This window comes from Lithobates pipiens, unplaced genomic scaffold (genome assembly GCF_037356315.1).
Source record: "Lithobates pipiens isolate NorthernLeopardFrog02 unplaced genomic scaffold, aLitPip1_a1.2 Scaffold_27, whole genome shotgun sequence".
NCBI classification, from domain to species: Eukaryota; Metazoa; Chordata; class Amphibia; order Anura; family Ranidae; genus Lithobates; species Lithobates pipiens.
In genome coordinates, this window is record NW_027507788.1 from 154729679 (window position 1) to 154873857 (window position 144179).

Here is a 144179-nt window from a genome sequence, read left to right on the forward strand (position 1 = left end):
GAAACAGCGCCGCACCAGCGCACTTGGGGAACTTTTAAGTGTTCACGACCGCGCAAACGAGCGCGCGCACGAACGCTTGCACGAACGTGCACACTAACGCGTAAACGAACGCGAACGCGCAGGAAACACGCGCCGACGCCTGTGTGCACGCAGCTGTGCCTGTCCATTGCTGGTAAGTTCCTGACACCATTGGCCCATATCTTTCATAATCAAGACTTTGTTCCAGGATTGAACACAACAGCTTTCCGGTGGTGGTTAAATAAGGGCATGTTTAGAATAGGACATTTCTTAACAGCATCGGGCCCTCTCACGCTGAATGAATGTATTAACAAATTGGAAATGCCAAATTCTGAGAATTCTAGATTTAACCAAATTAAGACATTTTTAAACACTTTATGGACAGATAAATCCATTCCCCCCCAAAACCAACAGCTTATGAACAGTGGTGTGGTACACTCGCAGATCAGAGGGGTGGTATCTCACTGATCTATGCCTTATTGGCGAGTAAACACAGCTTGCCTCCATATGCTCAGGCATGGGAGACTGATCTGAGTTTGTCTTGGGAGCTGAATAAATGGAACAATCTCTTCCAGAAATCTTACAAGGGAATACTCAACATAAACCTAATAGAGGCAAATATTAAAGTTTTCACACGTTGGTATTATGTCCCCTCCAGGCTTGCTAAGATTTTTCCTGATACCTCACCTCTGTTTTCGGGATTGTAAGCAGGTGGGTACTATGCAAAATATTTGGTGGACTTGCCCACGTATAAGAGGCTTCTGGAACAGATTTTTCCACATGGCACGGAAAGTTACAGGCATTGGAATTCCACAAACTCCTACTATTGGACTACTGAACCTCGGAATAGAAGGTGCTCCCAAACACACCAATAATCTTATTTTTTTTATGCTCCTAGGAGCAAAACTTACTATTGCAAGAGCGTGGAAAACAAACAAGGTTTCTTTGATAGTCACCAAGCGGAAAATCACTTGGATCATGACCCAAGAACAAATCACTGCAAAATTATTAGACAGGGTGCCCAAGTTTGAAGCGACTTGGGATCCTTGGGCTCGCTATGTCAAGGTTCCCCTATATCCGGGCCACTTACCTTAATTTCTCTCAACGATTGATTCAAATAATTGGTTTCCTCCTCCGCTCCTTTTTGATAATCACATCACAGATGCACTTATTCTCTCTCTTCTTTCTTTCCTTTTCTATTACTCTCTTCTCTTTTTACTTATCATAAAAACATTATTTTGCATGCCATTTGATCAATAGTCATCTATTATTAATTACATCACTTTGAATAATGCACCTAGGCAGTTATTACATTTATTTAATTAATTGGGAGGGGCAGGGAGGGGGCGGAGGGCAGAACAGAAATTTCCGAGGGGAGCAGGGGGACACGTACAGTTCACAGCTAGATCCCAGTTGGGGTGGCTTGCGTGTCTCCCCTGATCCCTCTGGAACAAAATCAAATTTTGATACTCTGCTGACCCCTGCTCAATCTCATTATTCTATAGCAAATAAAGAATTTATTGTCACTAATTTGCTCTGATCAATGGTTTATTACAACCCTTCAGGGCATTAATTAATTAATTAATTGATATGTTATAAATATGTTGTTACATTAACATCGCTGTTACATTCCTAAATTTTGTTTTTGATAAACCCTACTGAAGGGCTATGTTGGCTCCCAGTTTGGGATATTTATTTCTCCATTGTTTTGTTATATTGATGAAAAATTTTCAATAAAAATATTGAACAAGAGATATCAGATCCAACAATACAGATGAGCGGAAGGCCGCTATCATAGATACCTGGGCTTCCATAACACCTCAGCAGTGCCACAGGCTGATCGCCTCCATGCCACCCCGCATTGATGCAGTAATTCATGCAAAAGGAGCCCCGACCAAGTATTCAGTGCATACTATACTGTACATGGAAATACTTTTTAGTAAGCCAACATTTCTGTTTTAAAAATCCTTTTTTTTTATTAGTCTTATATAATATTCAAATTTTCTGAGATTCTGGATTTTGGGTTTTCACTCGCTGTAAGCCGTAATCATCAAAATTAAAAGAAAGAAATGCTTGAAATATATCACTCTGTGAGTAACCCTTTTATATAAAATATGAGTTTCACTTTTTAAATTGAATTACTGAAATAATTTGATGATTTTCTAATTTTATGAGATGCACCTGTACATAAAATAAAAAATCCATAACATAACAGCTTCCTTAGATTTAGTTAGTATACAGCAGGGGTGCCCAACCTTTTTGAGAAGCGAGGGCCACTTTATCGACTTGGTAACCGGTCGCGGGCCACAATGAGCGTAGCGGGTGGATGGCAGGTCTGTGTCCATTCTGCATATGTAGGGCAGACACGGATGCAACCTGCTCTACCCTAAGGGCCCTCCAATCCGCCCAGACATAAGGTGATAGATCCTGTTCTGTTTTTTTTAAGGAGATCGGATTGCAGATAAGCGGGTGTAAACGGACACAAGTCCACTTACACCTGCCGCTCTATAGCGGTAAATAGAGAGTCCGTTTGGGTCTGCCTGAAAAAGAGACAGGCAGACCCGATGGGACCGATCATGTGAAAGGGGCCTAAGGCTGCTTTCACACTGATGCATAGTGGTTTATCTGCATCTCAATTGACCTCAATCTTCACTTCTTCCTCACTGCTGCTGGCTGGTACTGCTGACAGGTGCTGGTACCATGGGCGTCCGCAGGTAGAGGCAAGGGGGGTCAAGTGCCCCCCCCTGGAATTGGCAATGTGTCTGCACACACACTGGTATCCGTGAGCAGTCCTTGCAGGCACAGCGGGGAGGAGAGGGGGAGCCAAATTGTGAGCTGCACTATGCTCATAACACTCAGGAGAAGCTCTTCAGCAACTTGCCCAGCTGTCACACTGCCCCATGCTTTGACCTCTGATACAGCTGCACACTGAACTGAGGCTGTGTTTGCCTCCTTCTCTGTAGCTGCAGCCGTACCAGACAGGAGAAGAAAGATCCTCCCAGGTTTGGCTGCTGTCCAAGTCAGAGAGATCACAGTCAGAGCAGCAGTGAGGGTGGGCGGAGCAGCAGTGAGGGTGGGCGGAGCAGAGCAGCAGTGAGGGTGGGCAGAGCAGCAGTGAGGGTGGGTGGAGCAGGAAGATAAAGTTCACTCAGCAGCCACTGTCCAGCCCAACAGTCACCAGAGCTCACCCCAGACCAGCTTAGAAGATCCTGAATCAAGCCATGGAAGCTGCCATTAGGTGAAGTGCTAAATGATATTTGTAGAAGAAGCTGGGTTAGTGTGAGCTTGTTCTGTGTCATGGTCTGTATGTAATCAGTGCTTGCAGATTCCTGTTTAGTTATTATCCAGCAACTCTGATAAGACCCCAGACCAGGACAATTCTACTACATCCCAGGCTCATTACAAATCTGTAATGGACATATTTATGGCTACATGTTTTGATTGCAAAGGAGGTGAGCATCTGCAAGAATGAATTTCTGACTAAGCATGTGATCGGTTACATATTCTTTAAGGTCAGTTACATATGTCTAAAAATCTCTCACTCAGTTTTAGATTCCTTTCACACCAGGGCGTTTTGCAGGCGCTATAGCGTTAGAAATAGCGCCTGCAAAACGCCCTAAAGAAGCTGCACCATTGTCTGTAGTGTGATCCCCGAGGGCTTTCACACTACAGTGGTGCGCTGGCAGGACGTCAGAAAAAAGTCCTGCCAGCAGCTTCTTTGGAGCGGTGAAGGAGCGGTGTGTTTACCACTCCTCCACTGCTGCTCCCCATTGAAATCAATGGGGCAGCGATGTAATACCGCCGGCAAAACACCGCTATTGCGGCATATAGCCGGTGGTTTTAACCCTTTCGCGGCTGCTAGCGGGGGGTAAAAGTGCCCCACTAGCGGCCGAAATCCGCCGCAAATCCGGCCCACGCTATTGGCGGTGTGGTGTGAAAGGGGTCTAAATCATTTTGGGCATTCTGTATGTAGCTGTTAATATTTTACAAGAAATCTGTATTTTAGGCTAATTAAAGACCCCAAATTTAGCGCAGTTTGGGATCTTCGCTCTGGTCACCAGATAACTTGTCCCGGCACTGGCAGGGCTGCAAGGTCTGTGTCACTGGGCATAATGGGAAACAATAACATTTGTATGGCCACAATAGGAGTTTTAGGCCTCTTTTTCACCCGGCTGATCCGTTCAGGTCCGCCTGTCAGTTTTTCAGGCAGACCTGAACAGATGCTCCATAGAAGTCTATGGAGCATCGAAAAAGTGGGACTGAGGAAAAACGTACTTTTCCATCAGTCTGCGGATCAGATCGGGTGACGATGGACTCTACGGTCTGTCGTCATCTAATCTCCCATAGGGGAGAGCGGCGCTCTGACAGGTCCATCCCTGCGCAGTGTGCGGAGACGGACATGTCCTCTGCATGCTCAGCGGAGATCGCTCCGGCGATCCCGCTGAGAAAGCTGATATCCACGGGGCGGATCAGCACTGATCCGCCCCGTATGAAAGAGGCCATACAGTATGGACAGAATATCATCTTTATGATATTGTGCCCATATAACTGCTATTGTGCCTATATAGATGCTATTGCACCCATATAGAGGCACACCAGCATCTATATGGGCACAAAAGCAGCTATATGGGCACAACAGCCTAAAGATGCTATTGTATCCATATAGATTTTAAAATCTCCACTGGCTTAAGCCAATGCTGCACCATGCAGGTGTAGTTTTTTTTTTTTGTGATTGATTTATTGCCTAATTGTGTGTTTATTTATACCTTCACTTGCTGTGGTCGCTCGCAGCATATTTTGCATGGTTTTGCATGTGCCTCAGATCACCATGGCAAAACCAGGTACACTCTTTCCCCCAAAAAGTGCCAAATGTGACAGTGGAATGGGGGAGGGTGCAAACAAGTGGAGCTTCTCCTTTTGGGTGGAGCTCTGCTTTAACACTGCCAAAAGCCACCAATAGGGAGGGTAGATTGAAAATAGAATTCCAGCTTGCGCTACCCTTAAAAACTGCCCCCCTACCCATACACCTATGCGGACTAAACTATTTTCAGACTGTTCCAATCTGGTCATGTTATCTCACCTGTGTGATCCAGCAGCGTATGCAGGAGAGAGGAGGGAGCACCAATAACAACTGTGACATGTGAACCTATGGGTGACATCACCTCCTCAGGCTTTATCAGCTGTCGCCAAGCGCTTTCTCCCCTGCAGCCACTGTTGACTGACACAGGTAAGATCACACTACCAGACCTTAAAATTATGCCCCCCCCTGAAAAATGTTCTGCGGACGCCCATGGCTGGTAGTGCTGGCTGGTACTGGTACTTCTGGCTGGTACTGGTACTACTGGTGGGTACTGCTGACTGGTACTGCTGGCTATTACTGCTGGTGGGTACTGGTACTGATGACTGGTACTGGTACTGATGACTGGTACTGCTGGCTGGTACTGATACTGGTGGCTGATACTGGTACTGCTGGTTTATACTGCTGGCTGGTACTGATTACTGGTATGGATAATGTGTACTGGTACTACTGCCTGGTACTGGTACTGCTGGTTGGTTGGTACTGGTACTGGTGCTGCTGGCTGGTACTGCTGGTTGGTAGTGGTACTGGTACTGCTGGTTGGTACTGTTGGTTGGTACTGCTGGTTGGTACTGGTACTGCTGGCTGGTACTAGTACTGCTGGCTGGTACTGGTACTGCTGGCTGGTACTGGTACTGCTGGCTGGTACTGGTACTGCTGTTTGGTACTGGTACTGTTGGTTGTTGCTGGTACTGCTGACTGGTACTGATACTGGTGGCTGGTAGTGGTGGCTGCTGTCACAGATTGTGGGTTCCTACGTCCCGACCCGCCATCCCCGAGCATAATCGTGACAGATCATGCAGCTGCAGTAGAGAGCAGAGCCGAGGCTTCCTGTCACAGGCGGAATACATTTGCTGTTGACATGGACATTCACTGTACTGTTCACTTCAGCACAAGAGATTCCATTTTGTTCTCACTGTTGAAATGTGTTCTGTAACCTTCACCTAACACACAGACATATCTCCTACTAAACGCTCTCTACTCCCCCCTCCCTTCTCAATGTTTTACTTTTGCGATTGTTCTAATCGCTAGCTTTTACTAACATATTTCTATTTGTTAGTTTTTAATAACATCTCACATCACCCCTTTTCTTATCTATGTACAAAATAACAAGTAATAATACATTTTGACACTGAACAGACATTTTAAACACAGTGATTGAGTCCTGTAAATTTGTTCCTGCAGCTGCAGTATTAACTTTGTTTTAGAGTCCCAATCAGAAATTAGTCATAACAGGAGAAATCTACCCGCAAAAACAACGATATTTTGTGAACCATTTGGCGAAACGTTCCACAAAATAATAGCACACCATTCAGGAACAATCCGCACGTTTCAGTTTATTACTGTCTATGTAGTGTAAAAGCTGTGGGAGGAGTTAGGGTGGTAAATTTGGCTATAATAAGAATAATAACTAGAAAAGCTACAATTCCTGGGGAAATTGTGTGAAGTGTTCTTGCCTCCACCTGCTGGAGTAGGCGAAGTAACTGAGTGGAGTGGCTTGAGTAACCGTTTGGTTGGTGGTTGGAGTGGCTGGAGTAACTGTGAAAAGTGTTAAAAAGCTTAATATTTTAAAAGTATAAATAGTAGTAAAAAAGTTGAAGTCCCATCATTAGCTGAAAGAGCTAAACTTTTTTTTTTAAACAATTTTATTTCAAAAATGATTTTATTTCAAAAATGATTTTATTTCAAAAATGATTTTATTTCAAAAATGATTTTATTTCAAAAATGATTTTTTTTCAAAAATGATTTTTTTTCAAAAATGATTTTTTTTCAAAAATGATTTTTTTTCAAAAATGATTTTTTTAAACAATATTTTTTCCAAAAGATTTTTTTTCACAAATGATTTTTTTATTTAAAAAATGATTTTTTTAAAAAAAAATTTTTTATGGGATGGTCATAATGTTTTGTATGATAATGGGTTGGTCATAAATTATTTGGCTGATCATATTGGGGACATACTGTTTTGGCTGATCATGGGGTGGTCATAATGTTTTGGCTAATCATGGGGGTCATAATGTTTTGGCTGATTATGGGGTGGTCATAATGTTTTGGCTGGTCATGGGGAGTCATATTGTTTTGGCTGATCATGGGGTGGTCATAATGTTTTGGCTGATCATGGGATGGTCATAATGTTTTGGCTGATCATGGGGTTGTCAGCTTTTGTCACCTCCCACTCTAGTTTTGAACATTTCGTCATTCATTCCTATGGGACAATTTTCGCCGCAAAAACAATATTTCGTGAACCATTCAGCGAAACGTTCCACAAACACACCAATTGGGAACAAGCCGCACGTTTTGGTATATTACTGTCTATGTAGTGTAAAATCTGTGGGAGGAGTTAGGGTGGTAAATTTGGCTATAATAATAATAATAATAATAATGATAATATATATGTGGATAACAGTAAGTGGTCTTGCTATGCAAGAACACTTAATAAGCGTATATTGATTGCCTTGTGCAAAAGTTGTTAGAGCATCTACAAACTATGGGATATTGTTATTTATTTATTTTTACTATTAATGGCAGCGATCAGCGACTTATAGCAGGACTGGGATTTTGTTGCAGACCGTCGGACACTGACACTTTTTTGGGACCAGTGCACATGCACTGTCACTGCACTAATGACACTGGCTGGGAAGGGGTTAAATTTCAGGGGCGATCAAAGGGTAAACTGCGTTCCTAGCTAGTAAATGTGTGTACTGTGGGAGGTGTTTTTACTATGGGAAGGCATGGATCCATGTCCCTGCTTTGCAGCAACACAGAATCCTTGACTTCCCTACTGACAGAACAGTGGTCTGCCTTTTTTAATTAGGCAGATCACCATTCTGCCTCTGTGCCAGCGGACATAGAGTCCACATTACCTGCAGATCAGCTCCCACTGTGTATAAGCACAAAAACGTATGGGGAAGTCTCAAACTTCAAGATGAACCCCTCAAAATTTGAAATTTTGAATATAAACCTTGCCCCACAGGAGGTTAAAATACTTAAACAAAATTTCCCCTTCACTTGGAAGGACATTGAAATCAAGTATCTAGGAGTGAAAATAACACCTGCATACGATATGTTGTACCAACAAAATTTTATTCCGTTAATGAACGATATTAAAACAGAATTAAATATTATGGCCCCTAGACAGAGATCCTGGATCAATAGGATAAATTGCCTAAAGAAGATAATACTCCCTAAAATATTATATAAAATCCAAATGTTACAAATTCCGATCCCTGAGTCATACTTTAATAAACTAAACCTGCTTTTTTGCATGTTCATATGGCGAACTATTTTGGTATTTGGGAATACTCTCCAGAGATAAGACTCAAAGGGGTCTGGGGATTTCGGATATTAAAACCTATATAAAAAAGTATGTAGCGCTACCTTTTTAAAATAAAATATCTAACAAGTGACATAAATGACTAACTATAATCAATACATAAATAGATGTGCAATATAGCAAAATACTGTGCTTTCATACACATGCAAAACACAATTGTGTATAATATCTGAGAAGTGCGAAATCACCTATATCCAAAGTGATAAATACAAATCGCATAGAATGTGCAAATATCGCAAAATACTGTGTGACTAAATCGCAATAAAAAATTATCTAAAAAAGAAGAAACCAACTAAAACAAAGAAAAAAAGTCCATATACAAATGTAGATATTCAAACGAGTGTTCCAGTGCTTGTTCATTAACTCAATATCCAAACGTGATGATGTGTATAAAAATCATGCCGTGTTAACACAGATGCAAACGTGCTTCACAAAAATGAGAGGGACAGTCCACCTTCAGTGCTCCACCAGTGCACCCCCCGTTTCCCCCAGCCTCTCACCTCAATAAAAGACCCCTCAGGGTCAGACACACATGTAGGGGAAATTGTTGATATGGCTCCTTTCCTGTAGTTCAGCCTCACATAAATATTCCAATACCAACGATCATAGGGAAAGAAAGGGGACTCTCATGTGTAGAAACGTAACATTTATTAAAAATAACATAAAATATCCACTCACATAAAATTTCGAATCTTGCGCTTGTAAATAATGGAACTTCCGGTCTCGGCCACGACCGGAAGTGACGATCGTGACACCTGGCTCCTCACTGACGCATTGCGTCAGACATGTGACTTTCAAAGGGTCTTTTTTTCAAAGTTGGGATATTAAAACCTACTATTACGCAATCTTAATGGCACGAGTGGTGGAATGGGTAAAGGATAACAAAGAAAAAATCTGGGTTAGGTTAGAAAAAAGGATAAGTAATGTTTCATTAGGTAAAGTGATATGGATTCCGTCACAGTTTAGAGATTTAGATGCTCACACACATACACTTACACAGACCGCAATGGTAATATGGGATAGGGTTTACAAAAAACAAAAATGGGGATTATAATTTCACCGTTAATACCTTTTATGTGACACTATTTATTTTGCACCAGGGAAAGATAGGACATTTGGAGGGTGGATTAGAAATAGGGAGGCACAAGTAAAAGATATTATTAATAAATGTACAATCTGCACATTTCAGGAATTAACGACGAAAAAAGAGATGTTAGATATAAACTAGTGGAGGTATGCTCAGCTGAAACATTTCATGAAAACCCTCCCACACCCGATTAGATCAGTAGACAGCTTGCTCCCATTAGAGCAGTTATGTGTGGTGACTGAAGGAAGGAGAAGGATTGCGAAGATATATAAAATACTGATGGGTTTAAAAATATCAGAACCCCCGGCATACATTAAAAAATGGGATGAAGAGATGGGGATTAGAAGTACGGAGGCCGAGATAAATAAGATATTAAAGATGCCACATGCAATCTCACCAGATTGTAGTTTACTGGAAATGAACTATAAGTGTATGGCCCGGTGGTAGATAACCCCAGATAAAATACATCAATTTCATAAAGGGCTCTCTAACTTATGCTGGAGGGGATGCTCAGAAATAGGCTCGATGGGCCACATTCGGTGGTCATGCCCTAAAATTAAAGTTTTCTGGAAGACTATTTTGTTAATAAAGAAATTACGGGCCTAGAAATTCCAGAGGACCCTAGGGTATGCCTGCTTCATGGGACCACCTTGCCTATTAAACAATACAGGCTATCATTAAATCCAAGTTTACTAAATGCTGCAAAGAGTTTAATTCCCTGCCAGTGGAAAAACCCAGAGATTCCCTCTTTGAAAAGCTGGTTTAGTAAAATCAATAAAATCTACAATCTGGGGTATTTAAAGCATAGTGGAGAACCCGGAGAAACGGGATTTGTAAAGAGATGGAAAGCCTGGGAAAAGTACTAACAATCATCAAGATATGTCGATAGGATGGTAGAAGTATTGTAGAACGAGTAAGGCGGTTAGTGATGGTTACCTGCTATAGAGGAAAGACCTCCGGGGGTGGGAGGGTTGAGTGGGGATTAGAAGGTAGGGTGGGAGAATATTTTGCAGGGGGTAGATTATTTCAGTTCGATGGGCATAAATTACCTTAATATAAAAAAACAAAACGCATACATTTGAGAAATTAAAGCCACAATGATGTTGTAACAGGTCCGGACTATGATGAATGGCAGAGTTGATTTGTGTTCCCCGAACGTGTTTACTGATGTGGCAAAAAAATAAGAAAAAATAAGAATAAATAAATAAAATAATCACAGTGGGAGTGGTTCGCTGGCAGCTCACATGTGCGCCCCAGACCCGGAAGTGTTGGATCATGGCACAGCAGTGCCACCTTGCCGCTCCACAAATCTGGCCCTTATGGAAGAGTGGCAAGAAGAAAGCCATTGTTGAAAGAAAGCCATAAGAAGACTGCTGTTTGCAGTTTGTGAGAAGCTATGTACAGTGGTGTGAAAAAGTGTTTGCCCCCTTCCTCATTTCCTGTTCCTTTGCATGTTTGTCACACTTAAGTGTTTCGGAACATCAAACCAATTTAAACAATAGTCAAGGACAACACAAGTAAACACAAAATGCAATTTGTAAATGAAGGTGTTTATTATTAAAGGTGAAAAAAAAATCCAAACCATCATGGCCCTGTGTGAAAAAGTGATTGCCCCCCTTGTTAAAACATACTATAACTGTGGTTGTCCACACCTGAGTTCAATTTCTCTAGCCACACCCAGGCCTGATTATTGCCACACCTGTTCACAATCAAGGCATCACTTAAATAGGAGCTGCTTGACACAGTAAGGTCCACCAGAAGATCCTTAAAAGCTACACATCATGCCGAGACCCAAAGAAATTCAGGAATAATTGAGAAAGAAAGTAATTGAGATCTATCAGTCTGGAAAGGGTTATAAAGCCATTTCCAAAGCTTTGGGAATCCAGCGAACCACAGTGAGAGCCATTATCCACAAATGGCGAAGACATGGAACAGTGGGGAACCTTCCCAGGAGTGGCCGGCCGCCCAAAATTACCCCAAGAGCGCAGCGACGACTCATCCAAGAGGTCACAAAAGACCCCACAACAACGTCCAAGGAACTGCAGGCCTCACTTGCCTCAGTTAAGGTCAGCGTTCATGCCTCCACCATCAGGAAAAGACTGGGCAAAAATGGCCTGCATGGCAGAGTTCCAAGGAGAAAACCACTGCTGAGCAAAAAGAACATCAAAGCTCGTCTCAATTTCTCCACAACACATCTTGATGATCCCCAAGACTTTTGGGACAACATTCTGTGGACCGATGAGACAAAAGTGGAACTCTTTGGAAGGTGTGTGTCCAAGTATATCTGGCGTAGAAGGAACACTGCATTTCATAAAAAGAACATTATACCAACAGTAAAATATGGTGGTGGTAGTGTGATGGTCTGGGGCTGTTTTGCTGCTTCAGGACCTGGAAGACTTGCCGTGATAAAAGGAACTATGAATTCTGCTGTCTACCAAGAGATCCTGAAGGAGAATGTCCGACCATCTGTTCGTGTACTCAAGCTGAAACGAACTTGGGTTCTGCAGCAGGACAATGATCCTAAACACACCAGCAAGTCCACCACCGAATGGCTGAAGAAAAACAAAATGAAGACTTTGGAGTGGCCTAGCCAAAGTCCTGACCTGAATCCTATTGAGATGTTGTGGTATGACCTTAAAAAGGCCGTTCATGCTCGAAAACCCTCTAATGTAACTGAATTAGGACAATTCTGCAAAGATGAGTGGGCCAAAATTCCTCCAGGACGCTGTAAAAGCCTCATTGCACGTTATCGCAAACGCTTGGTTGCAGTTGTTGCTGCTAAGGGTGGCCCAACCAGTTATTAGGTTTAGGGGGCAATCACTTTTTCACACAGGGCCATGATGGTTTGGATTTTTTTTCACCTTTAATAATAAACACCTTCATTTACAAATTGCATTTTGTGTTTACTTGTGTTGTCCTTGACTATTGTTTAAATTGGTTTGATGTTCCGAAACACTTAAGTGTGACAAACATGCAAAGGAACAGGAAATGAGGAAGGGGGCAAACACTTTTTCACACCACTGTAGGGGACACAAGAAGAAAACATGTGGAAGAAGGTGCTCTGGTCAGCTGAAACCAAAATTTTACTTTTTGGCCTAAAAGCAATACGCTATGTGTGGCAGAAAATTAACACTGCACATCAACCTGAACACACATTATCCCCACTGTGAAACATGGTGGTGCAGGGATGCTTACCGTCAGCAGGGACAGGGAAGCTGGCCAGAGTTGGTGGTAAGATGGATGGATACAAATACATGCCAATCTTTGAAGAAAACCTGTTAGAGTCTGCAAAAGACTTGAGACTGGGGTGGAGGTTCACCTTCCAGCAGGACAACGACCCTAAACATACAGCCAGAGCTATAATGGAATGGTTTAGATTAAAGCATATTCATGTGTTAGAATTACCCAGTCACAGTCCAGACCTAAATCCAATTGAGAATCAGTAGCAAGACTATTTTGCAAAGAAGAATGGGCAAAATGTTGCTCTCTAGATGGACAAAGCTGGTAGAGACCTACCAAAAAAGACTTGCAGCTGTAATTGCAGTAAAAGGTGGTTCTAAAAAGTATTGACTCAAAGGGGCTGAATACAAAATAAAATACACTTACGTTTTTGGTTGCAACATTACAAAATGTCAAAATGTGAAAAATTTAAAGTAGTATGCATACTTTTTCAAGGCACTGTATACTGTGTGTATCTATATATATATATATATATATATATATATATATATATATATATATATATATATATATATATATATATGTAAGGGATCTTCCCGGGGTAGGGTGTGTTTGGACACAGTTCACAGCAGACTTGGAATTTATAAAGCAGATCTTGGCGTTTATTCGTGGTACAAACAGTCCAGCAAACAAAATATACAGCAACACCGTGCTTTCTAAGTACAACAAAAATAAAAGTCCTAGCCCGGCTGGGCGCTTACTAACAGGTTCTGCTCACCTATCTGACACTTACAAACACAGCGTCTTTCGCCTGGATATCGCAGGGTGAGTTTTAGCTCCAGCAGTGGCTGTGCTTGCAGCTTCCTTCAACACACAGACTGTTCATTCCCTGGCTGAGAGCAATCACCTGCAGACCTTGCAGAGCCTTTAGCTTCCCAGGCTAATTAGGATCAAAGCTCACCTGATCCCAAACCCAGAACTGGATCGGGGGATGTGGAATGACAGGTCCCTCTACCAAACCTACCTGCCATTCCATATAAACCCAGGCCCGGCAAAATTAAATAACAACTCAGCAGCATATCGCTGCTGAGAAACTGATCCATCCTGGATTTACCATCTCACACTGTGTAGCAACCTAGGTGAGATGTACACCCCCTCGATCACTTCTCCAGTGACATGTCTACATATCCCCCCCCTCTTTTTCAGACCGGAGGGCTGAGCCTTTTGTCCCCACAGACAACTTACCCTTGACAATGCGTCAGCATTTGCCTGTAATTTCCCTGGCCTGTGTTCCACAGTGAAATTAAAGTTTTGTAGGGAGAGAAACCATCTAGTCACTCTTGCATTTCTCTCCTTGTTTAACTTCATCCATGTTAGGGGGGCATGGTCTGTCACCAACTTGAATTTCCTGCCTAGCAAGTAATACTTTAACGATTCTAGGGCCCACTTTACTGCCAAACATTCTCGCTCCACAATGGCATAATTTTTCTCGGCCGGGGTTAGTTTTCTACTCAAGTACGTCACTGGATGCTCCTCACCATTCACTACTTGTGAGAGTACTGCACCTAAGCCTGTGTTAGAGGCATCTGTCTGGACCAGAAATTCTCGCCTGAAATCGGGGGTAACTAAGACAGGTGGTTGGCACAAGGCCGACTTAAGGCTTTGGAAAGCCTTCTCGGCCTCTGGGGTCCACGTGACCATTGCTGTCTTTCCGCCCTTTGTCAAGTCAGTTAGTGGAGCAGCAACTGAGGCAAAGTTCGGCACAAATCTACGGTAATAACCCGTAATACCCAGGAAAGCTCTAACCTGTTTCCTTGTCAGGGGTCTAGGCCAATTCTGTATTGCCTCAATTTTATTTAGCTGTGGCTTAATCAACCCTCTCCCAATAATGTAGCCCAGATATTTGGCCTCTTCTAGGGCTAGAGCACACTTCTCGGCATTTATGGTCAACCCCGCATCACTTATGGCATCCAACACGGCCTGTACCTTACAGAGGTGACTTTCCCAATCAGGGCTAAAAATGACCACATCATCGAGGTAGGCAGCTGAGTAATCACGATGTGGTCGCAGAATCAAGTCCATCAACCTCTGGAAAGTTGCAGGCGCTCCATGTAACCCGAATGGCATCACTACATACTGGAATAGCCCATCAGGGGTGGAGAATGCAGTTTTCTCTTTAGCCTCACCAGAAAGTGGAATCTGCCAGTAGCCCTTTGTGAGATCGAGGGTGGTTATGTACCTGGCGTTACCCAACTTCTCAATCAACTCATCTACCCTGGGCATAGGATACGCATCGAACTTGGAGATCTCATTCAACTTTCTGAAATCGTTACAGAACCTCCAAGTTCCATTGGGCTTTGGGATTAGCACAATTGGGCTGGACCATTCACTCTGTGACACCTCAATTACCCCCAGAGCAAGCATACGTTTTACCTCGGCAGATACGGCTTCCCTACGTGCCTCCGGTATCCTATAGGGCTTAAGGTTTACTCTGCTTCTAGGCTCCGTTTCAATGTGATGATGGATGAGGTGTGTACGCCCTGGGAGGTCAGAGAACTTGTTTTTGTTTTTCTGTAAAAATTCCTGAGCCTCCTGTTTCTGTGACACTGATAGAGTATCACCTACCTTGACTGGAGGGATTGGTTGTGACAAATTATTAACAGTATTTGTCGCGACCAAGGATTCCCTGTCTTTCCAGGGCTTGATCAAGTTTATGTGATAAACTTGGAAAGGCTTCCTTTTACCTGGTTGGTGCACCTTGTAGTTCACCTCACTGATCTTTTCAACAATTTCATAAGGACCTTGCCACTTCGCCAAGAATTTACTCTCAACAGTGGGGACTAGTATAAGGACCCTATCGCCTGGGTTGAATGTCCTGATTCTTGCGGACCGGTTGTAAATTCTACTTTGGGCCTCTTGAGCCCTCTGGAGGTGTTCCCTTACCAGGGGCATTACAGTGGCTATACGGTCCTGCATTTGTGCTACATGCTCAATAACACTCTTGTATGGGGTGGACTCATTCTCCCATGTCTCTTTTGCAATGTCCAGTAGACCCCTAGGGTGATGACCATAGACCAACTCGAATGGTGAGAACCCTGTGGACGCTTGGGGCACCTCCCTAATAGCAAACATGAGGTAGGGTAATAAATGATCCCAGTCACGACCATCTTTTGCCACCACTTTCTTCAACATATGTTTCAAAGTTTTATTAAATCTCTCCACCAATCCGTCCGTCTGGGGGTGGTATACAGAGGTACGGATGTGTGAGATTTTAAATAGTTTACATAATTCCTTCATTACTTTCGACATAAATGGCGTACCTTGGTCAGTTAGGATTTCTTTGGGGATCCCAGTCCTAGAGAACATATAAAACAACTCACGTGCAATTGTTTTAGATGCAGTGTTTCTTAAGGGTACAGCCTCAGGATAGCGGGTCGCATAATCCAGGACTACCAAAATATACTGGTGTCCTCTAGCTGACTTTACAATGGGACCCACTAAATCCATGGCAATACGCTCAAAAGGCACCTCTATAATAGGGAGCGAAACCAAAGGACTGCGAAAATGTGACACTGGGGCACTAACCTGACATGTGGGGCACGACTCACAGTATTTTTTAATGTCATCATATATGGCCGGCCAAAAAAACCTCTGGAGAACCCTCTCTCGCGTTTTGTCAGTCCCCAAGTGTCCCCCAAGAACATGGTTATGTGCCATGTCAAGCACCTGACGCCGGTACGGCTTAGGTACCAGAAGCTGTTCCACAATCTCATCCTTAACCTTATTGACTCTATAGAAAAGATCATTAGTCACCGAAAAATGTGGAAATCTTTTTTCAGCATCTGGTTCCTGAGGTACCCCATTCATAACAGCAACCTGCTCTCTCGCATTTTTGAGAGTGGGATCCTGTAATTGTGCAGCCCCAAAATTATCCCTAGACACCTCTATGTCTAGTATATTTTGCTCAGTGGGAGGAGCCTCCTCCTCCCCAGCCAGGACCTGCAAAGGAAAACAATCATTTTCATCCTGTACACTTTTATCATTCACAGTGGACAAGGCAACCACCTTAGAGGTATCCTCACTCCTTTTGGGGATTTTTCTTTTTTTCCCAGAGAGCCCAGAATAAAGGAAAATCGCGCCCCAATATTACATTATGCATGAGGTTTTTAACCACACCCACTTCATATTGTACTGTGCCTTGTTCAGTCCCGACTTTAGCCAGCACTATAGGGTACACTTTTGTATCACCATGTATACACACAACGCTCATATGCTTTTTAGACTCTAAGTCCCCAGTCACCAGGCTAGCATGCACCAAGGTTACAAGGCTTCCTGAGTCCATTAACGCTTTAACAGGAAAGTCATTGATTGTGATGTCGCAGATTTGCGGTTCAGTCTCTAGTCCAGGAACTGCAGCACAAGATGGTTCCGCAAATAGCGACTGACGCCGGCTAGCGTCACACTCCATGGGTTCAGTGGTAAGAGGGCAATGGGCAGACACGTGTCCCTCCTCATGGCATCTCCAACACTGGATAGGGCCTGGTCTCTTTGGCAAGGAGTCCTTTTTAGGGCCCCTTAGCCACCCGGGACCATCACCAGTCTTTTGTCCCTGAGACACCACTTGAGCCCTTTTCCCTCCATCAGCACCCCTCCACACTCCCCCAATAGATGGAAGTCTCTTACCAGCTGACGGCACAGATCTGGCGCTCCGGGGAGGTGAAGATGCTGCAGGAACATCACGGAGGTAGTCCTCAGTCGCCTGGAACCTCTCCACAAGGTTGACAAGTTCGTTTGCGTTCTTAGGATCACCTTGTCCCACCCAGCGTTGCAGGTCAGTAGGAAGCGCTCAGGGGTAGCGATCCATCACGACCTTCTCTAGGATTTGTGCAGGAGTAGAAGTGTCTGGCTCCAACCACTTTCTTGCCAAATGGATTAGGTCATACATCTGGGACCTCGCTGATTTGTCCAGACTGTAGCTCCAGTTGCGTACCCTCCGGGCACGGACTGCAGTAGTAACTCCTAGTCGGGCAAGTATCTCCTCTTTTAGCCGAGTATAGTCCTTAACCTCTTGCTCACTGAGGTCATAGTAGGCCTTTTGGGGTTCACCTGTTAAATAGGGCGCAATTACCTCTCAGCGGCTGGTAACTTCTCTCGCTCAGCCACGCGCTCAAATACTGTTAGAAAGGCCTCAACATCGTCCTCAGCAGTCATCTTTTGCAGCGCTTTCTGCACAGTCCTTCTCCCAAAAAAAATCTCTGGAGCGGCTCCCATCACTGTGGGTGGATTAGCAACCACAGGCGCCTCTCGAATTGCTATCAGGTGCTCGATAAGTTGTTGTTGTGCAGCCATGGACTGTTCATGTCGTTGCTGTTGTTGCAAACTCACTTGCATAAACTGCTTCAGCATCTCCTCCATGTTGCTGGACTGTTCTTGGAGTGTAGTTGCAGCTTTCACCCAAGACATAAGCAGCTGTAGCCAAGTCTGTCCACACCGTTGCCCCTAGCAACCGTGTTGCCCGCATTCTCCACCAATTGTAAGGGATCTTCCCGGGGTAGGGTGTGTTTGGACACAGTTCACAGCAGACTTGGAATTTATAAAGCAGATCTTGGCGTTTATTCGTGGTACAAACAGTCCAGCAAACAAAATATACAGCAACACCGTGCTTTCTAAGTACAACAAAAATAAAAGTCCTAGCCCGGCTGGGCGCGTACTAACAGGTTCTGCTCACCTATCTGACACTTACAAACACAGCGTCTTTCGCCTGGATATCGCAGGGTGAGTTTTAGCTCCAGCAGTGGCTGTGCTTGCAGCTTCCTTCAACACACAGACTGTTCATTCCCTGGCTGAGAGCAATCACCTGCAGACCTTGCAGAGCCTTTAGCTTCCCAGGCTAATTAGGATCAAAGCTCACCTGATCCCAAACCCAGAACTGGATCGGGGGATGTGGAATGACAGGTCCCTCTACCAAACCTACCTGCCATTCCATATAAACCCAGGCCCGGCAAAATTAAATAACAACTCAGCAGCATATCGCTGCTGAGAAACTGATCCATCCTGGATTTACCATCTCACACTGTGTAGCAACCTAGGTGAGATGTACACCCCCTCGATCACTTCTCCAGTGACATGTCTACAATATATATATATATATATATAGATATAGATATAGATATAGATAGAGGGTTTTTTTTCTCAGAAAATATGTGCAAGAACTCACCCTCCCCAGCCAAATCTCCACCCCTAATCTTGCCGCTCCATGGGGAGAGAAGTAAAACTGCGCCAAATCTGTGTAGGCCCAATAGGCACTTAGAAGCGCATAACACACAGGGCTCAGGAAAGTCTACGCTGCAGTGATGAGGTGTGTGAGTATCACACAGGGCACAGAAAAAAATTAATCAGCAGGCAGTACTTACTTTTCTTCCCCAATGTAACCATCTATTGCTGACCTCTGTGCCCCCCATTCAAACCTCACCTCTGCAAACATTGTGCACAGCTGATTTATGCACCCCTTCCACTGTTCACCTCTTCTTCCCCTGTTCACAGCTCACCTTTTTTTACCCTGTCCACAGCTCACCTCTTCTTCCCTCCTGTCCACAGCTCACCTCTTCTTCTTCCCCCCCGTAGCTCACCTCTTCTTCTTCCCTCCTGTCCACAGCTCACCTCTTCTTCCCTCCTGTCCACAGCTCACCTCTTCTTCCTTCCTGTCCACAGCTCATCTCTTCTTCCCCCCATAGCTCACCTCTTCTTCCCTCAATCCACAGCTCATCTCTTCTTCCCTTCTGTCCACAGCTCACCCCTTCCTCCCTCCTGTCCACAGCTGTATCTCACCTCTGCTTCCCTCAGTCCACAGCTCACCTCTTCTTCCCCCCCATAGCTCATCTCTTCTTCCCTCAGTCCACACCTTTCCTCTTCTTTCCCCCGTAGCTCACTGCTTCTTCCATCAGTCCACAGCTCACCTCTTCTTCCCACAGTCCTTAGCTCACCTCTTCTTCCTTCCTGTCCACAGCTTACCTCTTCTTCCCCCATAGCTCACCTCTTCTTCCCTCAGTCCACAGTCCCAGTGCACAACTCACCTCTTACTGCCCTGTAGCTCACCTTTTTTTTTCCCTCAATCCACAGCTCACCTCTTCTTCTTCCCTCAGTCTGCAGCTCACCACTTCTCTCCCCATGACTGCAGCTCACCACTTCTTCCCCCCCATTTGCTACTCACCACTTCTTCCCTCCTGTCCACAGCTCACCTCTTCCCCCCGTAGCTCCTCTCTTTTTCCCTCAGTCCACAGCTCACCTCTTCTTCCCTCCTGTCCACAGCTCACCTCTTCTTCCCTCCTGTCCACGGATCACCTCTTCTTCCCCCCCGTAGCTCACCTCTGCTTCCCTCAGTTCACAGCTCACCTCTTCTTCCCCCCGGGTTAACTCTTCTTCCCTCAGTCTACAGCTCACCTCTTCTTTCTCCCCGTAGCTCACCTCTTCTTCCCTCGGTCCACAGCTCAGGGCAGGGATGGGTGGGATGGGAGCCACAGGGCTGGGCAGCATGGGAGCCACAACTCCCGAAGCTCCAGAAAAATTTTAAAAATGCAGCGGTCGCGGCGTGGGGACTTGGACACAGACTGGCATTTTTTTTTTTTTTTTTTTTTTTTTTCTCAGCCTGGGGATCTTGATTTCAAATACTACTCCCTTTTTCCCCTCTTCTTATTCCTCTCCACTCTTTTCTTCGGGAACTACCCCACTCATAATACCTAGTGCATATACGGTTTGCAATGTGGTTTGTGCATTAACTAACCCCATTGTTTGTATACTGTAACGAATACTGGGAAATATAATTTGGACATTACAAAGGCAAAATATCTGGTTTGGCATAGGTAGCGCCAAAAGCCCCACATAAACACTATAAAAAGCTAAACGGCCACAGCCTCCTAACAGGGGCGGAGGACTTGGAGGGCAACAGCAACCTGAACCTTCTCCTAAGCGTGGCTATTCCAAATCTTTACAGACTGACATATACACATGTCCTGACGAGGACACAGAAGCCAGTGGAATCAAGTAGTGCAAAAACCTCCTCTACCGCCTTCTGTGTTAAGTGACTGGATAGAGAGGACAGGGCTGCCAGAGATGGCAGAACGCCGTTCCACCACGTTCCGGCAGAAAAAAGCCCTGTATATATATTATCTCACAAAAGTGAGTACACCCCTCACATTTTTTGTAAATATTTTATTATATCTTTTCATTTGACAACACTGAAGAAATGACACTTTAATTTAAAGTAGTAATTTTTAATTTAAAGTAGTGAATGTACAGCTTGTATAACAGTGTAAATGTGCTGTCCCCTCAAAATAACTCAACACACAGCCATTAATGTCTAAACCGCTGGCAACAAAAGTGAGTACACACCTAGTTAAAAATGTCCAAATTGGACCAATTAGCCATTTTCCCTCCCCGGTGCCATGTGACTCGTTAGTGTTTACAATGTCTCAGGTGTGAATGGGCAGCAGGTGTGTTAAATTTGGTGTTATTGCTATCACCATCTCATGCTGGTCACTGGAAGTTCAACATGGCACCTCATGGCAAAGAACTCTCTGAGGATCTGAAAAAAATAATTGTTGCTCTACATAAAGATGGCCTAGCCTATAAGAAGATTGCCAAGACTTTGTAACTGAGCTGCAGCATGGTGGCCAAGACCATACAACGGTTTAACAGGACAGGTTCCACTCAGAACAGGCATCACCATTGTTGACCAAAGAATTTGAGTGCACATGCTCCGCATCATATCCAGAGGTTGTCTTTGGGAAATAGATGTATGAGTGCTGCCAGCATTGCTGCAGAGGTTGAAGGGGTGGGGGGTCAACCTGTCAGTGCTCAGACCACATGCCGCACACTGCATCAAATTGAACTGCATGGCTATTGTCCCAGAAGAAAGCCTCTTCTAAAAACTAGCAACAAAATGGTACTTTATTGCATTGGAACCAACCATCAAGCAATCTTGCCTCATTTCAGGGCAAGGTCAGAGCCCTGAAAACAGGCAAGATTGCTTGATGATGGTTGGTTCCAATGCAATAATGTTGTTGCTGGTCTCTGGTGTCTACATTTGAGATCCATTGTCCAACTGTATTGAGGATCCATTCAAGCTCTGGATATTTGATTGTGCCACACCTTGATTCACTCCTGTTGATCGATTGAACGTCTGCATTTAGAGCGATTCCTGTACAGGTTCTATCCATATCAGAGTTGGTACCTTCGATGACCACCTGGCCCTCGGCCAATACAAGCCTGATTGACCCACTGTTGTATGACAGATGGGTCCCTCTTGTCTGGTAAGAAGTATTTATCTACAATTTTCCATCAGACAAATGTCTATCTGGTTTTGAATGTGCCATACAGCTCCTAGTTTGTTTGCACCATTTCATTATTTGCTACCGAGGAACTAATCAGTCTTCTCATTGGACACATGCCCTATGAAATTGACTTGCACTGCTTCACCCAGTGACTGGACTATATATATATATGTTACAGTTATCGCATATTATTGTTTTGTTCACTCATTTGTGTTTACAGCACTTTCAATCGCTATTTGTTCGCATACACCTAAATCAGTTTAGTATATTTAGCGCTACACTTTTGTATATTTTAAGCAGGTAATCATATGAAGTGGATACCAGAGTATAAGTCCCGCATAAATAGTAAATTAAATTGTAGGTGGTAGGACTCTTTAAATGTCACCCCAAAAAGCAGTTCATCCATCCAAAACCTGGCAACGTGTAGGCCTTGCTGCCCTCTTGAGATTGGGGAAATCCTTCAACAGAATAGCTAAAACAAAAACAAATGAGAGGGTGCTCCAGCCTCTGCATTACCATAAAAATGTTTTATTGAGAAGAAAAAAGAATATATCATAGAAAAACACATATGCGAGAGTCAGGGGAGTTGCACACACCAAAAGACTGAAAACAGACAAATATCTATTGTAAAAAATGTATTATTTTATTTAGAATAAATTAAATTGTACAAAGAGTTTAAAATATAAGCTCTGTTCAATACACATAAGGCGGGGTAGCCAAAAATGATGTTGACATTATACATCATAGGGACAATGCATTTCGATCCCTACATTCGTGGTCTTCTTCAGGGTTTTTTAGCATTCTAGAAGATACATCATAGAATGGTTTTTACCATTTTTACATTTTGACATTTACAGCAAGAGAGGAAGACTACTTAATTTATATTATCATGTATAAAACATATGTAGAAGAGCCCGCGCTATGTGTTTTTTTTCTATTTAAAATTTCTAAAGCCACAGTTGGGTTTTAGGGTTAATTATACCAAATTATGGTTTCAGTACCAGTCTAGCTGGATTGCACTGGGTTCTGCTTGGCCACAGGTGTCGCTGTCACCACCGGCAAGTGTGAGAATGCAGTTTGGTTGGGTGTATTGAGTGCCATTCTTTCTTGCAACCAGCCCAGTGGGTGTGTCATCTTGCTGTGCATTCTGGGAGAGGGTACTTAAGGTACTGACATCACGTGCGTCTGGTTTTTGGTTCAGAAGATCTTTCTATCTGCTTAGTCCTGGTCCTCCTGACCAGCCCCCATGGCCCTCATGGCCTGGGGTGCGGATCCATGCAATTTCAAGTCTCGGGGCTGGCTAGCCCGAGGCAAAGTAAGAGGAGGATTCAAAGGTGGTCCGGTGCCATCTCATCTGTGGAGAGGCCCAGCAACTGGAGAAGCAACCAGGGGAGGACTCTTTGGGAGAAGGCCACGCATAAGGCTGGCTTCTCAGAAGGAGCCTGGAGGCTCAGTTGAAGGACACTAAGTGAAACTAATACTCATAGGGTATCGCCGGACTAGCTGCAAGATACTGGTATCTTATGATAGCTCTCTAAATTTGCCTACATTCCTCAGTTACATTCAAGTCTGTGTCAGAGACTTTGTTCAAGTGTTCTTCATTCAAGTTTGTGGCAGAGACTTTGTTCAAGTGTTCTACATTCAAGTCTGTGGCAAAGACTTTGCTCTATTTAACCACTACAATACAGGGCACTTTCACCACTTTCACCTCCTTCCTTCCCAGCCCAATTTTCAGCTTTCATCGCTCTCGCAATTTCAATGACATTTGCGCGGTCATGCTACACTGTACCCAAATGAAATTTTTAGCATTTTGTTCGCACAAATAGAGCTTTATTTTGGTGGTATTTATTCACGACTCGGTTTTTTATTTTTTGCGATATAAGCACAAAAAAGGCGAAAATTTGGAAAAAAAACTATATTTTATTTTTTCTATTTTTAAAGAAATCCAATAAAATCTAATTTTGTCATAAATTTAAGCCAAATTGTAGTCTGCTACATGTTTTTGTTAAAAAAATTCTGTTAAGTGTATAATTGGTTTGTGTGATCACGGACATATGTACGCAAATGATCATGTACATATGTGTGCAGGTGATCACGTACATATGTGTGCAGATAATCATTGGGACATGTGATTTTAGTGGGACATATGTTTTTTTTATTTGGGGACATGTGAGTTTTGGGGACATGTGTGCTTACACTGTGTGGTGACACTAGACTAGTGATCAATGAGTAAAAAGCTGTAAAAACAGCTCATACCCACTGATCACCAGCCGGCTGCAGCAATCTGCTCTCCTCTCCTCAGCGACGACTTCCGTGTAAGGAGAGGAGAGCCGATTGCCTAGCAACCGGCTGTTTGTTTTGATCACATGACGGCTGTGATTGGACACGACCATCGTGTGATCAGGAGGGCCAATCACAGAGCCCTCCTGCCGATCTGAGATGCGCCGTGTCCGGGGGACACGAGCGCATCGGGATCGTGTCACCTGAACGTCCAGTCAGAAGGAGGCGGCTTCCACCCAGCAGTATATGTACATTGGCCGGGTGGGAAGTGGTTAAACACCCTATCGGCTTCTAGGCCTAGTGAAAGGAGGTCTGTCCGGTAGCTGTGAGAATCCAGTTGTGAACGGTAACTCTCTGGATTTCTATAGTGAGAGATTTCCTTTCTTTTGCAGTTTCAAGAGTACCTGAACTTCCAACCTAACAATCTACCTTTTATTGAGAGACTGTGTTTTGTCTACCTTTTTCAAATAAAAATCACAAAAGTGGATCCAGTGTCAGTTTCTACAATTCTTTGGGCCATCTACCTCGGGAAAACCCCTAGACGTACACGAGGTCAAGAAGGTAACAAAACCAGCAGCTCCTTCAGGGGTCAGTGCTACACATACATTGCTTTGTATCTATGATAGTATATATAGTACTCAAGTACTGGACCTCGCATAACCAGAGATTCAGAGATTTAAAAACAGTTGTATTAAAGTGATCCAGGACCTCCGCATGCCTCCTCAGTGTCCCTCCAGGTGAGTCCCCAATCCGCAGGGCTTGCAAGGAGTCACGTGTTATGACCCCGGAGGGGGGAGTAAGAGTGGGGGCACCTGCAATTTGTAATTTAGGGGGTCAGATTAGGATAAGCAAAGATCATTTTCATAGAGGTGCTAATAGTGGCTCCTGGCTATAAGTCCCACTGAGTGTAATGAATCAACCAATTAGAGTGGCTCTCTATTGTAATGTGTTTAATGTTTAATTAAGTGCTCATTATATATTTATTTTGGAAAGCGGAAACTATTTAAGTTTACCCCTGGGTTGAATAATAAGCCCTGGAAATCAGATGATATATTTATAATATCATGATTAAGGTGATGATGTGTAAGAATTAGGTTTGTAAACCAAAGTAAAAATGATAAGTGAATTGTGGGAGTGGTAAAAGGAAGAAGGGATATGTGCATTTGCTGGAAAGTGAGGGGCTTAAAGCGGAGGTCCACCCTACAATAAAAAATTTGATTAAAATTCTACAAAAAAATATATAAAACAAATGTGAAAAAAAATATTTTTTTACTTACCAGAAAGCCCTGTTGCTAGGCAGTCTTCCTAATCTGCCTCTTCCTATTCCGCGGCGCTGTTCTGTCATTTCCTCCTCTTCGGCGAGCTGCCCCATTGTATTCTGGGACATGTGTGTGTCCCAGAAAACAACAGGGCCATTCACAGAGCGCCGCGCCACTCGCCTATGCGCAGTAGGAAATGGGCAGTAAAGCCGCAAGGCTCCACTGCCTGTTTCCTTTAGTTAGGATGGCGGCGCCGGCACTCGATCTGATGGACGGATCGCCCTCGGAGGGCCGACATCGCAGGCTTGCTTGACAGCTAAGTGCCCTTATTAAAAGTCAGCAGCTACAGTGTTTGTAGTTGCTGACTTTAAAAAAAAAAAAAAGTCTGGAACACCGCTTTAGAAGTGAAGTGCAGTGTGCAGAAACTGGTATAGCATAAACAAGCAAGAAGTGAAACTAATAATAATGCTGTGGGGCTGGTATGAAATTTTTTCCAGGGCTGGTTTTTATTCCCAGTCCGGCCCTGAGGAGGGGTTTAGTGTGGTATTGAAATCCCCCAGCCAAACTGCTTGGATTGTGGGATGTCATGCCATAAATGCAAACCCTTCAATGATTATGGACGTGGAGAAGGGGGGAGGAACATAGAAGACTAATAGAAGGAAAGGGTTCCCCTTACAATCTTGTAGATAGAAAGACATAACGGCCTTGCGGGTCTGTGGAGGCTTTGCAGAGTTCAAAGTGTATAGATTTGGCTATGAGTATGGAGACTCTGCACGCGTGGGGCGTGTGGGTCGAGTGAAATGCCCACCCCATCCATGGGCGACGGAGGGCCATCTGCAGTCTCCCCTCAGCATGAGTTTTAACCAGCACCAATATGTTCGCACGTTGCTTTTTAAGGAAAGTGAAAGCTGCCGAGTAACTTTCTCATGCAGACCTGTCACATTCCAAGTGAGGAATTTTAAAGACACCATGCATCACTTGTTGTGGAATAGCATGCTCCAGCTATACTGAGCCGTCTGACTCTAATGTTCAAATACATAAGGATCCCTTATATCATGTTCAACATAAACAGTAAGCTAGGCATTTTATATAGTACCTGCAACAGTATTACGTTTTGCTGTGTTACCTGTGTTTGGAATACATCATGCACAAATTTACTCAAATATACTACCCACCTCCCCCACCCCGCCCTACACCCCTTCCAACCGGTGTGGGCATCATCCGTAAACAAGTTGAAGAACTCAAACAAGAGAAAAAAAAAGTTACTTGGTAAGTACAAAAAAGGTTAAACAGATGGAGCTGCTGGAGTGCGGAGCAATGTTGGAGCATGCCCCTTCATGAGTGAATGTCACATAGAAATGCTTTACAGCAGCTCCCAGCATCATGATTGTGTTCCCTAGTGCTGAATGTGGGAAAGTCTTGCTGAACTTTGCGGGTAGGACTACTGCGATCCCAAGGCTCCAGCGTCTGGTGCAACATACCGGGTCACATAGGACCCCAGGAAAGAAAAAAAAAATAAGGTTCTTACTTCACTCTCGTAGCAAGAGTAACCATCTCTCAGGCTCTCACCTGCTCCAGCGCTAACAGTGGTTTCTATAATACAGCAGGCCAAGGTGCAGGGTACTCCTGGACAAAAATTAGGAACAGTGAGTGTGTAACTGGGCAGCCAAAACCTGGCGCAAAGGCCGTAATCAGCCATGTAACGATAAAGGGGCAGAGCACACTGCAATGTGTATGGGGAGGTGTGTAATTAAGTGCACCCACAATGGCATCAGGTAATCACCTCTTCAGGGTCCTCAAAAAAGAATGCTCTGCCATCTTGTTCCACCCTGAGGCGGGCTGGAAATAGCATTGCATACTTGATGTGGTGGGTTCACAGCCTTGACGACGGCATTGGATCTCTGCCGAGAAATCCGGGTAGATGGCGACTTTAATATTCCCCAACGGGATATTGCCCTTCTCTCTGGTCATTCTCAGGGTCACGTCTTGAACCTTATAGTTGAGGAGCTTGGCTATGAAGGTGTGAGGGGGGGCACCCTGCGGGGGTGGATTGGCGAGCATGCGGCGCCCCCTCTCCACTGCCAGCATGGGGGGAAAAAGCCTCCCTACCATAAGTGATGATAAGAAGCTGCTCCGGGAACGTGGTGGGGTCTTTACCCTCTGCTCCCTCGGGCTGGCTGATAAATCACAGGTTGCATCTCTTGAGTCTGTTCTCTCTGCTGCTTTGGCTCAGTCCCAAAGCTTGTGCAGGTCCTGCCTGATGAGGGATATGTCCACCTTGACCTCCTCAATTTGGACTGTGAGTGAGGTCCGACAGAACGTGATCGCCTCCAGGAGCCGGTCTGTGTCTCCCGCCGTTTGCTCTCCCTGTCTTCACCACAAGGCCATCTTCCTCTGTCTCCTCTCCCTCCTGTTGGCGGTATTGAGCTAGCTTTGCAGCGGCTGTGGATTTCTGCCCCTTCCACAGAGACCTGTTGCTAGATGTCTCGAGCTATGGGAGAGGTAAGTCAGGATCTGGAGGGTTGTCTACGGGTCACAGGAGTGTGCTAAAGGAGGATTAATGGATGGAGCTCCTCATGAAAGTGTCCTACTCCATGCGGTGCGTTTTTTACTGTTATTTTGGTGCATTTCTGAAATGAAAGGAAACGCACAGGTGTGAATGGAGCCTCATTGTTCTTGTGTTACCACACCAATTTCCTTTTCAGGCCCCATTCACATCTAGCATAGTGGGATCGCACATTTTGTGTCTGCTTTTTTCCTTTGACACGCATTGGGCTGCCTGACAATTTTAATTGGCTGCACTACATGTGGTTAATGGGACATTTCGGCGTTTTATGGGTGGTATGTTTTTTACTGTGTGTTTTGCAGCATTTTCCCCTAATTTTTTCACATGGCAAAATGTGTATTTGCTTCTGTGTTTGGTGTGTCAATAACAATTAATGGCACTGAAAGCGCAAATAGTAATTTTAGGTATATAAACATGGCCATACACTATGCAGCGGCGGACATATGCGTTTACATTGTGAAAGAACTTTGACCCATGATGACACATCCATCATGGGGTACAGAACAGCCAATTGAGACAATTCAGCACATGGACAATTGGACATACCCCCTACCTTATAAATAGACCTGATCTGGTGGCCATTTTACATTGTGTCTTTTGTCAGTGTAGGGACAGGACGCTGTGTGGAGCAGGGACAGTCAGTTTTATCACTAGCTATTACTATTAGGTCCATAAAGGTCCTTTTAAGGACTGGTATAGGTGTACAGTATATAGGGTTGTAATACACTTAGAATATACTTTCTTTCAAATATACAAAGTATATTCTGGTGCACTGCTGCTGACTGCTGTGCTGCTCAGTGCTCTCTATCTCGGTGCTGGTGTCAGTGCTCTCACGGTGCTGGTGTCAGTGCTCTTTATCTCAGTGCTGGTGTGGTGTCAGTGCTCTCTATCTCGGTGCTGGTGTCAGTACTTTCTATCTCTGTGCTGGTGTCAGTGCTCTCACGGTGCTGGTGTCAGTGCTCTCTATTACGGTGCCAGTGTCAGTGCTCTCTATCTCTGTGCTGGTGTCAGTGCTCTCTCTCTCTAACTCGGTGCTGGTGTCAGTGCTCTCACGGTGCTGGTGTCAGTGCTCTCTATCAGGGTGCTGATGTCAGTGCTCTCCATCTCGGTGCTGGTGTCAGTGCTCTCCATCTCGGTGCTGGTGTCAGTGCTCTCTATCACGGTGCTGGTGTCAGTGCTCTCTATCTCGGTGCTGGTGTCAGTGCTCAGTCTCTATTGCGGTGCTGATTTCAGACAGTGAGGGAGATAGCAGCAGAGAAGCCAATCAGCAGGCAGTGCCAGCACCATGGATGAGGATCAGCACTGGACCGGCACCTCCGGACCACCGCAGTGGAGCCCTGCATAGGTGGGGGTAAGGGCCAGGCAGAGGGAGGGGCTCAAGCACAGGTTGTCACACTGGGACACTGGCACAGGACTGCACTGCCCTGACTGTGGCACTGATCATCTCCTGCACCCCCTTTATAGCCTGCCCTAACCTTGCCTCTCCTCCATGGCCCTCATGCGCTCCTGAATTGTCAAAATTTCACAGATAAAAGAAGAATACTTGCCGTTGTTGATCCCAGATTCACTTAATACTTTTCTTATGTCAGTGTCCATGTTGTGGGAATATGTGTGCACAGCTAGTAAGTATTTTGTGGCTGAAAATATGACCTGCAGGTTTTTAAGGTTTGCCTGCCATTAAAGTCAATGGGGTCCGCCGGGAACCTTGCGGTTCGCAAACTTTTGGCCGCGCTTGCGGTTCACGTCTGCGAAACGTCCCGCCGGAAGTTCGTCCATCACTAGTCAACTACATCCTGTGTCATGACCTAAAGTCTGATGAGAAAGAAAGAAACATCTGGAAACGTGGATTAGGACAAGAATGTATAAAGGGGGCACAATATATGCCCACTTACTTGAGATTGTGGCTACTCCGTCCCATTATTTCATATATTTATTTTGGGATTACAGCATTCAGACCAGCAGGTGATTTGGGTGCTGTCTTGTACTCAATTTTTCAAGTTGATATAATTTAATTCCCTTAGTACCATAGATGCTCAAATGACCTTTAAAAAAAAATAATAATGCTGTAATTACCTTTTAGTAGTAATTCGTTTCCTGACTTCCGGGCTCTCCTCCCGTGGGAGTAGGCGTGTTTATCGCCTTTCCCCGGCCTCGCAAAGCCCCCCCAGGAATCAGCGGGGAACGGCGTCATGCCGAAATCTCGTGAACCAAGACGCCGGTCACGTGATGAGGGCGTGTCAGAAAAAGCCATTTTAGAAGTGGGCAGGTGTAGTGTCATATTTTGCTCCCCATCATAGAATGCTCCGGAATTTCTGGCCGCAACGTCACTTCCGGAGCATTCTATGATGGGGAGCAAAATATGACACTACACAGGCAAGTATTTATTTGGGTGCCATCACAACAGGGCGGAAACTTCCGCCGCCACCGCCCGTTGTGATGGCAACCAGAAATCTTATGGTGCTGCTCGCTGGTGTCAATGAGCATGCACAGGATCGAGCGGTGAATGCTGGGAGCACAGCATTCACCGCATCCCAGAACTAAATGCTTGTGGGCTTTAAATGCCCAAAAGCAAAATGGAAACAGCCGGGAGGAAGTTTTATAACTTACATTTGCGCAAGGAATCGGCAAGCCGGGAAGAATAAAACTATAAGTAGTGAGTTCTAGAATTACATGACAAACGAATTACAATGACACAGGAAAAAAAAAACGATAGGTCAGCGGAATCCCGCTTTAAGGTATTTTCAGGACCAGGTTAGCGGACCAATGGGAAGTGAGGGAATCTTCTGGAAAACTTGGGAGAGTTTATTTAAGGGCTGGGGAGATAGAGTTCTCCTTCTTTCCTGGTGGCAAGACAGGAAGAAGAAAGCTCCCTTCCTCCCACCCCAGTTGTGAGCTCTATATGTGGTTGGGTCACCCTGGCATCCGGGGAGGACTGTTTATTTTCTATGTAAAAATATATGTGGTACTGCTACTAGAGTTCCAAAAAACTGAGCAGCAAGAATTGAGGTTTATTTGAATTCATGATGTCATTTGGTTGATAATAAGAGTATTGAAGGATAATTTATGTGAAAAAACAAAGTGCTGCAGCCATTTTATTTGCCAAAACATTTTGTATCTTGAATCATTTTATATATTGTATCTGGGGAAATAAGCGTTTTTGGGAGGGGTGTAAAAAAAAAAAAGTACATGAATGCTATATCGCTGCATAGGAGAGCTGGAATTTTGAAAAAAAAATGTCCATTAGGTGACCTTAATAGTCACTGAATTAACTTAAAAAAACAGTCCCGGTATCATAAATCAAACCCACCAATTTAAATCTGCTTCTGCCTGTAATCTGCTAATGAATGTTAATGAAACAACTACAACTAAATATTACTAAAGATCTGGCTTGGTCTACCATAAAGGCGACATAAAAAAGGACATTGCCGTTACTCCTGCCACTTTTCTTTTATTTTCTCTCTATGGCTTCACTGTTTGCGGGCTAGAAGACAGAAAACAATCTTACAATCAAACAGCTCTTCTGGATAATTTAAGTCAGAAAACGTTGTAAACTCCTGAATCTCACATCCGCTCTCAGCCACCACCTCTCGCACAATGTTTTCATCAAGTGTCAGAATGGGCAACTTTGTCTCGCCGACCGTGTAATATGAGGTCCTTAAGTAATCGGTGATAACTAGATGACCCCCGGGTCTGATCAGAGATACAACATTCTTTAGGACAGTTTTAAAATCTTCAACTTTCTTGCAAACACAGGAGAGACACGAGGCAACGATCACACAGTCTGCCAGAGGAAGGGAATTTGGCTCTAAGGGATTGGATTTGGTGATATCACACTTCATGAGCGAGACTTTCCTGCGTATCTTCTCTGCCTTCTTCTCCTCTGTGGACCTAGAATTGAGAATATCAAAATCATTACAGGTATTCAAAAAAAATGGCCATGCTAACACTTTTTAATTTTATCAATGTAACTAGATACAATAGAAATTCCGTTTTATAAAGACAGATTTGTGCACTAAATCCAACACCGATAATGGGAAAGCATTGTGAATTATAGTAACAACATAGGTTCATAAATGTCACTCCAGAAATATCCCACTGACCACCACTGGGCCAGTTAATGGCTGTGAACCGAACCATCATTGGACAGCTCAGTTCAGACACAATTTACCGATATGAGTAGCTCTGTATCTTGATCAATCACATGGTATAGAGCTGCTTGGATCTGAACTGTACACTGAACCAGGGCTCGAGTCCTGTAGGAACGAATGGGAACGGCGTTCCTGTACATTTTCCACAACAGGAATGCCATTCCCATTAGCAGTCGGGTCCTGCAGGACTGACCTTTGAAGTATGCAAGTTGTGTTGCAGGCGCTACACCACCAGCAGCCGCCGACACAGCTTGTAATAATAAGTGCCTCACACTGATTGAGGCTGAGCAGAGGCTTGAAGCAGAGCCTCTGCAAAGGATAAAGACGCAGCTGCAGTAGGCTGCCTGTAGTCCTCCTGTAGCTTCCCCTGAAATGATTCACAGCAGCTCTGTGTGGCTCGTTGCGGGGGGAAGTGACATCATGGGTCAAAGTGCAGCAGGAGCCGTGCGAAGCTGCTCTGTGAAGTGCAAGGAACAGGTAGCCTACTACCTTACACAACCCGGCCAACTCATTAGTGAGGCGCTCAAGCAGCAGTTACAGCCAGGGGAAAGAAAGTATCAAAATTAATGGGGGAGAACTTACATTTATTAATTTTAATTAAAATATTTAATGTAAATGGCATAGACGAAAATGAGAGAGTCACTAAAAAAAAAAAAGGAGTGAATTTCAAAAATTGGTGTTCAAGATGCATGCAGAAAGCAAAACCTATATATCTGGGTAATACTACATTATTAAGACATTATTTGATTACCATTTTGGCTTCAAAAGTTTTTGCCATCTTTTAGATTTACTGCAGAACCCAATGTGTGTTTCCATTGTTCCACCCACTCTTTCAGTAAAAAATAAAAATAAAAAAATAAAATTCTTAAGGTTTTTATTATTTGTACAGAAATGAGCAAACGAAAGGGCGTTATAGATTTCTTCTCAAAGGCTTCCAGTAAAAAAAAATCACATACTGAGTCTGCAAGCTTCTCATCTCAGTGTGAGCCTCTGCTTCAGCAGGATGACCCAGTGTCCTCTGCAGAAACTACACCAGCCCGTAAATCAGCTGTAGTTGACTTAGTTATTGAAGATACAGCTGCTGATGTTACTGAGAGAATTCTTCTACCAGAATGTTGGGACCAGAATCAGTGGCTAGAATTTAAAAAAAAAAGGTACCCTTGGTTGTTTGTAGAAAATGGCCTTTTAGGGTGCAATGTGTGTTCTGAGGTTAAACACTGTGGAGTGTCTGTTTCACAGGGTGTAGTGCGGTCTTATCCTGAAGGGCAAATAATAGATTGCATCGCCAGTAAAATGAGGAAAAAGCTTTGCAAAGAAAGTGTTTAACAGGCTTCAAAATTCCTGTATATATTGATGAATCTATTACAGTTTCTTCACATTCAGTGTTAATTGTTTATATTTGTGCATTTGTTAAAGTGGTTGTAAATGTAAACTCAAAAAGTTGTAAATGTAAACTAAAAAAAAACTGCAAGACAAAGGCATAATGAGCTAGCATGCATAGCATACTAGCTCATTATGAAGTATTCACCTTAGAGTGAAGCCCCCGCTGCGGTTTCCGTACACCGCTCCGGCTGGCAACATCACTCCCAGAGTTATTACCAGATTTTTTAATACATGTGAAATTCATTTTGTAATAAATGTGAAAATATATTTTAACAATACTACACCATGGAGGACCTTCCTTTTTTCTTTTCTCTGTGATATCGTGGTGTTTGGAGACATTTCCATTAGGACAAGAGATCCTGGAGATCGGGAACCAGCACAGTGACCCTCTGGACGTTTGAGAAGGATCCTGAGCCACAGCCTGAATGGTTTTTGATGCACTACTAGACCCTACTAGACCATCGGGGGTCTTTATGTGAGGTAAGGGGCTGGCACAATTCGGGGAGGATTGTATCAAGCAATAGTGGTTACTCTACATTCCAAAGTGGACTGCTGAATTCACTTTTTGATGGACTCCCATACCTGTTAAGACCCCCCCCCCCCCCCCACTTTCATTTGTCTTCATAGGAAAAGAGTGATATTATTGCACAACTATTTGGAGACAGAACTCTGTTTTCTTTCTATTTGAACTCTATGATTTGTCTTTTTAGAAAAAGAGTGATATTATTGCAAGATTATTTGGAGTCAGTACTTTGGTTTCTATTTATTTTTTCTATTTGATATTTATGATCCTTGTTTCTGGATGATATGCCAATCTTTGCACAAGGCACTGCACTTTACTTATAGTGCATTTTTAGATCAATAGTTCACTATTTATTGCTGCTTTATTGGACTATTCATATATATATATATATATATATATATATATATATATATATATATATATATATATATATATATATATATATATATATATATATATATATATATGTAGCACTGACCCCCAAAAGAGCTGCTGGTTTTATTGGGCTTACTGTTACCTTCTTGACCTCGCCTCTGTCTAGGGTTTTCCATGGTAGATGGCCCAAAGAATTGCATAAACGGACACTGGATCTTCTTTTGGGTTATTTATTTGAAATAGGAACAAGATCTCTCAGTTTAGGGTAGAGGGTTAGGAGAAAGTTCAGGTACTTTTGAACTTCAAAAATGGAAAGTCTCTTATAGAAGAAATCCAAAGAATAACTGTTTCACAGCTGGATTCTCACAACCTCCGGATAGACCTCCTCTCACTAGGCCTAGCAGCAGGCAGGGTGCTAAGTAAAGTAAAGTCTCTGCCACAGACTTGGATATGAAATACTTGAGAAAAGTCTCTGCCACAGACTTGAGCGTAACCAAGGGACATAGACAAATTTAGAGAACTATCATACGGTACCAGTATCTCTCAGCTGGTCTGGTGATACCGTATGAGTGTGGATCCATGAAGTGTCCTTCAACTGAGCCTCCAGGCTCCTTCAGAGAAGCCAGTCTTGTGCATGGCCTTCTCCCGAAGAGTCCTCCCTTGGATGCTTCTCCAATTGCTGGGCCTCTCTTTAGATGAGACGGCACCGGACCACCTTTGAATCCTCGGGCCTCGATATCCATTCAGGCCTGTCCCTGCAGTTACTTCTCCTTGGGCTATCCAGCCCCGAGACTTGGAATTGCATGTATCTGCACCCCAGGCCAGAAAGGCCCATGGGGGCTGATCAGGAGGACAGACAGAGAATATCTTCTGGACCGGAACCCCTGAAGCATGTGATGTCAGTACCTTAAATACCACCTCCCAGAGTGCACAGCAGAAGAACAATTGCACTGGGCTGATTTCGAGAAAAACGTGGCACTCAATACACCCAGCTAAACTGCGTTCTACCACTTGCCGGCAGTGACAGCGACACCTGCGTCCAAGGAGATCTTAGTACAATCCAGCCAGACTGGTACTCAAACCATAATTTTTCAAAATTAGCCCTAAAACCGAACTGTGGTTTCAGGAATATTAATTTTCAAAAACATATAGCGCATGGTCGTCAGGAACCGCCGCTATATATATATATATATATATATATATATATATATATATATATATATATATATATATAATTATTTTTTTTTTTTTTTTTGATTGTTTATGTTCTGTGGATTTTATTTTTCCAATATTGCACTTTATATTTCATCTACATTGCACCTTATTCTAATTGGATTTTTTTTCTCCTCACATCAGTATTTATTGCATTTATATTTATATTGATTTAGATCACGTGTTGTGGGATTATTAATATTTTTTGAACTTACTTATCACTGTTTATGGATACGTATATCCCTTGTTGATGATTAGTATGCCCCAAGTGTCACCAATCTCCATATGGCACAATGGGAGGATGATTTTATCTATAAAAATAAACCGAATCAACTAATTCTTTACCAGTGTTACATCGATGATATCTTTTTAATCTGGAAGGGAGATGAGGAGAGTCTTACACGATTTGGCCAAACTTAAGAAAGAAATGAGAAGAACATTAAATTATCTTGGGAAATAGATGAATCAAGAATTAATTTCCAAGATCTTGAAATCTGGCATGAGGATAAAAGAATTAAGACTAAAACGTTTTTCAAAGCAGTTGATAGAAATAGCTATTTGTCTATAGACAGCTGCCATCATTCATCTTGGCTAATGAACGTTTCAAAAGGAAAACTGGTCAGACTACTCCTCTCTGCCAATCCCTCCACTGGCTTCCGCTCAGCCAAAGAATTAAATTCAAAATACTAACAACTACATACAAAGCCATCCACAACTCTGCCCCCAGCTACATCACTAGCCTAGTCTCTAAATGCCAACCTACTCGTTCTCTTCGTTCCTCTCAAGACCTCCTGCTCTCTAGCTCCCTCATCACCTCCTCCCATACTCGCCTCTAGGACTTTTCCAAAGCCTCTCCAATCCTATGGAATGCCCTACCCCAATCTGTCCGCCTATCTCCTACTTTATTAGCTTTTAGACAATCCCTGAAAACACTTCTCTTCAAAGAAGCCTACCCTACCCACACCTAACAACTGTATTTTCATTTTCTCCATCAGCTCATCCCCCCACAGTTATTACCTTTTTGTTTCAACTTGACCCTCCCTTCTAGATTGTAAGCTCTAATGAGCAGGGCCCTCTGATCCCTCCTGTATTGATTTGTATTGTAAGTGTACGGTCTGCCCTCATATTGTAAAGCGCTGCGCAAACTGTTGGCGCTATATAAATCCTGAATAATAATAATAATAATGCCTCTGTATAGGCTTACCTGTAGTAAAAAATGGATTTTAAGGGTTTACAACCACTTTAATGGAAATGACCCAGTCACTTTCTTTCTCCATTTGCTTGATTTGCCTAAAGCAGATGAACAGTCTATTGAGGTCACTCTTCTAGCTCATCTTTCTAAACATGGGTTCAGTAATGACTTTATTGCTCAAAACTTGATTGGGGTTTGTAGTGGTGGTGCAAGTGTAATGCTTGGAAGAAAGTTGGGTGTTCTGAAATGAAAATATCCACAGCTTTGGAAATTACACTGCTTGTGTCATAGGCTTGAATTGTGCATTTCAGATTCTATTTCTGGTCTTCATCACGTAACATAATTTTTTGAGAAGTATGCGGTGTATTATCAGTCACCAAAAAAACTGTCAGAGCTCTCTGAATGTGCAAAAGAATTAGAAGTACAATTTCTTAAAATTGGAAATGTTTTTTCAGTTAGGTGGTTTGTTTTAAGCCATAGAGCTATACGAGCAGTTTGGGAGTCATATCCTGCACTGTACAGTCACTTCATGAAAGCAAGCTTAAGTGCAGCTGATAACAGTAAGCAGAAATACCTATTTAGTGGCCTTAACAAGGTCATGACGTCAAAAAATTATTTGTTAAACCTTGTTGGGTTTGCAGACGCTATTTAGAAAATGGGACTGTTATCTGAAGCCCTTCAAAGAGATGACATTGCTCTTCCATGAGCCTACCAGGTGATTAATTGGTCAGTTTGTACAATTGAAAAAAATGAAAGATATAGGTTGGACTCTTTTTTTCAGCCTCACCTACTATATAACAATGCCTGGCAAACATCTGAAATAAGTAATGGAATGTCTGGATGAAGGGAATTTCATTGGGTGTAACCATCAATACAGAGAGTACAAAAGGCCAAGGGAGGATAAATCTCCCTCGAATTTATCAATGTTAGGTGGTGGATAATTTATGCTCCAGGCTCTATGTTTTAACTGCGAGCAACAGAGACGTGCAGCTTCATCACACTCAACTCGAAAATATTTTTTATAAGAGGTCTAATTAATCTGGAAAAAGCATACACACATACATATATATTAGTATAAAGTAAACATAGAAGGGAAAAGTGACGTCAGAAAAATAGATCAATCGGTGCTTCAAGTCTGGTTCATTTTTTTAAATGTAATTTAATTTAATCTAATGGATGCATGTAGAGCGGAGCTACGTTGAGTGACATCACCCACACAAGCCTGTCCGCTCGCAGCCATTGTTTGCAGCTGGAGCCAGTGATGCTAACAAACAAATGCACTGTCATCCTTACCGCATACACACAATTGGATTTTCCGACAGGAAATGTTGGAAGCGAACTTGTTGGCGGAAAGTTCGACCGTGTGTATGCTCCATCGAATATTTGTTGTTGGACTTTCCGCCAACAAATGTTGGCTAGCATGCTCTCAAATTTTCCGCCAACAAATGTGTGTTTTTTGACTTTCTGATCCTGTGTACACAAGTCTGTCGGACAAAAGTCCAAAGTACAATCAGGCATGCTCGGAATTAAGGACGATCCGGAAGCGCTCGGTCTTGTAAAACTAGCGTTCGTAATAGAGATATCACGTACGTCTTGTATGTCACTATGTTTCTTATTGTTGATCAACATGTGTGTGACCATGTGTATGCAAGACCAGTTGGAGCCAACACCCTTCGAACAAAATTCCATGGTTTTGTTGTCGGAAAGTCTGATCGTGTGTACGAGGCTTTAGTGTTGGGTATGACACAGAATTATGTAGGTATTATACTATTGTAGGCTGAATAAATGTTTAGAGATTTTATGTGGCTTTTTCATGTATGGCGATGGAGTTTTCTGAAGCACTGGTGTAACCCGTTACATGCTAGAGAGGATGAACTACCCATTGATTGATAGTAGTATGGATTGCTGGGAGAATAGCTGATTACAGCAGCATTGTATAATAAGAATGACCCATTTAATGCTAAGATTTGTGAGTGAGTACTCAAAATCTTATGGTGGATCAAATCACACTTGGTGTGGATTTGATCCTCAGAGGAAAAAAATTACTCAGGGCTTGACCACGCAGCAACCTACATCGTCATCTTTCCTGCTTGCCTTACCTGGGAACACCACAGGAGCGGTGAGAGGTAGTCAGAAGATATCGACTTGTGATACATTGTTGTTACATGCTCTTTATTTTGAATTACATTGTAAGCGTGCAAACTTAAAGCGGAGGTCATCCCTAATTAACAGTACTAGGTCTATGTGATCCCCCTTCCCTAATCGCTAGGTAACCCCCTTACCTTTCTGCTGTCGTCTTCTGTTTTCTTCTTATTTTAAAATTTCTGCCTCTGGAGTTTGCGGAAAGGGGCGGAGCCGCTGCGGAAATGGGCAGGGCTTCAGTGGCAGGTCACTTCTTCCTGTCTGCCGCAGGGGCTCCTGGGATCGTTTTTTTTCCCCAGGAGTCTGTGCGGCGCCCAGGCTGAGTTGTTGTGTTCGCTCGAGCGGATTGATCTGCGCATGCGCGAGATCGCAGCTCATAGAGGTGGTGCATGATGGGAGTTTAGAGGACTGTGCCCCGGAAGACCATGCCTGTGGGCTTCACATGCCCACAGGCAAAATGGAAAACGCCTGCAGACGTTTTCCTAGGCAGTTTTGAAGAATGAAAAAGACTTGGAAAAGAATCGGACAGCACATAGAAGTATGTGAAATATTTAGTAAACTTAATTTAAAACATGATTGCGGGGAAAAAAAAAAACGGCGGTGGAATCCCGCTTTAAGGAAACCTATAATAAATATCTTTTAGTACTGGATTACACTATGTGTATCTTTGTTCTCTGCTTGTGATGAGCAAACATCTAGATCAGGGATATGCAATAAGTGGACCTCCAGCTGTTGCAAAACTACAAGTCCCATCATGCCTCTGCCTCTGGGTGTCATGCTTGTGGCTGTCTGTCTTGCTATGCCTCATGGGACTTGTAGTTCTGCAACAGCTGGAGGTCCGCTAATTGCATATCCCTGATCTAGATGGATTACATGCAGAGAGCTGACAACACCCATTGCAAGTCAAGTGTAATCAAGACATCATCCATTGACAGATAGGCATATAACCCAGTATTATCTGGTAAGTGTATTTCCCAGGGGGATTGTGACACGTGCACGTGTGGAGGAGGTGATTGTTTTGAGTTATTATCTGCAACGTTTTTTTGTGATGGACAATCCTACATTTACATCTGCCTCAATTTATATATAAAGTGGACTTCATATTTAACTATTTTAGTGAACTTTTAACAAATCCTAAACCGTTTAGCTTATTTTAGCGCTGATAATGTTATGGTATTTGTTGCTGTGACATATTTCTACTTCAGGATTCATTAATATTTCCCAAACAAGTTACAAATCATGAAAACGTAGTCCACGTATGCTTAAATACTGCTGCCTCAGCTGGTAAAATGTATGTAAGCACAACAATAGATGTTTAGTACATACCTGTGGTTTTCAATTTTACAGATATATTTTATATATCGGGACCAATCATAGGCCTCACTATCACCTTTTAGCCATTTTTCTACTTCCCGCAGGTTGCCTTCAGAATAATCAGTAAGGTATATCTGCTTGAAATTTTCACAGGCGGACAGAATATTATAAATGGAGGGACCAGAACCAATATCTATAAGACTATTGCCTTCCACACGACCTAAAAAAAAAAAAGAAATATGTTCACAGTTTTAAAGGGCATGTAAACTTAACTTATCTTATTTGGTCAATTTTGGTCTGCTAAATGTACCAATAAAGGTTAAGTTCACCTTTCTGAACATGTTAGGGTGTAACATGTAACATGTTCAGCAACTCGCCCCCCCCCCCCCCCCCCATTGTGACAGTGGATTCTCCCTGCACCTGCTTTCACAATTTGAAAACAGCACATCAATTACGGGGCTCCACCCACAAGGCCGTGTCATTCATTCAAAGTGTTCTGTGAATGACTGAACAACAAGTTCCATCTTGCATTGCAGCAGGTGGCTTGTAATTCCCAATGAACTGCAAGGGTGCTGATGAGCATTCTCCTATGTAATTGTTCTTCTGCTCTCCATTAACTGTCTATCCAAATGGGAGGTATGGGCAGACAGCTTTACTGAAAATCTGCTGGAGATTGGCATTACATCCACAATCTGCTGATTGCAGGTGCCCTGCTATGCAGGCTCTTAAGAAAAAAATAAAATAAATGTACAATGTATGTGTAGCGGGGTCCCAGGTCTCCTTTGGTCTGATGAGAACCTCTAGGGCAAGGGATAGCCGACATCCTTCTGTATGTGGTGGGTTGTGAGGCATAGTGGGTGTAAGATGGTTAAAGTTTTTGGGTGCCTGACACTTCTTGGATGCAAAAGAGGTTTTATTTCTCTTAACAGTCCTTTTTGTATTTTTGGGGGAGAGAGGGTTGGGGCCAGGACACCCTTAGGTAGTTGAAAGATTATTTGGCAGACTTTGAGATTTCAATAGGAGGACAGTCATGCAGGAAAAGTCATCCAGCAAGACACATCTGCATGTGCAGGAATGCTGTCTCCTATGGCAACAGTCTATAACAGTTCCAAACACAAGACTTAACAGTTCCTTCGCTTTCACTACAATCACTCCTTATAGTTCTCCAATATACTGAGCTCCCTGTTTCTCACTACACCCACTCATTCACTATCACAGAATCCCTTGAGCTCCTGGTATCTTCCTCAAGCGTCACCCCCCGCTTCTCGGCTGGGTCCCTAGCTTGGCACTCTAGATACTTCTCAAGTTTCACCCACCCTGGCCTGCTTGGTCCCTGGCTTGACACACAAGGCAGCTCTGCAAGTGTCACCTCCTCTGGCTGGGTCCCTGGCTTGATTCCCACTGAAGTTTCCTGATTCTTCACCATCCCCAGTTGGTGAGAATTCTGCTCCGGTACTTGCTTCAGTTACTCACTGTGGTCTATGGTAATAAAGCGGATAGTCCCTTCCTGGCAACAGCTTACCCTCTACCTCTGATCTCCGGCCGGCAGAACCATCACTTCTGGTTGGACTGCAAGCCCAACCCTGTGCTGCTCTCCTGCTTCTGGATAGGCCCTCAGACAGCCTAGCAGTCAGATGTGCCAGGGATAGGCCCAAACTCTGGCCTAACAGCCTTGGCAATATGACACACGTCCACCAAGACAGCCGTCCAGGTGTCACAGAACACAGATCACCTGACCTCACCTGACCTCACCCGAATATATAGGCTCTCCCAGCAGGCCAAGGGATTCAAGAAAACCCCTGCCCATTGGCTGAGATACCCCATATGCCCGTAACTTGACCTTGGGTTGCCCTTCTCGTATCTAGTACCACCAAGTACCCGGCCACCTAGTGGTAGAAGAGAAAAGTGCAAAGTAGCAATCAACCAGGATAACTGCCAGGAGGCAAGTAAATTTCTGAGGAGCAACCCTGCCTAAACCCCAGGGTGCCACAGCTGTATGTATGTATATGTGTGTATGTATATGTATGTCAGCTGATAACTTTCTGTGCTCTCTGCCTCATCTTTATTCTTATAATTTTGGACAAAGAAGAAACATGCTATAAAAATGGCCTTGTGTAACTTCCTGTGCACTTAGTGTAGGCAGGTATATTGCAAGACAGCTCTCAAATGTTCCACTCACCTTCTCGCAATTTGCGAGTGGAAAATTAGGGCTGGCAAGGAGCTGGGCTGCCTGTGAAGGGTTGATCGGGAGCTGTTCTCTCAGCGATTGCCCCGGGGGAAGAGAGCGTGGAGGAAGAGGAGAGCCACAGGATCACAGAGCGTGGATAGCCTGCTGTAACAGCTTACATTACAATTGCCTCTGCTCTGCTCACCGTCACACACAGCCCTGCCAATCAGTGCCCACAATGGATGCCAATCAGTGCCCACAATGGGCATCACTGATTGGCATGCATTATTGTTTGGCACTGATTGGCATCCATCAGTACAAAACAATACAATACAATGCGCCTATCAGTGCTCATCTGTGCCAACAATCAGTGCCCATCCATGCTGCCTATCAGTGCCCTATCAGTGCCCATCCATGCCCATCTGGGCCGCCTATCCATGCCCATTCATGCCGCCTATCCATGCTAATCTGTGCCAGCTATCAGTGTCCATCCGTGTCGCCCATCAGTGCCACCTATCAGTGCCCATCAGTGCCGCCTATCAGTGCCGCCTATCAGTGCCCATCAATGCCACCTCATCAGTGCCACTTCATTGGTGCCACCTCATCAGTGCCCATCAGTGCTGCCTTATCAGTGCCCGTCAGTGCAGCCCATCAGTGCCCATCAGTGAAGGAGAAAACGTACTTATTTACAAAGTTTTGAAACTGAAACAAAAAAACATATTTTTTTTCCAAAATTTTCGCTTTATTTATTTGTTTAGCAAAAAATAAAAACCGTAGAGGTGATCAAATACCACCAAAAGAAAGCTCTATTTGTGGAAATAAAATGATAAAAATGTCATTTGCATCATTAGCATGACCGTGCAATTGTTATTCAAATTGCGACAGCGCTGAAAGCTCAAAATTGGTCTGGGCAGGAAGGTGTTTAAGTGCCCGGTATTGAAGTGGTTAAAAGACTATATTTTTGGAAGCCAAGTCAAAAACTAAGCTTAAATATACTCCCACCACTATACCAATGCCCCTTATACACGATTGGAAATTCCGCCAGCAAAAGTCCGATGGAGCATACACACGGTCGGAATTTCCAACCAAAAGCTCTCATCCGACTTTTGCTGGCGGAATTTCCAATCGTGTGTAAGGGGTATTGGTATAGCGATGGGAGTATATTTCAGCTTAGTTAGGTGTTGACTTGGCTTCCAAAAATATAGTCTTTTAAAAAAACTTTCCATTGCAAATTTGGGAATGCAACGTAAACACACCTTCACCTTGTTTACTAAGCTAAGTGAACATTCACTTTGTGACAAATATTTAATTATTTTTAGTAAATTATCCCCATTAAATCATCTGTAAGATTTTACCTTTGCACATGGTAGGAAATTAGTCCCTCGGGGCTGCAACGAGTTGCGACTATCTGAAAATATATTTTTTTTAATCAATGCCCACCTACCAATATACACAGTAGTAGACAGAGGCATACACAAAAAGACCATATGAACCCCTCCTCAATCTACGGTTGAAGCTTACATGATACAGTCAAAGGAAATTACTCACTTTTATCTTTACAGCAGCTCAGCAGCTATGCAGCCACTAGTAAAAGTCTGGTGGTTTGCTCAAACTACCATAGCTCAATTCAAGAACAAAATAATTTGGTATCTGAGTAACCAAAAAAAATGGCCATACTAGGGCACTCAATGAAAGGCTTCTGAAAAGTTTGTGACCTGTGGATAGCTCACTATCTTACGGGGATGTATTGACTATTTACCATTCTATAGGAGAACTAATCCCTGGATATCCAAGGGATCCAAGGAGATATCTCCCTGCCCTGAGGTCCTTCCTTTCCCTCCATTCCTTTTGGAAACTTTTCCCACCTCACGTGTATGTCTTCCTTTACCTTTTCTCTACCTTTCTTCCTCTCTTGTCCTAAGTTCTATATCCATCTGTACCCATTAGAACTAATCAAGTTGACAATGACTTGGCAGTTGGATCTAGGGTTGTCACCTTTTCGTCAAGCCAAACCTGAACACTTTAGCAGCCTGGGACACCTTTGGGTGCCCCAATGAGAGTGTTAAAGCGGTGCGCATAGAGTGCCACAGTGGGTGTGTCCGAATTGCTTTTGCTGATATCATCACTCTGCCCCCCCCCCCCCAGTGATGCCAAACCTGCCCCCAGACAGCTGCCCGCAGCTCCCGGATGGCAACAGATTTGTGTGTGACTATCTTGGTTACTTAGGAAGCCACAGCCCGGTCTGAATAATGTGCCTGGGTTTCAGTCTGCCTGAAACCCGAACACATGATTCAAAAACCTGGACTGTCCGGGTGGATCCCAAACAGGTGGTAACCCTGGTTGGATCACCACAATAACAAATTAATGTACCAGTTATATTGATAATCTGAGTAATGTGGGCATAAAGTAAATGACACTTTTGGTTGGGGATTTTATCCTTGGTTAATGCCATGTGTTTTACTGTCTTCATGGTTAATCAATGTTTTGTAAAATGTAAAAACTCAACAATTTGTTGAAACAGAAAAGGTAAGATAAAGTTAAATAGACTTATTAGGACATTTCAAACTAAAATAATGCCTTTATTCCCACCCAGAGCTGAATAGACGCCAGGGGAATATATTGGCATCAACAGTATTACATACCTGATGAAAACACATTTTTCAGAAATGTGAGCAGAAAACTTGACTCTTTTGTCATCTCCTCGCCTTCATCTATTGCATAAAACTTATCTAGGTATTTTCTTGGGTCAAAATTATCGTAAATTGCATGATTTTCTGCCACTGATGAAATCTCCATGGTATCCGTCAACCACCCTGTGTGTACAAAAGTGAAAATGAGTCAATATGTACCATGTATGGGTCTCTGTTGTTTGTGGGTCAGTTTTTTGCAGACAAATACCTTCCAGTGCCAAAAGTGGTAGTAACCAGTAATATTCAGCCTGGGGGTATCAGTACTAGAAAATATGAAAAAAAAATTCCCTGCATGGCTTGATTCTTAACTCTCAAGTTGAAATCCAGATTCACATAAAAACACTATTTAATGGAGTTATGTTGTCATTATAAAATGTACGTTAACCACTTGCCGACCGCCGCACGACGATATACGTCGACAGAATGGCACGGGCAGGCATATGGGCGTATATATACGTCCCTGCCTTCCCGCGGGTGGGGGGCCCGATCGGGCCCCCCCCCCCGGTGCCAGCGGCGGTCGGTATCCGTTCAGGAGCGATCCGGGATGAGGGGGCGGCCATTCGTTCATGGCCACCCCCTCGCGATCGCTCCTGACGAATGGAAGTGAGGTGTGACATCACTTCCTCTCCTGTAATGTAAACACAGGCAGAGGAAGTGATGTAATCTCTCCTCCGTGTCGGTATTTTTCGTTCCGGCACCGAGGAGAGAGGATCGGTGAGTTGCACCAACACGACACTACACAGTAGAACATGCCAGGCACACTCACACCCCCCCTTCACCACCCGATCACCCCCCCCCCAATTACCCCTGCCCCCCCAGTCACAGTGACACCAATTGCATTTTTTTTTTTTGCATTGGTGTCATTTGTGACTGTAATAACTGTTAGGGCAGTTAGGGTTAGCCCCCTTTAGTTCTAAGGTACCCCCCTAACCCCCCCAATAAAGGTTTAACCCCGTGATCACCCCCCGTCACCAGTGTCACTAAGGCTGGGTTCAGATTTCAGCGGTTTATGAGAACGGATGTGATTCGCACCGCACTGCAGTGCAAATCACATCCGATCTCTGTGCGATTCGAGTTCAGCCATACAGATAGTATGACTGAATTTGCGTCGCACCCGCCGCACCCGCCGTAAATTCGCACGGGACCCTTTTTTTGGTCCGCAGCAGAATCGGATCACATGGGTGTTCACACCATGCGATCCGAGTTTACAGATCGCACTGCGATATGCGAACTGATCTGGGGGTGTCATTAACATTTCACTGACACTCCCAGCAGTTCGCATAGGGCAGTGTGAACTGCCGCCGGGAGGCATGCGATGCGGGAACCCGCCGCGGATTCGTGGCATTCCTGCATCGCTCCAGTGTGAACCCAGCCTAATAAGCGATCATTTTTCTGATCGCTGTATTAGTGTCACAGGTGACGCTAGTTAGGCAGGTAGGTATTTAGGTTCGCCGCAGCTTTTTATAGCGCCAGAGACCCCCATATACTACCGCATAAAGCCCCCTGATTGCCCCCTAGTTAACCCTTTCACCAGTGATCACCATATAACTGTTACAGGTGACGCTGGTTGGTTAGTTATTTTTTTATAGTTTCAGGGCACCCGCCATTTATTACCTAATAAAGGTTTAACCCCCTGATCACCCGGCGGGTGATATAAGTTTGAGGGTCAGATAAGGTCTGCTTCGCCCCAGGCAGCGTCAGGTTAGTGCCAGTACCGCTAACACCCACGCACAAAGCATACACCTCCCTTAGTAATATAGTATCTGATCAGATCTATATTAGCGTCGCCAGCAGTTTAGGTTTCCCAAAACGCATTGTTAGCGGGATCAGCCCAGATACCTGCTAGCACCTGCGTTTAGCCCCTCCGCCAAGCCCAGACCAGCCCACCCAAGTGCAGTATCGATCGATCACTGTCACTTACAAAACACAACACGCATAACTGCAGCGTTCGCAGAGTCAGGCCTGATCCCTGCGATCGCTAACAGTTTTTCTTGTAGCGTTTTGATACAGTCGCTGACAGCCTAGGTGCTTTTTTACCTGTGAGTCTCACTAGTGTACCCCTAAATTTAGGGGTGTCTACTTTCCAAAATGGGGTCATTTGGGGGGGGGGGGGTTTGTGCCATCTTGGCATTTTATGGCCTTCAAAACTGTAATAGGTAGTGAGGAGTGAAGTCAAAAATTTACGCCCTTAGAAAGCCTGAAGGCGGTGCTTGGCTTTCGGGGCCCCGTACGCGGCTAGGCTCCCAAAAAGTCCCACATATGTGGTATCCCCGTACTCAGGAGAAGCAGCAGAATTTATTTTGGGGTGTCATTTCACATATGCCCATAGCATGTGTGAGCAATATATCATTTAGTGACAACTTTGTGAAAAAAAAATAAAAAAAAATAAGTTTGTCATTTTCCCGCAACTTGTGCCAAATATAAAATATTCCATGGACTCAACATGCCTCTCAGCAAATAGCTTGGGGTGTCTACTTTCTAAAATGGGGTCATTTGTGGGGGTTTTGTGCCATCTTGGCATTTTATGGCCTTCAAAACTGTAATAGGTAGTGAGAAGTGAAATCAAACATTTACGCCCTTAGAAAGCCTGAAGGCGGTGCTTGGTTTTCGGGGGCCCGTACGCGGCTAGGCTCCCAAAAAGTCCCACATATGTGGTATCCCCGTACTCAGGAGAAGCAGCAGAATTTATTTTGGGGTGTCATTTCACATATGCCCATAGCATGTGTGAGCAATATATCATTTAGTGACAACTTTGTGTAAAAAAAAATAAAACATTTTTTTTGTCATTATTCAATCGCTTGAGGCAAAAAAATAAAATATTCAATGGGCTCAACATGCCACTTATCAATTTCCTTAGGGGGTCTACTTTCCAAAATGGGGTCATTTGGGGGGGTTTTGTACTGCCCTGCCATTTTAGCACCTCAAGAAATGAGATAGGCAGTCGTAAACTAAAAGCTGCGTAAATTCCAGAAAACGTACCTTAGTTTGTAGATGTGACAACTTTTGCGCAAACCAATAAATATACAGTTATTGACTTTTTTTTTACCAAAGACATGTGGCTGAATACATTTTGGCCTAAATGTATGACTAAAATTGAGTTTATTGGATTTTTCTAATAACAAAATTAGAAAATATAATTTTTTTTCAAAATTTGCGGTCTTTTTACGTTTATATCGCAAAAAATAAAAATCGCAGAGGCAATCAAATACCATCAAAAGAAAGCTCTATTTGTGGGAAGAAAAGGACGCAAATTTTGTTTGGGTACAACATTGCATGACCGCGCAATTACCAGTTAAAGCAGCGCAGTGCCAAATTGTAAAAAGACCTCTGGTCATTGACCAGCAAAATGGTCCGGTCTGAAAGTGGTTAAAATGCAATCAACATCCCGGCAAATATAAGCAGTGATCTGGACTGTGAAAAATGTGTGCCATGTATACAGCGAGCAGGCCAAGGCTCAATACTGGGCACTTTTACCCCCCTTCCTGCCCAGGCCAATTTTCAGCTTTCAGCTCTGTCGCATTTTAAATGGCAATTGCTGGTCATGCAATGTTGTACCCTAACTAACTTTTTATCATTTTGTTCACACAGCTAGAGCTTTATTTTGGTGGCACCACTGTTTTTTTTTTATATTTGGCTAATTGAACAAAATAGATTGAAAATATTGAAAAAAAAAAAAACGCATTTCTCTTCGTTTCTGTTATAAAATTTTGAAATAAATAATTGTTCTTCATAAATTTAGGCCAAAATGTATTATGCTACATTTCTTTGGTGAAAATAACCCCCATAACATTTTTCAATATTTTTTTTTTTCTACATAATGTCACCAGTGCAGTACAGCGTCATCATATAACTGGTGTGGCGGTGATCAGGGACACTGACTGGTGACAGTACGCAAAAAAAAACAATTTTTTATTACTTTTTTCTCTTTTTATTGTATTTTTTAAAGATTTAAAAAAAAAACTGACTAGAGCAATAAAATGTTGCTGTAGTAAGAGTGTACTACTCCGGGGAAGTGATTAGTGTACTACTCTGGGGAAGTGATTTGTGTACTACTCTGGGGAGGTGATTAGTGTACTACTCTGGGGAAGTGATTAGGATTCATTTTTTTTACACATTATGATCGATTATAGCAGTGTATTTCATTGCTATAAGCAAGCATTTTAGTAAATTAAACTGATTCAGTTTGTTTTGTCTTTATTAGCTTGTGATTGGCCCTGTCTGTACCATGTGATCACACTGACCAATCACAGCTAACAACACAATTGTGCACAATGAATGGCATGAAAGGAAGCCATCTATTGTTTACAGTGGTCATGTGACCGCTGTGATTGGTCACAGCGGTCAGATGGTACTGGCAGTGAGCTACAGCCAGTGACAAAACGCCGCGCAGCAGGTCCCAGGAGCATGTCATATGATGTCCACCCAGAACGACGAAAGGCTAGCTGGTACTGGTTAAAGTGGTTGTAAACCCTTAGGCCGCGTACACACGCGCGGACTGTTCGCCCAACCTTGTCCGCTGAACAGTGTTTGGGCGGACAGTCCGCTCGTGTGTGGGGCTTCAGCGGACAGTTTCAGCGGACAGTTGGCCGAACAAGGTCTTACGGAAATTCCGAAAAACTGTCCGCTGAAACAAGGTTTCAGCGGACTGTTCGCTCGTGTGTAGGCTTGTTCGGCCAACTAAGTCTCGCGCATGCTCAGAAAGGATTTCCACGTCGGAAGGTTGCATTGCAGTGTATAGGACGTCGTATTTTTCGTCCCGTCGTACGTGCCGTTCACGTCATCGCGCACGGTTTCAGCAAACTGTTCGTCCGTCGTGTGTGGCCATGTCCGTCCATGCTAAGTTTGAGCGGACTGTTCGCTCAAACTGTTGGACGGACAAAGTTGGGCCAACAGTCCGCGCGTGTGTACGCGGCCTAAGGCCGCGTACACACGGGCGGACTGTTCGCCCAACTTTGTCCGCTGAACAGTGTTTGGGCGGACAGTCCGCTCGTGTGTGGGCTTTCAGCGGACAGTTTCAGCGGACAGTTTGACGGACAAGGTTTTTCGGAAATTCCGAAAAACTGTCCGCTGAAACCATGTTTCAGTGAACAGTCCGCTCGTGTGTAGGCTTGTTCGTCAAACAAAGTTGCGCGCATGCTCAGAAAGGATTTTCACGCCGAAAGCTATAATGCAGTGTATAGGACGTCGTATTTTTCGTCCTGTCGTACGTGCCGTTCACGTCATCGCGCACGGTTTCAGCAAACTGTTCGTCCGTCGTGTGTGGCCATGTCCGTCCATGCTAAGTTTGAGCGGACTGTTTGCCGAAACTGTTGGACGGACAAAGTTGGGCGAACAGTCCGCGCGTGTGTACGCGGCCTCACAAACCACTTTGACCTACAAGTAAGCCTAGATTAAGGCTTACCTGTAGGTCCAAGAAATATCTCCTAAACTATATGGTTTAGGAGATATTTACCCGAAGACAGCCACCGCTGTCTACGGCGCATGCGCTGTAGACAGCGGCGCGCAGGCGCACTGGGCAGGCCCCGGATCTCGCCGATATGCCGCGAGTGTCGGCTCCCGTGCGCATGCGTGGGAGTGACATCATCATGGCTCCGGTGAATCACAGCGCTGGAGCAGCGAGACCTGGAAGTCGCTCCAGGATACATGACAGTGGTGAAGAGGAAGACGGAGGACTGCTTCGGGGGCTTCGTTCTCAGGGTAAGTTATTCATAATGAGCTAGTATGCTATGCATACTAGCTCATTATGCCTTTGCCTTACAGGGTGTGTTTTTTTTTTCCTTTACTTCCTCTTTAACTTTAACTGCTGCCCCAATTTAGGCCCCTCCTCCTACTGTGAGTTCATTATGACCACACCCACCTTACTCTGCAGTACAGAGTGCTTTCGCTATAATGCCCAAGAGCGGAGCAGATTTTTCACAGTCCTAGCAATGCCCCTGCCTGTGTACAAGGCCTAAACTCCATTCTGACCCCCCCCCCCCCCCCCCCCAACAAAAAAAGTTACACATACGGTAGATTTTAGGTAAGCATTTTGGATAGCTTATCATCCCAAGTGGAAAAGGTGTGTACCACAGAACATAAGGCAACTGCTCACCATGGATTATGTAGCACCTCTATACCTAGAGAGCATTATATACTGTGGGGAGTTCACTTATTTTTTTTATCAACTTCAGTCCAGTCAGTGAAGTAAATTTCAGTGCTTTTTTCCCCACTTTTATTTATTTATTTATTAAGTAAAGTTCAAAAACTCACACAGGTGTACCCGCATAGGGGTTTTCAGCATTATAATGTCAAAACAGAGATTTTCCAGTTTCCTGGCTATCTGGACTCTGCAGTCCCTAAGCCTGTCTCCGCACAGACTCACAACATTATCATATCCAGCTTTGAAAAAAAAAAAAACACAGACTCTCAGTACCCCTTCAGATGTAGGCTGCCCACGTGTCCCGGATTGCCCGGGATTGTCCCTTAATTAATATTTTTGTCCCGTGTCCCGGGCACCTTCATTCCCTTCATTACAGTGTCCCGGGCTCCCGGAATAAAAACAAAACACACCGCCTGTGACCGCCAGTCCGCCACCCTGATAAACATTTGCTGAACTGTATGGTTGCTAGGGCCGCCCCGCGTCTAGCAACCAGTGACGTCGGCTGACACATGGGCAGTTACCCTATGGCTAAGCAGCGTGCCTCCGAGTCCACTCCATCCACCTCCTCTCCTTCTCTGCCTCTGGCCGCAGCAGCAGAGAGAGAGAGAGAGAGCAGCCACCAGTATCTCGGATCTCTTCCTGCTGAGTCTCCTGACTGGTAGTGGCACTGCTGTAAGGCAGGATCCAGCCTGTGCCCAGTGCCAGTCCCGGGGACCGCTGCCGACTACTTCTGCAGCCGCTGCCTGCAGCAGCACATTGCCAGCCAGCAGCCCGACTTCTCCAGTTCTCCTCCTGAGCCTTCTCCCGCCCACGAGGGCCATGACCCAACTTTGAGCTGCCAACAAAACTTCCAGGTATGTGTTTGTTGTTGCAGGCTGGCAGCAAATATCATGACCAGCTCTATAATGTGATAAAGCAACTTGTTGGCAAATACGACTTTCTATTTGCACTTCCCTTCATTCTTTAGTCACTATTAAATGATTAAAACCTGCAGACATTCCACATCAAAAAATAACTTCAAAAAATAACTGCACTTTAGCGTGGGCATGTTTGTGACAGTGGGGTCACTTTGGACACAGGGTGAATAAAAGAAACCCCCGATATGGTCTGTGATAGCCATATTCAAGGCTGTATATACATTGTATATAGATTGGATGTATACTGTATATGGGGGTTAAGTATCATGGCTGTGAGGAATTAAGTTGTTTTGCATTTCTATTGTTCATTTAAGTCTGTCCTTGTGTGTATTGTAAAGTGCCAGACAGACTGGCTGCCAACCCTTTGTGAAAAGATGTGTATTGGGTGGAGCTGGGCCCTTGTTCATGTTAAAGCATGTGCCTTGAATTGTGTATAAAGTTACAATGTTTCTCAAAAATAAAGTCATTCCTACTACAGAAGAGACAGAGTGTGTCTCGTCTTTTTGCCAGAGGGGTCGGCTCCTATAGGAAAGGGTCGTTTAGCTGTGGATATTGGTCGCGAGAGGGTGTGTGTCTAGGAGAGGGAACATCGTAAACGGCGTTATAACCCCCTTTATATTGGGGGTGCCGTTACACATGTATTTCTATTACAAGAACAATATCACTAAAAGCCTTCTTAAAAGCCTTAAAAGACTTAAAATAGTTTCTGTCATAGGCAGAACAGAATTCTTCCTGCTCCCAAATTAGGATGAGATATTATTGATGAAGTTTCCATCTGAATATCTGAAAGTTTCATATAGGTTTATACATAATCACATTTTTTTTAAAACAAAAAACGCAATAAGCGTATATTGATTGGTTTGCGCCAAAGCAATAGCGTATACAAAATAGGGGATAGATTTATAGCATTTTAATATTTTTTTTTAACTTTTTTTACTAGAAATGGCGGCGATCAGTAATTTTTTTTTTTTTTTTTTATCGGGACTGCGACAGATCGGACACTTGACATATTTTTGGGACCATTGTCATTTATACAGCGATCAGTGCTATGAAAAGGCACAGATGACTGTAAAAGTGTCACTGGCAGGGAAGGGGTTAACACTAGGGGGGGGTGATAAAGGGGTTAACTGCATTCCCTGTGTGTGTTTTAACTGAAGGAGAAGGGCACTGGCAAGTATCAAAAACCATCTTTTTTTGTCCCTGAATGGCAGTTTGAAAATGTGGTCACCCTATTCAGATGATCTTCTCTCTGTAGACACTCTCTCGGTGTCTCTTCTTACATGTTACTCCTGTAGTAGCTTGTCTACATGGGAAGGAGCCCTGAGCCATGACCACACCTTGTCAAACATGGGCTGTGAACACCTGCACAATCAGGCTGCTGATGTCCTGTATAAAGTGGACACAGGGTTAGAGGATTCATCCCTTCCAAGACTCTTCAGAGTCTCCAGACTCCAGAACCCAATCCAGGATCTACCAGTCCTGGAGAACATTCCAGTTTACTCCACTTGGAATAGACATTCTGGAGCCACTCAGCCTGCATCAGTGAGAACCCTGTGTGACATATAACACTGACAGCCCTGTAACAACACATACCTTCATTTAATTCAATGTAAACACTCACATTATGTGTTAGTACATCAGGTTATATCAGTGCCCATATTCATATATGGTACATATGTAACAACAAGTTCACCCAGGGTGCAGTAATGTTGAAGAATTCATACAGTGATCGGCAGAAGAAGAGTGTTGCACACTTATCTTTTATTAGAAAAGAGTTTCTAATAAATACTTGGAAGTGACAATCTAAGGCTGCATTCACACTTCAGTGTTTTAAATCACGGGTAGATTTGCTGCTTTTCTGCCCATGATTTGAAAGCACCAATGTGTGAATGACAAATCGCGGGACTCGCATTTAAGATGTCATTCATTTGAATGACACTTAAAATTGTGGTGCGGATCTGCTGCGATAAATCTCGCTGCAATCGCTGCAACCCACATTGCGGGAAGCACGTTGCCTAAAAAATGTTAAGGAGCTACTTTTGGCCAACATGCTTTTCGCGACACAGCGATTTTAGGGGTCATTCAAATGAATGCACTCTCAAATGCGAGTCCTGCGATTTGTCATTCACACATCAGCGCTTTCAAATCGTGGGCAGAATCGTGGCAGATGTGCCCGCAATTCAAAAGGGTGAAGTGTGAATGCAGCCTAAATCTAAAAAGTAAAAGATTCCTGCTGTGTCTTAGCCTTCTGTAATGCTACATACATATATCATGTAACAAATTTGCTTGAAATTACAAACAAGTAATATGCAAAACTTTGCCAATTCTGTAACGTGTAAAGCATTCAAGGACTAATTCTTTACACACCACTGGATGTATCACTAAAAGAAGAAAACAAGGACTGTTGTAGAAATTGCAGCAGTGCAATTATAATAATTATCAGTGTCCAACGTTTCTGTAAATACATTCACATCTAGTGTTGGAAGAAATGTTTTGCAAGTTTACATTACAAATATAGGGGGAGATTTACTAAAACTGGAGCACACAGGTACAGCTGTGTATAATAACCTTTCTGCTTGTTTTAGGCTACTTTCACACTTGCACCGTGCTGCATTAGCTGTAAAGTGAGCTTGTTTTAGCTGCGATTTACCATAGTTTTAACAGCGCTTTTCGGCTGCTAGGGGGGCACTTTAAACCCCCACTAGAGGCCAAAGAAGGGGTTAAAACTGACAGTGTCGTACCATTTCCGAATCACTTTTCAGGTGCTTCGGAAGCACTGCCCATGCATTCCAATGGGCAGGGCTGGTGTAGGAGCGCTGTATACATCGCTCCTACCCTGCCCCAAAGATGCTGCTTGCAGGACTTTTTTATTCTTGTCCCGCAAGCGCACCATTGTGAAAGCACTTGGGCTTTCACATTGGGGTGGCATGGGAGGCAGTTTTCAGGAACTTTACATGCGCTATTATTAGCGCTAAAACCCCTGAAAAACACCTTTAAATTAGCCTAAGACCCCTTTCACATTTTTGAGTTTTTCAGGCTCTTTAGCACTAGCCTCAGCTGCAAATCCAGTGTGAAAGTGGGGCGCTGCGCTGGCAGGCGTCACAAAAAGTCCTGCGAGTAGCTTCTTTGCAACGCTATAGGAGTGGTGATTACACCGCTCCTATAGCTCCCCTGTCCATTGAAATCAATGGGCAGGGCCACTGTACCGCCAGCAAATGACCGCTGCTAGTGGGGGCTAAAACCGTCCCAATAGCACCGATAAAACGGCGGTAAAGCTGCACTAAACATAGCGCCGCTTTACCGCAGGTGCCCGGGGCAGATGAGTGTGAAAGGACTCTAAATCATTGTCAAAGCTTAATTGAACAAGCAGAAGTTAGAAGCTTATTGGTTACTATGCACGCCTGCAGCAGATTCTGTGTGCACTCGTTTTAGTAAATGCCCCCTTAGTGTATACACACTTAATGTAATATGCATTATATGGTATCTTTAGTAACAACAAAGAGAAGTATAACTTGGTAAAAATTGCTAGTCTAAATATAGTTGATTAACCACTTGAGCTTCAGAAATTTTTACCTCCTTCATGAGCAAAGCATTGTTTGCTATTCAGCACTGCAGTATTTTAACTGGCAATTGTGCGGCCATGCAACACTGTATATTTATCATTTTTTTCACACATACGAGAGATAGACATAGAGATTTCTTTTGGTGGTATTTTATTTGGTGGGTTTTTTATTTTTTGCTATATAAATGAAAAAAATATATATTTTGAAAAAACACAATATTTTCTACATTCTGTTATAAAACATATCCAATAAAAAAAATGAAAAAATTGAATTTCTTTATAAATTTAGGCCAAAATGTATTCTGCTACATGTCTTTGGAAAAAAAAAGAAATCCCAATAGGTGTATATTAATTGGTTTATGTGAATGTTATAGCATCTACAAACTATGGTATATATACTGGAATTTACCCAGCTATGACACTATACTGTTAACTTCGGTGATCAGTGACTTAGACCACTTTCACACTGGGTCATTTTGCAGGTGCTATTGCGCTTAAAACAGCGCCTGCAAACCGACCTGAAACAGCCGCTGCTGTGTCTCCAGTGTGAAAGCCCCGAGAGCTTTACACTGGAGCGGTGCGCTGGCAGGATGGTAAAAAAAAGTCCTGCTAGCAGCATCTTTGGAGCGGTGAAATCAATGGGGCAGCGCAGCTATACCGCCAGCAAAGTGCCTCTGCAGAGGCACTTTGCGGTGGTTTTTAACTAGTGATGCACCGAAATTTCGGCCGCCGAAACATATCGGCCGAAAATGCCCTTTTCGGCAATTTGCCGAAAGAGAAAAACGGCCGATAATGGGGCCGAAAATGGGGCGTGGCCTGGGTGGGGACGGGGCTCCGCCCCCGCCCCTGGTGACGCCCATCATTGCGCAGGAGAGCCACCTCCGCCGCCTTTTTGATAACAGCGCCGGGAACATCACAGCTTTCATTTTAATTGCTGTGTGTTCCCGGCCGTGCGCCGTCACACGCAGCCCCTCCCCCTTGTCCGGGCACTTAGATAGACAGATCATCCGCAGGATTGGACGGATGATCTGTCTATCAAAGTGCCCGGACAAGGGGGAGGGGCTGCGTGTGACGGCGCACGGCCGGGAACACACCGCAATTGAAATGAAAGCTGTGATGTTCCCGGCGCTGTTATCAAACAGGCGGCGGAGGCGGCTCTCTTCCCTGCACACAGTGCACAGGCTGGCTGCAAAATGGCACACTGGCTGCAATGGAGACACAATGGCTGCAATGGGGACACACTGGCTGCAATGGGGACACACTGGCTGCAATGGGGACACACTGGCTGCAATGGGGGATGCCTCCTGTACCACGTCCTCTGTCTCTGACCATCTCCTGTACCACGTCCTCTGTCTCTGACCATCTCCTGTACCATGTCCCCAGTCTGACCATCTTCGGTACCACGTCCCCAGTCTCTGACCATCTCCTGTACCACGTCCCCAGTCTCTGACCATCTCCTATACCGTGTCCCCAGTCTGACCATCTCCTGTACCGTGTCCCCAGTCTGACCATCTCCTGTACCGTGTCCCCAGTCTGACCATCTCCTGTACCGTGTCCCCAGTCTGACCATCTCCTGTACCGTGTCCCCAGTCTCTGACCACCTCCTGTACCGTGTCCCCAGTCTCTGACCACCTCCTGTACCGTGTCCCCAGTCTCTGACCACCTCCTGTACCATGCATGCAGTCTCTGACCACCTCCTGTACCATGCATGCAGTCTCTGACCACCTCCTGTACCATGCATGCAGTCTCTGACCACCTCCTGTACCATGTCCCCAGTCTCTGACCACCTCCTGTACCATGTCCCCAGTCTCTGACCACCTCCTGTACCATGTCCCCAGTCTCTGACCACCTCCTGTACCATGTCCCCAGTCTCTGACCACCTCCTGTATAAAAATATTTTTTTAAAACAGTCATTTTCGGTATCGGTGCTGTTTCGGTATCGGTTTCGGTTTTCGGCCTAGTGTATTTTTCATTTTCGGTATCGGTTTCGGCACCAAAAAACCCATTCGGTGCATCCCTATTTTTAACCCTTTCTCGGCCACTAGCGGGGGGTAAAACTGCTCCACTAGCAGCCGAATTGCGCCACAAATCCAACGGTAAAGCGCCACTAAAAATAGTGGCGCTTTACCCCCAACGCACCCACCACCCCAGTGTGAAAGGAGCCTTATAGTGAGACTGTGATAGTGTGGCAGACGATCTGGCATTAGCTGATGCTGGCTGATTGCCGCATACACACGACCAGACTTTCCGGCAGACTAGGTCCGACGGTCTTCCCAACGGACTTTCAGCAGAGTTCCCGACGGACTTTCCCAATGAACGAACTTGGCCACACACAATCACACCAAAGTTCGACGGATTCGAACATGATGACGTAGGACCAGACTAGAACAAGGAAGTTAATAGCTAGTAGCCAATAGCTGCCCTAGCAACGGTTTTCATCTGTCAGACTAGCGTACAGACGAACGGATTTCTCCATATGAACTGGGTCCAGTGTTTCTAAAGTCCGTCAGATTTTTGGACAGCAAAGGTCCGATGGAGCACACACACGATCAAATTGTCCGATGGATTTGTTCCGTCTGACCTTTGCTGTCAAAGTGCGGTCGCGTGTACACGGCATAACTAACTAACTAACTGACACTGACATCAATAGTGACATTAATACAATGATCAGTGATAATACTATACACTGTCACTGTATTAATGACCATGGCTGGGAAGGGGTTAACATCTAGAAGCAATCAAAGGGTTAATTATGTGCCTAACAACGTGTAATGTGTGTAATACGTGCCGCTTATACTTTACTGTCTGTTTAATTTTATTTTTTCTCCCTTCTTTTCTTTTTGGTAAACAGAACTCTGTGTGTGATCGACCAAAGCCAATCAGCTGGCTGAAATCAGCTGCCAAACTCATACTGTGTCAAAACACAACATCGGTTGGCAGGGGGAACATGCCTGTGCGTGCCTAAACCCAGAAGAAAGGCTGCGATGTACCAGTACGTCACCCGGCCTGTAGCTGCTGCCAGCTCACAGCACAACTACTGTGGGCAGTCGGCAAACGGTTACCCCAACATTTCATATACCTGATATGTGCCTGCTGTACCATGTACTTGTATGACAAAGTATCCTGTTCGCTTTGTATTGCTTCCTTTGTGTGAAATCCCTGGTGTTCCTGCCAGTCCCTATGCTTTCCTATTAATAACTGACCACACAATTCAGGAGAGCACACCGTGGTTAGTTCTCTAGCTGTGCCAAGAACTCCGCCTGCTCTCTTCCAATGATCAGACTTGTCCTGATGCCTCCCCTGCACAGCCTTTCACTGGATAGGTCAGTATGCTGCTATTTCTCCTCCCCCCAGCTCTTATGGAACTGAGCACAGAGGGAATGTGATCACTTAAGAAAAGGGGAAAAAAGGTATTTATAATTTTTTTTTAACCTCCCTAGCGCTGATCCTGAGTCTGGCTCGGGCTGGGATTTCAGTACCATAAGCGGTAACCCCGAGCCAGACTCGGGATCGCATCGCTGGATACAGGGAGAGTTACTTACCTTGTCCCCTGGATCCAGCGATGTCCTCCACGCTGTGTGATCAAGCTGTCCTCTGCTCGATTCACACAGTGCCCGAGTGCCACCAAGCTCCATTACCTGCGACGTTACGACGCACGGGAGCGGAGATCGGTGCCAAATTCAAAAAAGTAAAAATACACAAAACACACACAGTACTGTAAAAAATTACACACACCCTTTGTCCCTAGTGGTCTGTCCAGAGCCCTGCGTGCACTTTTATATTATAAATACTGTTTTTTCTGCCTGGAATTTGGAGATTGTCCATAGCAACCAAAAACTGGCCCTTTATGTCAAAAGTGATTTTAGACCAACTAGAAAACAGCAATAATAAATTATAATCACTTGCAGAATTGAGCGATAGCGATTTGTGGGGAAATTCGTCATCATTACTAAATCTAATGACAGCGACAATTCTGCAAATGAGCAAATTTCTGTGTTTTTGAATTTGATTACATTATTGAATCATTTTTATTATTATTTATTATCATTATTTATTATATTATAAATTGTATCATACCTGGGATGTCTGCTAGACTCTGGTTTGAAGAGAGTTATTCCTAAGAATTGCAGGCCTACAATATAAAACGCCAAATTTCCATGCAAAATAATTGTACTGCTTTCAGGACCTAAAATCTGAACTAATCATACCGCCAGGGAGGTTAATCTATACACAAATGTTTTCTCTTTCATTTCTGTTTCAAACTGAATGGGCTGGTTTACAAGGTTATCATTTACAACCACTTTAAAATCAGGCTGTGAATCTGTGTCTGTTTGCCGATACGTTAGGATTGCGACTTCTGCTCCTAAAATGTTAATTTATGTAATTGCTAGTGGTAAAATGGTGAAAACAGGCCTTCGCGCTACTACTTAAGAATACAAACAATAAACAGGGTAAAAATACCTCTTCAAAAAAAAAAAAAAACAATGTATAAACTGGAAAAAATTGAAAAAAATATATAAAAATATTCAACAACAAAGGTGCACGTGCAAATATAAGGTGCAAGAAATGCAGCTGAACCTGATAGTATACACAAACTACCCAGCAAAAATACAAGTGAACAAAAAGTCCTACGCAAATCAATCAAAAAAAGTCCTTTTAAAGTGATAAGTGCTGATGAAGCATAAAAAAACATATAAATATATGAAACGTATAGAAAAAAATTGTGCAACACATAAAAAGTCTATAAACTGTGATTCATAGGCACCAATGGTGAAAAATTGCAGATGAAAGCAGTAATATAAATCCACGGACTAAAGGCTCTCAGAACTCTCACCTCCAAATAGAAAAAAACAAGCACATCAGAAAGAACTGGCCAACTCCACTCCTCGTCTCCAGCCACCAGGGGGGTCCTCCACTGTAGCAGACTATGCAGCGATATTCTCCACTTTTCTTTGTAATCTCTCCCATTGCTAATGAATTCTGCTGCCCCCCGTAGGAGGGGGTGGTGGAAGAAGGGCCTGCCCTCCGGAAACAACGAGGGAACGAGTTGCCTGGTTCTGGAACCAGTCTCGATACCATCCCCTACTCATATTCCCTCTTTTTTCTTCTGTTTATTATAAGTATAATGTGATGGCTGGCCCTTTGGTTTTACATTCATGTTTTGTAGCCCCTGCGAGGGCGCACAAGGAGCAGATTGTAGTCTCTTGTTTATTCCTGTTTATTCAACTTTTCAATAAAAAAAATATTGAAACAGAAAACATATAGTTTTGGGTGGTAAGCTGAGAACCTTTTCTGATCTCAAAAGCGCCTACTCACTACCGGGTTGGATGCTATTTCGATACTACCAGCTTCGTCATGCGTATAGAAAACAGTTCCTGACATAGTTTATATTGAAATCAGACTCTGTGGAGGGACTACTTACTAGCAAGATCATAGATAAACCCCTTTCCCCCCTATACTTCCACTTATCTATAGCTCCACTGAAGAAATGTAAAAAAGCCCTGGTGAAGTGGAAGCTAGACATCCCAGACCTGACAGAGGAGGAATGGGAAACATGTGTATCTTCCTTTGTCACTAACATGATCTCGGCCAGAGACAGATTTATGCAGGTTAAGTTCCTCCATAGAGCCTACACTCCTAGGTGGTTAACAATCATGAATCCTAGCAACCCGGTGACCTGTCCTAGATGTAATCGTAGCTCCGCTTCATTCTTTCATATGACATGGTCATGTCCCCGCCTTGGAGACTATTGGTCAGATTTAGCTGCAGTGTTGCCAACCGTCAGTATTTTTACTGGCAGCCAGTAAAAAACAGGCAATTTTCTCCTGCCAGTAAATGACAGTAAAAAGAAAAGGTTGCCAGTAAAAAAATATGGCTGTGACGCTCCGCCCGAAGCCCGCCGAGACCACACAAGTGCCTACTACAGTGTGTTTGGGCGGCTCAGGTGGGGGCGGTGCCTGAACATGTCCTGTGATGTGATGGTGCAAGTGAGCCAAGCAGTGTGGCCAGAGCCTTGTGTGTGGGTCTGCAGGATGAGAGCAGGGCAGGCCAGGAGCAGGACCATCAGTGCTGTTTGGACTGGAGGGCCACCTAGCTTGGAGAGAGACTGTCACTGTGACTCAGGAGGGGACGTGTCGTGTCGGTAATCTGTACTGCTGCACACCGCTGTCAGTATCACTGTGAGAGTCAATTTCATGTGTGTGCCGCCCATTCTAATTTCTTGCTCTCCTGAGTCCTGTCCCCGAGCTACTTACTTACTATATTGAATATAAAATAAGAAATATGTTTTTTGCCTTATTATCTACTTTAAAACTTGAATTTTGTAACTTTTGGAAATGTCAGTAAAAACTTGGTTGTGCCAGTAAATGTTGGGTGTCGTGTCAGTAAATTTCAATCTGTTAGGTTGGCAACATTGGATAGCTGACACCCTGGGTCGGGTTTCTTCCCTGGAGCTGGTAACAGACCCCAAAATGATGCTACTAAATGTCTTTCATTCCAGAGCAAGGGGTACATATACTAGATTATTTCTGAGTTACTTTTATGCCCGTAGAGAGATGTTCCTACATTGGAAAGACGCTGTGCCTCCCAGGGTGCCCTCATGGCACCTAACACTGAATTCGGTGTTGCCACTGTATAAACGTACCTATGCCAATCGAAACTGCCCTGGCAAATTTGACAAAATATGATCAGGATGGATAGATGCCTGGGGCACAGAACTGGTGGATAATCACTAAATCACTACTGCTGGACCTACCCCAAAATAGGACACCACTGATATGATCTATTGAGTGTGTAATCATTGTTTGAACTATGTGTACTTCATACAGTATATGAGGTCCCTCTTTCGTTCCCCTCCCTTCTCCTCTCCCCCCTTCTTTCTATACATCTCACCCCCGCCCCCTCTTCTCCTTTCTTCCGGTATCCTGCCTTCCTTACTTGGTACTGCTGAAATCTAATACCTCCAAACCCATATCCTAATGTATTGTAACTTAAAAGCCGGCACATCTTTCTCCTGCCTAAATGTGCTGCCCATCCACCCTGTGACAATTCATGTAGCAATCTTCTGTAAACAACTGTGTATATGCATCGCTTGTACTATAAACATTTAATAAACAATTTCTTATTGTTAAAAAAAAAGTATGAATGGGAAAAACAAAAACATACTTCTCTTTTGAGCCTGGTACACAGAGGACACATACCGGCCGGTCTTGGCCAGTTCAACAAAAATCATCCGACATTTCCATGTGGCTGCAAGCCCTGGCGGTGGGAGAAGGGGGGGCAATTCCCCTGTCAGAACACAATAGCTCAGTGGGGAGATCACTGCACTAACATCATATAGTTAGTACAGGATCTCCTCTAGAGCTCCTCAGTTTTTTCATTCAGCCCGCTGGGTTGAATGGAAAAAACAATAGTGTGTGCCAGGCTTTAGTAAAATACAGCAAGGCATTAGGTAAAGTCACAATGATTTTTGGATAGTGGGGCATTTATACTGAGAAAACAGCGTTTTTTTTGCAAAAATCCCACCACAAAATAAATTCCCCTTTCCCGCGAGGCTGTCCGTTTTTACTCCTCCGGAGCGATCCCTGCTGAGCTGGCAGATGACAAGTCAGAGAGACCGCTCTCCCCAATGGGGGGATCAGATAAATACAGATCGCCTGTCCGTTTTCATCCGATCCGATACGCCAAACGGATGGAAAATAGGACATCCATCCGTCTGGATTTTGCGGATCGGATTGGAGCGGATCGGATGTCAGTGGACATGTCACCTCTGACATGCGACGCTCCATAGAGCTGTATGGTGTGTCTGTTCAGATCCGCCTGAAAAAACTGACAGGCAGATCTGAACGGTCCGCATGTGTGAAAGAGGCCAAATATTAAAATTGTGAACAGAAAAAAAGTTACCCCATACATCTGGTTAGGTCCTATATAACGTGGGCAATAAAAAAATGGCATAAGAAAAATTCCTTTTTTTTTTTATACATGTCATGCTTACAATATAACTAAAGACAAACTTATTTTTTTTAGTTTTCGATAGAGTGGAGAGGGATTGGAACATTTGTCAGTTTTCATTGCAGTCTGTGCCCCCGTTAGGAGGATTCACCCTCTCTATTAGTCCTGTTTACCAATATCATTGAAAGTGAAAGTAAAAGAAAATGCTAAATTTTGGGTTGTCCCCAGAAAAGTAATAATTGTCTTCCAATGGGGACACTAGTTCTGGTGACCCGGGGGTCCCTGGGGGTTCCCAAGCAATTCCCTCTCACTTCCTGGTTGGCTATGGGACAGGAAATAAAGGGAAATCTCTGAAATGGGACAGATGGTGGACAAAAAATCTGACCCTCCCTTGCTCTATCCAAAATATAAAAAAAAAGTTTTGCCTATAGTTCTACTTTAAGTCTGCATTACAAAAAAGAAAAAATCACAACCCATCACTACAGATGCATCAGTTACCACTTAATAAGGTAAATGTTGCAAAACTGTAAACAGTCAAACGTGCAATTTCTGGGTGGACTGATGCAATTTAGATGCTGATAGGATTCTAAACAATTTCTTTTGGTGTTGGCTCCACAATGGCTTCCTTACCTCAATTTGGTGCTCACTGCTCAGCTGAAGGCGTCCTACCTGTGAATTACAATGGAATTTATCAGCACAATTTACAGTGAAATCCGATGCCGACACCCTCCCTCACTACAACAGTATAATGTGAAGCCTTGCATATTAGGTGTAGCTGTTATTTACCCTTTAAATGCTGGCGAGTGTAATTACTATTCATCACATCCCATGGTAAGACAGGAAAAGTTTACCAACCTGACAAATGTAGATTGTTTTGGGGGTGCATCACAGAAAATGATCAACACTGTAAAGGGCAACAGCATTTAGCTTTAACCACTTACCCACTGGGCACTTAAACCAGGGGAGGGCTGGCAGCCTTAGGCCTGGGGGGGAAAGTCCAGTCAAGTGGCCCATTAAACTACAGAATCAGCTCACCATTCATCTCCACAGAAAGGGAGAGAGAAAGACTGCTTCACATTGCCTGCACACAGAGAGTGAGAGACCACTTCACACTGCCTGCACAGAGAGAGTGAGATGAGACTGCTCCACATTGCCCCAGATAGGGAGCGACCACTCCACACTGCCTGCACAGAGAGAGAGAGAGAGACACGAGAGCCCATTTCACACTGCTTGCACAGAGAGAGACCACTTCACACTGCCTGCACAGAGAGAGAGAGTCCGCTTCACACTGCCTGCACAGAGAGACCGCTTCACACTGCCTGCACAGAGAGAGAAAGACCGCTTCACACTGCCTGCACAGAGAGAGAAAGACCGCTTCACACTGCCTGCACAGAGAGAGACCGCTTCACACTGCCTGCACAGAGAGAGAGAGAGACCGCTTCACACTGCCTGCACAGAGAGAGACCGCTTCACACTGCCTGCACAGAGAGAGACCGCTTCACACTGCCTGCACAGAGAGAGAGACCGCTTCACACTGCCTGCACAGAGATAGAGAGACCGCTTCACACTGCCTGCACAGAGAGAGAGACCGCTTCACACTGCCTGCACAGAGAGAGACCGCTTCACACTGCCTGCACAGAGAGAGAAAGACCGCTTCACACTGCCTGCACAGAGAGAGAAAGACCGCTTCACACTGCCTGCACAGAGAGAGACCGCTTCACACTGCCTGCACAGAGAGAGAAAGACCGCTTCACACTGCCTGCACAGAGAGAGACCGCTTCACACTGCCTGCACAGAGAGAGAGAGAGACCGCTTCACACTGCCTGCACAGAGAGAGACCGCTTCACACTGCCTGCACAGAGAGAGAGAGAGACCGCTTCACACTGCCTGCACAGAGAGAGAGACCGATTCACACTGCCTGCACAGAGACAGAGAGACCGCTTCACACTGCCTGCACAGAGAGAGAGAGAGAGACCGCTTCACACTGCCTGCACAGAGAGAGAGGGAGAGAGAGACTGCTTCACACTGCCTGCACAGAGAGCAGGAGAGACAGGAGAGCCCACTTCACACTGCCTGCAGAGAGAGAGAGAGAGCCCGCTTCACACTGCCTGCACAGAGTGAGAGAGAGACAGACCGCTTAACACTGCCTGCACAGAGAGAGACCGCTTCACACTGCCTGCACAGAGAGAGAGACCGCTTCACACTGCCTGCACAGAGAGAGAGACCGCTTCACACTGCCTGCACAGAGAGAGAGAGACCGCTTCACGCTGCCTGCACAGAGAGAGAGAGAGACCGCTTCACACTGCCTGCACAGAGAGAGACCGCTTCACACTGCCTGCACAGAGAGAGAGAGAGACCGCTTCACACTGCCTGCACAGAGAGAGACCGCTTCACACTGCCTGCACAGAGAGAGAGACTGCTTCACACTGCCTGCACAGAGACAGAGAGACCGCTTCACACTGCCTGCACAGAGACAGAGAGACCGCTTCACACTGCCTGCACAGAGAGAGAGAGACCGCTTCACACTGCCTGCACAGAGAGAGAGGGAGAGAGAGACTGCTTCACACTGCCTGCACAGAGAGCAGGAGAGACAGGAGAGCCCACTTCACACTGCCTGCACAGAGAGAGAGAGAGCCCGCTTCACACTGCCTGCACAGAGTGAGAGAGAGAGAGAGACAGACAGACCGCTTCACACTGCCTGCACAGAGAGAGAGAGAAAGACCGCTTCACACTGCCTGCACAGAGAGAGAGGGAGAGAGAGACTGCTTCACACTGCCTGCACAGAGAGCAGGAGAGACAGGAGAGCCCGCTTCACACTGCCTGCACAGAGTGAGAGAGAGAGAGACAGACCGCTTCACACTGCCTGCACAGAGAGAGAGAGAAAGACCGCTTCACACTGCCTGCACAGGGAGAGAGAGAGAAAGACCGCTTCACACTGCCTGCACAGAGAGAAAGAGAGAGACCGCTTCACACTGCCTGCACAGAGAGAGAGAGAGAGAGAGAGACCGCTTCACACTGCCTGCACAGAGAGAGAGAGAAAGACCGCTTCACACTGCCTGCACAGAGAGAAAGAGAGAGACCGCTTCACACTGCCTGCACAGAGAGAGAGAGAGACCACTTCACACTGCCTGCACAGAGAGAGAGAGAAAGAGAGAGACCACTTTACACTGCCTGCACAGAGAGAGAGAGAGAGACCACTTTACACTGCCTGCACAGAGAGAGAGAGAGACCACTTCACACTGCCTGCACAGAGAGAGAGAGAGAGAGAGAGAGAGAGAGAGAGACCTCTTCACACTGCCTGCACAGAGAGAAAAAGAGAGACAGCTTCACACTGCCTGCACAGAGAGAGAGAGACCGCTTCACACTGCCTGCACAGAGAGAGAGACCGGTTCACACTGCCTGCACAGAGAGAAAGAGAGAGACCGCTTCACACTGCCTGCACAGAGAGAGAGACCACTTCACACTGCCTGCATAGAGAGAGAGACCGCTTCACACTGCCTGCATAGAGAGAGAGACCGCTTCACACTGCCTGCAGAGAGAGAGAGACCACTTCACACTGCCTGCACAAAGAGAGAGAGACCGCTTCACACTGCCTGCACAGAGAGAGAGAGACCACTTTACACTGCCTGCACAGACAGAGAGAGACCGCTTCACACTGCCTACACAGAGAGAGAGAGAGACCACTTCACACTGCCTGCACAGAGAGAGAGAGAGAGAGAGACCGCTTCACACTGTCTGCACAGAGAGAGAGACCGCTTCACACTGCCTGCAGAGAGAGAGACCGCTTCACACTGCCTGCACAGAGAGAGAGAGAGACCGCTTCACACTGCCTGCACAGAGAGAGAGACTGCTTCACAATGCCTGCACAGAGAGAGAGAGAGACCGCTTCACACTGCCTGCACAGGGAGAGAGACTGCTTCACACTGCCTGCACAGAGAGAGAGAGACCACTTCACACTGCCTGCACAGGGAGAGAGACTGCTTCACACTGCCTGCACAGAGAGAGAGAGACCACTTCACACTGCCTGCACAGAGAGAGTGAGATGAGACTGCTCCACATTGCCCCAGATAGGGAGCGACCACTCCACACTGCCTGCACAGAGAGAGAGAGAGAGACACGAGAGCCCATTTCACACTGCTTGCACAGAGAGAGACCACTTCACACTGCCTGCACAGAGAGAGAGAGTCCGCTTCACACTGCCTGCACAGAGAGACCGCTTCACACTGCCTGCACAGAGAGAGAAAGACCGCTTCACACTGCCTGCACAGAGAGAGACCGCTTCACACTGCCTGCACAGAGAGAGAGAGAGACCGCTTCACACTGCCTGCACAGAGAGAGACCGCTTCACACTGCCTGCACAGAGAGAGACCGCTTCACACTGCCTGCACAGAGAGAGAGACCGCTTCACACTGCCTGCACAGAGATAGAGAGACCGCTTCACACTGCCTGCACAGAGAGAGAGACCGCTTCACACTGCCTGCACAGAGAGAGACCGCTTCACACTGCCTGCACAGAGAGAGAAAGACCGCTTCACACTGCCTGCACAGAGAGAGAAAGACCGCTTCACACTGCCTGCACAGAGAGAGACCGCTTCACACTGCCTGCACAGAGAGAGAAAGACCGCTTCACACTGCCTGCACAGAGAGAGACCGCTTCACACTGCCTGCACAGAGAGAGAGAGAGACCGCTTCACACTGCCTGCACAGAGAGAGACCGCTTCACACTGCCTGCACAGAGAGAGAGAGAGACCGCTTCACACTGCCTGCACAGAGAGAGAGACCGATTCACACTGCCTGCACAGAGACAGAGAGACCGCTTCACACTGCCTGCACAGAGAGAGAGAGAGAGACCGCTTCACACTGCCTGCACAGAGAGAGAGGGAGAGAGAGACTGCTTCACACTGCCTGCACAGAGAGCAGGAGAGACAGGAGAGCCCACTTCACACTGCCTGCAGAGAGAGAGAGAGAGCCCGCTTCACACTGCCTGCACAGAGTGAGAGAGAGACAGACCGCTTAACACTGCCTGCACAGAGAGAGACCGCTTCACACTGCCTGCACAGAGAGAGAGACCGCTTCACACTGCCTGCACAGAGAGAGAGACCGCTTCACACTGCCTGCACAGAGAGAGAGAGACCGCTTCACGCTGCCTGCACAGAGAGAGAGAGAGACCGCTTCACACTGCCTGCACAGAGAGAGACCGCTTCACACTGCCTGCACAGAGAGAGAGAGAGACCGCTTCACACTGCCTGCACAGAGAGAGACCGCTTCACACTGCCTGCACAGAGAGAGAGACTGCTTCACACTGCCTGCACAGAGACAGAGAGACCGCTTCACACTGCCTGCACAGAGACAGAGAGACCGCTTCACACTGCCTGCACAGAGAGAGAGAGACCGCTTCACACTGCCTGCACAGAGAGAGAGGGAGAGAGAGACTGCTTCACACTGCCTGCACAGAGAGCAGGAGAGACAGGAGAGCCCACTTCACACTGCCTGCACAGAGAGAGAGAGAGCCCGCTTCACACTGCCTGCACAGAGTGAGAGAGAGAGAGAGACAGACAGACCGCTTCACACTGCCTGCACAGAGAGAGAGAGAAAGACCGCTTCACACTGCCTGCACAGAGAGAGAGGGAGAGAGAGACTGCTTCACACTGCCTGCACAGAGAGCAGGAGAGACAGGAGAGCCCGCTTCACACTGCCTGCACAGAGTGAGAGAGAGAGAGACAGACCGCTTCACACTGCCTGCACAGAGAGAGAGAGAAAGACCGCTTCACACTGCCTGCACAGGGAGAGAGAGAGAAAGACCGCTTCACACTGCCTGCACAGAGAGAAAGAGAGAGACCGCTTCACACTGCCTGCACAGAGAGAGAGAGAGAGAGACCGCTTCACACTGCCTGCACAGAGAGAGAGAGAAAGACCGCTTCACACTGCCTGCACAGAGAGAAAGAGAGAGACCGCTTCACACTGCCTGCACAGAGAGAGAGAGAGAGACCACTTCACACTGCCTGCACAGAGAGAGAGAGAAAGAGAGAGACCACTTTACACTGCCTGCACAGAGAGAGAGAGAGACCACTTTACACTGCCTGCACAGAGAGAGAGAGAGACCACTTCACACTGCCTGCACAGAGAGAGAGAGAGAGAGAGAGAGAGAGAGACCTCTTCACACTGCCTGCACAGAGAGAAAAAGAGAGACAGCTTCACACTGCCTGCACAGAGAGAGAGAGACCGCTTCACACTGCCTGCACAGAGAGAGAGACCGGTTCACACTGCCTGCACAGAGAGAAAGAGAGAGACCGCTTCACACTGCCTGCACAGAGAGAGAGACCACTTCACACTGCCTGCATAGAGAGAGAGACCGCTTCACACTGCCTGCATAGAGAGAGAGACCGCTTCACACTGCCTGCAGAGAGAGAGAGACCACTTCACACTGCCTGCACAAAGAGAGAGAGACCGCTTCACACTGCCTGCACAGAGAGAGAGAGACCACTTTACACTGCCTGCACAGACAGAGAGAGACCGCTTCACACTGCCTACACAGAGAGAGAGAGAGACCACTTCACACTGCCTGCACAGAGAGAGAGAGAGAGAGAGAGAGAGAGACCGCTTCACACTGTCTGCACAGAGAGAGAGACCGCTTCACACTGCCTGCAGAGAGAGAGACCGCTTCACACTGCCTGCACAGAGAGAGAGAGAGACCGCTTCACACTGCCTGCACAGAGAGAGAGACTGCTTCACAATGCCTGCACAGAGAGAGAGAGAGACCGCTTCACACTGCCTGCACAGGGAGAGAGACTGCTTCACACTGCCTGCACAGAGAGAGAGAGACCACTTCACACTGCCTGCACAGGGAGAGAGACTGCTTCACACTGCCTGCACAGAGAGAGAGAGACCACTTCACACTGCCTGCAGAGAGAGAGAGAGAGAGAGACTGCTTCACACTGCCTGCACAGAGAGAGAGAGAGACCGTTTCACACTGCCTGCACGGAGAGAGAGAGAGACCGTTTCACACTGCCTGCACAGAGAGAGAGAGAGAGACCGTTTCACACTGCCTGCACAGAGAGAGACCACTTCACACTACCTGCACAGAGAGAGAGAGAGACTGCTTCACACTGCCTGCACAGAGAGAGAGATAGAGAGACCGCTTCACACTGCCTGCACAGAGAGAGAGACCGCTTCACACTGCCTGCACAGAGAGAGAGAGAGACCGCTTCACACTGCCAGGGCTGGATTAAGAGCATCATGTTCCTGGTGCTGAGGATTTCGGTGGGTCTTCACACAAATATAACTATCTTTTGGTGCTATTTAAACCACTGAGTTTTTTTTATTTTTTTCCTAAACATTAAAAAATTGACATTTAAAATAACATTTTGCACATAAGTAATTTATCTTCTTCACTGATGATACTGCACTGATAAGCAGCACTGATGGGCACCAATGATTCAGCACTAATATGCGGCACCAGGACCAGATTAAGGGTATCGTGGGTCTGGTGCTGCAGGTTTGGGTATGGCAGGGATATGGTGTAAGTAACGTCATATCTCAGCTCCCCTCTTACTGGCCTTCCTCCTGTGTTTCCAGGAGCCTGAGCTGGCTTGTGCCCAGACTTGGTTGCAGCCACATAGGTGTAATATGCTAGGGAAGCCTGGCATTTGATTTGCCAAGCTTCAGTAACAGCCGTGTGGTGGTGTGTGCTCTGGGGTGAAAGTTTCCCAGACATCAGACTACAGTGATCACTGCTGGCAGCTATAGCAGCCAGCAGTGATTGACATAAAAAAAAAAAAAAGACAGCACGCTGGTTGTACTGGAGTCAGTTGACAGATCTAATTCCGTACAACCAGTCTACACATAGATAGATAGATGGTCCTGCACATATTTCAGTCTGTCTATGCTGGTCTAAGTCCACCAGTCTCTGGGTTTAAAAATATCCTAAAATCTTCTAAAAGGGGTGCTCCACTTAAGTGTAGAAATTAACATTGAATTCCACCTTATATACAGAACTCTCTCTAGGTATAAGGTATTTTTTTCTGTGGTTGAACTGAATGGACTTGTGTCTTTTTTCAACCTGACTAACTATGTAACTATGTAACTATAAGATGTGAAAACAATAAGGTGAGAGCACATCTAATACCTACAGAGCGTAATGGAAATAAGGTGCGTTCAAAGTGAAGCGTGCCATTACCTGCAGGGAGTGGCACTTAGGTTAAAATAGGCAGGGAGGAAATGTGATGATTCCTCCTCACTGCCTGTCAAATGCCTCAGAAAAGTGACCTGAGCATGGATCGCTTCTCAGTGGAGTGGCAGTACTTGTGACAAGTGAGCCTTTGGGCTCACACTGGTGTGCTGTGATTGGCTGCAGTGCTAGTGTACTGGTGGGTTTCTTTAGCTGCAGTCCCCGAGACTTCTTTTAGGTTGCACATTTTTGCTGCATTTTCTAAAAGTGCACCAAAGGTGCAGCATGCAGGACTTTTTTTGTGCACTTTCAGAACATGCAGTAAAAATGTGCAACCTAAAAGAAGTCTATGGGACTGGGGCCACCATGCCGGAAGACTACCAGCTCTGCAACATACCAGTGTCAGTGTGAACCTCTTCATACCACCGAGGAGGGCAAGGTACTGTCACAGGCTGCTAGAAAGAAAACTCTTTAGCTGCAGAGAGGGAGGGAGAGGCATTTGGGAGAGAGATAGCAGAGAGGGAGGGGCATTTGGGAGAGAGCAGAGAGGGAGGGAGGGGCATTTGGGAGAGAGCAGAGAGGGGAGAGGCATTTGGGAGAGAAAGAGCAGAGAGGGAGGGAGAGGCATTTGGGAGAGAGAGAGCAGAGAGGGAGGGAGAGGCATTTGGGAGAGAGAGAGCAGAGAGGGAGGGAGAGGCATTTGGGAGAGAGAGAGCAGAGAGGGAGGGAGAGGCATTTGGAAGAGAGAGAGCAGAGAGGGAGGGAGGGGCATTTGGGAGAGAGAGAGCAGAGATGGAGGGAGAGTCATTTGGGAGAGAGCAGAGAGGGGAGAGGCATTTGGGAGAGAGAGAGAGCAGAGAGGGAGGGAAGGAGAGGCATCTGGGAGAGAGAGAGCAGAGAGGGAGGGAGGGAGGGAGAGGCATTTGGGAGAGAGAGCAGAGAGGAGGGAGGGAGGGAGGGAGAGTCATTTGGGAGAGAGAGCAGAGACGGAGGGAGAGGCATTTGGGAGAGAGAGAGCAGAGAGGGAGGGAGAGTCATTTGGGAGAGAGAGAGCAGAGAGGGAGGGAGAGGCATTTGGGAGAGAGAGAGCAGAGAGGGAGGGAAGGAGAGGCATTTGGGAGAGAAAGAGCAAAGAGGGAGGGAGGGAGAGGCATTTGGGAGAGAGAGAGAGAGCAGAGAGGGAGAGGCATTTGGGAGAGAGAGAGCAGAGAGGGAGGGAGGGAGGGAGAGACATTTGGGAGAGAGAGAGAGCAGAGAGGGAGGGAGGGAGAGGCACTTGGGAGAGAGAGAGCAGAGAGGGAGGGAGAGGCATTTGGGAGAGAGAGAGCATAGAGGGAGGGAGAGGCATTTGGGAGAGAGAGAGCAGAGCGGGAGGGAGAGGCATTTGGAAGAGGGAGCAGAGCGGGAGGGAGGGAGAGGCATTTGGGAGAGAGAGCAGAGAGGGAGGGAGGGAGAGGCATTTGGGAGAGAGAGCAGAGAGGGAGTGAGAGGCATTTGGGAGAGGCATTTGGAAGAGGGAGCAGAGCGGGAGGGAGAGGCATTTGGGAGAGAGAGAGCAGAGAGGGAGGGAGAGGCATTTGGGAGAGAGAGAGCAGAGAGGGAGGGAGGGAGAGGCATTTGGGAGAGAGAGCAGAGAGGGAGGGAGGGAGAGGCATTTGGGAGAGAGAGCAGAGAGGGAGTGAGAGGCATTTGGGAGAGAGAGAGAGCAGAGAGGGAGGGAGGGAGAGGCATTTGGGAAAGAGAGAGCAGAGAGAGAGGGAGAGGCATTTGGGAGAGAGCAGAGAGGGAGGGAGGGAGAGGCATTTGGGAGAGAGAGAGCAGAGAGGGAGGGAGGGAGAGAGAGAGCAGAGAGGGAGGGAGGGAGAGAGCAGAGCGGGAGGGAGGGAGAGGCATTTGGAAGAGAGAGAGCAGAGAGGGAGGGAGAGGCATTTGGGAGAGAGAGAGCAGAGAGGGAGGGAGAGTCATTTGGGAGAGAGAGAGAGCAGAGAGGGAGGGAGAGGCATTTGGGAGAGAGAGAGCAGAGAGGGAGGGAGGGGCATTTGGGAGAGAGAGAGCAGAGATGGAGGGAGAGTCATTTGGGAGAGAGGGGAGAGGCATTTGGGAGAGAGAGAGAGCAGAGAGGGAGGGAAGGAGAGGCATCTGGGAGAGAGAGAGCAGAGAGGGAGGGAGGGAGGGAGAGGCATTTGGGAGAGAGAGCAGAGAGGAGGGAGGGAGGGAGGGAGAGTCATTTGGGAGAGAGAGCAGAGACGGAGGGAGAGGCATTTGGGAGAGAGAGAGCAGAGAGGGAGGGAGAGGCATTTGGGAGAGAGAGAGCAGAGAGGGAGGGAGAGGCATTTGGGAGAGAGAGAGCAGAGAGGGAGGGAAGGAGAGGCATTTGGGAGAGAAAGAGCAAAGAGGGAGGGAGGGAGGGAGAGGCATTTGGGAGAGAGAGAGAGAGCAGAGAGGGAGAGGCATTTGGGAGAGAGAGAGCAGAGAGGGAGGGAGGGAGGGAGGGAGAGGCATTTGGGAGAGAGAGAGAGCAGAGAGGGAGGGAGGGAGAGGCACTTGGGAGAGAGAGAGCAGAGAGGGAGGGAGAGGCATTTGGGAGAGAGAGAGCATAGAGGGAGGGAGAGGCATTTGGGAGAGAGAGAGCAGAGCGGGAGGGAGAGGCATTTGGAAGAGGGAGCAGAGCGGGAGGGAGAGGCATTTGGGAGAGAGAGAGCAGAGAGGGAGGGAGAGGCATTTGGGAGAGAGAGAGCAGAGAGGGAGGGAGGGAGAGGCATTTGGGAGAGAGAGCAGAGAGGGAGGGAGAGGCATTTGGGAGAGAGAGCAGAGAGGGAGTGAGAGGCATTTGGGAGAGAGAGAGAGCAGAGAGGGAGGGAGGGAGAGGCATTTGGGAAAGAGAGAGCAGAGAGGGAGGGAGAGGCATTTGGGAGAGAGCAGAGAGGGAGGGAGGGAGAGGCATTTGGGAGAGAGAGAGCAGAGAGGGAGGGAGGGAGAGAGAGAGCAGAGAGGGAGGGAGGGAGAGAGCAGAGCGGGAGGGAGGGAGAGGCATTTGGAAGAGAGAGAGCAGAGAGGGAGGGAGAGGCATTTGGGAGAGAGAGAGAGCAGAGAGGGAGGGAGAGTCATTTGGGAGAGAGAGAGAGCAGAGAGGGAGGGAGAGGCATTTGGGAGAGAGAGAGCAGAGAGGGAGGGAGAGGCCTTTGGGAGAGAGAGACCAGAGAGGGAGGGAGAGGCATTTGGGAGAGAGAGAGCAGAGAGGGAGGAGGAGCTAACTTACATGGATGCTCACTGGATTCCAGCCGACTGCTCAGTTTTAACTTTCCCGACACACACATCCTCTTCACAGACAGCCCCCTGGCCCAGCCCGCCCCTGACTTAAACCCCCTTCCTAACCAGACCAATTTTCAGCTTTTGGTGCTCTCACACTTTGAATGACAATTACTCAGTTAAGCAACACTGTACCCCTATGAAAGGTTTGTCCTTTTTTTCACACAAATAGAGTTTCTTATGGTGGTATTTAACTGCTTGCTGCCGCCCACTGTCATATGACGGCAGAGCGGTGCAGTTCTGGGCGCCGTCATATGACGACGGCCCAGAACGGCCGATCCCGCATGCCCGCGGGGGCGCACAGCGATCGTGGCAACGCCATATTGCTAGGACACATCCCGACCCCGATCTGTGGAAAGAGCCGAGCCCTCGGCTCTTTAAACATGTGATCGGCTGTGTCCAATCAGAGCCGGTCACATGTAAACAAGGAAGTGACGATAATCGGCGCTCCTCGTCTCACACTGACAGAGTGTGTGGCGAGGAGAGCCAACCAGCGGCATCTCCTCACAGGGGAACATTTAGGAATGTAATCAAGGCACTGATCATCAGTGCCCTGATTACAATAGTAAAAAAAAGTGTAAAAAAAAAACAGTGCCCACCAATGCCAACAATCAGTGCCCACCAGTGGCAGCAATCAGTGCCCACCACTGCCCAAAAGTGCCACCAATCAGTGCCCATTAGCGATGCCAGTCAATGCTGGCAATCAATGCCGCCTATCAGTGCTGCCCATCAATGCCCATTACTGCAGTCAATCAATGCCCATCAGTGCCACCCATCAATGCCCATAAGTGTCCATCAGTACCGCCTATCTGTGCCGCCTATCCATGCCCACCAGTGCCGCCTATTAGGGCCAACTAATACCACCTATTAGTGCCCACCAGTCCCGCCTTACAGTGCCCACCAGTGCTGCCTATCAGTGCTCATCAGTGCCACATATCAGTGCAACCTGTCAGTGCCCATAATTGCAACATATTAGCGCCTCCTCATCAGTGTCACCTAATCAGTGGCAGTAAGTACTGACTCATCAGTGCCCATAAGTGCCACCTCATCAATGCCCACCAGTTCAGCCTATCAGTGGCCATCGGTGCCACCTCATCAGTGCACATCAGTGAAGGTGAAAAATTACTTAGTTACAAAATTTGCTGACAGAAAAAAAGTGAAAACCCTTTTTTTTTCAACATTTTTGGTCTTTTTTTTGTATAAAAAACACAGCAGTGATTAAATACCACCAGAAGAAAGCTCTATTTGTGTGAAGAAAATGACAAAAAATTTGTTTGGGTACACTATAGCATGACCGCGCAATTGTCATTAAAATTGTGACAGCGCTGAAAGCTGAAAAATGGCTTGGACAAGAAGGGGCTGAAAGTGCTCTGTAGGAAAGTGGTTAAACACCGCTGGATTTTTTATTTGTTGCGCTATAAATCAAAAAAGACTGAAAATTTGGTAAAAAATAAATAAAATTATTTCTGTTAAAATTTAGTATTGGTGAGTATTGGCGAGTATTGGCAGAGTATTGCATAGTGTTGGCAGAGTATTGCAGAGTATTGCTGCAGAGTACTGCAGAGTATGGTAGTACTGGCAGTGGCAGAATATGGGCACTGAGCAGCGCTGTGGGCTGGATCTGTAGTGCCCACAGCGCTGCAAATGATCTCTCCCTCACTCACTGTACAGATCGGTACAAAGAGGGGAGGAACCGGCATCATGGCATGATGCTGGTTTGTTTACAAGTCATGCTCCCTCATTTGACAGAGCGATCATGTGGTAAACAGCCGCTATCATCGGTCGTTTACCGCGATCCTTGATGCGCCGGGTCCAGGTCACGGATGTTCCCGGGTGTGCGCCCCAAGAGCAGGATTCTGTGAGGACGTCCATGGACGTCCTCCGAGAATAAGCCGATCGGGCTGTAGCCGTCTTTCAGCTATGGCCCGGTCTGCATGTGGTATAACAAAAAAAGTAATCAAACCATTGTCAATAACCATAGTTAGAGTAAAAAAAATCACACAAGCAATGTGTACAATTGTGTTTAAAGGTGCTTGCAAAAGATGTCTGAACCCAGAGTGCCAGGTGGGTTGGAATGTTCACAGGGTCAGGACTAAGGATGAGCCGAACACCCCCCTGTTCGGTTTGCACCACAACCTGCGAACAGACCTAAACTTTGTGTGAACTTTAGAACCCTATTAAAGTCTATGGGACTCGAACGTTCACAATCTAAAGTGCTAATTTTAAAGGTTAATATGCAAGTTACTGTCCTAAAAAGTGTTTGGGACCTGGGTCCTGCCACAGAGGACATGGATCAATGCAAAAAAAGTTTTAAAAACTGCAGTTTTTTAAGGAGCAGTGAAAAGTGTAATATTCCTTTAAATTTCGTACCTGGGAGGTGTCTATAGTATGCTTAGAACTGTCCCTGCACATAGTGTCAATTCATAAGGAAAAAAAGTCTTTTAAAATCACTTTCCATTGTCGGCTCCCGTAATACAGAGAACACTCAATGAGTGTGCTCTGTATTAGCCGACAATTCATTTATTGATAAAAAATCTAAAAATATCAAAAAAAGCGTGGGGGTTCCCCTAAATTCAATTACCAGGCCCTTCAGGTCTGGTATGGATATTAAGGGGAACCCCGCATCAAATTTTTAAAAAAATTTGACATGGGGGTCCCCCTAAAAATCCATACCAGACCCTTTATCCGAGCACGCAACCTAGCAGGCTGCAGGAAAAGAGGGGGGGAAGAGAGAGCGCCCCCCCTCCTGAACCGTACCAGGCCACATACCCTCAACATTTGGAGGATGCTTTGGGGGTCTGTGACCCCTCAAAGCACCATGTCCCCATGTTGATGTGGACAAGGGCCTCATCCCCACAACCCTGGCTGGTGGTTGTGGAGGTCTGTTTTTAAAACTTTTTTTTGCATTGATCCATGTCCTCTGGGGCAGGACCCGGGTCCCCAAACACTTTTTAGGACAGTAACTTGCATATTAGCCTTTAAAATTAGCATTTTAGATTTCTCCCATAGACTTGTACAGGGTGTTCCTGCTTTTCGAATTTGCTGCAAACAGCCCAAATTGTTCACCGTTCGCTGAACAGGTGAACAGGCAATGTTCGAGTCGAACATGAGTTCGACTCGAACTCAAAGCTCATCCCTAGTCAGGACGGTGCAAACAGGTAAATCCAAGCAACCCTCAAGGGGGCTGTGCTACAATAATATGTTCCAAAGGTTAACTTATCCTTTATGTTAGGGCAGAGTTTAAATAAAAAATAGTAAATCTGCAATAGCATCATTAAATGACACTTCACACTAGTCAAATATGTTTTTGTTATCTCAGCTTTACTGGAGTAAACAGGGAGATATACAGTATCTCACTGAAGTGAGTACACCCCTTACATTTTTGTAAATATTTTATTATAGCTTTTCATGTGACAACACTGAAGAAATGACACTTTGCTACAATGTAAAGTAGTGAGTGTACAGCTTGTATAACAATGTAAATTTGCTGACCCCTCAAAATAACTCAACACGCAGCAATTAAAGAGGAAGTAAACCCTCTCTACAAAACATAGCATACTAGCTCATTATGAATTACTTATCTGAGATCAAAGCCCCCGAAGCAACCCTCATTCACCTCCTTCGTCGCCGCCATGATACCCAGAGTGATCTGTGACTGGTCTGAGCAGTGATGACGTCACTCCGGCGCATGCCTTCACTAATGGCACGCTCAGTGCGCCTGAGTCGTTGTCTATGGTGTGCATGTGCCGTAGACATCGGTGCCCGTTTTTAGAAAAATATCTCCTTAACCATGTAGGTTAAGGAGATATTTCTTGCACCTACGGATGAGCCTTAATCTAGGCTTACCTGTAGGTTAAAGTGGTCTGTAAGGCTTTACAACCACTTTAATGTCTAAACCACTGGCAACAAAAGTGAGTACACCCCTAAGTGAAAATGTCCAAATTGGGCACAAAGTGTCAATATTTTGTGTGGTCACCATTGTTTTCCAGCACTGCCTTAACCCTTTTGGGCATGGAGTTCACCAGAACTTCACAGGTTGCACTGGAGTCCTCTTCCACTCCTCCAAGACGACATCAACGAGCTGGTGGACGTTAGAGACCTTGCTCTCCTCCACCCTCCATTTGAGGATGCCCCACAGATGTTCAATAGAATTTGGGTCTGGAGACATGCTTGGCCAGTCCATCACCTTTAACCTCAGCTTCTTTAGCAAAGCAGTGGTCGTCTTGGAGGTGTGTTTGGGGTCATTAACATGTTGGAATGCTTCCCTGAGGCCCAGTCTCTGAAGGGAGGGGACCATGCTCTGCTTCAGTATGTTGCAGTACATGTTGGTATTCATGGTTCCCTCAATGAACTGTAGCTCCCCAGTGCCTGCAGCACTCATGCAACCCCAGACAATGACCCTACCACCACCATGCTTGACTAAAGGCAAGACACACTGGTCTTTGTACTCCTCACCTGGTTGCCACCATTTGAACCAAATAAGTTTATCTTGGTCTCATCAGACCACAGGACATGTTTCCAGTAATCCATGTCCTTAGTCTGCTTGTCATCAGCAAACTGTTTGCAGACTTTCTTGTGCATCATCTTTAGAAGAGACTTCCTTTTGGGACTACAGACATGCAGACCAATTTGATGCAGTGTGTGGCGTATGGTCCGAGCACAGACAGGCTGATCCCCCCACCCCTTCAACCTCTGCAGCAATGCTGGCAGCACTCATACCTCTATTTCCAAAAGGCAACCTCTGGAAATGAAGCTGAGCACGTATACTCAACTTCTTTAGTCAACCATGGCGAGGCCTGTTCTAAATGGAACCTCTCTTGTTAAACCACTGTATGGTCTTGGCCACCATGCTGCAGCTCAGTTTCAGGGTATTGGCAATCTTCTTATAGCCTGGGCCATCTTTATGTAGAGCAACAATTATTTTTTTCAGATCCTCAGAGAGTTCTTTGCCATGAGGTGCCATGCTGAACTTCCAGTGACCAGTATGAGAGAGTGAGAGCAATAACACCAAACTTAAAACAGCTGCTCCCCATTCACACCTGAGACCTTGTAACACTAATGAGTCACATGACACCGGGGAGGGAAAATGGCTAATTGGGCCCAATTTGGATATTTTCATTAGGGGTGTACTCACCTTTGTTGCCAGCGGTTTAGACATTTATGGCTGTGTGTTGAGTTTTTTTGAGGGTACAGCAAATTGACACTGTTATACAAGCTGTACACTCACTACTTTACATTTTAGCAAAGTGTAATTTCTTAAGTGTTGTCACATGAAAAGATTAAATATTTACAAACATGTGAGGGGTGTACTCACTTTTGTGAGATACTGTGTGTGTGTGTGTGTGTGTGTGTGTGTGTGTGTGTATATATATATATATATATATATATATATATATATACACATATACACACACATATATATATATATATATACATATACACACACACACACACACACACACACATACACATATACAAAAGAGGTGGTTGATCAGCTGATTTCTGGATAACGGCCCAAACTCGGGAGAGGAACTCCCCAAGCAAGACAGCTTATGCCGCATACACACGATCGGACTATCCGGCGGACAAGAGTCCGCTGGACAATTCGCTCATGTGTGGGCTCCGGCGGACTTTTTCTTCCCAGTCCACCGGACTTTTCAAATGAACGGACTTGCCCACACAGGGAGTAAAGCCCATTCATTTTGAACGTGACTCCAGGTAGATGGGACTAGTGAAGGAAGTCAAAGTCGCCGCTTCCATCCACGAGATTGACACCTCGCGAGCCCCATCGCCCGGTATGGATTTAAAGGGGAACCCCTATGCCGAATAATAAAATGGCATGGGAGTCCCCCAAAGTCCATACCAGACCCTTAGAAAAATCGAAGAGCAGGGTAAGACCCCCGAAGTCGGAAGAAGACCCCTGAAGTTGGAAGAAGACCCCCGGACGGCAGCAACGGCGAAGGAGGAATCCGGGGCTCCTCCACTAGTAAAAGAGCAGTAAAAGAGCACAAGATAGCGGAGAAGACCTCCGAAGTCGGAAAAAGACTCCCGGAGCTAATAAACTACTTTAAAAACCTGTGTTGTGTTTTTATTTTTATCCTCAGGTGAATATGTAGGGGTACCATGTACCCCATACTCATTCACATAGGGTGGGGGGGCCCGGGATCTAGGGGCCCCTTATTAAAGGGGGCTCCCGGATTCTGATAAGCCCCCCGCCCGAAAACTCCGACAACCAACGGCCAGGATTGTCAGGAAGAGGCCCTTGTCCTCATCAACATGGGGACAAGGTGCTTTGGGGTGGGGGAGCCGCAGGGCCCCCCTTCCACAAAGCACCCACCCCCCATGTTGGGAGCATGTGGCCTGGTAAGGCTCAGGAGGGGGGCGCTCACTCGTCCCCACCCCCTTTCCTGACCGACCGGGCGTACTTGGATAAGGGTCTGGTATGGACTTTGGGGGGACCCTCACACTGTTTTTTCAGCGTAGGGCTTCCCCTTAAAATCCATACCAGTCGACGGGGCTCGCGAGGTGTTAATATCGCTGATGGAGGTGGCAGGGGCGGATCCAGAGTCTAATCTCGGGAGGGGCACTGCTATAAAATATGTTTTTTTGGGGGCAATTTATATGGGAAATGGCTGGTATTTGCGCTTCAATCATTACGGCACCATGGTTGTTATGGTGTCAGGATGATTGAAGCGCATTATTTCTATTAATACATTGTAATATAAAATTAAATGGTTCAACTCACCATACTGCAGAATCAGTGGGAACCCTGAGGATGTCACTTGCCATGTCGCCTGCCACCAAATGTGGATTGTCACTTGCCACGTCACTTGTCACCAAATGCGGATTGTTACTTGCCACGTCACCTGCCACACATTGCGGATTGTCACTTGCCACGTTGCCTGCCACACATTGCGGATTGCCACTTGCAACGTAGCCTGCCCAACATTGCGGATTGTCACTTGCCACGTCACCTGCCACACATTGCGGATTGTCACTTGCCACGTTGCCTGCCACACATTGCGGATTGCCACTTGCCACGTCACCTGCCACACATTGCGGATTGTCACTTGCCACGTTGCCTGCCACACATTGCGGATTGCCACTTGCCACGTCGCCTGCCACACATTGCGGATTGCCACTTGCCACGTCACCTGCCACACATTGCGGATTGTCACTTGCCACGTTGCCTGCCACACATTGCGGATTGTCACTTGCCACGTAGCCTGCCACACATTGCGGATTGCCACTTGCAACGTAGCCTGCCACACATTGCGGATTGTCACTTGCCACGTCACCTGCCACACATTGCGGATTGTCACTTGCAACGTAGCCTGCCACACATTGTGGATTGTCACTTGCCACGTCACCTGCCACACATTGCGGATTGTCACTTGCCACGTTGCCTGCCACACATTGCGGATTGCCACTTGCCACGTCACCTGCCACACATTGCGGATTGTCACTTGCCACGTCGCCTGCCACACATTGCGGATTGCCACGTCGCCTGTCACACATTGCGGATTGCCACTTGCCACGTCACCTGCCACACATTGCGGATTGTCACTTGCCACGTCACCTGCCACACATTGCGGATTGTCACTTGCCACGTAGCCTGCCACACATTGCGGATTGCCACTTGCAACGTAGCCTGCCACACATTGCGGATTGTCACTTGCCACGTCACCTGCCACACATTGCGGATTGTCACTTGCCACGTCGCCTGCCACCAGATGCGGATTGCCACGTAGCCTGCCACACATTGCGGATTGCCACTTGCCACGTCACCTGCCACACATTGCGGATTGTCACTTGCCACGTTGCCTGCCACACATTGCGGATTGCCACTTGCCACGTCACCTGCCACACATTGCGGATTGTCACTTGCCACGTTGCCTGCCACACATTGCGGATTGCCACTTGCCACGTCACCTGCCACACATTGCGGATTGTCACTTGCCACGTTGCCTGCCACACATTGCGGATTGTCACTTGCCACGTCGCCTGCCACCAGATGCGGATTGCCACGTAGTCTGCCACACATTGCGGATTGCCACTTGCCACGTCACCTGCCACACATTGCGGATTGTCACTTGCCACGTTGCCTGCCACACATTGCGGATTGCCACTTGCCACGTTGCCTGCCACACATTGCGGATTGCCACGTCACCTGCCACACATTGCGGATTGTCACTTGCCACGTTGCCTGCCACACATTGCGGATTGCCACTTGCCACGTAGCCTGCCACACATTGCGGATAGCCACTTGCCACGTCACCTGCCACACATTGCGGATTGCCACTTGCCACGTAGCCTGCCACACATTGCGGATTGCCACTTGCCACGTCACCTGCCACACATTGCGGATTGTCACTTGCCACGTTGCTTGCCACACATTGCGGATTGCCACTTCTCACGTAGCCTGCCACACATTGCGGATTGTCACTTGCCACGTCACCTGCCACACATTGCGGATTGCCACTTGCCACGTAGTCTGCCACACATTGTGGATTGCCACTTGCCACGTAGTCTGCCACACATTGCGGATTGCCACTTGCCACGTAGCCTGTCACACATTGCGGATTGCCACTTGCCACGTAGCCTGCCACACATTGCGGATTGTCACCTACTGTGTCACTTTTCTGCAATCTCTCTGCTGCACACAGCTTCCTACACAGTGAGGGCGGAACTGGAGGGATGCAGGGCAGTGAGAGATGATGTCATCTCCCTGCTCCCCTGCCTGCTGGCTTCCTGATTGGCCAGCAGCCCTCCTAAGCCGCCCAGCTGCCCCCCCCCCTCATCGTCCACTCAGCGCGGGTACCCGCGGAACCGGCCGCGTGGGTACCCGCGGAACCGGCCGCGATTGGACCCGCGGAACCGGCCCGCTGGTACCCGCGGAACCGGCCGCGATTGGACCCGCGGAACCGGCCCGCTGGTACCCGCGGAACCAGCCCGCTGGTACCCGCGGAACCGGCCGCGATTGGACCCGCGGAACCAGCCTGCCGGTATTCTCGGGGGGCAATTGACCCGTTGCCCCCCCCCTGGATCCGCCCCTGGGAGGTGGCCACATTGACTTCCTTCGCTAGTGCCGTCTACCTGCAGTCAAGTTCAAAATGAACAGACTTTACTCGGTGTGTGGGCAAGTCCGTTCATTTGAAAAGTCTGGTGGACCTCCACTGCAAAGTCCGGCGGTTTGTCTGTCGGACTAAGTCCGCCAGATAGTCTGATCGTGTGTACGCGCATTAGAAACAGTTCAACAGTATGAGATCACTATATACATATGCCTACAATGAAATACCATCTGGAGTATAACCTGTAAAAGCAGTGAAGAGGTAGCTATTAAAAGGAGAATGTCACCACACTAACGAGGGGATCCCAGGCCCGGCCTATACTACCTTTATATCCTAATGAGAGACCAAACAGAATAGCGATAGGCTATGGGCCCTTTATTAGTAACAACAGCAATGTCTAAGATGCAGGCCTGAAAGTCTTCGCTGGAAGTTGGAGCTTATTAGATTATATCCAAATAAAGCTTAGTGACGTGAAGGCGAATTAAGTGTGTAAAAGTGCAGGGAATTATTGCGCTAATCTGCAAAAATAGGACGAAAAAGCAGCTACATAAGAATGTGACAAAATTCATAAATTCATAAATGTGAAGGAGCAAAAATGTAGCGCTGGTGATTAAAAACAGTGTATAGAAAATACATCAATATCAAAAGTGAAAAAAAGGTGAATGGATGAACATCAACATATAATATCAATCTGAGAAAACATATATCTGTGAAAAAATATAATAGCATGAATCAGCCCCAATAATTAATAGGTCTAACAGGACCACGGTGGTGCATACTAAGCCAAAAATGGTAAGTGGATCCCTGAAGAGACAACTTTGATGATGCACACAAAAAAAGGGTGGGTACTCTTACCAGAGCCAATGGATCTACGTGTCAGCGACACCAGGTCAAACGAGCATGAAGGATGAACCCACAAGCATGCAGAGACAATACAGCCGGCCGCCAGGAATCCCTCGATCAATATGGAATGGTCCACTGTAACCTCGGGAAATCCAATCTTCTTTTGCTGGAGTCAGGAAGATGAAGAGGAGGCCGCCAAACTATGACCCCCCCCCCCCCCCCCAGCTCGTGGACAGAGAATATGTAAAAACAGAAGGAAAAAAGCCTCCAATGGTGTAGGTCAAAAAAGGATAGCCATTTATTTGCATAAAAACCACGTATAAATAAAACAGACAAATGTATAAAAATAGTGATCACTATATATAAAAAAGGCAATATGGAAAGTGAAAACCAGGCCCTACGCGTTTAGTTAAAAAAATACTTCTACTGGGGCATCTAACATCACCCCCATATTGCACTCATATAAATAAATAACTAGACATATTTTGCACTAATCACCAACCGTGATTTATGATCGGGGGAACAAAGCTCCTCGATCGGTAGAGGACTAGTCACTTGATGTGCCATATTCCCACCTTTCAACAAAGAGCCAGTCAAACACCAAATAACACTTCCCAAACTAAATTGTGAAGAGCTCCGGAAATACATGTGCAAATGCACCATGTGGCGTCTATGACAAAAAGCTTGCGAAAAGCGGGTCAAAAGCCGCATGATGCCTGAAAGCAAATCAGGAGCGGCCACACGAGACCAGCGGTTATGGTTCAGCCAATCCCAAATCTAGTGGCCACAATGAACTAAAGGAAGTGGATGATGTCAGCCCCAAAACGAGGCATGGTAACATCGTCCAATCTGGAGGCGGCGTTGATCCCCAATGTACGTCCGCAAGTGCCTTAGAACAAGGTTGAAAGCGGAAACTCTATAGTTAAAAATAACTAATGTCCCTGATGTAGAGCCAATGTCAATCACAATGTCTTCTGCCGCTGGTACCATGTGCCCCATACTCATTCACCTGGAGGGGAACCGGGATTCTGATAATCACCCCACCCACAGACCCCCACAACTACAGTCCAGGATTGTGGCGAAAAAGCCCTTGTCATCAACCCCCCCCCCATGTTGAGGACATATGGCCCGATATGGTTCATGACAGAGGGGCACTCGGTTGTCCCCCCTTTCCTGACCTGCCAGGCTGCATGCTTGGATAAGAGTCTGGTATGGGTTTTTGAAGGACCCCATGCTGTTTTTTTCTATTCTGGTGTGGGGTTGCCCCTCAAAATCCATACTAGACCGCAGGGTCTGGTATGGTCTTGGGGGGGGGGGGGGGGGGCCCACACCTTTTTTATTTTTTATTTTGGCGTGGGGTTCCCCTTCAAGATCCATACCCTCATGTAAACTGGTAACGGGTTCCCGTGGTGTCAGAGGGAGCGGGGACATCCTTTTACATCACCAGGTGGCCCTGCCCTCAGCTATATAACAGCTGTCACCAAGAAGAAGCGTCACTCAGCGGGAGCCTCCTATGGAGGCGGAACTGTTGCGGCTTTTTTTTTTTTTTTTCGGTCCGTCGGGTGGTGTGAATTTACATCGCTGGACATTTTTATTTTTTTATTTTTTAAAAAGGGTCTTGTCCCAAGCTGTTGGTAGGTGGTACAATGTACCCTATTAACAATTCACATAGAGGGGGGGCCAGGATCTGGGGGTTCCCTTGTTAAAGGCAGCTTCCAGATTCCGATAAGCCCCCCACCTGCATACTCCCACAACCACCGGCCAAGGGTTGTGGGGATGAGGCCCTTGTCCCCATCAAGATGGGGACAAGGTGGTTTGGGGTCAGACCCCAAAGCAGCCTCCCCATGTTGAGGGTATGTGGCCTGGTACGGGTCAGGAGGGGGGGTGCTCTCTTGTTCCCCCCACTTTTCCTTCAGCCTGCCAGGTTGCGTGCTCGGATAAGGGTCTGGTATGGATTTTGGAGGGCCCCTACGCCATTATTTTAGATTTGGCGCAGGGTTCCCCTTAATTTCCATACCAGACCTGAAGGGCCTGATATGGATTTTGGGGGTACTCCCGCGCAATTTTTTGACATTTTTGGTTCGGCGTTCCCCTTAATATTCATACCAGACCCAAAGGGCCTAGTAATGGACTGGGGGGGGGGGCCCATTCCATTTTTTTCAATGAGTTTTATCTATATTGCCGTGACCTGACTATTCATTACAGCCGCAATCAGTTTTAAATGACAATTTTTCCTTTAGAAATGTCATTTTGCTATGGTACTGTTCTAAACATGAAAAATGCGCCACTTTACAGGCATACTATAGACACCCTCCCATGCATGATATTTAAAGGAATATTTCATTTTTATTGTTTCACTTGTTAAGGCTATTTTTACCTACCTCACGTATATACTTAATGATACATAAGTGATAAAACCTTATATGAATCAACCCATGAAATTAAGGACAAATAATTCCTTTGTGAAAAGGATACCAATCTAATTTATTTAAACGTACTATTATACAGAAAATAAACTTGCATTAATCTGGGGTTAGCAACTATAACATAACTGATACAACCTTAAAAACAATGATGTTACCAATGATACAAAATATTGCTATAATGGGCATACACGTGTTATCAATAGATTAATAATATATTAAGGTAAAATCCTACGATAGAAAAAGTTACAGAAAAGGTCAAGAGGAATATGAGAATACATTACATAGGCACTTACGTGTGGCCATATTGGGTCCAGTCCATGAGGTAGAGAGAGAGAGAGCTAAGCATTCCTAGGCTTTTGGTTTTTATGTTGTTAGAATAACCCACTCCTACCAATCAGAACTCAGGGTCACCTCATTGGTTCAGAAGCGGCATTCAATCCTGATTGGCTACCCCTGCAGCCTAATGTTCATTGGTTGAATTGCCTCAAATTCTGATTGGCTGTAATTTCAAGCCCACACCAGCAAGAGGCTAACTCTGGTGCCTCTGTGTCTGAAAACCTAAGTACCTGTTTAATTATCTAATCTTATATCAAAATGGGGCATGGTAATCTAACTAGAAAGTCCTCACAATGGTTCCCTTGAAGTTCCTTGATATAAAACAATATGGATTTCAAAATCTCCACCACAGTCCCCTCTGAAGCTCATTCTCGCCAGAAGCCCTGACCCTTCCCCACCACCACCACTGCAGCCTTTCTTGAACACGCCAGAACCCATCAAGGTAGACTTGAGTTGAGACAGCAAAGAAATCCTGGTGCCTTTGAGACTTCACATCCAAACCATGAGTGTTTGTACTACAATATTTCATCGCCCCTCTGGCTTGGAAGAGCGGAACTCCAACATTGATAGCGAGATCCTGGCATATCTAGTACTGTAATTTGGGAATATGGTGTAAAGATTGTAATGACTGGATTGGACCACGAGACAGCACTTTTCAGCATGGTGAAGGAAAGGTCAGGAGAGTCTTATTCGTGGCACATTTGTCTCAAGAAATGATTTGGTTGTCTTCTGGTGGTGGTTGGGCAGGCCTCTGGACAGTCATGCATGAATACAAAAAAAGAGAATGTCAGTGTACAGATATTGGAGGAATGCTGTACAGGAGCAGAGGGTTGGCCATTAAGACTAAATGCTTATAAGGTTGTAATGTGGACGAGTAAAGTGGGACCCCCACAGGGAACAGAGTCCGAGCAATAACCAGTATCATCCATGGCCCTTGATGGTAGGTATAGTCAACACTGCCTGCTATTGCCAGGTCCCTGGGTTCACACCTGCTCACAGGGCTCAGGTTAAAGCAGTAGGCAGACTAGGGGAGATAGAATTACATTAAAACATAAAAATTGAGCCAAGCAGAAACGGTAAAGCCTTACAATCAGGGCTGGACTGGGAATAAAATTCACCCCCTTACATCAGTGACCCCCTACCCCTTCAGACTGGCCTACCGGTGCTGTCACTAACCTCCTCTCAGGTGCACTGTGCAGGGCTCAGTCAGTCGGCTCCAGCTCGGCAGCTCGTGGTTTTATCCTATAGTCTCCTCTCCACCATCCACACACATCTGACTTCTCCCATGACCCCCATCCCAGTGACACTCCCATTCTTGTCTCCTCTTCTGACTCCCTCAGAGACTGCAGACCTGATACAGGAGATGGTCAGAGACATCATACAGGAGCTCAATGCAGCCTCACCAGTGCCCATCAAATAAAAAAGAAAAATGACTAAAGCGCTGAAAATGAATAAAAGAATGTAAATAGTGACTACAAAATAACTAAGCTGGTGATCTGACAATGTAAATGTGTAGATAAAATTTATAATAAATATTATATTTATATCTCAAGAGAAAGTCATGTGACATGTGACAGGAGGAGCCAGTGACGTTTACTATTGTGTTTGTCTATGAACACGGTAGCAGTGGTGTGAGGAGGAACCATGCTGTGAGCAGCTGACTGTTTAAGCAATAAGTGCAGATTACTCAGATTCAGAGGCGTACTAAGTAGGGGGCGGGGGGGCGGCCCGCCCCGGGTGATGCACAGTTGGGGGGGTGTCAGGCCGGCACCCCCCTCCGCGATTATAGTGGTGGCAGCGGCGCGCTGCGGACAGGGCCGCTGATAGGCCAGCCAGCGGGTCACGGCCAGCCATTCACAGTGCGTGCGGGTCACGGCCAGGCCAGCCAATCACAGTGCGTGCGTGAGTAGTGCCGCCCCCCCGGCGCCGCGGAGTGATTCCTTCCTGTCTCTCCGCGTGTAGGAGCAGGAAGGCAGCGCCAGCGACTCACTACTCAGGCGAGCAGCGGATCTGGCTCTGTAGACTCACAGTGCACACACAGGATCACAGGACACAGGACACACTCAGCATCGGGCGGCATCATCTGATCTACACAGTGAGTGTACACAGTATGTAAGTTGAGTGTTATATAGGCTTTCCATCAACCCCCCCCCCCCCATTTGGCTACCAAAGTATAGGTTGGTCTAGAGCTATAACTTTATATTATACAGTAATACAGTTCACAAAGATAAATAGCCAGAAAGGATGCTTATGTACAAGAAAGTGACATTTTTTAAGCTAATTTGAAATTTACAGATACGTGGCAAAAAAAAAATGCAACCCCCCCCCCCCCCCAAAAAAAATCCTTCTCCTTAATGACAAATGATTATAATTACCGAACGTTGGTCGGATTTTCTTTAATGTACACCTGCTTGTAAGCCGCACAAATTCTATACAAAGCTCTATACCAGAGGCGTACTAAGTAGGGGGCAGGGGGTGCGGCCGGCCACGGGTGATGCACACTTGGGGGGGGTGTCAGGCCGGCACCCCCCTCCGCGATTATAGTGGTGGCAGCGGCGCGCTGCGGACAGGGCCGCTGTCATCAGTGCCACATATTAGTGCCTTCTGTCATCAGTGCCAAGTATCAGTGCCATTTGTCATCAATGCCACCTGTCAGTGTCACGTGCCATGCCATATCAGTGTCACGTGTCATCAATGCAACGTATCAGTGCCATCTGTCATCAGTGTCACGTGTCATTGGTGCCACGTATTAGTGCCATCTGTCATCAGTGTCACGTGTCATCGGTGCCATGTATTAGTGCCATCTGTCATCAGTGTCACGTGCCATCGGTGCCACGTATTAGTGCCATCTGTCATCAGTGCCACATATTAGTGACATCTGTCATCAGTGCCATATTAGTGTCACGTGTCATCAGTGCCCCGTATTAGTGCCATCTGTCATCAGTGCCATATCAGTGTCACGTGTCATCAGTGCCCCGTATTAGTGCCACCTGTCATCAGTGCCCCATATTAGTGCCATCTGTCATCAGTGCCAAATCAGGGTCACGTGTCATCAGTGACACATATTAGTGCCATCTGTCATCAGTGCCACGTATCAGTGCCATTTGTCATCAATGCCACCTGTCAGTGTCACGTGCCATCTGCCATCAGTGTCACATGTCATCGGTGCCACGTACTAGTGCCATCTGTCATCAGTGCCACGTATTAGTGACATCTGTCATCAGTGCCACGTATTAGTGCCACGTATAAGTGCGATCTGTGGCACATATTAGTGCCATCTGTCATCAGTGTCATGTGTCATCAGTGCCCCATATTAGTGGCATCTGTCATCAGTGTCACGTGTCATCAGTGCCATATCGGTGTCACGTGTCATTGTCCTGGTGCTCCAGGGCCTTAAAAAGTGTAATAGTTAGTCAACAATTTAGATGTGTAATTTATGCTCCTAGAACATGTAATGGCGCTCCCTGCATGTTGGGCCTCTCTAAGTGGCCAGGCTGTGAAAAAGTCCCACACATGTGGTATCGTAATACTCAGGTGGAGTAGCAGAATTTATTTTGGGGTGTCATTTGTGGTATACACATGCCATGTGAAAGGAATGACCTATTACAATGACAATTTTGTGGAAAAAAAATCTTTATCATCTTTATCCGGCTCTTGGGACACTATTCCTCTCACTGACGCCAACAATGAATCACCATTCCTTCCATTGACACCAACAATAGGGCATGATTCCTCCTATTGACATAAATAATGGGGTACATTTCTTCCCACTGACATTAACGATGGGGCATTCCTACCACTAATACCAATGATGGGCGCTATTCCTCCCACTGACATCAATTATGATGCACTATTCCTCCCACTGACACAACGTTTGGTGCCATTTCTTCCACTCACACCAACTACGAGGCACTATTCTTCCCACTTATACTACTTATGAGGCACTATTCTTCCCACTTATACTACTTATGAGGCACTATTCTTCCCACTGACACCAGTTATGGGACACTATTCCTCCCACTAACACCAATGTTAGGAACTATTCTTTCCACGGACACCAATGATGGGACACTTTTCTCCCCACTAATACAATTGATGGGGCACTATTTATTTTCCTACTAACCATAGGTGCTACATATTTTTTTTTTACTCCCAATGACCACCAAGCCTGAGGCACTGTTTACTCCCACTGATGCAGGGCATTTTCTAACACCACTGGCCACAGCCCCTAAAGTCTGAAGGATAGTGAACCCTTCCTTTTCTTAGAAAGTTTAGAGACCCCCCTGCTCTACAGCATTCTACTGTGCTGGAAGTTTCTGATCCTATACAAACTTAAAGTGGAGTTCCACCCACTTTTCCAACTTTGTTTAAAGGAAAGACAACCCTTTAAAAATTTTAAAACATTGCCTATGGAGATTTTTAAGTACCGTCATTTGTCGCCATTCCATGAGTGTACGCAATTTTAAAGCGTGACATGTTTGGTATCCATTTACTCGGCGTAACATTATCTTTCATATTATTCAAAACAATTGGGCTAACTTTACTGTTTCGTTTTTTTATTTTTTTATTCCTTGAAGTGTATTTTATTTTTTACACAAAATTTGCGTTTGAAAGACCGCTGCGCAAATATTGAGTGACATAAAATATTGCAATGACTGTCATTTGCTTAAAATATATATATGTTTGGGGGTTCTAAGTAATTTTTTTGGTATAAATACACTTAGAAGGATATTGTAAATGTAAGCTACTGTGGACCCACTTATTAAGTTAAGAGGGTTATGGAGGTCTGGAGAGTGCACAATTTGAGTATAAGCACCAAAAGTGCATGGGATTTTGTATTAAGAGAAGGAGTTATTTTCTAGTCCACCATGCACAGTTTGCTGGTGCACAACTGCACATGTTGAGATTTGGAAGAAGAAGCACTGGACTTTTTAGAGACATGTATTTGTGCTTACGTTCAAAGTATATTTTTCAGAAAACACCAATATGAAGCGAAATCGACCTAGTGGGTTTCAGCAACGAAAGATGAAGAAGGCAAAAGAACAGTCAGCTGAGGCAATGTCTGGATCCATTTTAAAATATGTCACACCTTCAACATCTACTGCAGTAGGAGAAAGTGCTGAAGGCATTCAGACTTTTGAATTCGAGCGAGAAATACCAGAAGTATCTTCTCAAGAGCATTCATATATAAAAAGGCAAGAATTGGAGAAGATCGACTTATCTTCAAGCAGTGAGAGTGATGTCGCGGAAGGAGATGCCAGAAGAAGCCTCCCCCAGCAAGACTCTGATGAAGAAGCAGAGCAGACTGATAAACTATCAGTTTATTCTGATGTTGCTGCTTGGCCAGTTCCAGTTCCAGATGAGTTAAGAGTGGACCTTATTAAGAGGGGAAGTGAACCTTTCCAAAATAGAGATGGGCCTTTCAGTGCTGTTGAAAGACGAGGAGAGAAATCGAAAGGGAAAAGTCGACAGCTCACCACTGCATGGTTCTATAAGGCTCTTCCAAATGGTGAGACAATTCTTAGAACCTGGATGGTGTACTCTCTATCAAAACAAAGTTTGTTTTGTTTTTGCTGCAGACTTTTTGCGCTTGATGAAAAACCTAACTGTAACATCCAGTTTTGTTACCGGGTTTCAGTTGTGGTGGAAGCTGAATCCAAAGGTATCTGATCATGAAGCTTCTGAACAGCATCTTACATGCTTGGAGAAATGGAAGACCTTGAGAACAGGACTGAGGCTACAAAAATGTATTGATCATGTCCACCAAACAACAGTGGACAATGAGAAAAAGAAATGGAGGGATATTTTGCATCGCCTCTTGGATATAACCTTGTTTTTGGCTCACCAGAATCTTCCTTTTCGTGGTCATAGAGAGATCATGTCATCAGTAAATAAAGGAAACTTCCTGGAATTGGCAGAATTGCTTTCAAATTATGATCCAGTTTTAAAGGAACATTTCATAAGGCTGAAACGTTCTACCGAATCTGGGAAGAGAATGACCTCTTATTTCTCGCCAAAAATTCAAAATGAATTTATTTGTCTTCTGGGGAATCAAGTGAAAAAGAAAATAGTGGCTGACATCAAGAAAGCAAAGTACTTTGGGATTCTTTTTGACAGTACCCCTGATGTGTCACACATTGATCAGATGTGTGAAGTGATCAGATATGTTCATATTGAAGGTGATAATGTTGAAGTAAAAGAATCATTCTTGGGCTTCTTTCCTATTGCTGGAAAGACTGCTGCTGAGCTCACAGACAATATCCTGCAACATCTGGAGGAAGCTGGACTGGACATAAGCCTTTGCCGTGGTCAAGGATATGACAATGCTGCAACTATGGCAGGGATTCATGGTGGTGTTCAGGCAAAGATAAAAGAGATAAATCCCAAGGCTTTGTTTATCCCATGTGCAAACCATTCTCTGAACCTTTGTGGGGTGCACTCTTTTGGAAGTGTTGCTTCCTGTGTTACTTTTTTTGGAACATTGGAGAAAGTGTATTTGTTCTTTTCAGTTTCTACACATCGTTGGGAATTGCTGATGGAGAATGTAGGTGTGACAGTGAAAAGACTTTCCCAAACAAGATGGAGCGCTCATTATGATGCTGTGAAGCCAGTGAGGGCAAATTTTGAAAAACTTACTTCAGCCCTTGAAAAGCTGTGTGATCCCAAAGAAAATGTGGACACAAGAGGATCTGCTCAGATGTTGCTGCCTGCTGTATGCGATTTTACTTTTTTGTGTTATCTTTCTTTCTGGTGTGACGTTCTGGGAGAAGTTAATATCACACAGAAGTATTTGCAAACAGTGGGACTCACTCTTGAAAAGTGCATTGTGAAGCTACAAGCTCTAAAAGCATTTCTTGCAGGTCAACAAAATGAAATTGTGGAAAAGGCAATTCATTATGCAACTACCATGTGTGAGGAAATGGGCATTTCAATGGAGAGAAGAGGGCGAGTAAAGCTCCGGAAAACAATGCCAGGAGAGAAGGCAAAGGATGCTGGCCTCACATTGCCAGAGGAAATTAAAAGGGCTATGTTTGAGTGCCTTGATCGGTTTTACCAGGAGTTGGAAATTCACACTAAGGCAATTGAAAATATCCTCTCAATGTTTGCTGTTATTCAGCCAAACACTCTGGTTGTTGCAACCGAAAAAGATCTACAGAATTATACTTCAAAATTGACTGAGGTTTTTGATGAATTCTCGAATGAATGTGGAGATTGAACGCCTTCGGAGGCATTTGGAAGCTGCCAAGATCAGTATTGAAGAGGCAAAGAAATGGACAGTTTTGCAATTCCTGCAGTTCATTATTAAATGGGATTTTTGTGACTCTTTGCCTAACTTGTCTCTGTGTTTTAGATTCTTTTTGACTCTCTGTGTGAGCATTGCTTCATGTGAAAGAAGTTTTTCAAAATTAAAGTTAATAAAAAACTACTTCCGCTCTACCATGAGTGAGACAAGGCTGACAAATCTGGCCATACTTTCAATCGAACACGAATATGCAAAGACGATTAACTTTGATGCAGTCATTGATGAATTTGCAGAACTGAAGGCTCGAAGGCAGAGGATGTGAATGACTCCTTTCAATATAGACTGAGCGGTCACTTTGGAGTTTGGATCTGTTTGCTTAAAATAAGCAGTATTATCTGTTCAGTAAATGTTATAAATAATTGAAATAAGTTTAAGTAAGTTAATAAGTTATTTTACAATGTTTTTTTTTTTAAGTTGATGGAACGTTTACAAATTTGTGCAATAAATATTCTCGAGAAAATGAAAAAAAAGTTGTGGGTGTTTTTTCATTTAAAAGTTGGGGGGGGGGGGGGGTGACAGGTGTAGGATCCGCCCCGGGTGCCAAACGCTCTAGGTACGCCCCTGCTCAGATTGTATGTGAGTGAAATGTGTTGTCTTATGGTCAACACCTCAGATTTTAATCATTGCGCAATGATCTGTCTTTAATTCTCTTTTATGAGCTGTATCCTTATAAATTGGTGAAACTGACAGCAGCAGCAAGATTGTGTTAAAGGAATATCTTATCCTTTGGAAAGAGCTGTGGTGTGTAGTTTAAAGCACATTAGGACATTTATATGGTTTGAGCTAAGTGTTGGCTTTATGTGTTAACCAAAAAATTGCATCCATTGAACTATATCATCAATTACTTATTTTTAGCCAGTATTGGCATTGGTGTGTAACTATCTACAGCTAATTGTTGATTGTCACATGCATTTGGATTTTTATGCACTTGTGTGTATTCATTTGATTTTAGCACATAATTGTTCACAGACGCATGGTTACTAGCGTGTAGTGGGTTTCTATAATTTGAGCACACAGAATATATATATTTTTTCGTTTCAATAAAAAATTGTAAGGGAGAAGGGAAAGGGGAAAAGGAGAAAGCTTCACACAAAAGACCTCAAGGAAAAGTGTTGGTTCTATTGGACTTTTTAGGCAAAAATGAAAAACAATATATTCAAAAGTGTTATTTATTAAAAAAAAAAAACTAAAATTTAGAACAAAGACAAAAGGAGGGGATTTGTAAAAACATATCAAGTACTACTTAATATCCTGTCAAGATTAGTACAGTCTACACATAGTTCATATTCATTTCCATATATATCCAAAAATGAACAGCTTGTACATTAATACAGGAAGTAAATGAGACAGCATATCAGGTATACAACTAAAACTTAGATATGTTCTGGCACTCTACATGTTTCGCGTTTGTGAATAACGCTTCCTCAGGAGCTTTAACAATTTTCTAAAATACAAAGAATATGTCAATCAGATCAATAACATAAGAACATTTCACATATACTTATTTATACAGTCTATCAATATATTAAAATATTAAAATGAAGAATAAAAAAAAAAAAAACAACCAGGGGGGAGGGGGGGGGGAAGGGGTGTTGGAATGGAGGTGTGTGTTGTGAGGACTCCCATGATTTAAAGCAATATGGGAACGGATGTGACATTTAGATTTCGTGCATATAGTGTCGGTATTATAATGAATTTACTTACGTTTCTTCATGGGTACACCCCAAAAGAGATGTGCCGGGGGAGAGAGAGGGAGGGTAAAAAGGAAGTGTTTTTCCAAATAGATAAAACAACCAGTTTTCACTTCAGGGAACCACTTTGATCTATATAAGAGCTTGCGATTTAGCATAGAGGCTTCAGGTACTATGTGGTGTAAAGTGGCCAAGAGAACACAAGAAGGGGTTCTGGTGCCCCGTATTCTGTATAAAAGAAATTAAATAAAAAAAAACTTTTTAGGGTGTTTATAAAAAAAAAAATTGAAGAAAGATGTGTATATATACACAGATATAATCTAATTTAATATAAGAAACTAATGTGGAAGGATCTACTATATTGAGAGGTAATAGATAAAGTAGTGTGAAGGGATTTTCAATAGTTAATTCGACAGATTATCCATCGTTTAGAAAAAGATTTTTTTGTTAATAGATACCAAGTAATATGTGATGGGTATATATGGGAAAGATATGGAACATACATGGTAATAACTGTAAAAGAAGGAAGGGGAGGAAGTGGTGCACAAAATGTGCTCAGCATGTGCTGGTGGCAGCATGGTGAAAATCAAGATAGATACGGTAATTAAGGATAAGTAAGGAAGTAAATATATTATTATATCACCTTTAGATTTAAGTGGTAACTTCTAGCGGTGTCTTAATGCAAGTAGAGTAAGGACAGGCTCTCCCAGAATGGTCCAAGGTGAAAAGGGGATCCTTGTAACCCCTATAGTGTTTCGCCTGGTGCAGAGGTGGGACCGCTGTGCATGGACGCCGGCCCCATGTGTCCGACTTATGCACAGCCGTCCCGGTAGTGACGTCACTCCGCAATTAGCGGAAGTGACGTTCATCAACCTGACCACATCAACCCGGCCCCAGTCAGCCAGAACGCCGGGGACCGGAAGTGCGATGTCCCCACAGTCGGCGCATATACTGGAAGCGGGCGGAACGATCGCCCTGCCCCCTATCTAGCCAGCCACGCCGAACAGTACAGGAGACACCACACACCCACTCCCCAGTCGGTGGGTAGACCGAGTCCAGTACCCCGAGGGGAACCCCAAGGGAGAGTGGGTAATACCAAACTCCCCCATGGGACAGCGCCAACCCGTAGATCCCGAGCGCAAAGCAACCGGGCCACCGTGGGCGGCGCTCACATGGTCGCATATTGCGATCAAATCAGTCCAAAATCAACACAAAAAAAAAAAAACATAATTCCCATAGAGAGGAACAGAACATTTGAACAGAAAAATAAAATGAAAATGAAAATATTGAAACATAAATTTAAATCATATATACATAAGGTAATTTTAATTTTTTAATAAATCCTGATGCCATATATGGCTAAATAAGGTTTGAGGACATTATCCAACTGTCCAAATATCTACATTGGCATCAGGAAGTTTGGCAAGCGAGCAAGGACAAAAAAAAAAAAAGAGAAGAAGAGGGGGAAAGCGGTATTTAAAGAAATGATTTGTATGATTGGGTCTCGTTTAGGCCTGGAGCTTGGGTGGCATTGAGTCTCTCAATCCAAATGGTCTCTCTTTGTAAAATGCGCTTGTCCCAATTCCCCCCATGTGGGTCCCTTGGTATAGTCTCCAGGACATTAAACGTGACACAAGTTGCATCAAACGCATGGCATAGATCAATATGTCTACTGATCGTTGTTAGCATTTTTCCATTTGAGGATACATACACGTGGTCTTTGATGCGTTGCCACAAACATCTCATAGTCTTTCCAACATAAAAGGTGCAGGTCATTAGATATACTACACCCTGCGTTTTGCAGTCTGCTCTAAAATTTAAATGGAGAGACTCTCCATTTGGAAGTGCGATTTCTGCACCTTGTTTTATCCAGGGGCAGAAATCGCAGTTCCCACATTTGTATAGTCCATTGCATTTTTTTGTATCTTGTCTGTTTGTCGAATAGAAACTTGATACCAGACGATCCCGTAGTGAGGTGGTACGTCTAAATGTTAACCGGGGTTTTGCTCCTATATGTTTTTGAATTACGGAGTCTTGGTGTAGAATGTGCCAGTGGTTTGTGAGAATGCTGCGAATGTTGGGATGAAAAACAAGTCTTAAATCAGTTGTTTCAGAGTTGTCATTTTTCTTAGAGTATAGTAAAGTGTTTCTCGGTTTTCTACAGGCTCTGTTATAGGCCTTTCGTAACAGAGATTTACTATAGCCTCTAGCTAACAATCGTGTACGGAGAAGACCAGCTTCCCTGTAGAAGTCCTTATCATGAGTGCAGTTCCTACGTAGTCTGACATATTGCGCATAGGGAATATTCCTCACTAATGGGGCAGGGTGAGCACTCGCTGCATGGAGTAGAGTGTTCCCTGCGGTTTCTTTACGGAACAATTTGGTGGCCAGGCAGTTATTCTTATCCTTGAAAATTTCCAAATCTATGAAAGTAATTTTTTCAGAGTCTGTGTTCAGGGTAAACCTCAAATTATATGTATTAATGTTCATTACTTCAATAAATTTGGTCAGCATTGTAGTTGTTCCTGTCCAGATCATGAAAATGTCGTCGATGTATTGCATCCACGACATCACATGATCGGTAAAATCAGAGAGAGATTCATTTGAGAATATATCACGTTCCCACCCCCCCAGGTACAGGTTCGCATAGGCCGGTGCCCAGCACATGCCCATAGCGACACCCTGCACCTGGAGGTAGTGGGACCCATTGAAACTGAACCAATTATGTGTATTCCACAATGGCCACTTTTCACTCTCCTCTTCACTATCCCTTCCTCACTTTTTATTTATTTTATTTGTGTGTGTTTGTCACTGTTTGTCACTTCACGTTTTGATTAGTAGGGTGTCGGTCCTCGGACCAATCCTGAACGTCTTGTGGGAGAGCGGACATAGGCCTTCTGGCTTGGTCCAATCTCCATGAGGGGGGGCCTACCTTCGGGGAAGCCCCCACAGTACCAAGTACCTAGGAGGCTCTGTTTCGGCAGTCCTCCCGGGGAAAGGAGGTCTTCCGGTTTTGTCCGGGGACCACTTGTTGAGTCTGGTACCTCAGTCCCCGTCTGGAGCCTAACGCCCCGGGGGATCAGGGTATGGTCCTTCTTTTGGAGGACATCAGGCACCCGTCTGCACTTTTTAGTGTTCACTCTTTATGTGTGTGCACTTTTTTTATGCACCGGGTGGAAGTTTTTTGGGTGTGTTTGCACGCCATGGGCTTTTTCAATAAAAAAAAAAATTACCCACTCTCCCTTGGGGTTCCCCTCGGGGTACTGGACTCGGTCTACCCACCGACTGGGGAGTGGGTGTGTGGTGTCTCCTGTATTGTTCGGCGTGGCTGGCTAGATAGGGGGCGGGACGATCGTTCCGCCCGCTTCCAGTATATGCGCCGACTGTGGGGACATCGCACTTCCGGTCCGCGGCGTTTCTGGCTGACTGGGGCCACCCGAGGGGGCGTGGTCGGGTTGATGAACGTCACTTCCGCTAATCGCGGAGTGACGTCACTACCGGGGCGAATCTTTCCCATATATACCCATCACATATTACTTGGTATCTATTAACAAAAAAACTTTTTCTAAACGATGGATAATCTGTCGAATTAACTATTGAAAATCCCTTCACACTACTTTATCTATTACCTCTCAATATAGTAGATCCTTCCACATTAGTTTCTTATATTAAATTAGATTATATCTGTGCATATATACACATCTTTTTCTAATTTAATTTCTTTTATACAGAATACAGGGCACCAGAACCCCTTCTTGTGTTCTCTTGGCCACTTACACCACATAGTACCTGAAGCCTCTATGCTAAATCGCAGGCTCTTATATAGATCAAAGTGGTTCCCTGAAGTGAAAACTGGTTGTTTTATCTATTTGGAAAAACACTTCCTTTTTACCCTCCCTCTCTCTCCCCCGGCACATCTCTTTTGGGGTGTACCCATGAAGAAACGTAAGTAAATTCATTATAATACCGACACTATATGCACAAAATCTAAATGTCACATCCGTTCCCATATTGCTTCAAATCATGGGAGTCCTCACAACACACACCTCCGTTCCAACACCCCTTTTCCCTTCCCTCCCCCCCTTGGTTGTTTTTTTTTCTTCTTCATTTTAATATTTTAATATATTTATAGACTGTAAAATAAGTATATGTGAAATGTTCTTATGTTATTGATCTGATGGACATATTCTTTGTATTTTAGAAAATTGTTAAAGCTCCCGAGGAAGCGTTATTCACAAACGCGAAACATGTAGAGCGCCAGAACATATCTAAGTATTAGTTGTATACCTGATATCCTGTCTCATTTACTTCCTGTATTAAAGAGGAAGTAAACCCGACCAAAAAAATTCCAATTTTCTACTGTTAATCTAATACTGTACATCAGCCTTCATCCTATATATGTAATTTCTCAAAACGAGCGCTGTAAATACCTTTTTTTATCGTTTCAAAAATATCTCCCTTCCGGGTATCGCCCGCGCCATTTCAAATTCTGGTTTTGACGTCCTTTCCGGACGTCATTTCCGCCCTTAGTTAGATTTCACTCCGGAAATCTCGCGCATGCGCCGTAGCGTCATAAGAAATCCTAACCAAGCCTCGATCTCGGTTGCCGTTACTAAGGCAACTCGCTCTGCTCTGCTCTCCTCTGCTCTGCTATGATTCATTCCCCTGCGTGACGTCTTCAGTCACAAGGGGGAGTGTCAGGAAGAGCAGGGATATCTTTACAACGCGAGACTTCTCCTCTGCCGCAATGAGGAGAATGCCTCGTATTAAAAAAAGGCAGAGAGGCAGGAAGATGAAAGGCGGCAATACAATATACGCCGCATTCGCACGTCCACACTGCGCAAGCGCGGCTGACGTCACGGACATGTAAACAGCGTTTTTTTCGAAAATGACACAAGTAAGTTCACTTTCTCAGGCAGCGATCAGCTGCCTGAGAAAAGTATTATCTACCAAGCTAAACATGTTTAGGAGGGTTTACTTCCTCTTTAATGTATAAGCTGTTAATTTTTGGATATATATGGAAATGAATATGAACTATGTGTAGACTGTACTAATCTTGACAGGATATTAAGTAGTACTTGATATGTTTTTACAAATCCCCTCCTTTTGTCTTTGTTCTAAATTTTAGGGTTTTTAAAAAAATAAATAACACTTTTGAATATATTGCTTTTCATTTTTGCCTAAAAAGTCCAATAGAACCAACACTTTTCCTTGAGGTCTTTTGTGTGAAGGTTTCTCCTTTTCCCCTTTCCCTTCTCCCTTACAATTTTTTATTGAAGTTATGATTAGGACGTGGCAACAGTTTTTTTTTACTTTTTAGTGTATCCACAGATACCACCCTGTGATAGATACACACCCCTATTTAATATATTTTTTAGTGCTTTGATTAGAAAGTTAATTTGAGCGCAATATTTATTATACATTTTATTTACACAATTACAGTGCCCATCAAATGCAGCCTCAACAGTTCCAATCAAATGCAGCCTCACTGTGCCCATCAATGCAGACTCACTGTGCCCATCAATGCATCCTCACTGTGCCCATCAATGCAGACTCACTGTGCCCATCAATGCCAATTCACTGTGCCCATCAATGCAGCTTCACTGTGCCCACCAATGCAGCTTTACTCTGTCCATGAATCCAGTCTCACTGTGCCCATGAATGCGGCCTCACTGTGCCCACCATTGCAGCCTCACTGTGCCCATCATTGCAGCCTCATTGTGCCCATCAATACAGCCTTACTGTGCCCATCAGTGCAGCATCGCTGTGCCCATCAAAAGCAGCTTTACTGTGCCGTGAATTCAGTCTCACTGTGCCCATGAATGCAGCCTCACTGTGTCCATCGTTGCAGCCCCTCCTGTGCCTCATGTCTCAGTCTGCAGTCCCTGCCTGTAGGAAGGTGTGTTGTTGATGCTCGGTACGGTACCTTGCATGCCAGCAGGATATCCATGATGGCCAGCAGCAGTCAGGGTCTCTTCTCGTTTTGGATGGGGACAGTGCTCCTTCCAGAGGATCTGTTTGCTGTCAGATTAAGTGGTCCCTGGCCACCTGCACCTTCAGCTGTCCACATTTTACGGCCCCAGTCAGCATGTCCTCTGGTCCTGAGGAAGTGGAGAGCACTGGGTGGGTGCTGTAGAGAAGGGGGAGCAGAGAGTACTGGCAGGGTTGGAGAGCACATGGGTGGGGGCAAAGAGCAGGGGGGAATGGAGATCACAGGGGTGGGGAGCGGAGAGCGCTGGTGGGGGAATTTGAGAGCACTGGGGGGGCCAAAAAGAACATAGGTGGAGAGCACAAGAGGCTAAGAGCACTGGGGGGCTAAGAGTGTGGGGTGGGGAAGGCAGAAAAAAAGAGGTGGATAGCATGGGGGCTGGAGAGCACTGGGGGGTACAAAGAGCAGGGGGGAGAGCAATGGGGGGAAGCTTGAGAGCACCAGTGGGGGGCCAGAAAGAACAGGGGTGGAAAGCATGGGGGAGTGGAGATCACTATGGGGGGCGGAGTGCACTGGGGGGGTTGGAGAGCATAAGGGTGGGGGCAAAATGCAGGGGGGAGTGGAGAGTACAGGGGTGGGGAGCTTAGAGTGCTGAGGGGAGCTTGAGAGCACTGGAGGGGAGCCAAAAAGAACAAAGGTGGAGAGCAGGGGGGCAGAGAGCACTGGGGGGCGGGAGAGCAATGGGTGAAGCTTGAGAGCACGGGGGGGGGGGCAGAAAGAACAGAGGTGGGGAGAACGGGGGGCTGGAGAGCACTGTGTGGGGTGGAGAGCACTGGGGTGAGGGCTGGAGAGTGATGGGGAGAGCTGGAGAGCACTGGGGGGGGGGAGGACAGGGGTGGAGAGCACTGGGGGGAGAAAGAACAGGGGTGGAGAGCACTGAGGGGGAGAAAGAACAGGGGTGGAGAGCACTGGGGGGAGAAAGAACAAGGGTGGAGAGCACTGGGGGGGAGAAAGAACAGGGGTGGAGAGCACTGGGGGGGGGGGAGAAAGTGCAGGGGTGGAGAGCACAGGGGGGAGTAAGAACAGGGGTGGAGAGCACTGGGGGAAGTAAGAACAGGAGTGGAGAGCACTGGGGGGAGAAAGAACAGGGGTGGAGAGCACTGGGGGGAGAAAGAACAGGGGTGGAGAACACTGGGGGGAGAAAGAACAGGGGTGGAGAGCACTGGGGAGGGAGAAAGAACAGGGATGGAGAGCACTGGGGAGGGAGAAAGAACAGGGATGGAGAGCACTGGGGAGGGAGAAAGAACAGGGATGGAGAGCACTGGGGGGGAGAAAGAACAGGGATGGAGAGCACTGGGGGGGAGAAAGAACAGGGATGGAGAGCACGGGGGGGGGGGAAAGAAAAGGGGTGGAAAGCACTGGGGGGAGTGGAGAGCACTGGGGGGGGAAGAACAGGGGTGGAAAGCACTGGGGGGAGAAAGGAACAGGGGTGGAGAGCACTGGGGGGAGTAAGAACAGGGGTGGAGAGCACTGGGGGGAGAAAGAACAGGGGTGGAGAGCACTGGGGGGAGAAAGAACAGGGGTGGAGAGCACTGGGGGGAGAAAGAACAGGGGTGGAGAGCACTGGGGAGGGAGAAAGAACAGGGATGGAGAGCACTGGGGGGAGAACAGGGATGGAAGCACTGGGGGGAGAACAGGGATGGAAGCACTGGGGGGAGAACAGGGATGGAAGCACTGGGGGGAGAACAGGGATGGAAGCACTGGGGGGGAGAAAGAACAGGGGTGGAGAGCACTGGGGGGGGGGGAAGAACAGGGGTGGAAAGCAGTGGGGAGAGGAAGGAACAGGGGTGGAGAGCACTGGGGTAGTGGAGAGAACTGGGATGGTGGCTAGAGAAGGATGGGGAGAGCTGGAGAGCGGGGGGGGGGCAGAAAGAACAGGGATGGAGAGAACTGTGGGGGGGGGGGACTGGAGAGTGTAGTGGGGGAGGAGAGCGGGGGGGGCAGGGAGCACAAGGAGAACTGGGGGTCAGTAAAAGAAGTTGGTTAGGAGTATCGGCAGGGGGGGCACATATAGAGAAAATTAGCTTTCTATATTCTTCCATGCAGCCGCTGAATGCTTGATTCTCCTCCTCTCCCTCCTGCAAGCATTCAGCGGCTGCATGGAGGAATATAGAAAGCTAATTTTCTCTATATGCAGCCCCCCGCCGATCCTCCTATCCAGGCACACAGAGCAGGCTGTATGGCAGGCATCTCCTCCTGTGGATCATGAAGCTGGCCGGGTCTGTGTTTGGCGGCAGCACTGTAACAGGGTCCTGCCCCCCTAGACCGGCTCTTGTGATAGGCGGAACACTGATTCTATCTACTATTACACAAGCCTGTCTAGGGGGGCAAGACTGTGTTACAGCGTGGCCACCGAACACAGACCCAGCCAGCTCCGTGAGACACAGGAGCAGGAGAGAGGGGAGCACTGCACCCGCAGCTCAAAGCGGCCCCAGGGCAGGCGGCCTACCAAAGCTATTGGCTACTAGCCTGAACGTAGTCCCATAGTAACTAAATAATGTCATCACGTTCCGAACGATTGGATTTTCCGACAACTTTGTCCGACCGTGTGTATGCAACACCAGTTTCGGACAAAATCCATCGGAAAAATTTGTTATCAGAATGTCCGACCGTGTGTACGGGGGCTTAGAATTTAGTCAAACCCGACTGCACTTCATTGGTCAAAATTTTTTAGAGGCTTTTCCCCAAAACAACAAAAAGAAATATATAGTTCTAGGGTCCCCTTTTAAATGTGCACAATACTCTACATCCGTCTCTTAAAAGCTACCCACATCAGGACAGCAACAGGGTGGAGTTTACTAAAGCAGTGGCCCTAAGACTGTACCTAACACATCCTGATTTCCAGCTCCCTTGTTACCTCCTCCCATACTCAACATTAGGACCGCTCCAGAACCTCTGGAACTCCCCCACCCCAATATGTCTATGTACCCTTTTCACACCTAGTTGATCCCTAAGGGCCGGTTCACACTGCGGGCGACTGCGATCCGACTTCAGGTCGGTCTAGGTCGCCTCAAGTCGCCTCCAGGTCGCGCTGCATTAAAAACAATGATAGTCAATGGAGCTGTCTTAATATACACTACTGCAGTAGCTCCGACTTTTAAAAAAGGTTCCTGTACTATTTGGAAACGACTTCTAGGCGACTTGTACCCATTCATGTCAATGTAAGTCGCCTCTCCTGTTCATCTGTAGGCTACTTGCAGGCTACTTGACAGGAAGTCACCCAGCCCCCACTGCAGGCAGCCCCTCCTTTCCATACACATTAGTTTCGTTTTCCTGGTTATCTTGAACTCACACAGACCAAGAGCTCAGTCCTGCAAAATGTCTGCTATGAACAGGAGAGAACCAGTGGACAATGAGTCCCTCATACGCTTTGTTCGGGAGAGAAGGTGTCTGTATGCCAAGTCTGTATGGCAAGTGACGTGGAAAGTGGACAATGACATACAGCATATGTACTTGCCTTGTGATCGACATCCGTGTATACTTGAAAAACTTGTCATCAAAACTACGCAAGTTCTCATACATAGCCCAGAACTGCCCTCTGTTATGTCGATTGGCAATGATTGGATGGATCCAGTAGCGACGTCTTCTTCCCATCCTCCTCCTCCGCTTCATTTCTTCTTCTTCCTCTTCCATCAGTACTGCCAAACCAGCTGTTAGGACAGCTGACATAAGGTAACGCACAGAGAGCATTTTGGACACAGAACAACTGGCAAAAACAGGAACAAGGAAGAAGACAGGAACAGGAATGATGTCACAAGGGGTGAAAGCTCACTTGTACAGTTCCCTGTCCTGGAGGCGACTTATAAGTCGCCCCAAGTCGCGCTGTTAAGTCGGATACAAGTCGTATCCGACTTGGCTTCACAAGTAGTGTCGCCTCGTGTCGCCCCCTGTGTGAACCGGCCCTTAAGAAAAAAAAACTTTTATTCCAGGAAGCCTACCCCGCCTCCACCTAAAATGTTACCTCAGCCAGCTCCATATTGTTTTAAGGTACCCAGTGCCCCACCTCCAGCTCCAACGCCAGTCTCCATTAAACCTCTCTTTATCCTAATTATGGGAAATAGTCTGAATACCCGGATTGAAAACCACCTGCCAACAGGTACACTTGTTTCTTTATAGAGGCTGCACACCTTCTCCCTCCTTTATCAATTCGGTAATCAAACAAGGTTATTCTTCACCCATACAAAATAAACTGTCTACACTATTCAGACTGGACTCACATAAATGACAGGGGCATAGTGCAACACTGGGGCACTGGTCTTCCTGGCATGCAGGACACAGACCACTAGTTAAGGTACACTAGGACAGGAAGGACACCTATAGGTATTAACTGAGGAGAATACGGCATGCTCACACATATATCGGAAGTGAGGGCCCTTGGAACACCCCATACAATCTTCCTGAACAACTTTTCTCCAGACTCAACCAAAACTATACAATATGAGGCCAGACCTATACACTTTCAACTTGTATGCAATCCGGCAGGTCCTCGTACTTCACATCTGCAGGTAAATCTAAAGGAAATTGGAAAACAAAAATTGCATAATGTATATCCAGCTTGAGGAAGTGCTGCTACCACACACACAACTGGCCAACAGGCAAAGAAAAATCCCTTGCAGCTCTGAGGCGCCGGGATCACTGAGCCGACCGGTGTGCCTTGAAACCCCCAGATATTATTGACAGATATGCCACAGACACATTAGACAATTTGTAATAAATAGCCACGTAAAAACAGTGACACTGGGCAGGAAGCAGCCTGGAACTACACTTGGGGACACACAGACTGCTAAGGGACATTAACATACCTTAGCTTGAGGCAATGAGCAGAGCTGGAACAGCCAGGCATGGCTGGGCATGTAACTAATTACAATAACAGTGGGGGGGGGGCGTGAAGCAGTCTTAAACACAAGTCTTGTGAGATAACATGTAATAGCCGTAGGGTTGTCACATCATCCCTTTAATCTAGGACACACATCAATTACACAGGTTCTGTGGCTGATTAAGGTGGTAATTAAACTCACTTGATGCCTTATCTGCATTAAATCAGCCTCAGAACTTGTGTAATTAATATGTGTCCTGGATTAAAGGGATGATATGGCAACCCTAAATAGCTGACCCTTAACAGTTAAATCCATGGAACTACAAGTATCAACATGGCTAATCAGTGGAGCAAAGAAACTCCTTAATACCAGAGCTTCATACATGTTGGATCAGAACATACCACGCATAACCAAGTTAGTCCAACCATAGCCAAACGGACTGAAACAAAATAAATAACGGTGATGAAAACCTAAAAACCCAACAAACCAGGAAAAAGAAAAACAACTTTGTAGAAAGTTGTCTATGGAGGCTGTGTTTTCCTTTTGTTCTGAAAGACAAGAAGCACAATTATCAAATCTGAGGGATAAAACACCAATAAAATTTTGTAATAAACATTACATTTTTTGCCTGAAAAAAAACAATAGCTATATACCTGTAACAAGACATTAGCATATGAAACAAATATACATTACATTACATAAAAAGTGCACTTTTTTAATAAATATCAAAAATTGATATTGTGGTCCTATATGGATTATGTTTACCGACTGTTTGACTGGAACTGGATAGACAGAATCTCGCGATGTGGCCAAATAAACCACATAAGTGACATTTTATCTTATCTAAAGTGGTACAACATCTCTTAACAAAAGGCGTTGTTTTAGATGACTGAGAATGTGGGATGGCTTTTTCTGGATTAGTATATTTTTACCTGTGGCTTAGAAAATATATTGGCAATTTTTAAAGAGCTCTTACCTTCCAGGGATTTATTCTTGTTGGTACATACCCATGGTTGCCAACATAGTAAAAATGTAGGGACACTTTTTTGGCTGTAGGTAGAGTCGCATTACAATTAGGGGGTGGGGAATGCGTTTGTAGGCGTGGCATATAAAAGAAAAGAAAATGTGACGCGGGCAGCGTGACAAAAAAGGGGCGTGGTTTACTCTGAACATTGGGCATGGCTTAAATAGGCGTGCCTCGAAGGGGGTGTGATTAGAGTCTGAGATGAATGAGGCATGGAGAGGGAAAGGGGGGGAGAGGGGTGGAGGGACAGCAGTCCCAGGTCCTACACCACAATAGAAATATATGTTTAACAATCAGCAGATAAAGATACTCCAAACATCATCCCGGCACCATGGTTGTTATGGTTTCAGGATGATTGAAGCTCATTATTTCTATTATTACATTGAAATATAAAATGAAATAGTTCAACTCACCATAATGCAGAATCAGTGGGAGCCCTGAACGTATCACTTGCCACGTCGCCTGCCACCAGATGCCATCAAGTGGCACCAGCGGAGCCCCTCCTTACATCTCGTGTCCCCAGGCAGCAGAGTCCCTCCTTACATTTGGTGTCCCAGGTAGCGGAGAGTCCCTCCTTACATCTGGTGTCCCCAGGCAGCGGAGTCCCTCCTTACACCTGGTGTCAAAAGGCAGCGGAGTCCCTCCTTACACCTGGTGTCCCCAGGCAGCGGAGTCCCTCCTTACACCTGGTGTCCCCAGGCAGCGGAGTCCCTCCGTATACCTGGTGTCCCCAGGCAGCGGAGTCCCTCCTTACACCTGGTGTCCCCAGGCAGCGGAGTCCCTCCTTACATCTGGTGTCCCCAGGCAGCGGAGTCCCTCCTTACACCTGGTGTCCCCAGGCAGCGGAGTCCCTCCTTACACCTGGTGTCCCCAGGCAGCGGAGTGCTGCTGCAGCACCCAGCACTTCAGAGTATAACCATACACAGCTCTGATCACCAGCAAGCAGCCTGTCTATTTACATTGCCTGCATCCCTCTCTCTACCAACTGATCCTAAAGGAAGATGAGCCATTGTTGTGTTGCTATCAGGTGTCCTTAACCTTTCTCCTAACCTTTGCCATTGCTGCATCTTCCTGAATTTGGATGTATGATCTCTGATCATGCCTTGCCTTCCATAACATGCTCCTCTGTCATTTAGCAGGCAATGATTCCATTTACCCAATCAGTCAGTAAGTGGGGCTATGGGGGCCGCATATGTACTTTATTATAAGATAGCGGATTACATCTCCTCTCGTTCCTCGTGTTCAGAGAGGGGAGGGGCCAATCCGTGCAGCTAACCCCGGCTGGAGAATTGTGAAGAGAGAAGCTCATTCATTCATTGGCTGCACGGACCAGCCCCTCCCCTCTACACTGAACACAAGGAACGAGAGGAGATGTAGCTGAACACAAGGGGAAAGAGCTCTCGCGCTGGCGGCCGTTTTGTTGGAGCCAGGAGCCAAAACTCCTGGAGCCAGAGCCAAACATTCCCATTTTTTCATGGACAAAAGACAAAATCCCGAATCGCGATGGCCTTCGATCGGGACGAGGGTTCCAAAATCGGGATTGTCCCGGGAAAATCGGGACTGTTGGCAACTATGCATACCTTAGGTGTGGAGGACGTCCCCCTGAATTCACACCTACCCAAATCAGTTACCCTGTTATCTTCTCTATCTGAAAACTGAGCCCACGGCTCCTGGCAGCCGACAGATAATGGTTTCATTTCACCTTCTGCATCCTTCAGTCTTTCTCCCAACTGATGAACATCCTTCTGTAATATTTTGTTTTCTAGTACTAATTCAATTGAATAGAATTTGACATAGAAGCTTATAAAGTACGGATGTTACCTTTCGTTATTTCTAGCTCTTCTTTTAGGGATGTGTTTTGCACTTTCAAATGTTCATACTGTTTCACTAACCACCTGGCCGCAAAGATTAGCAGCGTTTTCCTCCTGCGCTTACTACAGCTTCTTTCAGTGAAATTTCATTTCAAATCCTCTCCTGTCAGCGGGACAGAAAGTGTCCCTTCTGCCTGGAGACCTTCCTCCCTTAATGCCAGCATGGCCCTTTACTCTCCATGTCCTGCTACTCCGCCTTCCTCTTCCTGTACCTCACAATCCCCCTGTAATACACATTTTACTGGGGTATGAGACTTGTGTTGTGGCTCTCTGAAAGGGGACAGTTAATGTCAGCCACTGAAAGGGGACAGTTAATGTCAGCCACTGAAAGGGGACAGTTCATGTCAGCCACTGAAAGGTGACAGTTCATGTCAGCCACTGAAAGGTAACAATTAATGTCAGCCACTGAAAGGTGACAGTTCATGTCAGCCACTGAAAGGGGACAGTTAATGTCAGCCACTGAAAGGTGACAGTTCATGTCAGCCACTGAAAGGGGACAGTTTATGTCAGCCACTGAAAGGGGACAGTTCTTGTCAGCCCCTGAAAGGGGACAGTTCATGTCAGCCACTGAAAGGTAACAGTTAATGTCAGCCACTGAAAGGGGACAGTTCATGTCAGCCCCTGAGCACTCTGTTGACAAGCGCTGGGCAACTGCATAAGGGCCAACTCCTGACAACTGCTTCTCGTCTCCCTGAAAATCACTGTCACCACTTGTTGGGGGTTGTGATGGTTTGCGCTTGTCCCTACGTTCAAACATTGTTTGGAATGATTTCTCCTTAAATGCCATAGTAATAACATTCATTTCCTCCATTTTATTTGCTGACTCCAGCATCCATATAGCCCAAGTATCTTTTTCATATGGCCATGTCATCTTTTTGTGGTGAGCACGGTACTTCCCATACTTTTGGCTTAAAAGTACCTTTTTTTTTTTTTTTTTTTTTTTTTAGAATACTTTTTCCCAGTCCAGCGATCCCAATCTTGCATATATTTCACAACCCAAGGCCCATATTTATCTATCATCTCTTCCTTCAGGGTCAAGTGGCAGGGTTTCCCACGGTTAGACACCCTCTTTGAAGCGATTCGATAACCCATCCTTTATGAACGATGGACCTTGATTCCCCCAACCTTTTTACAGGTTGTCTTTACTCCAGAGGTAGCTACTCTCTGGCCAAGAATCGGGTTGACAGATACCACCTCTGTCACCGTTGCTGCTTTTTTTCCCTACTTACCAGAACAATATTTTCCCTGTCCTGACTATAGTCCTTAACCACTTGGGTACCGCGCTATTGCCGAATGACGGCATTAGCGCGGACCTAGATTTCCGGGACTACGTCTATTGACGTCGTCCCGGTTACGAGCGGCCTGCGCGCCCCCTGAGGGGCGCGCGCTCTGTGATCGGCGAGTCCGTGAGACTCGCCTGATCACCGATCCGTGTAAGGGGTCGATCCCGACCCCTTATCACGTGATCAGCTGTCAGCCAATGACAGCTGATCATGTGATAGAACGGAGCCGGTAATCGGCTATTATTCCTCCTCGCGCTGACAGCGCGAGGAGAAAAAAAAAAGCCGATCGCCGGCGGCCGTGATCGGGACATCAGTCCCGATCACGGCCAGCAATGAAAGTCACCACATGCCACCTGCCAGTGCCCACCTGCCTCCCGCAGTGCCATCCTGAAGTTTAACAAAGTAAAAGTAAGTGCCCCCCGTCTGTGCCCATAATGCCCACAGTGCCACCCACAGTGCCACCCACAGTGCCACCCCACAGTGCCACCCACAGTGCCACCCACAGTGCCACCCACAGTGCCACCCAATCTGCCTCAAAGGTGCTGCACCCCAGTGCCGCCCATCAGTGCCCAGCAGTGCCGCCCATCAGTGCCCAGCAGTGCCGCCCATCAGTGCCCAGCAGTGCCACCTATCAGAGCCACCTATCAGTGCCACCTATCAGTGCCCATCAGTCCCATCTATCTGTGGTACCTATCAGTGCCCATCCGTGCCACCCATCCGTGCCACTTATCTGTGCCACCCATCCGTGCCATCTTATCTGTGCCCATCTTTGCCCATCAGTGCCGCCTTATCTGTGCCCATCGGTGCCGCCTTATCTGTGCCTATTAGTGCCGCCTTAACTATGCCTATCAGTGCCCACCAGTGCAGCCTATCAGTGCCCACCAATGCAGCCTATCAGTGCCCACCAATGCAGCCCATCAGTGCCCACCAATGCAGCCTATCAGTGCCGCCTTATCAGCGCACTTCAATGAAGGAGAAAAATGACCCGTTTGCAAAATTTTATAACAAACTATTAAAACATGATTTTTTTTTTTTTTTTTTGCATCTTTTTTTGTTTGTTTAGCAAAAAATAAAACTCCGAGCTGTAACTAAATACCACCAAAAGAAAGCTCTATTTGTGGGAAAAAAATGATAAAAATTTCATTTGGGTACAGTGTTGTATGCCCGCGCAATTGTCATTCAAAGTGCATCAGCGCTGAAAGCTGAAAATTGGTCTGGGACTGAGGGGGGTTTAAGTGCCCAGTAAGCAAGTGGTTAAAAAAATTAGCCTGGAGATTTCCCAAATGAAATAATAGTTCAGTCCCTCCCCGTGGACTTTTCTGAAGTATTCCAAAAGAAATGCTTAACAAAAGGTTATTACCTGTATTTTTCGCTCCATAAGACGCACCTGACCATAAGATGCACCTAGGTTTTAGAGGAGGAAAACAAGAAAAAATAAATATTCTGAACCAAATGGTGTACTAAAATATATTGCAGTGCCCATGAAATGCAGCCTGACCAGTGCCAAAGAAATGCAGCCTGACCATTGCCATAAACGCAGCCTGACCATTGCCATAAACGCAGAGTGACCATTGCCCATAAACGCAGAGTGACCATTGCCCATAAACGCAGAGTGACCATTGCCCATAAAAGAAGAGTGGCCATTGCCCATAAACACAAAGTGACCATTGCCCATAAACACAGAGTGACTATTGCCCATAAACGCAGAGTGGCCATTTCCCATAAACACAGAGTGGCCATTGCCCATAAACGCAGAGTGGCCATTGCCCATAAACGCAGAGTGGCCATTGCCCATAAACACAGAGTGGCCATTGCCCATAAACGCAGAGTGGCCATTGCCCATAAACGCAGAGTGACCATTGCCCATAAACGCAGAGTGGCCATTGCCCATAAACACAGAGTGGCCATTGCCCATAAACACAGAGTGACCATTGCCCATAAACGCAGAGTGACCATTGCCCATAATGCAGACTTACCTGATGTTATCCCATCCTGTCAGGAGCAGTGTCAGGCTGCCAAGCCGGGAGGTCGCCTGCTGCCCACAGGGGGCTTGGATGTCTGTCCCCTCTCTTCTCCTGTCTCTTCTGGCAGTAGGCATTGCCAGTGGCAGTGGAGGGGCATTGCCAGCGGCGGCGGAAAAATGTGCCAGCGGTGACGGGGGGCGGTGCCAGACATATATTTGCATTTGCCCATAAAACGCAGCCACTGTGCCATCAAATGCAGCCACTGTGCCATCAAACACATCCACTGTGCCCATCAATTGCTGCCACTGTGCCCATCAAGAGCAGCCACTGTGCTATCAAACGCAACCACTGGGCCCATCAATTGCCGCCACTGTGCCATCAAATGCAGCCACTGTGCCCATCAAACGCAGCCACTTTGCTATCAATTGCCACCACTGTGCCCATCAATTGCCGCCATTATGCCCATCAAACGCACCCACTGTGCCATCAAATGCTGCCACTGTGCCATCAAATGCAGCCACTGTGCCCATCAATTGCTGCCACTGTGCCCCCATCAATTGCCACCACTGTGCCATATCAAATGTTGCCAGTGTGCCCCCTGCCAGCCTGTCGTCTCCACTTACTTGTCTCAATGTGACAGTTCCGCGATGCTCGTTAATGTCTTCTTCTATCCTCTCCACCCCTCCCCTGCTATGATTGTATGCCTGGTGTCCACTCACAGCACCTGTCGTTTCAGCCAATCAGGTGATGGCCAACAGATTCGAGCACCTGATTGGCGGAGAGGCGGTTTAGTGTCAGGAAAGTGAATATTCACTCGCTTTTCTAACACAGCTGAGTGACCTCTGAGTGCCCAGAATGACGCTACCAGGTCACCTTTTTTGATGCCTATTGTAGCCTATGGCTCCAATCAGGTGATTCAAAACCATCCCCTGCCGCTGGAATAGGGGATGGCAGTGGAGGTGGCAATCTATATATTGGTGCTAGAGGGGGGTGGCAGGAGAGAGGGGGCGGCGCCCTTAATGCACGGGTGGCCACTGCAGCCCGGGCAGCACAACACACGTCCACCCAGACAGCCATCCAGGTGGCACAGAACCTGACTTCACCCAAATAAATAGGTTCTCTCAGCAGGCCAAGGGACCTAAGAAAATCCCTGCCCATTGGCTAAAACACCCTATTCATTCCTAATCTGTCCTTGCAACACCCTTGTCTTATCTAATGCCACCATATACCCGGCCATCTAGTGACAGAAGAGAGAAGTGCAGCAGTTTCAGAATTAGGGTGAAATCAATTGACCTCCTATCAATTGGCCAAGGCAACTATGACTTGGCAAATAAATTTACTAGCAACCCTGCCTAAACATCAGGGTGCTACATCGACATGATAGCATCACGCAGTTGCTGCAGATTTTTGGGCTGCACATCCATGATGCGAATCTCCCGTTCCACCACATCCCAAACGTGCTCTATTAGATTGATCTGGTGACTGTGGAGGCCATTGGAGTACAGTGACCTCATTGTCATGTTGAAGAAATCAGGGGTGAGATGATCTGAGCTTTGTGACATGGTGCATTATCCTGCTGGAAGTAGTAAATGTAGTTATAAAGGGATGGACGTGGTCAGCAAAAATATTCAGGTAGGCCGTGGCATTTAAATGATGCTCAATTGGCACTAAGGGGCCCAAAGTGTGCCAAGAAAATATCCCCCACACCATTACACCACCACCACCAGCCTAAACCATTGATACATGCTTTCATGTTGTTATGCTAAATTCTGACCTTACCATCTGAATGTCTCAGCTGAAATCGAGACTCATCAGATCAGGCAACATTTTTCCAATCATCTATTGTACAATTTTGGTGAGCCTGTGCGAATTGTAGCCTCAGTTTCCTGTTCTTCGCTGACAGAGGTTGCACAGGTGTGGTCTTCTGCTGCTGTAGCCCATCTGCTTTAAGGTTCGATGTATTGTGGTTGTAACAAGTGGTTATCTGAGTTACTGTTGCCTTTCTATCCTCTCAAACCAGTCTGCCCATTCTCCTCTGACCTCAAAAAGGCATTTTCTGCCACACAACTGCCGCTCACTAAATATTTTCTCTTTTTTGGACCATTCTCTGTAAACTGTAAGATGGTTGTGCATGAAAATCACAGTAGATCAGCAGTTTTTGAAATACTCAGACCACCCCGTCTGGCACCAACAACCATGCCACAATTAAAGACACTTAAATCCCCTTTCCTCCCCATTCTGATGCTCAGTTTGTACTTCAGCAAGTCAACTTCACTACGTCTAGATTCCTAAAGGCATTGAGTTGCTGATATGTGATTCGCTTATTAGCAATTTAGGTTACCAAGCAATTGAACAGCTGTACTTAATGAAGTGGCAGGTGAGTGTATATTATATAAATGGATTATAAAAATTTCTTTCTCATTAGACGGGTTTAAACATGCACTGGGGATGGAATATCTGTGGACTAGACACTATAGACTCAGTGCCACCCACCTCCATGGGAAAGACTCATGGTACCTGTTTGTAGCTAAAGCAGGTGGGGTAAGTGGCGCTACCTATAAATGGGGAACAGAACCTGGTCCCCGACCAATATTACAGATAATAATAAATCATATGACGGGATATATATATGCATTAATAAACCATAACATGCAAAGAGAGTAAATAATAATAACACCATGTATGTGATAAATGCTAAATGTGCAAGAAATGAATTAGTCCTCTACGTGAAAAAAAAACCCAAATGACATAAAAAATTCTAGTCCATCAATTGATGACCAGTGTACCAATCAAAAAATATATATAAAGTGTTCCAAACAAAAGTATTAAGTGTACCAACCAAACATATAGATTTGCATATAAATAAAAATTAAAAATAAAAACAAAAAAGCCCAAAAACCAATAATGGTGTTATAAGGTTAGTGAAGCTCCAAAATAACCAAGTGCTCAACGAAACAGGTGACTCTTGTACTCCCTCTTAAGGGTCCCCACTCACCGACTCCTGCTACCCCTGCTGGGGTAATAGGCATATGTAAACGGCCATCGATAATCTTTCTTAATGGCTTTCTCAGCAGTTTACCGGTAGCCCCTCTCACTGGCTCCTCTACCCGCTCCAGCAGACCAGGATATCCACAACAATCTCCTACTCAGCACTTCTCCGGTCACAATATCCAAAAAAGAGCTGAGTCCTCTCCTCGTGTTTCTCCAACACTCTGCCATAAATTCCAATAATAGAGAATGCACTACAACTGGATATTCCTGCTGGTCGTGTGTGCAGCTACAGGCTTTAGCAAGATACCTAAAGGCATGTAAAGTCTAATTTAAGGTAACCATCAAGTTTTTGGCTAACATAGAAAGAAACCAAGGTCACCAGAACTTCTTGAAATGCTATCATTATTTATTATTAGAAGTAGGGATGAGCTCGGTGTTCGAGTCGAACGCATGTTCGACTCGAACATCAGCCAGTCGTCTGTTCGGCGAAATCAGAACTTTGTGGACCGTTCGCACCATATTCGTGTAGCGCGAATGGCCCACAATGCACTGCGCCATCACGCATACAGGCATCTGCAGGAGTTAAAGTGGGTGTTGTGTGCCTCCAGCACAGTATACACCTGTAGCTACCCTTTATTGCTGGTTTTCTCTAATACAGGCATCTGCAGGAGTTAAAGTGGGTGTTGTGTGCCTTCAGCACAGTATACAACTGTAGCTACCCTTTATTGCTGGTGTTCTCTAATAGAAGCATCTGTAGGAGTTAAAGTGGGTGTTGTGTGCCTCCAGCACAGTATACAGATGGAGCTACCCTTTATTGCTGGTGTTCTCTAATACAGGCATCTGCAGGAGTTAAAGTGGGTGTTGTGTGCCTCCAGCACAGTATACATCCGTAGCTACCCTTTATTGCTGGTGTTCTCTAATACAGGCATCTGCAGGAGTTAAAGTGGGTGTTGTGTGCCTCCAGCACAGTATACACCTGTAGCTACCCTTTATTGCTGATGTTCTCTAATACAGGCCTCTGCAGGAGTTAAAGTGGGCGTTGTGTGCCTCCAGCACAGTATACACCTGAAGATATCCTTTATTACTGGTGTTCTGTAATACAGGCATCTGCAGCAGTTAAATTGGGTACTGTGTGCCTCCAGCACAATATACACCAAAAGCTACCCTTTATTGCTGGTGTTCTGTAATAGAGGCATCTTCAGCAGTTAAATTGGGTGTTGTGTGCCTCCAGCACAATATACACCTGAAGCTACCCTTTATTACTGGTGTTCTGTAATACAGGAATCTACAGCAGTTAAACTGGGTGTTGTGTGCCTCTAGCACAATATACACCTGAAGCCACCCTTTATTACTGGTGTTCTGTAATACAGGCATCTGCAGCAGTTAAAGTGGGTGTTGTGTGCCTCCAGCACAATATACACCTGAAGCTACCCTTTATTACTGGTGTTCTGTAATACAGGCATCTGCAGCAGTTAAAGTGGGTGTTGTGTGCCTCCAGCACAATATACACCTGAAGCTACCCTTTATTACTGGTGTTCTGTAATACAGGCATCTGCAGCAGTTAAAGTGGGTGTTGTGTGCCTCCAGCACAATATACACCTGAAGCTACCCTTTATTACTGGTGTTCTGTAATACAGGCATCTGCAGCAGTTAAAGTCGGTGTTGTGTGCCTCCAGCACAGTATACACCTGAAGATACCCCTTATTGTTGGTGTTCTGTAATACAGGCATCTGCAGCATTTACAGTGGGTGTTGTGTGCCTCCTGCACAGTATACACCTCAAGCTACCTGTCAGGTCACCTTGAGGCAAGGTGACAGATGCACACCGTAGGGATCAGGAGTGCACCGCAAGGTCGTGGACCCTACGGCTGACTGCTGCAGACGGGAGACAGGTCCCACTGAGGTTAGAGCGTAAGATTCCCTGGGGCGCGGAGTCTAAGAGCCAGCAGGTGTTCACCAGCACCTCGAGTGTTGAGGATGGACTTGGCTGCAACTGGCTCAAGGTCGCGGCCCCCAGGGTCCCCCAGCTCACACCCACAGTAGGCAACTGGAGGATAGGGATGGTGGGGGACAAAGCCAAGGTCAGGGCAACAAGCAGACAGGAATAGTCAGGGACACGCCAAAAGGTCAGGCTCACAGGCAAACAGGGATAGTCAAAGACACGCCAAAGTCGGTAACGGAACAACAGAAGAGCACACGGCAGGTAACAGGAAGCTAAACACACAAAGGAATACACAATGGTTGATCAGCACTGTTGGCTTGCAGTGCACAGGTTAATATAAGGTTCCCTGATAGGGCCTGGGGTGGAGCCATGCTTAGAGGAGAGGTCATAAAAACCACCAGGTGGAAGTGGCTGGCCTCTCAGCCTGAACACATGAGGGGAGGTAAGCAAATGGGAAGATCACTGCATAACCATGACACTACCCCTTATTTCTGGTGTTGTTCTGTTTCTGTAACACAGGCAGGCAGCTGCAGTAATTACAGTCGGTGTACTGTGTTATATGCTCAGTGTGCACCTAAAGCTACCCAATTGCTTGTTTTTCCATCTCCCTGCAGGCCATTACTATGCCTGGAAGGCCAACAAGGAGAGGCAGACAGTCACGAGCCAATAAAAGAGGGCAAGCAGGCTCTGTGTCTAGAGACAACAGTGCTGGTCGTGGACGCGGTGCATCATCATCAGCACGTGGCCAAGGGACACGCTTGTCCTTATTTTCAGCAGTTGGACGCGTTGAGCTGCATCATGCCAAAGACTTGGTAGAGTGGATGACCAAGCCAACACGTTCTCTTCCCTCATCTCAATGTCATCAGTCACTCCTTCCCTAGACCCAGCATGTCCTCCTGAGGAGTCCCCCGAACTGTTTGAGCACAGTGTTGGGTACATGCTCCAGGCGGATGCCCAGCATTTTGAAGGCTCTGATGATGATACCCAGCTAGAGGAAGGCAGTATCGTGAGCGCAGAGAGAGGGGATGCTCAAGAAGGACAGCAATCTGGCAGTCATGTTCCACCAGCTGCAGCATACTGCCAGGTTTGCTCTAGTGATGAAGAGGGAGGGGATGATGAGGTCACTGACTCTACGTGGGTGCTAGGGTGATAGGAGAGAGAAGAAGGAGGAGGAGGCACATCTCCAATGAGGCAGGATGCCCTCTGGGGACCAGCTTAGGGGCAGCACACCGACTGAATCACACCGCAGAGCTCCGCCTGTGAAGGGCGCTGCCTCTGAGCGTTAATCCAAAAGTTCTTTGGCGTGGGCCTTTTTTGAGACGAGTTCATCAGATCGCACTGCTGCTATTTGCAACATATGTCTCATACGTATCTCGCGTGGCCAAAACATCAGCCGCTTGGGCACCACATGCTTGACCAGACATATGTTGACCTGCCATGCAGCTCGTTGGCAAGCGTACCTTAAAGACCCACACCAAAGAACAAAGTTGACATCTCCTTGCGCCTCAGCTGGGATCTCCAACCCCACTAGACCTTCAGACCTCTCTGAAACCTGCACTGAGAGGAATGAAGGTGTAGAATTAGGTGTGTCACTGCCAAGTACTTGCGGGCACTCTGCTAGCAGTACACCCACATCCGATTGTAGCAGGCAAATTTTCGTGCCCCAGCTGCTGGACCGTCGAAAGATGTTCACTCCCAGCCATCCACATGCCCAGTGGTTGAAAGCTAACTTGGCTAAATTGCTAGCATTTTAACTGCTGCCTTTTCAGTTGGTAGACTCGACCCCCCTCTGTGAGTTTGTGCAATGTGCGGTTCCTCAGTGGCAGGTCCCCAAAAGCCACCTTTTCTCACGGAAGGCAATTCTGGCTCTCTACCGGCATGTAGAAGGCAATGCCCATGCCTCGCTGGACAGAGTGGTCAGCGGTAAGGTGCCTATTACCGCTGACTCATGGTCCAGCAGGCATGGACAGGGACGTTACCTATCCTTCACAGCCCATTGGATCACTCTTCTGGCAGCTGGTAAGGATGCAGGACAAGGTGCAGTAATGTTGGAGGTTGTTCCACCACCACGCCTCCAAAATGCTACTACTGGTTGCGACACACCTCTTTCCTCCACCCCCTCCTCTTCTTCTTGCATGGCCTCTTCCAGTGCTTTGTCCTCGGAACTAGCGGTGCTCCATAGGCGTTCAAGGGGCTACGCAAGTACGCAGGCAAAAAGATGCCATGCTGTACTTGCGCTGGTTTGTTTGGGGGACAGAAGCCACACTGGGGTAGACGCCAAGCCAGCTTAAGCCAGGAATGGTGGTTTGCGACAATGGCACCAACCTCCTCTCCGCCCTCTGACAGGGGCAACTGACCCATGTGCCCTGTGTGGCTCATGTCCTTAACCTGGGGGTGCAGCGGTTCTTGGGAAGGTACCCAGGCTTACAGGATGTCCTGAGGCAGGCCAGGAAAGTCTGTTTACATTTCCGCCGATCTTTTAATGCCAGTTCTTGGCTGGCTGAGCTTTAAAAGGAGTTGAACCTGCCCAAGAACTGCCTTATATGTGACATGCCCACCAGGTGGAACTCAATGTTGGCCATGCTGCAGCGGCTGCACACATAGCAGAGGGCTATCAATGAGTACCTGTACGACTACGGCACCAGGACAGGGTCAGGGGAGCTTGTTTTTTTTTTCACCATGCCAGTGGGGCATGATCAGGGATGCATGCACTGGACTGTCACCATTTGAGGAGGCCACGAGGATGGTGAGCAGTGACAGTGCATGCATCAGTGACACTGTACCTCTTGTCCACCTGTTGGAGCACACGCTGCGTGGAATAATAGACAAGGCACTTGAGGCAGAACAGAGGCATGAAGAGGAGGACTTCCTTGCCTCTCAAGGCCCCCTTTATCCACACAGTGTTCCTGCTGTCCCACCCATGACACAGGAAGAGGAGGAGAAGGAGGAGGCTTGTGTCAGCATGGAGGTGGAGCCTGGCACTCAGCATCAGCAGCAACAGTCTTGTAGGGATGATTTACACTTCCAAGAAACCCGTGGACTTGTATATGGCTGGAAGGAGGTGGCTTTTGTCCTTAGTGACCCAGAGGACTCCGGACCGAATGCCTCAGCTAACCTATGTTGCATGGCCTCCCTGATCCTGCAAAGCCTGCGGAAGGATCCTTGTATTCTTCGGATCAAGGAGAGGGACCATTACTGGCTGGCCACTCTCTTTGATCCACGGTACAAGGGTAAGGCTGCGGACCTTATCTTGCTGTCGCAGAGGGAGCAGAGGATGAGACATCTCCAGGAGGCCTTGCAGAAAGGTCTGTGCAATGCATTCCAAGAGACTGGGAGGTTACAAACTCCTGGTCCTGGACAACGTGTTGCTGAGGCTTCGGTTAGTCACAGAAGGAGCGGTGGAGAAGGTGGCTGTCTGACCGATGCGTTCAGACAATTTTTTAGTCCGCAGCCTCAAGGTATGATCGGTTCCAGCAACCATCGCTAGCGTCTGATTTACATGGTGCAGGAATACCAGGCAGACTTAGACACCTTTCCCACCGAAAATCCTCTGGGTCTTGAGGATGGATCACTGGCCAGAGCTTGCACAGTATGCAATTGAGCTGGCCTGTCCTACATCCAGCGTCTTTCGTAATGCACCTTCAGTGCTGCTGGAGGCTTTGTAACCGATCACAGGGTGTGCCTATCCACCAACTCTGTTGATCGACTGACCTTCATAAAGATGAATCTGTCTTGGATCACCACCAGCTACCAAGCACCTGAAGCTGATGTAACCGCATAATTTTTTGGAAATGTCACATCCCTTCAAGACTGCCTATACTGATGCTGAGCGACTGTCCTGTTATGTTGACTGACTATCCTCTTCCTCCTCAATGATCCTGCTGATAGCTTGGAAGAACATTTTTGGTTCTGGGTGACGCCACCAGCCCAATTTTTCAGCCCCTGTTTAACAGGGGCGTGTAATTACAATTTTGGATGCAATGCTTTGCAGCAGGGCTCATTCCTGCACTCCAACTAGAGTATATGGGAGAGGTTGCAGTGTCGTGGCACCAGCACCAGTGCCTAAGGCCCAATTTTTCAGCCCCTGTTTAACAGGGGCATGTAATACACATTTGATGCAATGCTTTGCTGCAGGGCTCATTCCTGCACTCCAGCTAGAGTATATGGAAGAGGTTGCAGTGTCGTGGCATCAGCACCAGTGCCTAAGGCCCAATTTTTTAGCCCCTGTTTAACAGGGGCGTGTAATTACAATTTTTGATGCAATGCTTTGCAGCAGGGCTCATCCCTGTACTACAAATAGAGTATATGGGAGAGGTTGCAGTGTCGTGGCACCAGCACCAGTGCCACCAGCCCAATTTTTCAGCCCCTGTTTAACAGGGACATGTAATTACAATTTTTGATGCAATGCTTTGCAGCAGGGCTCATTCCTGCACCCAACTAGAGTATCTGGGAGAGGTTGCAGTGTCGTTGCACCAGCAAGCAGTGCCTAAGGCCCAATTTTTCAGCCCCTGTTTAACAAGGGCATGTAATTACAATTCTTGATATAATATTTCACAGCAGGGCCCATTCCTGCACCTACCGAGAGTAACTGTGAGGACTTATAGTGTTGTGGCACCAGCACCACCACCACAACGGCCCAATTTTTCTGCCACTGTTCAACAATGGCATGTAATTACAATTCTTGATATAATCGTTCACAGCAGGACGCTCCAGCGCCCACCAAGAGTCACTTTGAGGGCTTACAGTGTTGTGGCAACACCAACACCTTAGGCCCACATTTCTGCAGAGCATATAGGGCAGGCCCCTACTTTCAAACATCCAACTTACAAACGTCTACTACTTGCAAACGGAAGGAGACAACAGATTTTTTGACTGGAGCTACACTTTAAAAATGTACCAGTTCAAAATTACAAACAGATTCTACTTAACACAACAAACATACACAGTCCCTGTCTTGTTTGCACCGCCTGTATACTGCCGTTCTGAGTATATAGGGCCTGGGGGCCCCACGCCTTTCCTTTTTTTAATTTGGTTACAGGGTTCCCCTTAATATCCGTACAAGACCCAAAGGGGCTGGTAATGGGCAGGGGGACTACCCATGCCATTTTTTTCTCATCTCATCCCGGCTCATCCCTAGTATGAAGTAGAGTAATCCTAAACTGGATCCTATATACTCGCTACATAAGGAATTTTGTGGGAGTAATACAATTGATATTTAAATAAGTAATACTAATTGCTAAGATTTTAATTTACTTGATAAGTAAAGATCAAGCTGTATTTGTCCATGCAACTTCTGCACATTTTTTACAAGCTTGAAACATAATGGGGGGGATTTACTAAAACTGGTGCACATAGAATCTGGTGCAGCTGTGCATAGTAACCAATAGGGATGAGCCGAACACCCTCCAGTTCGGTTCGCATCAGAACATGCAAACAGACAATAAATTTGTTTGAACATCCGAACACCGTTAAAGTCTATGGGACACGAACATGAAAAGTGCTAATTTTAAAGACTTATATGCAAGTTATTGTCATAAAAAGCGTTTGGGGGCCCGGGTCCTGCCCCAGGGGACATGTATAAATGCAAATTTTTTTTTTAAACTGCGTTTTTTCAGGAGCAGTGATTTTAATAATGCTTAAAGTGAAACAATAAAAGTGAAATATTCCTTTAAATTTCGTACCAGGGGGGTGTATATAATATGCCTGTAAAGTAGCGCATGTTTCCCGTGCTTAGAACTATCCCTACACAAAGTGTCATTTCTGAAGGAAAAAAAGTCATTTAAAAGCACTCGCGGCTATAATGAATTGTCAGCTCCCAGTAATACAAAGAACAGTCATTGAAAGTCATTGATAAAAAAAAAAATTCAATTACCAGGCCCTTCAGGTTTGGTATGGATATTAAGGGGAACCCTGCGTAAAATAAAAAAAATGACGTGGGGTTCCCCCCAAATATCCATACCAGACCCTTTATCCAAGCATGCAACCTGGCAGGCCGCAGGAAAAGGTGGGGGGGACAAGAGAGCGCTCCCCCTTCCTGAACCATACCAGGCTACATGCCCTCAACATTAGGAGGGGGCTTTGGGATAGCCCCCCAAAGCACCTTGTCCCCGTGTTGATGGGGACAAGGGCCTCATCCCCACAACCCTTGTCCGGTCGTTGTGGGGATCTGCGGGCGGGGGGCTTATCAGAATCTGGAAGCCTCCTTTAACAAGGGGACTCCCAGATCCCGCCCCCCCTGTTTGAAATGGTAACGGGTACATTGTACCCCTACCATTTCACAAAGAAAGTGTAAAAAATTGTAAAAAACCACACAGACACCGTTAGGATAAGTTCTTTATTAAAAATAAAAAAAATAAGAAAAAGATTCCAGCGGTTGCAATCCACTCTCGGTATCCTGCAATGGGTGATCATCTCTCCGGGGTCCAGCGATGGATGGTCTCTCCTCTCTAGGTCCAGGATCCAAAGATGATGTCCAGTGCAGCGCATCCTGTCTCCACCGCAGACACCGCAGGAATCTCGTCAGCCTGACAGGTCTCTTAGCTGAGGGCGGGGCCACCCGTCACGTGACCCCGTCCCCCTCTGACGCAAGGGGAAACCCGGGCTTCCCCAGTGACATGCGGGTGACCCTGCCCCCCTCTGATGTAACGGAAACCTGCGCTGGACATTATCGTTGGACCCTGGACCTGGAGAGGAGAAATCATCCATCGCTGGACCCCGGAGAGGAGATCACCCATCGTAGTATACCAAGAGTGGATTGCCACCGCTGGAATCTTTTTTTAATTTTTTTTATTTTTAATAAAGGACTTATCCCAACGGTGCCTGTGTGTTTTTTTTACAATTGTTTACACTTTCTTTGTGAAATGGTAAGGGTACAATGTACCCGTTACCATTTCAAACAGGGGGGTCGGGATCTGGGGGTCCCCTTGTTAAAGGTGGCTTTCAGATTCCGATAAGCCCCCCGCCCGCAGACCCCCACAACCACCGGGAAAGGGTTGTGGGGATAAGGCCCTTGTCCCCATCAACACGGGGACAAGGTGCTTTGGGCGGCTGCCCCCAAAGCACCCTCCCAATTTTGAGGGCATGTGGCCTGATACAGTTCGGGGGGGCGCTCTCTTGTCTCTCCCTCTTTTCCTGCGGCCTGCCAGGTTGCGTGCTCGGATAAAGGGTCTGGTATGGATTTTTGGGGGGAACGCCATGCCATTTTTTTTTTTATTTGGCATGGAATTCCCCTTAAAATCCATACCAGACCAGAAGGGTTGGGTATGGACATTTGGGGGGAACCCAAAATTTAAAAAAAAAATTTGACGCAGGGTTCCCCTTAATATCCAAACCAGACCTGAAGGGCCTGGTAATTGAATTTGGGGGGGACCCCCCTTTTTTTTTTTATCAATGACTTTCAATGACTGTTCTCTTTATTACCAGGAACCGAAAATTCATTATAGCCGCGAGTGCTTTTAATTTTTTTTCCTTCAGAAATGACACTTTGTGCAGGGACAGTTCTCAGCACGGGAAACAAGCGCTACTTTACAGGCATACTATACACACCCCCTAGGTACGAAATTAAAAGGAATATTTCACTTTTATTGTTTCACTTATTATTAATTAAGCATTATTAAAATCACTGCTCCCAAAAAAAATGGCCATTTTTAAAAAGAAAATTTTGCATTGATTACAGGGTGTTCCACAGCTTTTCGAATTTGGCGCGAACACCCCAAATTGTTCGCTGTTCGGCGAACGGGTGAACAGGCAATGTTCGTGTCGAAACATGAGTTTGACTCGAACTCGAAGCTCATCATTAGTATCAGCTTCTACGTTTTATTGTCAAAGCTTAAGGGCCGGTTCACACTGGTCCGACACGATCAGAAATTCCGCCAGAAAAAGTCTGATGAGAGCTTATGGTCCGAAAAAGGTGATTGTGTGTAGGCTCCATCGGACTTTTGCTGGAGGAATTTCGGCCAGAAAAAGATTGAGAGCATGTTCTCAATTTTTTGGTTGGAAAAAGTTCCGATTGGAAATTCCGATCGTCTGTAGCAATTCCGACGTGCAGTATTCCTATGCATGCTCAGAAACTATTCGACGTATGCTCAGAACCATTGAACTTAATTTTCTCGGCTCGTCGTAGTGTTGTACGTCACTGCTCTCTTGACGGTCAAAAGTTCAGAGAACTTTTGTGTGACCGTGTGTATGCAAGACAGCTTGAGTGGAATCCCATCGGAAAAACCATCAAAGCTTTTTCCGACCAAAATTCGGATCGTGTGCATGCGGCATAACACGTTAAATCAATGGTTTCCTATGAGAGCTGCCTTAACTGGTCCAACTTTTGAAAAGGTTCCCGCATCATGCAGCATCTTATGATCTGACTTGTGACATGGGAATTGTGCTCAGAGGAATGTTAGCAATGCAAAATGTATTAAAAATAAAATGGCGTGCCCCCCCCCCCAAGACCATGCCAGACCATTCGGTCTGGTATGGATTTTTAGGGGAACCACACGTGAAAATAAAAAAAAAACAGTGTGGGGTTCCCCCCAAAATCCTTAACAGACCCTTATCTGATTATGCAGCCTGGCAGGAAAGGAGGGGGGTGAAAGCCCCCCCATGTGAATTAAAAATTACTAATGTCCCTGATATAGATCCAATGTCAGTCACAATGTCTTCTGCTGCTGGTACCATGTACCCCATACTCATTCACCTGGGGGAAACCGGATTCTGATAAGTTCCCCACCCGCAGACCCCCACAACTACAGTTCAAGGTTGTGGCGAAGAGGCCCTTGTCATCAACCCCCCCTCCATGTTGAGGGCATATGGCCTGATATGATTCATGACGGAGGGGCCCTCTCTTGTCCCCCCGGATAAGGGTCTGGTATGGGTTTTTGGGGGGACCCCATGCTTTTTTTTATTCTGGTGTGAGGTTTCCCCTCAAAAATTCATACCAGACTCTGCAGTTTGGAATGGTCTTGGGGGGGACCCCACAAATTTCTTCTTTTTTAATTTTGGTGTGGGGTTCCCCTTCAAAATCCATACCAGACTCAAAGGGCCTGGTATGGTCATGTGGGGGACCTCATGCTGTTTTTTATCTTTTTTTTATTTTGGCGTGGGGTTCCCACTCAAGATCCTCAGAGCAGAAGTCACATGCCACAAGTCAGATCAGTTAAGATGATGATATGACTTGAAATGCGACTTATATTCAAATCACTGGGCTGAAATCGTACCCAAGTCGGACTAAACTAGTGCAGTAATCTTTTTCAAAGGGAATCATTGATGTTGACATGTCATGTGACTTGTGCTCTCAAAGTCAGAGCACGTGTCGGACCTGCATGAACCGCCCCTTTTTCTAAAAGCCTTATTCAACAAGCTGAAGTTAGAAGCTGATTGGCTACTATGCACAACTAGACTAGATTCTGTGTGCTCCACTTTTAGTACATCTCCCCCAGTGGGTGCATAGTGATTGCAACTGTCTGTTTTATGTAATATGTATCCTACTAAAGTCCCTAAAATATAACATTGAAAGTGTTTTGTGATATCTGTTCCCAACATAAATCTGTCGCCCGAACCGGCCTTTTGTCGTGCAGAGGAGAGACAGAACGGGTTATTTACTAAAGGAAAATCCACTTTTCACTGCAAGTGCACTTGGAAGTGAAGTCGCTGTAGATCCGAGGGGGATATACAAGGAAAATAAAAAACAGCATTTTAGCTTGCACATGATTAGATCATAAAATCAGCAGAGCTTCCACTCCTTTCAGATCTACCCCTTAGATTTAGAGCGACTACACTTGAAAGTGCACTTGCAGTGCAAAGTGGATTTGCCTTTCGTAAATAACCCCCAGAGTGTCTTTGAATGGTAGCTGATGCAGTACAACTGGAGATTCCTGCTGATCTAGTGTGCAGACATTCTTGAAGCTACAGCCTTAAGCAAGACAATTAAAGTCACGCAAAGAGTAATATATGGTTACCTTCAGGTGATTGGCTAACATAGTGTAACGCCACCCTTGGAAGAGCCCCAGGTGTAATGTTTCTGTCTAATTAGAGATGGCACACCTGGCTCACCCATTACCTACCAACATGCCTTGAGCAGTTTAACAATTCATTTAGACAGTAACAGCCTGGGAAAAGACAATGATTATATCAAGGAGCACACAAGCAACAAACGACAATTTTTTATGGAGGGAATAGCTAAGCACTAGAAATTGTATTTTCTGGCAATACGGTATGCAACTTTACCTTTGCACTTTCTACCCAGGCCAATTCTGACATTTATAACATACATGTTAAAATCTGCTTCTTTTTTTTGCTAGAAAATTACCTAAAACTTCTAAACATTATATATTTTCTGAAAGCAGAAGCCCTGGAGAATAAAATGGTTATAGTTGCAATTTTGTCACATGACATTTGCACAGCCGTTTATCAAACACAATTTTTTGTTTCCAATAACTTTTATTAACAGATTTTAGATGATACATACAAAACAGTTACAAATAGGTGAAACAAAAATATTAGTCAATGATAATCTAGGCCTATAAAGGAGCATCACTTCTACACCCCTGTGATAGTAACATTTCCGCTACTCATCAAATCATTTCCCAAATCAATAGTCCAGGGGTGCAAAACCTCACCCCAAAAAAAGGATAAAAATTTAAAGAAAGGAGGAAAAAGAGTGTGTAGAGTATTCTGTGCAATGGAAAAGCTCAATACCAAGATTCCAGGAGTGCCTTCAGACCCAAAGCCCCCATGTCAAATTGCATGTCAAATCGTAGCCTATTGCCAGCAACGGGACTGTACTTATCAGTGCGACACTGACTTTGTGGCGCCGCACCAATTTCCAAAAGTAGTTCCTGCATTACTTTTGGCGACTTTGGGGGCGATTTCAATAGACGTCTGTGCATGAACCTGCTATGCCTTTTTGACTTCAAAAAGGTGTTAAAGTTAATTTTTACTCTATTTTTATTCATTCTCTCTATGGCTTTAAAGGGGTTGTAAAGGTTTGTTTTTTATTTTCTAAATAGGTTCCTTTAAGCTAGTGCATTGTTGGTTCACTTACCTTTTTCCTTCAATTTCCCTTCTAAATATTTTTTTTCTTTGTCTGAGTTTCTCACTTCCTGTTTCTCCTCAGTAAACTTCACACCATCATCCGAGCGGTGTTTAGTCAGCCAGAACAGCTTCCTGAACAGCTTACTGAGGAGTAACATGAAGTGAGAAATTCAGACAAAGAAAACAAAGAAAAAAACATTTAGAAGGGAAATCGAAAGAAAAGGTAAGTGAACCAACAATGCACTAGTTTAAAGGAACCTATTTAGAAAATAAAAAAATAAGCTTTACAACTCCTTTAATGTTTGCGGGCAAGAAGACAAAACGAAACGTTACTATTAAAAACCTCTTCTTGAAACTGTAAATCAGTAAACGTCATAAACTCCTGAATCTCACATCCGCTCTCAGACACCGCCTCTCGCACAATGTTTTCATCAAGTGACAGAACTGAAAACTTTGCCTCGCCGACCAAGTAATATGAGGCCCCTAAATAATCATTGATAATTAGATGACCCCCGGGTCTGATCAGAGATACAACGTTCTTCAGGACAGTTTTAAATTCTTCATCATTCTTGGAAGCACAGATAAGACACCCGGCAATGATCACACAGTCTGCCAGGGGAAGGGAATTTGGCTCTAGAGGATTGGATTTGGTGACATCACACTTCATGAACGAGACTTTCCTGCGTATCTTCTCTGCCTTCTCCTCCTCTGTGGACCTAGAATTGAGAATATCAGAATCTTATATTCTAAAAAGAATCACCATTTTGACATTTTTATTTTATCAAAGCAACCAGACACAATTGCAATTCAGTTTTTTAAAGAGAGATGTGTGCACTAAATCCAACACTGATAATGGGAAAGCAATATGAATTATTATTGTAACATCATAAGTTAATAAATGTTACTCTAGAAATTATCCTCTGGCAGCCATTGCACTTGTTAATGGCTGTGAACTGAATTATCATTAGACAGCCCAGTTCAGACACTGTGTACAGAGCTGATCTTAGCAGCTCTGTATCATGTGATTGCTGTGGTCACCACAGCAATCACATGGTGCAGAGCTGCACTGTACATAGTTTGTGAACTGAGCCAAGAACCACATACTATATGTAAAACAGTATTACTGCTTACATCTAAAGGGTGGGGTGATTGTGGGATCATTTTTTTCTTTTTAACCTTTTCATCTTCCCCTCCTACCCTGTAAATCTGATATGTTTTCATGTGACAACACTGAAGAAAGGACACTTTGCAACAATGTAAAGTAGTGAGTGTACAGCTTCTATAACAGTGTAAATTTGCTGTCCCCTCAAAATAACTCAACACACAGCCATTAATGTCTAAACCACTGGCAACAAAAGTGAGAACACCCCTAAGTGAAAATGTCCAGCTTGGGCCCAATTAGCCATTTTCCCTCCTGGTGTCATGTGACTCGTTAGTGTTACAAGGTCTCGGGTGTGAATGGGGAGCAGGTGTGTTAAATTTGGTGTTATCTCTCTCACTCTCTCATACTGGTCACAGGAAGTTCAACATGGCACCTCATGTCAAAGAACTCTCTGAGGATCTGAAAAAAAGAATTTTTTTCAGATCCAGGCCCAGGCTATAAGAAGATTGCCAAGACCCTGAAACTGAGCAGCAGCACGGTGGCCAAGACCATACTGCGGTTTAACAGGACAGGTTCCACTATGAACAGGCCATGGCTGACCAAAGAATTTGAGTGCACATGCTCAGCGTCATATCCAGAGGTTGTCTTTGGGAAATAGATTGGGAATAGAGTACTGCCAGCATTGCTGCAGAGGTTGAAGGGGTGGGGGTCAGCCTGTCAGTGCTCAGACCATACGCTGCACGCTGCATCAAATAGGTCTGTATGGCTGTCGTCATGGAGGAGTGGAAGAGGACTCCAGTGGCAACCTATGAAGCTCTGGTGAACTCCATGCCCAAGAGAGTTAGAGCCCTTTCACACATAAAGCGCTTCTCGTTTTAGCGGTGCTTATACTGCAATTTAGCGCTACTTTTCTACTGCTAGTGGGACATTTTTAACCCCAAAAAAGGGGTTCAAAACTCCTGTGTTGCAGTGCTTCCGAATCGCTGCCCATTCATTGCAATGGGCAGGGTTATTTTGGCAGCGATATATACAGCTACCTTTTCTAACATCCTGCAAGTGCACCGCCCGGGTGTATACGAACCCATTGCAATGAATAGTAGGCAGTTTTCAGGCACTTTACAGGTGATATTTCTAGAGCTAAAATGCCTGAAAACTGCCGCAGTGTGAAAGGGGTCTTAAGGCCCTGGTCCGGCCACATCTAGAGTATGCTGTCCAGTTCTGGACACCAGTCCTCGGGAAGGATGTACTGGAAATGGAGCGAGTACAAAGAAGGGCAACAAAGCTAATAAAGGGTCTGGAGGATATTAGTTATGAGGAAAGGTTGCGAGCACTGAACTTATTCTCTCTGGAGCAGAGACGCTTGAGAGAGGATATGATTTCAATATACAAATACCATACTGGTGACCCCACAATAGGGATAAAACATTTTCACGGAAGCGTGTTTAACAAGACTCGTGGCCACTCATTAAAATTAGAAGAAACAAGATTTAACCTCAAACTACGAAGAGGGTTCTTTACTGTAAGAGCGGCAAGGATGTGGAATTCCCTTCCACAGGTAGTGGTCTCAGCGGGGGGCATCGATAGTTTCAAGAAACTATCAGATAAGCACCTGAACGACCGCAACATACAGGGATATACAATATAATACTGACATATAATCACAAACATGGGTTGGACTTGATGGACTTTGTTCAACCTCACCTACTATGTAACTATGTAAGGCAGTACTGGAAACTAACGACACTTTGGGCCCAATTTGGAAATTTTCACTTAGGGGTGTACTAACTTTTGTTGCCAGCGGTTTAGACATTAATGGCTGTGTGTTGAGTTATTTTGAGGGGACAGCAAATTTACACTGTTATACAAGCTGTACACTACTACTTTACACTTTACATTGTAGCAAAGTGTCAGTTCTTAAGGCTGCTTTCACACTGGGGCGGGAGCAGCGTCGGCGGTAAAGCGCCGCTATTTTTAGCGGCGCTTTACCGTCGTTTTAGCGGCGGTGTGCGGGCGCTAGCGGGGTGGTTTTAACCCCTGCTAGCGGACGAAAAGGGGTTAAACCCGCCCGCAAAGCGCCCGCAAAGCGCCGCTGCAGCGGCGCTTTGCCGGCGCTTTGCCGGCGGTATTGCCGCGGTGTCCCATTGATTTCAATGGGTAGGAGCGGTTTAGGAGCGGTGAATACACCGCTCCTTCACCGCTGCAAAGATGCGGCTGGCAGGACTTTTTTCACCGTCCTGCCAGCGCATCGCTCCAGTGTGAAAGCCCTCCGGCTTTCACACTGGAGTTAAAGGGGCCGGTTTTTTTCAGGCGTTACACAGGCGCTATTTTTAGCGCTGTAACGCCTGAATACCGCCCCAGTGTGAAAGCAGCCTAAGTGTTGTCACATTAAAAGACAAAATAAAATATTTACAAAAATGTGAGGGGTGTACTCACTTCTGTGAGATACATACACATATATATATATATATATATATATATATATATATATATATATATATTCTTATAAATAAATGTAGAAATTTAAAAATGTACTAAAATATAGACAGTGTGGATGTGTCAGTAGTTTTTTTATTATTTTCTTTTTGTGTTGTTTTTTATGATTTTATGTTTTTATTATTTTTTACAGTTGTTTTTTTTAGGAGGCCTGTTGGGGGGCTTTGGGGAAATATTAGAAGAGAGAATCTGCTTTGCACGGAATTATGGGGGTATTGTCAAGAGGAAGATGAGACATCAGATCTAACAATGCAGGTGAGCTGAAGCTATCATAGATACCTGGGCTTCCATAACACCTCAGCAGTGCCACAGTCTCACCTCCATGCCGCCCCGCATTGATGCAGTAATTCATGCAAAAGGAGCCCTGACCAAGTATTGAGTGCACACTATACTGTACATGGAAATAATTTTCAGTAAGCCAACATTTCTGTTTTAAAAATCCTTTTTTTTTTTTTATTAGTCTTATATAATATTCAAATTTTCTGAGATAAGGGATTTTGGGTTTTCACTCGCTGTAAGCCATAATCATCAAAATTAAAAGAAAGAAATGCTTGAAATATATCACTCTGTGAGTAACACTTCTATATAAAATATACGAGTTTCACTTTTTAAATTGAATTACTGAAATAATTTGATGATTTTCTAATTTTATGAGATGCACCTGTACATAAAATAAAAAAATCATAACTTACCTATCTTTAAAAACAGCTTCCTTAGATGTAGTTAGTATACAGCAGGGGTGCCCAACCTTTTGAGAAGCGAGGGCCACTTTATCGACTTGGTAACCGGTCGTGGGCCACAATGAGCGTAGCGGTCGGATGGCAGGTCTGTGTCCATTCTGCATATGTAGAGCAGACACGGATGCAACCTGCTCTACCCTAAGAGCCCTCCAATCCGCCCAGACATAAGGTGATAGATCCTGTTCTGTTTTTTTTTAAGGAGATTGGATTGCAGATAGGCAGGTGTAAACGGATACGAGTCCGCTTACATCTGCTGCTCAATAGAGGTGAATGGAGAGTCAGTTTGAGTCTGTCTGAAAAACAGAAGGGCAGATCCGACCGGACCAATCATGTGAAAGGGGCCTAAGGCTTCTTTTGTACTGACGCACATCGGTTTACCTGCATCTCAACTGACCTCAATCTTCACTTCTTCCTCAGGATTCCTGCAGCTGGCTGGTATTGCTGACAGGTGCTGGTACTGCTGCCTGGTACTGCTGGTAGGTACTGTTGGCTGTTACTGGTACTGCTTGCTAGTACTGGTAAAGGGTACTGCTGGCTGGTACTGCTGGTGGGTACTGGTACTGCTGGCTGGTACTGATGACTGGTACTGGTGGCTGGTAGTGATACTGGTACTGCTGGCTGGTACTGGTACTGCTGGTTTATACTGCTGGCTGGTACTGATGACTGGTAGAGATGGTGGGTAGTGGTTCTGCTGGCGGGTACTTCTGGCTGGTACTGATACTGCTGGTATATACTGCTGGCTGGTACTGATGACTGGTACTTCTGGTGGGTACCGGTACTGATGACTGGTACTAATGGCTGGCACTGGTACTGCTGGTTGGTACTGGTACTGCTGGTTGGTACTGGTACTGTTGGCTGGTACTGCTGGTTGGTACTGGTACTATTGGTTGGTACTGTTACTGCTGGTTGGTACTGATACTGGCAGCTGGTACTGATACTGGTGGCTGGTACTGGTGGCTACTGTCCCAGATTGTGAGTTCCTGTGTCCCGACCTGCCATCCCCGAGCATAATTGTAAGAGAAGCATGCAGCTGCAGTAGAGAGCAGAGCCGATGCTTCCTGTCACAGGCGGAGTACATTTGGCATCACTCCGCTTGTGAAGGAGCCATCGCTATACAGAAAGCATCGGCTCCTCTAGAGGAGGCTCCGTTCTTCGCACTAATTCTCAGAGATAGTGGGTCAGGAAACCACAATCTGGGCTTGCCGACCCGCCATCTCAGAGCAAGACATGGCAGGCAATATTGGAGGCCAGCGGTTGGGCACCCCTGGTATACAGCATACAGATGTTTAGTCATAATGTATTTGTACTGTACCACAAACATGAACAATGTATTTCCTTCTATAGTGTGTACTTGTCTCAATACGGAGAAATAAGTGTAATTTCTGTCTGCTGCTTCATTCCTCTACTATCAGTACAAATAACTTCTGAAAAGTTTTCCTGACACCAAGAAGAAAATGGTGACAGGAGAAGAATCTCCAGCACATAGCCTGTGACTGACAGCCTCAGCTCTGTTCCTGTGTGCTATGTGAATGGGGGGGGGGGGGGGCTATAGCCGCTGGCCATAATCACTGCCTTCTCCCAGCAGGGATGGCTTCCCCCCACCGGGAGAAGACAATTGCTGATTCCCTCTGTCAGCACTCTCAGTGTTTCTTTCCTGCAACCTGTTTTTGCAAGAAAGAAATTTGCACCATGTATGGCCGTCCTTAGTTGCATTGAATTTAATATGAGCTGTAGCAATTTTTATGTATTTATGGGAAATTACATGGCGACCCCCAAACACTGTGAATATGTCCATCTGATGTTGATGTTATGTAAATACTCATGTACTCTTTTGATGTATACACATGCTGTACATATTTCCGGATAGATTGTCCTATGACAATCCCAATCCCAACCACAACACTACCTGCCTGGAGTTTGCATGTTGCCATGTTGTAAAAAAAGCACTTATGGGTTTAACAATTTTATTTTTTTGGTATAATTCTCCTTTAACCACTTCAGACCCAGAAGATTTATTTTTTAAAAGATAATTTTTTCTCAGTTTAGGCCGATATATATTCTTCTACATATTTTTGGTAAAAAAAAAATCGCAATACACGTATATTGATTGGTTTGCTCAAAAGTTATAGCGTCTACAAAATAGGGGATAGATTTATAGCATTTTAATTTTTTACTAGTAATGGTGGCGATCTTTTTATCGGGACTGCGACATTATGACGGACACATCGGACACTTTTGACACATTTTTGGGACCATTGCCATTTACACAGTGAGCAGTTCTATAAAAATTCACTAATTACTGTAAAAATGTCACTGGCAGGTAAGTGGTTAACACAAGGGGGCGATCAAGGGGTTAATTGTGTTCCCTGTGTGTGTTCTAACTGGAGGGGACTGACCTAGAGGAAATGACAGATCATGGTTCCCAGCTATTAGGAACACACAATCTGTCTCTCCTTACAGAACAGGGATTTGTGTGTTTACACACACATGTCCCTTTTCTGCCTCACGTGCCCACGATCGCTCGTGGCCGATGGTCATCGCGACCTTCAGCCTCGAGCATCAGCACCCCAGTGCGGCAGGCATACGCACACCTGCTATTCCGCTTAAAGGACCCAACGTATAGCTACGACGGCTCACGGGATCATGCTGACCTGCTGCAGTATAATGACGGTGGCTGGTCGGCAAGCGGTTAAGGGGGTGTGGTAGGTACATACGTTTTTCTAATAGGTGTCCCTCATTCCCATCGCAGAAAGTTGGGAGGTATGTAATATGTGTATGTACACTGAGCAAAATTATAAACGCAACACTTTTGTGTTTGCCCCTATTTATCATGAGCTGTTTATCATGAGCTATTTTTAGCGCTGCTTTACTGTCGTTTTAGCGGCACTATTTGGCATATAGCGGGGTGGTTTTAACCCTGGCTAGTCCCTGAAAAGGGGTTAAATTTGCCCGCAAAATGCCACTGCAGCGGCGCTTTTCTGGCGGTATAGCAGCGCTGCCCCATTGTCTTCAATGGGCAGGGGCGCTTTAGAAGCGGTGAGTTCACCGATCCTAATGCGCTCCAAAGAAGCTGCTGGCAGGACATTTTCTGATGCCCTGCCAGTGCACCGCTCCAGTGTGAAAGCACTCGGGTGCTATTTTTAATGCTATAGCACTTGCAAAGCGCCTCAGTGTGAAAGGGGTCTAAAGATCCACAACTTTTTCTATGTACAAAAAAGGCTTATTTCTCTCAAATATTGTTCACAAATCTGTCTAAATCTGTGTTAGTGAGCACCTCTCCTTTGCTGAGATAATTCATCCACCTCACAGATGTGGCATATCAAGATGCTGATTAGACAGCATGATTATTGCACAGGTGTGCCTTAGGCTGGCCACAATAAAAGGCCACTCTAAGGCCTCTTTCACATGGATGGACCGTTCAGGTCCTCCTGTCAGTCTTTTTCCATAGACCTCTATGGAGCAACGGATGTCAGTGGTGACATGTCCGCTGACATCCGACCCTCTCCGATCCGAAAAATTGAGCATTGAGCAAAGCGGTGCCCGTACACGGACACGTCCATGTGAAAGGACCCTAAAATTTGCAGTTTTACTGTATTAGGGGGGTCGGGGGGGGGGGGGTCCAAAGACCAGTCAATATCTGGTGTGACCACCATCTGCCTCACGCAGTGCAGCACATCTCCTTCGCATGGAGTTGATCAGGTTGTTGATTGTGGCTTGTAGAATGTTCCTCTTCAATGGCTGTTCAAAGTTGCTGGACATTGGCAGAAACTGGAACACGCTGTCATATATGCTGATCCAGAGCATCCCAAACATGCTCAATGGGTGACATGACCGGTGAGTATGCTGGCCATGCTAGAACTGGGATGATTTCAGGAATTGTGTACAGATCCTTGCAACATGGGGCCGTACATTATCATGCTGCAACATGAGGCGATGGTCGTGGATGAATGGCACAACAATGGGCCTCAGGATCTTGTCATGGTATCTCTGTGCATTCAAAATGGCATCAATAAAATGCACCTGTGTTTGTTGTCCATAGCATATGCCTGCCAATATCATAACCCCACCGCCACCATGGGTCACTCGATCCACAACGCTGACATCAGCAAACCGCTCACCCACACAACGCCATACACACTGTCTACCATCTACTCTGTACAGTGAAAAACGGGATTCATGCATGAAGAGAACACCTCTCCAAAGTGCCAGACACCATCGAATGTGAGCATTTGCCCACTCAAGTCGGTTAAGACGACAATCTGCAGTCAGGTCGAGACCCCGGTGATGACGACGAGCATGCAGATGAGCTTCCCTGAAATGGTATCTGGCAGTTTGTACAGAAATTCTTTGGTTATGCAAACCGATTAATGCAGTAGCTGTCCGGGTGGCTGATCTCAGAAAATCTTGGAGGTGAAGATGCTGGATGTGGAGGTCCTGGGCTGCTGTGGTTACATGTGGTCTTCAGTTGTGAGGCCAGTCGGATGTACTGCCGAATTCTCTGAGGCCGCGTACACACGCGGGGACTGTTCGCTCAACTTTGTCCGTCAAACAGTTTCAGCGGACAGTCCGCTCAAAATTAGCATGGACGGACTTGGCCACACACGACGAACGAACAGTCCGCTGAAACCGTGCGCGATGACGTGAACGGCACGTACGACGGGACTAGAAAACGACATCCTATACACTGCAATGCAAACTTCGGCGTGTAAATCCTTTCTGAGCATGCGCAGAACTTAGTTTGACGAACAAGCCTACACACGAGGGGACTGTTCGCTGAAACAAAGTTTCAGCGGACAGTTTTTCGGAATTTCCGAAAAACTTTGTTCAGCAGACTGTCCGCTGAAACTGTCCGCTGAAAGCCCACACACGAGCGGACTGTCCGCCGAAACACTGTTCAGCGGACAAAGTTGAGCGAACAGTCCCCGCGTGTGTACGCGGCCTGAAACGCCATTGGAGATGGCTTATGGTAGAGAAATGAACATTCAATTCAAGGGCAACAGCTCTGGTGGACATTCCTGCAGTCAGCATGCCAAATGCACGCTCCCTCAAAACTTGACATCTGTGGTATTGTGCTTTGTGATAAAACTGCACATTTTAGATTGGCCTTTTATTGTGGCCAGCCTAGAGCACATCTGTGCAATAATCATGCTGTCTAATCAGCATCTTGATATGCCACACCTGTGAGGTGGATGGATTATCTTGGCAAAGGAGAGGTGCTCACTAACACAGATTTAGACAGATTTGTGAACAATATTTGAGAGAAATAGGTCTTTTGTGTACATAGAAAAAGTCGTAGATCTTTGCGTTGAGCTCATGATAAATAGGGGCAAACACAAAACTGCTGCGTTTGAAATTTTGCTCAGTGTATGAATGTGCGTTAGGGACCTTAGAGTGTAAGTTCCTTGAGGGCAGGGACTGATGTGAATGTATAAGTCAAATTCTGTGTAAATGGACGGCGCTATATAAATACCTTAAAACAAATAAATTAATTGTCTGCAATTTAAACAAACATAGTGTATACATCCCTAATGTACTATGCATAAAAAGACTTGTATTAAAATCAAGCTGTAAATACGTGTCTGCAAATGTTTGCAGATGTGTAATGATTGCAACCTCATGAAACGTTCATTTATTTCATTGCTAATTAAAGAGTAAAAAACTGGTGCTAACTTAGTAAAATACAGCAAAGCTTTAGGTAAAGTCACAATAATTTCTGGATAGCAAAGCATTTAACACAAAAAAAGAAAAAGAATCAAAAATAGTCGAAGCAATTTACTCAAACTAAGAAAAGTGCAAATGCGGTTTTGAAAAAATTCCATCATAAAACAACTAATGAAATGGTGAACAGAAATAAAGCTACCTCATATATCTGGTTAGGTCTTATGTAATGTGGGTAATAGAAAAAGGCATGAGAAAATGCCTCTAATAATTAATTTAATGCTTAGATCTGCATTAAAAAAAAAAAAAAACAACCCACCACTACTGATGCACCAGTTACCACTTAAAGCGGTTGTATACTCTTTTTTTTTAACTTTTACCTACAGGAAAGCCTATAATAAGGCTTACCTGTAGGTAAAAAAAATATCTCCTAAACCTTTACGGTTTAGGAGATATTCCCCTCGGTATGCGCCGCTGACTGCAGCGGCGCATGCGCACGAGGGGATTCTCGGCCTGAAAATCCGGCAGTGTCCGGCCGGCCGGAATGAAATCTCCCGCGCGCATGCGCGGGAGTGAAGATATCGCGGCTCCAGCCACTCACAGCGCCGGAGCCGCGATACCCGGAAGAAACGCCGAGGGAGCATGTCAGCTCCCTCGGCGTGGATCGTGCCAGATGTCGGGGCCTCGTTCTAAGGTAAGTATTTCATAATGAGCTAGTATGCGGTGCATACTAGCTCATTATGCCTTTTGCTTTGCAGGTGTTAAAAAAAAAAAAAAAAAATAGCGGGTTTACTACCGCTTTAATAGGTCAAATGTTGCAAAACTGTGAATGAGTTGTGAAAATGGATGACTCTGTGTGGGGATGAGAGTTACATAGTGAAGAGGCTCTCCAAAATGTAACTCTCATATGCACACAGAGTCATCCATTTTCACAATGTAACTCAATTATACCACATTACATTTTTGAGACTTATGCTGGCCATACACCTATAGATTATCTGCAGATTTTCTATGGTTAGATGGAAAAAGTGCAACAGATTTCTCCATGTTCGCTAAACTGTGTGGATGGAGGAATCTCCCACTTTTTCCATCTAATCATAGAAAATCTGCAGGTAATCTATAGGTGTATGGCCAGCTTAAGTGTGTGGCCAGCTTTACCCTCCGTGCAGCAATCTTGGATCAATCCTCATGGCACCTGTTATTGCTGTGTCCTGTGTCCATGTGACGAGCTGGCCACCCCCCTGCCGACCTGACAAATCACAGTTTAGTAAACCAGCAGCAGCCATCAGGCTCCTCCTCAGCAGGACGCAATCACCTGCTGTGTATCAGTCTGTGTGCAGAAGAATACTCTGCAGTGGCGCGCATCAGCTGGGGGGGCGGGGGGATGTGTTATCTCTCAGAAGTAAAGGTGTGTGACTTGCGGCTGCAGCCATGGTGGTGGGGTGTTGCTATTGGAAGAAGTCAAGTCAATGTGTCCTAACTTCTGGAGCGGTTCTGCTGTTTGCTGTTGGGGGAAGCGAGCCCTGGCCAACCGGACCCCTAAGGACACCCGACCCCCTACATTTGTAATGCCTGTACACCCCTGATGGTGGCCCCGATGAGAAGCCTTGCATATTTGTTGTAGATGTTATTTACCCTTTACATGCTGGAAAGTGTCATTATCATTCATCAAATCCCATGGTAAGAGAGGAAAAGTCTACCAATTCATATGAAACCTGTCAAATGTAAATTGTTTGTACCTGTCAAAACCAGATAATCAAATAACCCGCCCTCCCCGCCACATTTGGCACTTAATTTTTTTCGGGGCGGGGGATTTGCTTTTGACAGGTACCCGCTCCCAAGTCCGCCTGGATCAGAAGTGGATTGCAGGTCCAATGCCAGGCTTCTGCACACACTGCCTGCAGGTCTGATTCTAGTACCTTTGAATGGTCTTTCCGTTATAGAGTTGTAGGCAATGTGAATGGACTACAAGCATGCTTATCAGCACATTCACGATCCATTGAAACTACAATTCCATTTGCTGCAGTGGAAGACAGGACCTGTAGTTCATTTATTCACAGATTGTTGTTAACCACTTTCAGACCGGACCATTTTGCTGGTAAATGACCAGAGGTCTTTTTACACTTTGGCACTGCGCTGCTTTAACTGGTAATTGCGCGGTCATGCAATGTTGTACCCAAACAAAATTTGCGTCCTTTTCTTCCCACAAATAGAGCTTTCTTTTGATGGTATTTGATTGCCTCTGCGATTTTTATTTTTTGCGATATAAACGTAAAAAGACCGCAAATTTTGAAAAAAAATGATATTTTCTACTTTTTGTTATTAGAAAAATCCAATAAACTCAATTTTAGTCATACATTTAGGACAAAATGTATTCAGCCACATGTCTTTGGTAAAAAAAAAGTCAATAATTGTATATTTATTGGTTTGCGCAAAAGTTGTCACATCTACAAACTAAGGTACGTTTTCTGGAATTTACGCAGCTTTTAGTTTACGACTGCCTATCTCATTTCTTGAGGTGCTAAAATGACAGGGCAGTACAAAACCCCCCCAAATGACCCCATTTTGGAAAGTAGACCCCCTAAGGAAATTGATAAGAGGCATGTTGAGCCCATTGAATATTTTATTTTTTTGCCTCAAGCGATTGAATAATGACAAAAAAAAAATTTTTTTTTTTTTTTTACACAAAGTTGTCACTAAATGATATATTGCTCACACATGCTATGGGCGTATGTGAAATGACACCCCAAAATAAATTCTGCTGCTTCTCCTGAGTACGGGGATACCACATATGTGGGACTTTTTGGGAGCCTAGCCGCGTACAGGGCCCCGAAAACCAAGCACCGCCTTCAGGCTTTCTAAGGGCGTCAATTTTTGATTTCACGCCTCACTACCTATTACAGTTTTGAAGGCCATAAAATGCCAAGATGGCACAAAACCCCCACAAATGACCCCATTTTAGAAAGTAGACACCCCAAGCTATTTGCTGAGAGGCATGTTGAGTCCATGGAATATTTTATATTTTGCCACAAGTTGCGGGAAAATTACAAACTTTTTTTTTTTTTTTTTTTTTTTCACAAAGTTGTCACTAAATGATATATTGCTCATGCATGCCATGGGCATATGTGAAATGACACCCCAAAATAAATTCTGCTGCTTCTCCTGAGTACGGGGATACCACATATGTGGGACTTTTTGGGAGCCTAGCCGCGTACGGGGCCCCGAAAACCAAGCACCGCCTTCAGGCTTTCTAAGGGCGTAATTTTTTGAGTTCACTTCTCACTACCTATTACAGTTTTGAAGGCCATAAAATGCCAAGATGGCACAAAACCCCCACAAATGACCCCATTTTAGAAAGTAGACACCCCAAGCTATTTGCTGAGAGGCATGTTGAGTCCATGGAATATTTTATATTTTGCCACAAGTTGCGGGAAAATTACAAACTTTTTTTTTTTTTCACAAAGTTGTCACTAAATGATATATTGCTCACGCATGCCATGGGCATATGTGAAATGACACCCCAAAATAAATTCTGCTGCTTCTCCTGAGTACGGGGATACCACATATGTGGGACTTTTTGGGAGCCTAGCCGCGTACGGGGCCCCAAAAACCAAGCACCGCCTTCAGGCTTTCTAAGGGCGTTACAGTTTTGAAGGCCATAAAATGCCAAGATGGCACAAACCCCCCCCCCCCAAATGACCCCATTTTAGAAAGTAGACACCCCTAAATTTAGGGGTACACTAGTGAGACTAGGTAATAAATGGCGGGTGCCCTGAAACTATAAAAAAATAACTAACCAACCAGCGTCACCTGTAACAGTTATATGGTGATCACTGGTGAAAGGGTTAACTAGGGGGCAATCAGGGGGCTTTATGCGGTAGTATATGGGGGTCCCTGGCGCTATAAAAAGCTGCGGCGAACCTAAATACCTACCTGCCTAACTAGCGTCACCTGTGACACTAATACAGCGATCAGAAAAACGATCGCTTATTAGGCTGGGTTCACACTGGAGCGATGCGGGAACGCCACGAATGCGCGGCGGGTTCCCGCATCGCATGCCTCCCGGCGGCAGTTCACACTGCCCTATGCGAACTGCTGGGAGTGTCAGTGAAATGTTAATGACACCCCCAGATCAGTTCGCATATCGCAGTGCGATCTGCAAACTTGGATCGCATGGTGTGAACACCCATGCGATCCGATTCTGCTGCGGACCAAAAAAAGGGTCCCGTGCGAGTTTGCGGCGGGTGCGACACGAATTCAGCCATACTATCTGTATAGCTGAACTCGAATCGCAC

The 144179-nt window shown here is 45.8% G+C and overlaps 2 protein-coding genes across 4 annotated transcripts; both read right to left on the minus strand.

Annotated features, from left to right (window-relative positions):
* Positions 1-31555: 31555 nt before the first annotated feature.
* LOC143934252 (nicotinamide N-methyltransferase-like) lies at positions 31556-117054 on the minus strand. Of its 3 annotated transcripts, none has more exons than XM_077457703.1 (4): positions 116930-117054; positions 45226-45396; positions 40429-40636; positions 31556-32015 (listed from the first exon to the last, which is right to left on the minus strand). In XM_077457703.1, exons 1-4 carry the CDS (start codon positions 116961-116963, stop codon positions 31595-31597), a joined length of 834 nt encoding a protein of 277 aa, XP_077313829.1. In that variant the 5' UTR covers positions 116964-117054; the 3' UTR covers positions 31556-31594. The 3 variants fall into 3 exon arrangements, with proteins under 3 accessions (XP_077313829.1, XP_077313830.1, XP_077313831.1); XM_077457704.1 differs by lacking the exon at positions 116930-117054 and adding an exon at positions 64472-64604; XM_077457705.1 differs by lacking the exon at positions 116930-117054 and adding an exon at positions 60726-60846.
* A 12860-nt stretch (positions 117055-129914) lies between these two features.
* LOC143934254 (nicotinamide N-methyltransferase-like) lies at positions 129915-134462 on the minus strand. The gene is made up of 2 exons (XM_077457707.1): positions 134179-134462; positions 129915-130607 (listed from the first exon to the last, which is right to left on the minus strand). Exons 1-2 carry the CDS (start codon positions 134328-134330, stop codon positions 130187-130189), a joined length of 573 nt encoding a protein of 190 aa, XP_077313833.1. The 5' UTR covers positions 134331-134462; the 3' UTR covers positions 129915-130186.
* Positions 134463-144179: the final 9717 nt, after the last annotated feature.

Bases quoted from the DNA above. Each gene is read 5' to 3' on its own strand.
- LOC143934254 (XM_077457707.1), bottom strand. From the start codon at position 134,330: ATGCAGAATGGACACAGACCTGCCATCCGACCGCTACGCTCATTGTGG. The intron at 130,608-134,178 runs GTAAGTTATGAT...TCTCAATTCTAG, and splicing joins GAAGCTGTTTTTAAAGATAG to GTCCACAGAGGAGGAGAAGG.
- LOC143934252 (XM_077457703.1), bottom strand. From the start codon at position 116,963: ATGCCTATTACCCCAGCAGGGGTAGCAGGAGTCG. The intron at 45,397-116,929 runs GTGAGTGGGGAC...TTGTACACACAG, and splicing joins AGCAGGGGTAGCAGGAGTCG to GGTGGTTGACGGATACCATG. The intron at 32,016-40,428 runs GTATGTACTAAA...TCTCAATTCTAG, and splicing joins TGTAAAATTGAAAACCACAG to GTCCACAGAGGAGAAGAAGG.